This window comes from Chiroxiphia lanceolata, chromosome 3 (assembly GCF_009829145.1).
Source record: "Chiroxiphia lanceolata isolate bChiLan1 chromosome 3, bChiLan1.pri, whole genome shotgun sequence".
NCBI lineage: Eukaryota > Metazoa > Chordata > Aves > Passeriformes > Pipridae > Chiroxiphia > Chiroxiphia lanceolata.
Genome location: NC_045639.1, coordinates 93,025,627 through 93,167,388, shown reverse-complemented (window position 1 = coordinate 93,167,388; position 141,762 = coordinate 93,025,627). Strand labels below are relative to the sequence as shown.

Genomic DNA, 141,762 nt, shown 5'->3' with positions numbered 1-141,762 from the left:
TCGTGAGTCATTTGATTAAAACTCTGCCCTTCCTGGCTCTCAGTCCTTTTCTCTACTCATTAGTACACACAATGTAATAAAATGTCGGAATATCCCCAGAAGGGAGTCTTGCTTAGACCACTTCCTCTGTAGTTCACTACCACAGACCTCAATTCCTGGCTTAGGCAGCTTTCCAGATGAACTATAGATGCAAAATAACATTTTCAGTTAAATTTCAAGCGGGATAATGTGCAGCTACAGAACTTCAACATTGTTCTAAATTTAAACAAAATTGCAAGAGGAATTTTAGAGAGTATTCAAGAGAGTAAACAGAATAGAGGCTAAGCAAATACATAGTGGACACTATTCACCCTTCTAATTATCCATCTTGACAAGGGTTCTTTGATGCATTTGGTAACTTTTGACCTTCCCCCCTTCCTTTCCTTCCCCCCCCCAATTTTTAGCAAAAAGCCTTTACCCAACCCTCTAATCTAGGATAACTGAAAACTGAAAAGTTGATAAAATTAACCAGCTGTGCTAACTGATAAGAAATCACTGATAATATTAGATATTTTATTAAAGTTGAATTAACACTCTTCTATTTTATAACACAGTTTAAGGAAGGGTTCATTTTATAAACTCATAGGGTGTTGGAATGAAAGATGTGATAGTTCCCATGTAACCTCATAAATTCTCTTGCTAGTCAGTTTTGAGTCTACAAGCTCTAATAAAATTCTCATGAGAACACAGTATTCATCCATAAAAACTCCTGAACCCCCCATGGGAATTGGCTGGTTTAGAAGGGTTCAGAGGTTCAAGCCTGTGGTTTATTTATTAAAATTTTCTCAGTAAATATATCATAGAATAATAGATAACAAGCACACTGTTCTGCGCTAATAACATCCATCTTCCATAATACACATGCACAGTAATCTTCAAAAATAGGAGGGAAGAACCTTAAGTTACATTTGAATGTGAGTGCACTGAACCTTTTCTCAAAAAGAGGTTGAAATCACAAACAAGAGTGCGAATTTGCTTCCTTATTTTTCCCCTCACAAAACCACTGTCATCAAGCGCAGCTAAGATGTTGCTCTGTGCAAAGCTATAAAAAGGGAATTCAGATCACCTGAGCTTTTAATAGACTGGGCTGAGGTTAGACACTTCTAGACCCCGAAGATGATGGTGACTTAGAGACAACAGTAGTAGAGCATCAAAAGTTGTAGAAGTACATTCCTTCTCTGTAGTATTAGAAGTATGAATCTGACCAGGAGCACCATATCCATGCTGGAATATATTTTGTATAGTCTGAGGTTGGAGGCTCTGAATCAATTTTACCTCCTCCCTCTATAAAGCCTCCAAACCAACCCTAAAAAAGTGCAAATTCCTTCCTTCCCTTGGAGACAGTAAACAGCAGCAGGAATGTGATAGGCAGCAGTAGCTTCTGTGAGACGATATGGTATCCAAGAATAGCTCAGATACTCACACCAGGGATGAGTTTGTTAGCTAGTTCATGTCAGACTAATTATTCTAACACAGGATCCACATAGTCATTTCCACCTCAAAAGGCTTCTGAGGGAAGAAAAGTATCACTAAAATCCAGATAGATTTTTTTTTTCTGTTGGAAAGAAAAATCAGTTGCTCTGTATCCTCTGGTGGTGGAGAAGAACACTTTGACTCTAAGACAAAGTCAATCTTTCACAGATACTTTTTGGCAGCTCATTTCAGGCCTTTAGAGGCAGGCTCTGAGGTGGCAGGAACAGGGAGGTGACAAAGTCACCTTTCTTCCAGCACTACAACCAGCTGCCAGCTTCCAGCTCTGAAGATCAACAGGCAGATGGTCACATCTCTCCTGGTCCAAATCTCACTGCTTTACACAGGTGTGCAGAGCACTGCAGCACCATCTCACTGCGGGACCAGGGCTGCCAACGCCACCTCGCCTCTAATGTGCTGGGGATGAGCACGCCAATGACAGTCTCTACATTCTCTACTCAGCAGCTCTCATATCCTCCACTCTTCTCCTGGCACTTCTGTGTAAAGATCAGACAGGAGAGGAAGATGCTCCACAGAAAGGGTGGAACACCCTTGTGTATTCCCTGCCTTGCCTCCCTGGGACACAAATACATAGCTTTCATAGTCAGCTGCTCTGTGCTCCATATTGCAACCCATACTCAACTCTCCATTGCCTAACACTGATGGAGTGCTTGCCTACAAAGAGCACAAGGCTGCATAGCAAACAAGCCATTAGTCTCCTTTCTCTGTGGTCTGCATGTGTGCAGATCCTGCCCAGAAAAACAGACTGTGTTCTGATTTCTGCCAACCATCTGCTGAAACTTAAATGTATTTTATTTTTTATTCTCAAACAACTCCAAGCAACTTCACAGGCTTCCTTCATTCATCATAACAGCACCCTGAATATGTTCAGAAAATTTGCTTAGCTTTGATAATAAAGTTCTGGCTTTGTATTTCAAAGCAGTGTACTTCAAATCCTACTGGGACTGCATTTTTATTTAAAATCTGCTGTATCTTTCCTTTCTCTCCATGTGAGCTCAGCACCTGTACAGTATTTGAGTGCCTGCATGAGAAAGATAATTAACAAAAATATTCAAACAATCTTTTTTTTTCCTGGAAGAAAGCAAACTTACTTGTCTGTGTGCATATGATATAGCTAGTTTCCTTCACACTGACACACCCAATAAATATTTAAATAAAATTCAACTGTTCAACATGTAAAGTAAGCATTACAAATCTTCTTAATTTCTTGATAAAATCAAGAGTTTGATCCTACAAGTAGTGTACATTATTATATACTATTAACCAGCTATAGCTGTGCACACACAGGAAGTATGCAGGCACAGTACTTTTACACATCTACACATCTTTTCTCTGGAACAGAGCTGGCATTTGTCAAATCATTTACACCATATGGACAAGAGAGAGCAATGGAATATAGCAATCATTGACTTTCACAAAGAAGAAACTACATCTGAATTCCACTTCAGCCCACTCAAATCCTAAGGCTCTAGGGAAAGCTTCTTGCTAGCTCCAACAATAAGAGTGACCTGTAATTTACACAGCACATCTTTTGAAAGATTCTCAAACTTACAAAGATTTACAGGGGTCACTTCAGCCAACAGTGAACTGCAGAGAAGGGCAGAAATAAGTTTGTGACATAAAGAGATAGGCCACAGAAGTGAAAGACAAGAGACCAAGAATAATGTAGCCCTTTGAAAAATGTAGAGGATAATAGGTAGACACACTATAAATTATAACACTAGATTATCCTTCAGCTTGTAAAAACTATCAGGAGACCTTAAATACCTACAGATGGTCAGTGCCTCCATTTTCAATTACTTCTGACAGATGGCCCTTCCCCATGGCTCAGTGCTGATACGCCAAGAACAGTGATTAGAGATTGACTCAGAGGCAAGAGTGGTGCCATACTTTGCAATATGTATTTATAGTCAGACCCAGAGTTTTCTTTACCTCTATATCTGCAATTCAAAAATGCTGCCTGAAGACATATTGAAACAATAGCAGTCCCATGGTTCTATCCCCCATCTTGATTTACCACCATAAATCATACTGAATTGAGAGACAAGGCTATTCATCAGTTACTTGAAGACCCCAGAATATATCAGTATCCTTTCTAGCAGCTAACAGCTCTGAGTATACTTAATGCATTTCATTATCACTGCAACTCTCTTTCATTCCCAAAAGTTGAGGATTCTGTTATAGATCAAATCATCAGTTAAACTATTGGCCAGTAATCACAAAACCCAAGCCAACTGCTGACAAACCAAATCCATAACTTGCATTTATACTAAATTAATCACATAACACGTGGCATTTGTTAGCACTTTACCACATTGTATTCAATCTGGTTATTTCCTGACTCTAGTTCCAGTTTCAATCATGCCTTTTCATTTTATGTAAAACATCCAAAAAATAAAATGATCCAAATGTCTTTATCACCTCGGAAAATGTAAACTGTGGGAGTGTGAAATGTAAATTCTTCACCATCTAGTAAAGCACCAGGCCCAGATGGTCTCTCTGCGGAGTTTTTCCAATGATCCAATTTCCTCTTTCTGTCACATTTATGATGCCTTTATTGAGAATTATAATAGGTATTCAAAAGACATTTAGTAAAGCAACTGTTAATTTCATTTTTGGATTTTGGAGCCTGAAGGACGTCAGGAAATAGGTTTGCTTGCCCACTTATCATTACCTTCAACTGTGTGGGATGCATCCAGAACATCACAACTCACTCTGGTTTCAGTAGTGTCAGCCACATGGCTGCAAGCAGCTTCTTGGCCAAGCCCCTTGCTCTCCCTGCTCCAGTGGCCCAGGTGCATCCCAAGGAGGGCTCTCCCTCACTATGGACCTGACAGGCATCTACAGCACCCCTCTTGACAGATGGCATAGACAATGTCATGTATGAAGATAAAGATGTGTCCAAAGTGTGTATCCGTGTGTGTCCGTGTACAAAACACACCAAACTGCCTTGTCAGCATTGGCCCAAACTGATCATGTTAGAGAAGATGATTATCAACCAGATTAAACTGGAGAATTACAAAAACACTTGATACAAAGCAGGAGCCAGACTGAAAAGAAGTATAAAAGATGCGTGAAAACTCATAACAGAAGGGATAGACCTTAGAGGGGAAACAACTGCCTCAAGGGTGGGTGATTCAGCCCATGACTTGTAGAGAGCTGCAGGGGTCTGCAAAAAGGTAGAGGATCCATATCTCCTGCAGGAGTCATGTGTAAACAGGGAAGTCTGCAATCTTTGGGGAAGGGGTGTTTTTGTAACCCATACTGCCCATGAGTGAGGGGGTGCACTCAGCTCTGTGCACACATGGCCCTGAGTGTTTCTGTGTGTGCATACGTGTACACTAACAAGGCTTTGGGATTAGTCATAGGAGACTGTTTAGAAATTTCTAGCATGGTTTGTCTATTTGTATTACTGGTCTTGTATGGACAGTTCACTGATTGTTGGTTAATTACACACTGCCAATAATGTAATAAACTGCTTCTATCCATATTTATTTTAAACTATGTGAACTCAGCAGTTTTCCCCTGCAACGTCTAGCAAGTTGCTTAAGCAACCAGAGATATCTGTAGCACAAAGATTTCATGTTTTCTTCCAGAGTACTGACGCAGAATAAATTCATGTTTAGTGAATCACATCTAACTACAGGTGAGATCCCCTAAGTGCAAGCAATATTTGTCTCAAAATAACTATTTTTAACTAAGACATTACACACACGGTTATTTCAGACCTATTTCCCAGGAGTTCATATGCAGATGTTACATGGTTAGCATTTGTAATTAATCATGTTGTTATACTTCAGTTTGGAGATCAGCAGTCACTGTTGGCCCCATATTTTCCCTTTGAGTTATCTGTGAAAAAGCAAACTGGGCTGGATTTGGATCTCAATTACCACAATCTCACAGAGAATAACCTTAGCTAAGCCCCACCAAAGAATTCGAATCATAACTGTACAATGGTTGTTGCAGAGTTTCACTAATCCTACAGGTTTTGGCCAGGGGGGTTGGGGGTGGTTTGTAACATCAACTCAGAATTTCTGTAAGACAGACAAGTCTCTTCAATTTTACCCACTTAATCAGCCTGGCCAATTCTCCCTCCTTCCATAGCTGTAATAACATACTCTAGTGGTCCCTAATGCACCTTTTGCTGTGTATGTCTGGGTATGCCAGTCAGTGCTAATTTGCTATAATCCTTCTGTCCTGACTTTTCCAAACAACACCGATACAAACGTAGGCAGTTTGGTCCAAAGTGTGCACTCTGATTGCCTCACAGTCCTGAACGTTGCCCAGCACTGAGGCATTACCAGAGACAGCAAACTCTTTCAACACATACTCGCAGTGTAGATAAGACACAAGCAGATAAGCAATCAGAAAGGTTCTAACATTTACCAAACAATGAACTTTGAACAACTTGGTAAAGGAAATAACACACAAACACACAGCCCAGTTTCTGGGCTGAGATTGTAGCTGAACATCCCAGCCAAAGATAATTGTATTTCACAAAACTGCAAACCTCACATGAGAGTTTATAGTGGAAAAACACTGACAGGCCATTGTCTGCAGCATTGTATTCACAAGGCTGTAATTATAGCTTTACCATAATGAGTGTAACTCTGTGGTCAGAAAGATAGCAAGAATATGATATTTTCCATGGAATACTTCTTCCTTCATAGACGTTTGGCTTGAAATCTGGATTTTAAGTTGCAGTACTGTTGGCATTATTTTTCTCACACTTTCATTTTTTGAGGTTGATCTATACAAGTGCTTTAACTTGGCTTCTCCTTTTAGGTGTACAAATAAAAACTACTTCATTTTTTTCCAATGCGCATAGCAGTAGACATGTAAACAAGTTCTATAATTTGATGTTTATAATCCTCCCTTGGCACTCACAGTGGTACTCCTTCGAGTATCATCAGCCACAAAAAAATGAAGATAGCTTTTTTCTCTTTTTTTTTTTTTCATTTAGGTTACTGCTGTTATTAGGCAAGATCTCTGAGGTCTCACTAAGCTGTGCTCCTCCTGCCTGGCTTGGCAAGAGACGTATTCCTAACCCACGCTGCCTCATGACAACCACCATGAGATACCAGTCTTACCACCCACTGGGGGCTCATACAGCACATGGGTGTGGAAGGTTTCTGGCTCGTCTGCACTGGAGGAGCAGCAAAAAAATCCTCAGCAGAGACAAAAGATCTGGCTCCATAATCAACCGAGCATGAAATACAGTACCCATGTATCTGAGCGTGGGAAGAGCTTAGGAAGGGGAAGGAAAACATCATCTGAACTGTTAAAAATGTTACTTTTAATAGATGTAAAAGATAGGTCGGTAACCATTATTGGGGGTTCCTAAGTAATGGGTGGTCCTCCTTACTGGACGTACCAACTCTAATGAGCTCTGATGAGGAAACAAGGTCAGTACCTCACTCGGAAAGTGCTGGAACAAGAACATTGCTTTGAGGGCCCAAGCCTGTTCACCACTTTTTCTCAGTAGTACTTGTATAAGCAATACTCCTGATGCTAATGTGATTATCTAAAGGCAGAAGGAATACTCATACAAATAAAGGCTGGGATTTATGCCTAGTAATCTGTCTAATCTGGCACTCTCTCTCCTTCAGCTGCACTAGATGTTTTCCAGCAGAAGACTCTTAAATAATATTTCCATAATACACTGATATCCTGGGGGAAATTCTCTCATAGCTTACAAAATCTTTCCTGAGACATGAGTATTCATCAAGTTCTATGCAGAAAGAGCTGAAGGATCCCAGGGGAAAAGTGCACCATCAGGAGGGCTGTAGTTTAGTCTAAGGGTCCCTTTCTAAGTGCCAGTACTATGAGGATTGTCCTAAACCTGTATGTATATCCTCAGCAGGGTACAATGCAGCGTTAGGGATCTAAGGTTCAGGTTTCACTGAAGTAAGAGAACCTTGAGACATCACTTTCAAAAAATAAAATATAAACTCCTACCAACATCGCATTTACCCCTGCATACCTGCAGACACAAAATTAGAGCCCTGAAAAGAACACAAGGGATGTCCTGTGGGTTAGGCCAACATCCAGCTCTCCTCAGTATCCTTTCTTTAATAACAAAAGATACTATTTAAAGAGAACATGCAAGCCAGGCATATACATTTCCTATATTCACCTCCAGCACCCACAATCACTGCATTAGGGACGTTAAGGAGCATATCACTACTCATTCTTTCTAGCATCTCTTTATGAACATGCAGTCCATTTAATTTTTTGTCTCCTTTCCAATGTGCTGACTTATTTGCTTCCAAATTTGCTGCTGGCAGCAAATTTCACAGGTTCACTATACCTGCTACATAAAAAAAAAAGTATACTCTTTTTTATCTTTTCTAAGCCAATCCCCTACTGGTTTCAACGATTGCCCCTAGTTCTAGCTCTGCAGGATTTGGAGAACAATCTTTATTCATTCTACCCACTGCCTTGATTTTAGAAATACTGATCACATTCACTGTCTCCAAACTGAGGCTCATGCTGTGGGCAGCCTCACTCCCTTCTATTTGACCCCTGAGAGTATGGGATGTGGGTTTGAATGGGACTGTCCCTCCACCTTTCACTCCCCTCGTCAACACATGAGCAAGGATCAACTCTAATGATCAGAGTTCAGACTGCAGTTCCAGAACAGAAATGTCAGCAGTAGCTAAATTTTCTGATGATTTATCATCATGGCTCAGCACACAGTTCACTGAATGCCAGACATGGTTCAAGGAAGTGACTGAGAATGGGGAGATCAGCAGTTGAAATCAGTTATTGCAAAATCACAGCCCGAACTACCCTCTGTGTACCCCATAAAAGCTAGGATCTCACAGACCTCTTCCTTCTAGGAGGGATTTTGTATCTTACTTTCCCTTCTTTTTAGTGTGAGACTGATCTGAAGGATGCCTATTATGTGGATACTCCTGTCCACAAGCTTGCCCATACTTGACCTGAACAAGGTCCAGCCAGCTCATGCTCCTGTGTCAATCAACAGCCATGGGCAAAAGAGAAAGAGCAAGAACAGTGGGCATGAATTGGTGTCTTATAAAGAGTAAGGACAGGGCACATATATATGAACTTCCATCCTAAAACTTCTCTAGCTTCAAACTATTTTTCAGCCCAGGAAGCTGCTTCGAGGCATATATAGGTTTTAGGTAAGACTCAATGCATCTGGAAAACCTGGAGAGGGCAAGAGATCCTGTGCCTCTGTCCTTCAGTGAGCTGTTGTCTGGAAAACTCTTGTCTCTCAGTATGTGCAGCAGAAAAGAAATCCCTCTGTACCAAGCACATAGTAGTGAGAGGTATAAGAGATCTGATATCTTTCATACGATGACAAATATCAGTGAAAGGGTCTGAAAATATATACACACAAAAATTCCTCTTTCGACCCAAGAAACTTTCATTCTCATGAGTTATTTTCAATCAGCTGAAAACACCACACAATGACAAACAAGCCACTCCAAATATCTTTGAAATCCCCTGGGATTTCACTCTAAATTCCTGAACCGCTTTAAAATCCACATATTCACTAAAAAGATGGGAAATTTGGGATATCTCAGAAGCAGAGCACAGCTAGTGGTCCTAATCTGGATTTAGTTAGACCAAGGGCTCCTGGGATACTGAAGAGGAAAACCTCCATTTCTTCAGAAGATGAAGTCTATCAGCTTTTGAGAACTTAGCTAGGAAACCCAAATCACTACACTGAGCAGAACCCAAGGCAGTTTAATCACTCGCTCTTAACACCAGCTACAGCCTTTTGACTATGCCTGATGGGCAGAAACAGTTTTACATATGCTCTCCCAAATCACTGCATATCACAACCCAATTCTTGCATTTAGTTCCTATTAATCTCTTCACTATTACATGTAGCTAGAACTTAATTCCTCTGGAGACCTCACACTAAAATTGTGGATATTGTCAGTTCCCAAGGCCCAGAGCAAGGTTTCTGTGGGCATGTACCTTTTTCAGTGTTCACTGGACTCAGTGTCTGGGAAGATTCCTGAGATACCACTGACCAGTCATAACTCTGAGTTGCATTTCACTGAATTTACCAAGAATTTCAGACGGTGCCATACCATAATGCTTTCTTGCATTTCAGGCAAAGTCCCCTGACAAGTCAAAGAAAATGCACAGCTCCAGGTAATCTCACCCTTTTTCGCAGATGCCTGCAGAGGCTCTCCCCAGCCTCCCATCCAGTCATGCAATCCCAGATCTTCCTTTGTAGGCCCTCCTGAATTAGCTAATTGAAACAAATGACTGATTGAATGAATTCAGCAGAAAGTGATGCATTTTTCTGCCTGGTTATGTTTTTGCTGGGCTACTGAGTTGACTCAGTCGATGAGGACTGGGAGAGAAGGAGCAAAACTCAACAATTACTGCACAAAATAAGGGACTGAAAAGCAAAACTGGAAATGAAGAGGCTCTTTTGGCAGCAGTGAGCTTTTAAATTTGAGCACTATCTCCCGTGAAATCACTGCCCAAGGACCCATCTCTTTTTCCTTTGCAGGCTTTGCAGTCCCTGTTCATATGTTTAGTTCATATAAAAGGTCTTAGTTTATGTGGCTGCCGGTCAGATTACTTTATGGTTATTATAAAAAGCAGTATCTCTGCCTTTTACTATTTGATTGATGATTCTGAATCCAAGCTTTCATAATAAATTTTCAAGCAAGTGACACCTCAGGACTGCAGGGTAATGAGTCACAAAGTCAGTCCAACAGGTTGTACATTGCCTTTGAAAACAACCTTCTGTTCCTTTAACACCACTGTCCTTCTCATTGCTTCTCTATGTATGTGTGTGCAGATACAAAAGCTTGCAGAATTTAACAGTCACTGTTTTGTACTGGAACATAACAACTGACTTCTTCCTTAATTAACTACAGATTATTAAACCTGAAGCCTCTGAATCTGCATTTTAGAAACTATATTTTGTCTCCTCTTCCTTTTCCATAGTCAAACCCAATGAAGATAACAATCTTTGCATTTAAATCTTCTGGAACTACAGCTGTCTCAGGGTGCTTAGCTGCTCCTTTTCCCTACCCTCAGGATCTTTTCTTCTGTGTCTGCGAGATTTCGGAGACACCCTCCCGTTTCACATTATGTTCTGGGATAGCAGTTAGCACTAACTCCTAACTGGAGCTTACAACTCTGAGCAGCCTTTAGCGTTAATAAAGGAAGACTAACAAAAAAACACAGACAGCTTACAGCAGAGAGAGGTCTTTGATATGTTTCACTCTGCCAAGGTCCTGTCCAATCACAGGTAGCCTCAGCAAAAATGTCTCAGGGGAGGGAGATGGGCTGCGTTACAACTCCCTTAGAGGCTTCTTATTCTAGACACAATATAAGCAAAGCAAGGCACAAGCTCAGCCTTTCTCAGGAGAGTGCATACATTCAGATGTAATGTAGGTGGGGCTAACACAAGGTCACACATGATCAACATAGGTGGAAATTTCTGGGGACTGGGCTGTGCAATTTTAAGAAGCCTCCACTTAACATTTTTAGCCTTTTTCTCTTCAGCTCACATTTTCATGAAGATGAAAAAACATATCCCTGAAACTTAAGCAATTTGCTTGCCAAATTTGAAAGCTGTTTTTGCAAAGCAGAGAGATGCTAGAGGCTGTTCAGTGAAATGCTTATGTTTATAATGGACAAAACTGCGTATTCTCCCCTAAATTCATCCTTGTAGTTGGCTCGATTGTTGCAAATGGAACTTTCCAAAACCAAAGCAAACAAATCATAATACAAAACAAAATAACCAAAACAAACTAAAACAAAACAGCTGGAAGCAGACACCCAACAGGGAAATTTCAGCTCAGACTGGCAGTCACAAGCAAACGAAAACTAGACTAGAAAGCACATAGCAACAGTAACACTAGCTTTGCTGCTAGCTCTGTTACATTTCACTGTTAGGACTGAGGGGTTTGATTTGTCATGCTACCAACAAACTAATTTAATGAATTCTCCTACAGTTAAAATCTTCCCACCTGTGCTGTTAAATACAGCAACCATTTCACATCAGAGAATAGTTAAGTAACAGCTTATGGAGAACAGTACCAAATATCTTCATAATTGAAAATGGAAGAGAACATAACAAGCAGCATATAATTATGTGAATTCCAATTTAGCCCAGACTTCAGGGTTATCCAGTCTACTTAAGTGAGAGTATCATTGAATCAGTAACCACAGCTGGTCACTATCCTAGAGGTGCCAAAAGACACTGTATTTTTTCTGCTTTGGAACCCTCTCAAATAGAGTTGCATGGTTCTACTCCATTTAATCCACTATTTATTTTACTGTGCTTTTTAAGAGCCGCAAGTGTCGGAATACTTCATAAAGAAATACAAGATTGCTGGATTTCAGCTTATGAATCCACTTTCTGTTAGCATTTTGGAGCTGTCCTGCCCTCAAGTGTCCTGTCAAGTGCCTGTCAAGTGTATTTGTTTTCCAGAGTTGCTTTACCTTCAGTGTTCCTTCCCACAAACACTAGTCAGATGAGAACGGTTCTGTTTTCCACCAAGCAGACAGACTTGGAAGCTCGCGTGCAGTGGGTTTGTATCAGAGCAGTTAAACACTAACAGGAAAAAAACAAATGGAACGTTAGGACTGGAAATTAAATGCATTAACCCTAATGAGAACACTAATTTGCTTTCCAGCTAGCTCTTTGGAGCGGAAAACTCCCACACCTTTAAGCAAAGAAACCGAAAGGAAACACAGGATTTTGGCAGAGATTTTCAAATGACCCCTGAAGAAGGCAGGTATCCAAGTCCCATCATAAGGCATTGTAAGTCTCTCCCTGTTGTGGCCATGTTTATGCTCAATCTGTTTGTGGGAACAAGGGAAGTGTGGGGCATGTCACAGATAGGCACCCCTGAATTTTTGCTGAAGAACACGTCCTACAGTGGTCAAGAATGGTTCACTTGAGAGAAACCTAAAGAAACACTGCGGAGAGTGACAAAATATGGACAAAAATAGCTTGTAGTGGAACAGGTCCAGCAAACAGGACTAGCAGACAAGAAGTCAGGGTGTTAAAAAAACTACGTCAAGCAATTTCATAAACTAGCTACGTGTATAGTATCAGGGGCTGTGCCTGCTGTTTCCCCTGATAAACACGTACCAGCATTCAGCCTATGTGCCTGCTCACCTGACTTCATGCAGACAGCTCTCAGAGTTTCAAAAGATGCAGGTGAGGAGAGAGAGAGAGAGGAACCTGTGAGGGTCAGAGGGGTGCCTGGCACAGCAGTGAGTGCTCATCACTGGGTCACAGGGTGTCTGTGACAGTGCTGCAGGCAGCACACTCTCACCCTGGTCTCCATGGGATGGGTGCCCTTTGGAGACAAGCAGCTCTGCAGACATAACTCTTCCATCCCAAACATCCATCATGAGTTCTTCCATCTCAAACATGGCAAGGGGGGAGGGAGGGGGGTTGGGCTTCAAAGAGTAAAATAAGCCTCAGATCTTTCCGTTGCCTGAAGGGCTGGATAAGGAGTCTCAACAGGCAGGAGATGCCCCCCATGAGCTGGGCACTGCTGCAGAGGAGCCCCGACAATCACAGTGCACAGCCATACTGCCCTGTACCAGCACAGCCCCATCTCACAGAATCATAGAATTGTTAGGGTTGGAAGGGACCTCTGGAGTTCATCTAGTCCAAGGCAGGGTCACCTAGAGCAGGTGACACAGGAATGTGTTCAGCTTGGTTTTGAATGTTTCCAAAAAGGGAGACTGCACAACCTTCCCAGGCAGCCTGTTCCAGTGCTCTGCCACCCTCAATGTAAAGAAGTTCTTCCTCAATATTGAGGTGAAACTTCTTATGTTTTAGTTTATTGCTATTTAGTTTATTGCAATTGTTCCTTATCCTGTTGCTGGGCACCACCGAAAACAGTCTGACACCATCCTCTTGGCACCCACCTTTGGGATATTTATATGCATTAGTGAGATCCCCTCTGTTTTCTCTTCTCTAGATTCAACAGGCCCAGCTCCAGCAGCCTCTCCTCATGATGCTCCAGACCCCTCATCATCTTCGTGGCCTCCGCTGGACCCTCTCCTTGTCTTTCTTGTACTAAGGAGCCCAGAACTCCTGATGCAGCCTCACTAGGGCTGAGTAGAGGGCGAGGATCACTTCCCTCGACCTGCTGGCCACGCTCTTCCCAATGCACCCGAGGATACCATTTGCTTCCCGGCCGCAAGGGCACACTGCCGGCTCACCGACAACTTTTCACCCACCACTCGTCTCCCCGCGGCCCGGCCTCGCCAAGCGCCACCAGCCTCCGCTCCGCCAGCGGCGCTGCGGGCGGGCCGGGCCGCGGCGCCGCCGTAACGGCGGCAGGGCCTCCCGAGGGACCGAGCCGGGGCTGGGCCAGCCAGACGGGACCGCGGCGCCACACGGTGCCCGCCGGGCGCGGGAGGCGGGGCTGGGGCAGGTCGGAGGGCGGCGGGACGAGGTACGGCGGGCGGCGGGGAGGATGAGCCGCGGCGGGGGCGGCCGAGGGCGAGTGGGGCATCGGCCTTGTCCCGGGGTCTCCACCGCGGAGAGCGGGAGAGCGAGCGCGGGGCCAGGCGGGAGATGGAGGGGCCCGGCCGCGCTCCGCCGAGGGCCGTCTGCCCAGGCCCCGAAGGCCGGGCCGTGAGCCTGGCCCCTACCGCGTCAGACCTCGTTCTCGGGGGCGCCGTGGCCCCGAATCCACCTTTTGCCCTGAGGGGGTTACAGCCGGCGGGGAGGGGGCGAGTTGCGAGTTGCTCGCTTTAATAGTAAAGGCTGGACGTGAAATGCTGAGTGTGCACTCTTTGCTGCCACCCTTTAAAACTGTGATCAAGGACACACCTGTTCAGGTGTAAAGAAAGATGCGCTTAATTAAGCGTACACTTTATCTGGGAGAAGGGGGGGAAAGATGCGCCCCAGACCGGGGGGAGAGGCCGTGGCGCTGCGGGGGCTGTCGGGCTGCAGTGCACTGCCCGGCACTGCCACTGCTGCCTTCGCCCAGCTCAGCCGGAGGAGTAGGGACCGACGTCACAAGAGAAGCTTAAATGCTTTATGGAGGACAGGAGCCTAACTTCCGACAGTCGTCAAAATGGAAAGGTGAAACTAAAAGGGCATAGACACAGAAAGAATAAAGCTACTGTACGTATAGCTTCCCAAAACAGCCTAAGTTTCTGCCTGGAAATTTTGGGTAGACTGTGAAAATTCCTGGGTTTGCCTAGTGTTGCAGGGTCTCTGACGTCCTGCTTGAAATGCACCAGGTGCAGTGTGCCTGAAAGGGCACTGAGCTGTGCACTCAGAAGACCTATATGTATCCATAGTGTGTGCCCAGATCAACCATGTGGCACAAGTGCAACAAAACCAATGCTTTGGATGATGTCAAGCTTTTTGTTTCCATACATTTATTTTTGACTGGGAAAAATGCATGCCACACACGTCCCAAAAAATCCCCTAATGGAAATACCCGGATAGTGGGGTGTAAGGAAGGGCAGCAGTTAGTGGAAAAAATGGTACAATAGCCAACAGACATACCTTCTGAATGTTTTGGCAGAGTAGTCAAACATGACTTAGAAGACTGTGGTGTTATTTAGAAACCTTTAAGTAATGATTTCTTTTCTACCAGGAGAAAGGAATTTGTTTGCCTTCAGTCGGAATGTGTTTTCTCTTCCAGACTTGGGACCATGGCTATTGACTGGATTGGTTTTGCATATGCTTCGTTGCTTGCTTTTGGAGGTGTTGTAGGATACACTCGTAAAGGTAAATATTGAGGCAGCAGGATTTAGAGATGAAGCGTTTGAATTTCCTCTATGCAATGTGAGACATGAAAGTTTTGCTGTAATTAACACAACTGCATGTTAAATCCATCCTGCACTGCTGTAAATGCATTGAGTCTCACAAGATGTTCTTGGGTCAACTTAAGCATTTAAATGGTAACTGATGAGTTTGTTTTCAGGGCAAAGAGGGGCTGTCATATTATCTTTGACCTTTGGTGTGTTTTGGGCCTTCTCATTTCCTGTAACTATTCCTATGTTGAGCACAGTAGATGATTTTTGATTAGAGCTTATTTTCTACAGAGACATCCAGGCTTGATTCTGACATTCCCAGAAAAACACTGGAAAGGACCGCTTTTACTTGCATACTCTGATTTGGTGGTTAATTCTCTCGTACTATTAGAACTGTGTCTTTTCACTCTAAGATAAGGAGGCCGGTTTTACTATAAAGCGCATTTTCGGTATTTCAGTGACTTTTTGCAGTCCCCCAGGTGGCAGCGCCGTGCCCGAGCCCAGCACCCGGCAGAGGTCGCAGCGGTACCGAGGACGGGCAGGCGGGAGCTCCAGGCTGGTCCCATGAGCTCTCCCACGAAGTTACAGCAGCGCAGCGCTCTCCTTCCCTGTGGCTATTATTTGTCCCGATTCTTGTGATTTAGAGTCACTGTTTCCCTTTGTAGCGTGCGCATGCCTTGCTCTTAGAGACATGGCTTCACTCTGAAAACATTTGCTGTATTTTTGTGTTTGCACCCAGCTGCACTCACTAACTATCCCATTCACCTGTTTTCTTCACTCTTGGTTGGTCAGGCCTTGTGACAGATTATTTTTTTATTGGTGATGATTTCCATTTTCCTGCAAAGTCTTGATTAAAAATATTCAAAATAACAGAATTGGGAGCTAAGTGACACCCGGGGGTCTGGATTCTTTATTTACAAACATTTTGGGATCAGCTTAAGCCAAATAATGCCTGCTGATTCTGTGCTTTTATCATATGGTACAAAGACAAATGTGTGCTCAGAAACCTAAATATATTACTGAAACTCTGGGATTTATGAACCCCTTTTGCAATAACACTGAAAGAAGATGTCATGTTACTTTTGGAAGCTCTGTTTTCATCCTCACTGCCATCTAATTGGGTTTTTATTTTTTATTAATTAAATGTGATGTTAGTGATACCATTTTATTGCCCAGGACTGATGTCAGACTGAAAGGCCTTATGATGTTGGACATGTGTTGTCCACTTTACTCTTTATATATATTGACACATTTCTACCATTTTTGGACACTCCCAGGTGCTGTAAGATACAGTTAAAATGAACAGACAGTTCAGATAAATTACAAAAATCCTTCTAAAGGTATGTATGATAGAGATAATAGCTAAATTTAGGTTTGTGCTTCAAGTATTATTTTTCCCAAATCACAAGTATTACTGGATCCTGATCATCTTACTCTAGCTTAGTTGACTTTGCCCGTACTACCACACAGGAGAATGACCCAGTTACAGAGGTAATGTTCTCTATTCACAGTGGGTGAGCTAGCTGGACTGTGGCAAAATCAGTTCCTTTTTTGAAATATTTGGATAGTACTGTATAGAGAGAAAACTGCTGTATAAAGATTGAGCTTAAAGACATTGTATTGAGAAATAACACTTGAATGGTTTCTTGCAGGTAGCAAAATCTCTTTAGCTGCTGGCCTCACCTTTGGTTCTGTGGCTGGTTATGGAGCTTACTGCATAACATGTGATCCAAGAAATGTGAAGATATCATTGTGTAAGTGTTTTACTACAGTAAACAAACAAACAAACCAACAAGCAGTATCCTGAACTGCATGTAAAATTCTCTCTTTAGTAAATTTTGAGTATTGCTTTGGTTTAAATATTGGGTTTTAAATAGAGTTTGACACTTTGATTTAGCTTGCAAAATTCAAGACTTTAATTAGAACCATTTTCAAGGTAAGGCAGATCATTTACACAAAGCCAGCAGGTGTGTACCACCTGGCAGCACCTCCTTTTATTAGATGGCTACCTAACATTGCACATATTGTGAAATCCAGCTGAGAAACATGGGATAGTACTGCAATTGAATCATTAGCTTTACAGATTAGAAAGTAATTCCAGCAGTAAAGTAGGTGTGGGATCCTGTCTTGCATAATGTAACCTATCCTCAGCCTCCAGTGAAACAAATACTTTGATTTAGTGTTTTTCCTTTGCTGCTAAGAAAGACAGAATACAAACTATGCAATAATTGTCATGTTAGCTAGTTTGCCATGAAACCCTCATGGATGCAAGAAGCTACAACCCCTAAAGGGGACATTGACCTTGCACAAGTGATTTGCAGTAAGAGCAATTGGGAGCTAAAACTCGTCGTTTTAGCAAAGGTGGCTTGGGCTGTGGTTTCACATGCAGAAATGCATTTAAAATTCATTTAATCCAGATTGTGTGAGTACACAATTGTTTTTTCTGAACTTAGAATTTATGGTATCCTGTTCATACTTTACACCAATCACAGTTATAAAAATTTCCATTTCAAAAAAATGTTGAGTAGCATTGTTAGCAAATTGTTCCCACCGAGTTCTTTAATAAAGGTGATAATGGTGTATCTGATCTGCTCCTAGATGACCTAAAATTGGATTTTTGGTTTTGCCACCAAGACCCAGCCCAGATTAAGTTATGCCACTCTTAAAAAAAAAAAAATAAATTTTTTTTGAATGAAGACATAGCCTGAAGTATGTGTAAATTTGTAATCATTCAGTGTGAGATGCTTTTAACTAGCATATGGAATTGTACTTTTATGGGTCAATTAAATCACTAATTTAGATACAGAAATTGTGGAAGAGGAGACTAATTAAAACTTATTAAATTTTGCCTGTTTCCCAATTCCTTGGTTTTGAAAGGACTAATACAAAATTTCCATTATAGTGCTTGTGAACATCAGATATACTGAAATAGTCGGTGTTCTGCATTTCACGTAGCTGTAGGCATGTGAGGACTTTCTCTCAACTGAAGAAATGTATATTTTTATTTAGTAGAAATTATGGCACTACAGATGAGATAGAATTCACTACACCTGCCTTAGAAAGTTTTTTTTTATGTAGAGTAAAAGGAACAAAGACTTTTTAAAACAGTTTAGAATGTTTACAGAGAGATCATGTTCTTATTGCTTAAAACCTAAACATATATTTAACCTTGGCTATGAGTGGGTGCCCTCTTCAGTATCCACTTGTGCTGAATGTAACAAAGAAGGTTGTCATTTTGCCTCAAGTGAGTTAGGAAGTGCTTGTACAAAGTACTCTGCCAGGACCAACCATTCAGGCTGCTCTTAATCTCTTCCAACCTGGTGTATCTCAGTCTTCTGGCTGCTAGATACATAGATATCTGAAATGAATGAAAAACTCAGTAGGAAAACTTCAGAGGAAAGAAAAATTAGACACGTTCCCATACCTTAACAACCTTTGGTGGTTACTCTATATGATAGTTTCAGAATAGTACGGGCTTTCTGTAATAAATGTGCATTGCTTCTGTAGAAAATCAGAATGCTTTCACTTATGCCTAACCTGCCAAAGTGTGAAAAGCAGAGCACAAATGAAAGATGGAAATTAAGTGCTTGGATTAAAGTGACCACTCTGAACTTAGAAAGCAATACAGTAAATTACAATGTAAAATGAAGCAAGTACCCAAACTTTTAAAAGGTTAGTAAATCTAAAAGAAAAACCACCCCTCCAAACCCATAATTATCTGTAGTATTTATCACCTAGGCAAGAGTCTCCTAGAGTAACGTAGGTAATGTTTTAGTACAAGACCTTGAAAGTAGGGTTCTTGTAACTTGTCCTACATACAGAGTATGTAGCATATGGATACCTCAGGCAAATTCTCTTAGTTGTTCTGTAAATTATTATTTCAGGCATTTTCCTACTCACCTTGAAATTAGCTCTGTGCTTTCTTGAATACTTCAATGCAATTTTATGTGTTTGAAGTAGGTGTGGAAAGTCAGACTTCAGTATGCAAAGAGTGCTGGTATGCAAGTGTGCTATGCACAGTGCAAGTTGATTCTGCCCTGAATATGATTCACTGAATTGAATTTGTTGTGATTTACTGAATTTCTTTGACTGATTTAAGGTGAAACTGAATGTACAGCACTTTAGAAAATCAGGTCAAAAAGTTGAACATCTTAAAAAGTCAATGGCACATGTGAAAAGCCAGACAGTAGCAACTGGAAAAAAATAACATTGCAGAGTGAACATGCTTTGTAGCTTGTAATAAAATGTAAAAATACTCAGAGTTATGGCAAGACAACTACTGTGGAATAGTAGTTCAGACATTCCTGAGCGGATCAAGGCTATGGGACTAGAAAATAAGAGCAATGGATAATGGAACGTAATAGGGTTATTTTTGCAGGGTATCTTTAATGAATGCACAAAGCTGGTAGAATTCTGCAAGATACTTGTAACTGTCAGAGCTTGTTTTATAATGCTGGAGAGAGTTTAAAACTAATTTTTGACACCTGTTAACACAGGACTGTTCACAGGAATAGACAGTGAAGTTTGAAGAGAATTAGCCAGATGGTTTTTAACTGCTCCATAAAAAGAAGAGATTTGTGTAACTGGCGTTACTTTGGCTGCAAGAGTGATAAAGCCCAGCTGCCCATGAGAAGTCCTGCCTCTCTGCCCACTTCTAGGAAGCATTTCAGGTGACAGTTGTTTGATGAAGCCAGCTATCTTTGCAGTTTAATGTATTCTCTGCATTGCCAGCCAGTCAAAGGAGGTGATTGTCCTGCTCTGCTCTGCTCTTGTGCAGTCTCACCTTTAGTACTGCATGCAGTTTTAGGCACCATAATATAAAAAGACATTAAGCTATTAGAGAGCATCTAAAGGAGAGCAACGAAGATGGTGAAGGGCCTTGAGGGGAAGCTGTGTGAGGAGCAGCTGAGGTCACTTGGTTTGTTCAGTCTGGAGGAGACTGAAGAGAGACCTCATTGCAGTCTACAACTTCCTGGTGAGGGGCTGGCACTGATCTTTTCTCTGTGGTGACTAGTGACAGGACTCAAGGAAACAGCATGAAGCTGAGTTGGGGGAGGTTTAGGTTGGATATCAGGAAAGGGTTCTTCACCCAGAGGGTGGTTGGACACTGGAACAAGCTCCCCAGGGAAGTGGTCACAGCACCACAAGCCTGTCTGAGTTCAAGATGTGTGTCGACCATACTCTAAGGCACATGGTGTGACTCTTGGGGTGTCCTCTGCAGGGCCAGTAGGTGGACTCAATGATCCTGATGGGTCCCTTCCAACTCAACATATTCTGTGATTCTCATTTACGTAGTGCTCTGCAGCCATAGTTTGAGATGAAATCCCCCTGCCTGATGAGTTCACTGCTGCCTCCATTTTTAGGTAAAACTATTCCAGAAAGAAGATGTAATTTCTTTCATGATGTTTGTTTTCTGCTGCTTGTGCTGCATTTGTTCCCTCTTGGGCTGCCCACCTCTTGTCACAGACATGGATGGTTCCCTTGTAACAAAAGGATACAAGTGAACTTGTGGTCATGATGAAGAAGATGTTGATAGCCATATTCTATAGCAAAAACAAGTGGCAAACCTTCCAATCTAGTTTTTAAGGTTCAACAAATAAAGAGCTAATATTCTAAAAATAAAACAGAAAAAAAGTTGATTGAACTAGCTCTTTGAATAGTTAGAAAACAGCTATTGTGATCTGGGGTGGAGGGATTTATGAGACACTATTCGTGTAATTCACAGCATACATGTTACTGTTACTACAAAGATTCGTCCTCCTTTATTTGTATCCCTATGAATGTAGTAACAGGGGGAGTAGAATTCACTGTCTAACAAACTTACTTAGTGTCCGTGGAATAAGATTTAGCATTCTGCTGCACATAGAAACCTTATTTGTAGCTGAAAGAAATCATAGTGGTGTATTTTGGAAAAGCAAGAATCTTTTTACAGACCCTGTATCTGATCTAATTTTATTAAACTGCAGTTCATAGCAAAACAGCATTGACCTTTGATAACTCTCCATGTTCCTGAATGGTCCACTAGGAGAAGTGAGAGTATTAATATATTGAATTGTCTTTTACAGTTTCATCTTTTCTTTTGACCCTTATAATGGGAATGAGGTTCAAGAGGTCCAAGAAATTAATGCCAGCCGGACTAGTAGCAGGCCTGAGGTAAATATTGCAGATCTTAATGTAAAGATTTTGCTGATTTTCAAATAGTTGCCAGTTGACACCTGATTCAAAGCCGTATCAGTGGTAGTAACTATCATTTAGCAATTACACAGCTTAAGTGAAATTAGTTTGGAGGTCACAGTCCTGTTTATAGTGAACAGCTTTTTCATCTCACTAGCCAGATACAGCTGATAAGAAGTGACTTCTGCAGCACAGAAAGGAGAGGTCTGCCATTAAATATTAATGTACATTGATAAGGCTCTTAGAAGAACCTGGATAAGCCTCAGGGGTTTTGAACACATATGCATATAATTAGTCTAATTTCACACAACACAGTCATCTTAAAAAAGGGCCAAGACTTTGGTTTAGAAGTGCTGCATTCAAAACTACAGGAAGCACAGCACCATTGAAAACCACAACATTTTTGACCTGACCTAAGGACTTCGGTCAGTATTTCTGCAAATTATGATGTTTCTAACCATTCCAACTGCTTTATTGCTGCTATTGGACATTCTGGAAAATGTCATTTTCTGTATGTCTTATATTGGAATTAAACTATGGAGTAAGTAAAAACTTTTTTTTCCCAATGAGTCTGTAACTCAAAACATTTTTCGGCTGTAAGTCAGAATCTCTATCTTCTGAAGAAATAATAACTGTTGCTTCATTGTTACCAGATTTAATATAGCACCATTCTGTTTTACTCCAGGATTTTTATACAGGGAGATAAAAATCAGATGCAAATTGTCAAGATGCAAAATTTAAGAATCAGGACTTACACCAGAAAACATTGTCCATTGTGGATCACTCTTCCAGCCTAGGTGGGCTGTGTGTTTCAACAGGCACTGAGTCTGTAGATTTAGACACTTCAAAAGATTGCTTAATAGAGGCTCTAAGCGTCAGTTATTTATGAATGCCCTGTTATTTAATGATGACTTTCACTGGTTTTGTTTATGCACAGCCATAATTATATTTTTTTGGGTTTTTTTGCAGTCTTTTGATGATTTTGAGGCTTGTTTTTATGCTGCTGTAGCAGAATTTAGCAACTCAAGACATGAGTATGACTGCTGTGCCCACCGAACAAACAGACATGCTCTCCATATTTTAAACCAAGTCTGAACACAAATCTTACATTGCATTTATATTTTCTGTGAAAGATCTGTACCTGTTATTTGATTGACACGGGATGATATTTTGCAAGCTTTTTTTAAAAACTAAAACAAATGTTTCGTTGATATATTTTGATCTACTTCCATTTAAGCAGTCTGTTAACTCAAGGAATCTTTCTCTGTACGTTTGATCTCTTTTCAGGGTGCTGAGCACCCCAGGAAATTGAATTAGTCTTGCACTGTATCTCTGAGAGAAGAATATATATAAATACATCTTTATGCTAAAAAGGTATCTTGTATTGAAGCATAATTTTGTAGTTTGTCTATTAAATAATCAGTTCTAAATCAATAAAGTCTCAGGCCTGTACTGTGTTGCACTAAAAAACCCTAACCCTTCCTTTCAAACACATGTTCTTATTCCACTGAGTCCAAATCTAAAACCTATTATCAGTGTTCAAATAAAATGTAAAATGTTCGAAACTTCTCAAGTTTTTATGCAGCTGAGTGAGACTGTTCAATGAAGAGCCTGGTGATCTGCTTTGTACTCTAGTGGTTTAAAACATATATCATGCTGTAAATTGCCACTGACATGAACCACAGCTGAGGAATGTTTGCCATCCTGCAGAAAGACGTTCCAAACTCTCAGTACTCTTGAACAGGTTTGCTGTTCCAGTCTTATCGAAGCAAAGGAGACTGTTCAGTCATAAACTATTCAGGATTAAAGTTGCTTTGTTTTACATACAAAATAAATATTTCCTGGGTCTCAAAGCTTGGCCAAGAGTGTCTTCTGGTGTAGAGGAAGTGTACAGCCAAACCATTAGTAAATTGAGTACAGGTGAGTGCAATATTGAAGACAGAAATTTTGCTTCATTTTTTTCAGGCTGTCGTGTATCAGATCTCAGTGCACAAATCCACTAGGGGAATACCAAGGTTATTATTCTTGGCAGGGGCTTAGGTGGTGACAAGGTGTGTGAGCAGCTCAGATGTCTAAGGCATAACTGACAAAGAAAAGCAGGGGAAAACACACAACACAAAAAAATCCTTACCAACCCCAAACCACAGCCTGCAGCTCTGGAATCTTTTGCTGACAGATGTTGGTATCGGTCACCTCCAGGTGTTGCCAGGTTTACAGGTGATTGAGCTGGTGTTACAGATTTCAGATTGGGATGACAGCTGCACAAATACGATGTGCTTCATTTCACCATGAAGCAGAACTTGAAGGCGTATCAGGCATATAGCAGGCTTTGGTGACATGCAGATCTGGATACTTGCAATGTAGACACAGTGAACGCCTTAGATTAAGCTGCAGTGAAAAGCAAAGGCAACCTAGTGCTGAAATGCAAAAGGCCATCTGCAGTTGCTGCTACCCTAGATCCTAAATGCAGTTTAAGATGTTGCGTTTTAGAGCATGTCCAGAGTTGATCCTTCTGTGTGTTCTCTGAATTAGCCATGGGGGCAGGGGGCTGGGGCTAGCCTCCAAGCTCCACTGTAATGCAGAAGCTAGTGCTGGAATTCCTGAGCAGCCAAAACGGGTAGTGTTCTCTGTAAAATTCCTGAGCAGCCAAAATGGGTAGCGTTCTCTGCATTAAAGCTCCACTGTAATGCAGAAGCTAGTGCTGGAATTCCTGAGCAGCCAAAACGGGTAGCGTTCTCAGCAAGTCCAACATATCGTATGGGATTAAAAGCTCACAGAACACAACAGCGATGTTCTGTTCCAGTCTCTGTGATGGTTCCCAAATCATAGCACTTGTTTGTAACAGAGAAATAGCTCAATGAAACAAGTACTATGGTGGGCATGGCAAACTATTGCTTCCAGCTAATGACGTAATTTAATGTTAAACTCTTTGGAACTCAGCAGTGCCCAGGTGAGTGGGATGCTTGTCGTTTGTATCTCTGAGATGTGGTTTTTCTTAGGCACAAGTCAGAAAAGGAGTTAACTTTGCTGGGCAGCAATTCTGTATTTCCACTGTTGCCTAATCAGTTTGAGTCCTACTGAGAAAAAGAACTAACTGCAAAGAAGGATAGTTTATGGCACTGTTCTTAAAGGGAACAGTGGTGGTTCCTGTGAAATCAGGGTAAAGAATCTGAAATAGTAGTGAGCGCTTTAAGCACTGTTGAGGTAAAGCTAACTCTTTCACTGAAAAGGTAAGCAGTCAGTGCAGTTCTCTTTATAACTACTTGGGAAGTAACTGGAGAAGGTAAAACCTTACCAAAAAAATGTTCAAGGGGCATTTGCCTCACTGCCCATCCAGTCAAGAGCAAAAAGAAGAGCAAGGGAATAGGTACTTTCAATGGATGAAAACCACAGCAGGCCAATTAAGCACAAGTACTTTGATCTTTCAGTGAAAAAAATAGCTTCTAAGAGATTCATGTGGGGATTAAAAAATTTCCTACTTTTGCCCAGTAACTTACAAGGATCATGAGTTTTAATTTTATTTTCTTTTAAATGTTTTTATTTATTTAATTTTTAAACTGCAGTTCTGAAAGTACAGAGACAGCAGTGAAATACAGCAAGGGACAGTAAACTTTGGTCTAGGAGAACACCTAGAGACCCAACCCGAAAGATTTGAGGCCTGAATCTAAATGACTTCTCCATTTTTATGGAGTGTCTCCTCTCTCCTGGAATTTATAAAGAGGAAGATGGGGGTAGGGTAGCTTTCTACAGTACTCTGGAAGCTACAGTTGAAACATTTTATCCTACCAAGCATGTACCATAATTGAACACACACAAAGTATCAGTGTATTTTATTTCATGTAACTGCTTAATGAAATACCATTTTCTGCACTCAACAGGTCCAAATTAGTCTTTTACTCTAATTTAAAAGTGTATTCTTTTTCAACACTGACTACGTGATGCAAGTTACAGAGCACATGTATGCAATTTACACTTACAAGGCACAGCTCTGGTAACATACTATAGTTGTGCTATCTTCAGCAGATTATATATTGAATATTTTCCTCACAACAGCAACAAACTTCTCATCTGTTGGTGGCTTCCTCTGGCTGCCAGGCTGCAAGAATTTTTTGATTGTTGGAATGTTGCTGATTCTTCCTTTAAAAGCCTGTAAGAAGCAGCAGTAAAGCCAATGAGTGTAATGAAATTATAACTCCATCCTTTATAGCTTAATAATCAGGTGACTTAGATTTTTCTTTGTCAAATACACTACTAAACAGAGAAAGGTAGTAACCTTTTCTGATCTGTGATGCTGATGCTATAAAGTTTACCTTTATTTCCCAGATGGGGATAGGAGAAATTAAAGAGTTAAGATTCATCTAGTAAAAAGTGGAAGAAAAAAATAAAAAGCAAAAAACCCCCAGCAGATATATTTGCAGGGGGAGCGGAAGAGGTAAAGACAGGAATATTTCAGTGCAAAGTACCACAGAAGTCATGACATAAGAAACTTAACTGCTCTTTTTATATGATTTCTTCAAAATACAATTTTGCTAGCAAAAAGAAAAGGACAGGAACTGTACATACACCAGGCTGCAGACTTCCCTTCCTGATGCTCACTGCTGTGTTTGAAGACATGAAAGTAGCAGTTAAAGGACCAAACTAGTAGCATCAGTAAGCGAATTCCTGCCAGCTGAGAACAACTGGGAAAAGTAAAGCTGGAGAAAGGTAAGGCCCCAGCAGCTCTGGAGGCAAGGCAGTGCAAGTGAGTTCAGGTTTTTGTAGTCAACAGAAATAGACCAGAGAACCATCAGTACAATGGCTCAAAAGATGTAAATATCAAATAACTTTTAAGACTGGTCAGTGATATTTCTATGTTACGTTCCATATTGAGATCAGATGATTACTAACCTGTAGCAGAGGAAATGCAGACAGTATATCAGGCTTACATTCTTCTGACATTAAAATGGCTTCCAGCAGATGGATGTCTGCCCAGCTTAATTTGTTGCCAACAAGATAATCCTGTCCATGATCTTTTAAGGCCTATAAAATATGAACAAATAAAGAAAAATTCAAAAAGTCATATAGGATGTAACAATTTTATCTTGATATTTCATTACAGGCAGATATCTACAAAAACACACAGCAGGGAAAAGCCATTCAAGAACCTATGAAGTTAGAAAGTGATAGATATTCTTTATATAAAAAATTAAATCAGAACTCATGTTTCAGCAGCATGTGTGGTCCTATCTCTCATTCTAACCTACTGCACCAAGTAGCTGTATATCAAGTCCAGTACCCCAATGAAGACTTAATCAGGCAAAAGAAACAGGACTGAAGTAATTGAAAGTAGTCAGGACAGTTTATGTGTAAGTACGCCTAGAATTTTTTAAGAAAACGGTCAAATGGATTTTCAGCAGATGTTTCAGCAAAATTTGAGATTGCTGATTATAGTTTGAAATACATTCAGAATGAAGGAACACAGCCTTTCCACCCTTCATCCTGTAAGAAGGATTCTTTTGTGGCAAACTGCTGATGGAAGAATCACAGCCTGCCAAAGCTACAAACAACTGTAGTAGACAAGTTTTGGTGAATGTTGCAGAACAGTTTCAGAGCAGTTACCAGCTCTGCAGCCTACCTTTTTCCTAAAGACTATCACCCTCATAGCAGAACCAAGGGAGGGATGTGTCTGTGCCTAAGCTACGCTAATGCTACACTTAAACAAGTAACAAATGTGCAGTAAAACTAACACCTCAGTCTGACTTTGGAAGCCAAGTCCTTCTCCAGTCCCATCTGCCAATTTTACAACAGAGGCAGTAATTCCTGGCAGAGGCAAAGCTGATACCTTCATGTAGTTATTTCCTACACTGTTCCAACAAAGTCCACCACAGCTTTTTTATCAAAACTGTATGGAAACTCCCAAACAGAGCATCAGAACCAGATTGCCTGCAGGGCTTTATATTGCCTTTTGCTGCTCTATCTGGGTGCTGAGTGCTTAAGTGAGCACTTACAGCTAGGGATGTTTTCCGTCAGACTGCAAACCCTGGTAAGCTGAATCAATGGACATTTAAATAACTGGTAGAAAAAGAAAATTATTAACCATTCTAACTAGGTTAAAATCACAGAAGAGTTTTAGCTGTGTCTTTACCGTAAGAGAACATGGATTATTTTAAAGACTCCCCTCCAGGGAGCATACACGCTAAAACATATCACAGCAGTAGTTTATGCAACCTAAGCACAGGTTTAGAGAATGGTGGTGTGTACATTTCCTTTCTTAATAACTTGAATACTTATCAGACTTCAAATCTTTGAAAGAATAATGTGTGCAATCAATCTCAGCACAGCCCTCCCTTGGTATGGCAGTGGATATATATTAACTCTGATTACAGAGTATTGGGGCCATGTTGCTGAGAACACAGCTGCGTTGGGCAGGGCACGTCTCAAGGATGAAGGACCACCGCCTCCCTAAGATCTTGCTTTATGGTGAACTTGCCACCGGCTGCCGCAAGAGAGGAGCCCCAAAGAGAAGATACAAGGACTCCCTGAAACAACATCTCAGCCTTGGCCATATTGATCACCATAACTGGTCTACTCTGGCCTCTAATCGGGAGGTCTGGAGACACACCATCTATAACGCTGCTGATGCTTTTCAGAAAGCACGCAGGATCATCCTTGAGGAGAAAAGACAATGCAGAAAGAATCGTGCCTTGCAGAATACACCATCTAAGGAGTCTTTCTGCTGTGCCTTTTGCAACTGGTCATATCTATCTCATATTGGCCTTTTTAGCCACCAACACACTTGCAACAAACGTGGGTAGAGCCCTTCCCAAATCTTCTTTAGCGAAGCCTGGCCATGATGATGATGATGATGATGATTACAGAAGTGCTGGATTATGTCATTTACATCATTATTTTACAGGGCAGCCTCTGTGGGCTTCACCTCTGTAATTTAAGGCTCTGATAAAGAGGGACATGAAATTGCATGAAGTCCTGTATTTTTCCGAATGGACTTCAGCTGCCTGGTAACCAAGAATTCAAGCTGGAAACCCAACTCAGCTCAGAAACAACACAGCTTTGTACAGACTTCCAAGGAGACCACTATGCTCTGAAAAAGTGCTGTGAGAAAGTCTGTACAGTACAACCATACAACGCACAAAAGGTAAAGCTACAAACAGAAGTAGAGTCATGAGATGAGGATCAAACAGAAAAATGGTAACACACAAAAAAATTAAAATATCCTTACAGGAGAAATGAAACAACAGAACAAACAGCAAGCTGGTAGAAAATGGCAATGTTCCAGGGAGAAGCAAAGAACAACCCATCCCCTCCTGACCAACTCTTCCCTAGCCAAGACTCTTCATGTGCTCTATGGGGGTGACAAGCATACCAATGCCTTCCCTCACAGCTCATTAGAGACTAACTCTTTAGCGCATGCTAGCCAGTAAATAATTGCTTTATGCTTTTTAAGCTAGATACATCCTGTTTGCAGAGCCTTTTTGTGCCCACTTAAGGATGCCCAAAGAGCAATTCAGAGAAAGACAGTCATAGTCTCTCAGTACAATACATTTAGGCAATGGATTTAAGAAAGGTCATAGAATTAAATCCTTAACTGTAAAGGACAATTATATTTAACTTTGAACAACAAGAATAAAAAGGAGACTGAGACGAGACATCACTCTACAACTCCCTGAAAGGAGGTTGTAGTGAGGTGGGGTCGGCCTATTTTTCCAGGTAACAAGTAACAGGACAAGAGAAAATGGAGTCGAGTTGCGCCATGGGAGGTTTATATTAGATCTTAGGTAATTTTTTTTTAATGCAAAGGGTTGTAAATCCCTGGAACAGACTGCTAGGGAAGTGGTAGACTCACCATCCCTGGAAGTGATCAAGAAACATGTGAATATGGCACCTGAGGACATGGTTTAATGGTGAACGTGGTGGTGGTGCTGGGTTGATGGCTGGACTTGATGATCTTAAAGGTCTTTTCCAACTTTAAGGATTCTATGATAACCTAATACACTTTCAGGCAATAAGTTCTGAAGGCTGGCACAAGTATTTAAATGGCACATTTATGCAAAATGCTAAGAAGCCATCATCCACTATGCTAGCTTTAAAAAGAAGGATCTGTTCTTTGAGGAGTCTTAAAGAAGACAGCAAAGAGACTCAGTGCTGAAACCAGAAAAAAATTATTTTGTGGCTCTCTTTTCACATTGCTGAATACTGGCTCCATCATACATTTGCAGAGTTGTACTGTCACTTGCCTTCTGAAAAGTATATGTGTGAGGAGAGGGAAGTGGGCTGGAAGGGGGAACCACTTTACATCTTTGTAAACTACTGGTGATTTATCACTTACCTTTTCATAAACAGGAAAGTACCTGGTTGTAGCTCGTTCAATGATTAAGGCAAGATTCTTTTCTTTTGTATCAGCTGGTTGAAAAGGGAGATACATGATCATTCCCATCAGGTCTGTAGTTCCTTCCACGTACATATCAATCCTGAAACAAATATTTTTGTTTCATATTTATAATTCAAACATTCCATTTTGGTTATTTTCCTGAAATACAATGCTGAAGCGATCACTGAGTAAAATTAGTGAATGTAACATAAGACACTGGTTTATTTTCTTGTTCTTCCACTTTGAAAAAAACCCTTTCAGTTTTTTTCAAAACACACATTTTATAAGCAGGCTCACAGTGTCTGCAATAAGCAATGTATAAATAAAAAGGCTGCAACTAATGTATTTAAAGTGGAGTTCATGCTGTTTTCCATTGACAATGTATTAGGTTATGCTGTGGGAGAAAACACCACATATGCAAACCACGCTAGGAAAGAAAAATAATTTTGAGGTCTAATCATGAAAGGATGCTGGCTACCAATTGCCAGTCTGTAATAATCCCCACAATCTCTGGAGTTGCAAAATAAAAGCCTCTATAGTAAGTGACAGTCTGTTAGGTTAAGGACTTAACTAAACTTTTACTTTTAAACCTACATTGGTAGGTTTATTTCATTATTTAAGAAAAAGCAAATAAGGATTTTTTTTCTTTTGTATTAACCCTTTAAGTATGAGAATGGAAAGCAGCCATTCTTACAAAAGCTTACAGAGTAAGGCTTACATAGTAAAGTAATATGGGGAAATATTAGTTTAACTTTTGGTAGCATTATATCTATAGCCACATATCTTTTTTTAAACCAGCTGTGAAAGATTCTTTACATGTTGAAGAAAGGAAATTAGAACACTTAACAACACTTCAGTTTTTACAGGCAGCTGTAATTTTTTCCTTCTGTTTTCCCATTTAAAGACAAAAAAAGGCATACTTAGCCTTTATTATTGTATTACTCTCCCCCAGGAACTTAATGCAGTTCTCATCTGTGAAATCAAATGAGTCTGAAGGTAGCCCTAATTTTCTCAGAATGCTGACAGTTAATAATTTATCAATCACAAAGTCCAATCACCCAGTCCATGGGTCTGAGGAGCCAAAGCCCTGGCAGATGTATATGCACGTGACATGCAGATATTTCACAGCAACATTTTTTTTTGGTAAATATTAAAAATTGTGGAAGAGTGTTAGTGAGCACAGTATGCACGGCTACCCTACCAGGCTCTCTCCTTCAAGTCTTTTCCATAGAGGTTGTACTTTGCTGCTATGTAGCTGAGGATGGCTCTGGTCTGCACCATCCTCATCCCATCGATCTCCACCATGGGCACTTGCTGAAACAGCAGAACTCCATCTAGGGAAGAAAAAGAAGCAAACCACTCAGACTGCTGAAGCACTACACTGAAACTAAGGAAGAGACCTGGTAACAGACCAAGACATTCTTAAATCTGAGGGATGAATGCATCCATAAGGAAGCAGGTCTTCTTTACAGGTCACATCATACTGAAGCAGTATTGATACTCGGTATTATATGCCTGTAAAGAATTCTTTATTGTCTTAATAGTCTCTGAAAAATTTTACAGTTACTTATTTCCCTCTCAGCTTCTGCTATTTGGAGGCATCACAGAAGCCAGATTTATTTTTGTAGCGCCATGACTATAAATTGCATGTGATGGGACTGTTCCTCAAAGACCTCTCTGTCTCAAAGTAGCCTTGCATAACCTGAAACACCACACTCTCACCACCACAAGAGCTAGTAAATATACCACTGTTTTTCCTGCAAATACTTGTGCTTCCAGCATGGGAGCTAATTCAGGCTTACCTCTACCTCCTGTAACAAATACCTAACACTGCCATCCTGGTTGGACTCAGTGATCCTTGTGGATCCCTTCCAACTCCGGAGGTGCTATGATTCTATGATTAGGGATACTAATGCTCGTCCTTCCTCCTTAGCAACCGTGATGCAAAAATTCTTTCACTGCAAAAATTTAATCTCTGCTAAACTTTAGGAGTGCTTTGAGGACTAGTGTTAGTCTATAGAAGCTTACCCTCTGGATTTACACTCAGTTTTTTTCGGGGGGGGGGGAATCAGTGTTGGGCCCAGTTCTGTTTAATTCTTTACTGATGATTTAGATGAGGGGATCGAGTCCACCATTAGCAAATCTGCAGATGACACTAAGTTGCGGGGGAGTGTTGATCAGCTGGAAGGCAGGAGGGCTCTGCAGAGGGACCTGGACAGACTGGAGAGTTGGGCTAATTCCAACAGGATGAGGTTCAACAAGGCCAAGTGCTGGGTCCTCCACTTTGGCCACAACAACCCCCTGCAGCGCTACAGGCTGGTGACAAAGTGCCTGGAAAGCAGCCAGGCAGAAAGGGACCTGGGAGTTTGGATTGACAGGAAGCTGAACATGAGCCAGCAGTGTGCCCAGGTGGCCAAGAAGGCCAATGGCATCCTGGCCTGTATCAGGAACAGTGTGGCCAGCAGGTCCAGGGAAGTGATTCTTCCCCTGTACTCAGTGCTGGTGAGGCCACACCTGGAATGCTGTGTCCAGTTCTGGGCCCCTCCGTTCAAGAAGGAGCAGGCCCAGAGAAGAGCAACAAGGCTGGTGAAGGGATTTGAGCACAAGTCCTATGAGGAGAGGCTGAGGGAGCTGGTGCTGTTCAGTCTGGAGAAGAGGAGGCTCAGGGGAGACCTCATCACTCTCTACAACTCCCTGAAAGGAGGTTGTAGCCAGGTGGGGGTTGGTCTCTTTTCCCAGGCAACTATCAGTAAGACAAGAGGGCATGGTCTTAAGCTGTGCCAGGGGAGGTTTAGGTTAGATATTAGGAAGAAATTCTTTACAGAGAGAGTAATCAGGCATTGGAAGGGGCTGCCCAGGGAGGTGATGGATCCACCATCCCTGGAGGTTTTTAAGATGAAACTGGATGTGGCACTTAGTGCCATGGTCTAGTAACCACAGCAGTGTTGGATCAAGGGTTGGACTTCATGATCTCAGAGGTCTTTTCCAACCTGGCTGATTCTATGAAGGTTTTACAGAAATATCACCTGTTGTCCTTTTATTATGTAGGTGTGAATTTATGTTTAGGGTACAGTTTACAGACTCACCACTGCGTAATTTTTCTAGGTCTTCTTTTGTTTCTATGAATTGTTCCTCAAACTGAAAAACATCAATAGAAAACAACACTGTGTCACTCCAAAGGCAATAGAGAAGTGGAAGGAACATCAAACTCCACCTCTCCACATTATTCTCTATACTTCTTTCATTGTGTTGACCCTGTTGAGGAATACATTCAATGCAGGTAGATGGGTGAGCAGCTGCAGTATGAGCTGCAGGGTGAGCTCTGGGTGGTGGAAGTGGAGGCAAGAGACCATGAACTGCCAACCCTTTGTGTAACAAAAGGGGCAGGGACCTGTGGCACCAGGCAGCTGAGACACAGCAAGAGCAGGTGACCCCAGGCTTTTGAACTCTTAGACTGTGAGAGTATAAAAGCCATGGGTTTCCTTCATTTGGGTCCCTCTTTGAAGGCATCAGCTCAAGTTGTTATTCTGTTGTTGCACCATGATTAAATTATTTTAAGGACTGCTGGGGTGGCTCCTGGACAGTCAGACAGGAAAGTTTCCTCAAGAGATCCCCTACTCCTATTCTTCATCTCTGCTCCAGCAAATAATGAAGGACTATAGTGTCCCCAACAGCACGGTATTGTACACTGCATTATGCTCCAAATAAAGCTTCCCCAACATAAAGACCAGTCTACTTGTCTGCATGAACTGTTAACAGCTACCAAATCATTCACTTAAAAGCAGCCAATGCCACATGAAATATTGAGAATTTTTCTGGAAGTTATGCATGCCTCTGTTACACAGCATTTATCTCCCTCTTTCCCTTGCTGGCTTTTTTTTGTAAGTGAGGACATTTCAATGAGGACAAGATCTTTGTCTTCTCAGCACTCATGCTGTGCAGCTTCTCTGTCAGCAAAACTGACAAGTGAGTTAAAAAAGCTTTTTATTTCTAATGGAATATAAATAGTTTCAAAGAACCATACTCAAACAAAAACTTAATGTAGAAATTAAGATGCCTTAGGATGGTCTTTACCTGATGTTAATCTAGATAAATCCCCTACTGCCGTCTTTAGAGCAGATCTGCTGATTTATTCTACTCAGATCCTGACACAAAGAATGAAAAGCACTTTGTTTCGAGATAACGTTCTAAAGTTTTCATGTGGCATGCATGGTCTTTCAGCGGAGAAGAATCATGAGACACAGGGAATTTATGAGCATTGAGAAAAAGTCAGAGATACACAGTTTTGTCTGTAGCAACAATTTAAGATCTCATCTTAAAGTATGTTCCAAAAATGACACTTATTAATTCTCTTTGTATGTTAAAATCCTTTTACTGCACAACTATTGCTCAAGGCATACATGAAGTACAACATGAGAGTGTATCACTGAATCTAAGCATTCTGCATCACAATATGCAATGTTGTGCATATCCCTAAGCACAGATGCAATTAGGAAACATTTCCAGAGAATACCTATTTTAATCACAGATTAATCTGATCACTTTATAAAAAAAATGGAACAAACCTCAACCCCAGCTGCTGCTAACAGCCATCGGATTGACTCCATCTTCCCCCTTCCCTTGGTGTAGTGCAGCTTGGGTTTCCCTGCCATGATTTCAGAGTTCTTGTTTCCTAATAAATTCAAGATGAAGATTTTACAGGAAAAATGTTTTAAATTAGCATTTAAAATGTTCCACTCCAGGTTACTTAAAACAGCTGAATGAATGTGAAAGTAGAAGAACAACCAAGGCCTAGATACTTGGGCTTGATGCAACTATGTTTTCTGTGGATTAATGGACTAAAAGAAAAAGTACACACTACCAGAATATGCAGCAATTCAAAATCACATCATGACAGACTATAACAAGCATCTACTAAACCATATACATATCTTCAAAAATAATAATGTAGTTTTTACAGCTCATTAGAGTTTTAGAATGAAAGCAGAACTGTAGGATATTCCTGAATAAACACATTTTTGACCTTGCAGTGATGCAATAACTTTAGTAGGTGTTGGGTTTTGTGACAGCACTCATATCAAACTTGAAAATGTATGTCAAATGAATTGCTTCCAAAGAACACCAACGCAGCAACATCAGGTTTCACCTCTCTCACAGGACAATTCAGAGCCCCATGTTTCTGTGTCTTTACAAATATGAGCTTTCAAAAGCAATGTATTTCACCAGGCCTGCTCACTTCTCTATTTAACTAGTTCTATTACAGTTAAACTGTAACAGGGATTTATATCCCATTTGCCCTGAAAACTAAACTTGAAAATCAAAACCAAACAAATGGGACTGGGACCTCTGCTGGGCAGATAAGGCCTGGGCAATGCCCCCAGCAGCAGGGGGCTGAAGTCAGTCCACCAGATGATGGCAATGGGATAAAACACTTTGTCCTTTCAAATTTCCCCAACATGTGCAGTCACATGCCATAGTATGACATCAGCAGCTGATGTGAGCTTGCCCGGTGCTGGAAACAATGCTATCACTGTATTCTTATCACTAATGGGTCCCAGATGAATGAGGCAGATTTTGTAAGAAGAGAGGGTCACAGACTAAGAGAATGCTTCATTGTTAAACCAAGGTTTTATCTATTTACAGGCAGGCTTATTTATTTTTGCATAGACTTCACAATACATAACTGAGCCACAAAGTGGAATTTTTGGCCATGATCCCGAAGGCATCAATAAAGAGGCACAAACAAACAGCACAACAGCAAGAGAGGAGACCACATCCCCAGCCCTGTCCACTGAAGTCCTTTGTGTTGAGTGGTATCTTCAGGCCCTATAGCAAACAGGGACTGGACTCACAGGAGAAATGTAGTGCCCCTGTCCAAACTACAGGTCTTCAAAACCAATGCTCAGTTCCCACCTAGCCCTGGCAATGTCTATATCCCCAGACACCTCAGTCTCTTGTAACAAAGTTCTCCTAATACAAAAATATACGATTGATAATAAGGACTTGATTATGGCTTGACTGGATTTGGCATCTAGTCTAGAACTGCTGGATGTCTAGCTAGATTCCTGACATCTGAACAGCAATAAAGTATTCAGAGAAGTGACTTGCCACAGCTCCCTTACCAGCCCTACCCACAGAAGACCACGACTTATGCTCCCTTTCTAGTTCCTGTACGTGTGTGAATTATGCTATACCAAGTAAGAGAGCTCTCAGTCTTTCATATTTCAAAAATACTTAAGAACTGCACTTGGACCTTCACAGACTGGACAAGCATTCTAACCTCCAGCATGTGGGATCAAGCCTGGGAAACAGACTATAAGGACAGGCTAGCATTAGCAGAAAGAGCAAATTTCCCTGACCTCTCCCCAGAGCAGAGGTGGAGCTGATAAAATTCAGCCCAGCCAGAGCCCTGCTTGCCACTTTCAGCCCAGTGCTCTGCTCAACACAGCTGGGAAAGCTGAAGAGCAAAACAAGTGTCAGTGAAAAAAATTTCAGGTATCAACATCACCCATATCTCTTCATCACAGTTTCTTTTGGAGATTGGCCAAGGGTTGAGTCTTTTTGTTCGAGTAAGAAAAACCTTTTATCTTCTTGGAAATGCACTGTCTAAGGTCTGAATTTGGGGGTTAGGCTGAACACATACCTAGGGTTGCAAGGCATATTGGTGACCTAGTTATGGCTCTGTAGTGAATATTCCTTTGTAAAATAGTAAGTCATGAAAGAGTATCAAAATTGGTAAATTACATTTCTTGAATAGCAATAATGGACCTGAAAATTAATCACAAATTTTCCTGATGTTTAGAATTAGACCTCCCTTGGACCTCAGCCAGGCAGGTACTGCTACTGCTGTGATCACTGTATTAAAAAAAAATCATGCTATTTTGTCCATATCAATTCAGGCACTGGCCTTCCAGTGAGAAACAAGTTAAGTGAATTTAACAGTAAGTTCATAATCTGCTGCAAAATCTTAAATTTTCCCCCTAATTGGATATGGACCCCAAAGTAGTTCTCTGCAGCAATGTTCCTCAAACTCAGCCCGCACAGGGCTGTTCCAGCAGAACGACCTTACACACAATGCTGCATCGAGCCCGGCTCGGCCTCCGGACCATCTTAAAACTAAGTGCTCACCGGCGTGTGGTTTCCACTGGGATTCAGGCCAAGCCTGGATTCAAAATGCGTTCCTTCCACCGCCCCAGCCAGGAGGAGTGTCTGGAGGAGATGAAAGGCAAATTACCCCCAGATATTGCGAAACCTGGACTCCAATGAGCAGTTCCTCTTTAGAATACCCGCTGAACCTACTCAGGCGCGAACACGAACACCCTCTATGCACACTCACCCGCCTGTCGGAGCTCCATGCTGCAGGAGAGATGCTGTGAAATAACCCCTGGACAAACCCGCGGAGCAGCACGGCCTACACTCAAGCCCGTTTCTCGAGTGCCAACCCGTCGGTCGCGCACCTTCCCTTTGCCCTCCCGGCAGGGCCCCTAATCCCGGCAACATTCACACCCCCCGCCAGCCCCGCAGCCCCGCTGGGTCCCCCCGCCCGCCGCCTCAGTACCGTGCGCTCGGGCCGCTCCGCCGCCAAACCGCCCTCCCCGACCGGCCAGCGCCGCGACACTGCCGGCCCAGCCCCCGGGAGGAGGCGGCCGCTCGTCCCCTCGGCCGCCTCCGCGCCCGAGCTGTGCCCACTGCCCGCCCCGCAATTTGCGGACGTGGCGGCCGCAGCTGATGCGCTTTCCCGCTGTCAAAATGCATCCCCAAGCCCTACAACCAGGGCTGACGGAAAAGCCATCTCGGCCTTGTCCCTGGAGTCTTGTGGAGCTGCTGTTTCTCTTGCAAAATGTGGAATATGTAAAAAATTTTCCTAAGAAAGGATGTTCTCTGATGTTTGATCTTTGTACACTTTCAAGCCTAACCAAGAAGAAAGGAGATTTAATGCGTGAAACAGATGGCAGCTAAGAAGCGAGCTCTAAGTGAAAGAAAAATTATTATCGGTAGAATTGCCTTATTAAGGTTTAGGGCTCAACAGGTTTCAATGATCTCAGACCTGGCGGGGGGGGGTGTTAACAAAGCTTGGAAAGAAGGATGTTCCACTGCTAGTGGACACGAAGAATGCAGAATTTCTGGGCCACAAGGACATTTGGCGAGAACTCCCAAGATAAGGAAGAAACTAATATAGACAACTCAGCAACTGTGATGAATCAGCTCCAACTGGGTAAAAGGTCATTGTGGCAGGGGGAGATCGCGACCATCAACTCAGGGTCCGCTGAGCCAAGAAACCCACCGACCCAAAAGAAGAGAAAGACTGGACATCTGGACTAATTAGCAAGAGAAGAGAGGGAATCATTAACAAGTAGAAGATAGAATAATAAGAGAACCGTGTCACCTGTAGCCAAGGAATATTAATACCTTTGTTTGCAAAAATGTATAAAGAGTAAAAAGTTTTGATAGTGGGTGTACTTGCTTTGTGGAATACCAGCGAGCACCCAGGTTTGCAGAGCTCTGAAATAAATAATCCATGTCTCAGGGAGTAGAGAGGGAAATCACTCATGCAACAACTCGTTTCATACATGCTTTGCTTCAGAAAAACACTGGGCTTTTTCCCTTTTGGATGATAAAGACTGGTTCCAGATGCATGACATTGCTTGTGAAGAAACTGTTGGTGTTAGCAGGAGGTGTAGTGCCCTGAGTTTGCCCAGCTTAAAACTGCCAGCACTAGAGCATTACTTGTTCCTAGGGCACTTGCTCTTTCCTTTACTTCCTGGGTTTATTTGGTGTTTAAACAATATCATGGAACCATAGTATGGTTTGGGTTGGAAGGCACTTTAAAGAACATCTAGTTTCAGTGCTCCTGCCATGGGCAGGGACAGCTTCCTGATACCAAGACACATAGTTATGTGTTCTACTGTCTTGCTAACCTCTCAGTAGCAGAACTTGATTTATGTGATTATAATGAACAACTTAAGTACAAGTTAAGCTCAGAGGAAAGCTGAATCTTAACCAGCCATCCCCATCTAACCAGAACCTGCATGCTTTTCCTGGCATTTCCCCAAACAGGTACATCACCTACTGTTTGGGCTAAACTCTCATCACTTTCCAGCAATTCTTAGGAATGCCAGAACCAGAGAGCCCTTAGGTATATAAGTAGCATCAAGAAGTCAATTAACAACCTGGGTTTGAGTGTCAATAGTAAGACTTTATTTCAGGTATTCTCTTTAGTCATTTAAGATATCTTGTGTTGTCCAATATACTCCCTAATCAGTGAACTATTCCATTTTCTGGTATGCTTGTATAGATTTCCCTTGGAAGTGTTGACAGTAGGCTCAAACAAGTGCTGTAGCTAAGGAAAGAGAGATCAAAAACCTTTTCACTGTTTCCATTCATTTCCCTTTGCCACTATCAGCAAACACAATGAAATGAGAATTTCTGTGGGTTTAGGCTGCTACTCAGTGGAAAATTGCTATCACTTTGGGTATATCTTCGTTTGGTGTTGGTGCTTTCCTCTGGCTGCCAGGCTGCAGGAATTTCTTTATTGCAGGGACATTGCTTATTCTTGCTTTAAAACTCTACAAAACAAAACCAAAACAGCACTGTGTTTAAGAAGCATTGTAACTGTCAGACATTTTGATGTTATCCATGCTCTAAAAGTAACATTATGCATTGATGCTGCAGAAGAAACTACATAGTTCCCTCTATTATGCTTTTCTGGCTGCAAAGACAGAAGCTGGCAATAACCATCAGTATTTGAGGCCAGCTAAAAGTACTTAGCATATTTGGTTATTTTGTATGTCACTTCTCACCCTCCCACTCTCCCCTGTTTCTCAGCCAGTCTAAAATCAGTGGTCCTTTCCAATGCATTGTCCATTAAAACTGTCCATTCATTTACCTGCAAGAGAGGAAATTTGGCAAGTATACCAGGCTTGAACTCCTCTGCCATTAAAATGATTTCAAGTAGCTGCACATCTGCCCTGCTTAACTGGTTGCCAACAAGAAAGTCTTGTCCATGGTCTTTCAAAACCTAAAAACAGAGAACCAGATGATTTCTTTTCTCTCTGTTACTTAATATGATATCTTCAAAGTAAGGTCATACATTGCACAGAGTTGTCCTTGAAAGAAGGAAATGCAGTACAAACACCTGTAGTACAAACAAATGGTCTGATCTTCCTAGGCATGATTAATCAGTCCCTTCTTTACTGTGTTTCTTTCTGTCAGCTCAGCTGTACTCCTCTTGTCTTCACTTCTGTAGCTTAAGTAGGCGATGTTGCTGCATTGAATGCTAAGCTTCATGAGATACAGAAGGAGCTGTAATGCTTTTACATAGATTGTATGGTAGAGGGGCATCTGCGCTTCAGGAGGAAACTTGACATAAAAGCTGATGCTATAGTTTCTTTTGTCTGAAACAACATACAGACTGCAACATGGACCTTTGTAAAGCTCAGCGTGTCCTGGGTTTTTGCAGCTTTGCACGTCTCCCAGATTCATAGTGTCTTCTATCCCCTCTTTAGTGTCCTGTCTCCATCCTCATCCCAGCCCCATCAAAACCAGAGCAGTATCTCTAAGTGTTTTCCTCAATAAAAATTGTTGGTGTAGATTCAGGATGGAGTTTCAGGGGAACAGTATCGATTAAGCTACAGCATCTTTGCCACATACCTTCTCAAAGACTGGGAAGTATCTGTTTGTGGCTTTGTCCATCATATTAGCAAAATGTTGCTCCTTCTTATCTGCTGGTTGGATTTCATAGTACATGAATAACTCATTCAGATCAAACATTCCTTCCACATACATGTCGATTCTGAAAGGAATAGATCCAGTTGGTCAAGTCAAACACAGTAGGTCTGAATGCCACAGTAGCTACTGGCATAACCCTGCTGAGGTGCTGGGAAATCTCCACCTTTTCTATCTCACATCTATACCTTGGAGTAGTTCCCTCCAGAATGCAGTTGCATCAAGGGATAGGGGAGACACTTGGGTGAAAGACAAATGCAAAGTGCCTAAACCAAACCTAAACACTGTCCCCCTTCCGCTTCTCACTAGGGGTGATACTTCTCTGTACTATGTTTTTTCTGAACCTGAGAACAAACTTAGCAGCTGCGTCATCCAAACTTGTGTAAAAATCCAGTCAGACCTAGTAAGTTAAACAGTGGGTCTGTACAATTCCTAACAAATATCTTGACATTGGTTTACCAGTACTTATTAATTAGAAGCATTTAAAAATACCTCCGGTCAAACCATGTGCCCTAAGAGTCCTGTTGTTAAATAACCAGTTACTAATGCTAATTCTACTCTAATTCCTGGCTATTAGAAGGAGGAGGTTTTTTGTTCCCATCAAACACATGTCCCTGAGTCTGATGTGGTGAAAATGCCTGCTGTGACATTCTGCAGAAAAAATTGAAGAGGAGCAAGAGTAAGACAGTCTGCACTCCTGACTGCTTTCATCTGATAACTCTATTGACCTTGGATGGATGATTCATGAGCAGCCTTGCACCATGCTGCCCATCTAATCTAGCTGGATATCACTGCCCTAGACATCACCTGCAGTCGTAGTCAACACGTGCTGCAAGAAGCACTGCTCTATCAGCCTGAATTTAGCTGTGAGCTGGGATATTCTTGGGTTACACAGAGATGTAGCGTGAACTGCGGTCTAACAAGAAAACATGGCAGTGTTACAGTACAGGGCTCTCTCCTTCAGGTCCTTCCCGTAGAGGTTGTACTTTGTTGCTATGTAATTGGCAATGGCTCTGGTCTGCACCATCTTCATGCCATCAATCTCCACCATTGGCACTTGCTGAAAGAGCAGGGATCCATCTAGGGAAAAGGAGATAAGACAAGGAGACAGTCTCTGAATCAGAACCATGGGGGGGGGTGTCAGGCCAAGTAAGCACACATATTATCTTTTAATTGGAATCACTGAATCATTTAGGCTGGAAAAGACCCTTAAGATCGAGTCCAACTGTAAACCTAACACTGCCAAGCTCCACAACTAAACCATGTCCCCAGGTGCCACATTTACACACGGTGACTCAACCACTTCCCTGGCAAGCCCGTTCCCATGCTTGACAACTCTTTTGGTGGCAATCTTCCTCATTCCTACAAGAAGGTAGGGAAAATGCTTACCATGAAACAACCATTTCTTAGCGACATGTTATTAACTTAATATTACAGCAATCAACCTCTTGAAGATTCTTCAGATTTGAGCAAGCACCCAAATGCAGAACTTTTAGTCTTCATGCACTGAAAAAGACATGTGCGGCATGGCCCTAACTCAAATGATTTTTGTGGAGATTAATACAGCTGAGAAGGACTGAAGGAGGTGATCCAGCAGTTTCTGTCATGCGTTGGTAAGTATTATGAAAATCTGGGCAATTTAAGGACTTTTCAGCATATAATGCAAATATAAAAGCATACAATATCTTTGTGACTTCTATGCTGACTTTGCACAATGGTATCTCATCTGTACACTCATGAGGTGGGGAATCACAAGGGAGTTCCATGAGATTCCTGCAAGACCCAAGTATCACTTGATGTGAGTCTGCAGAAGCCTTGACCTTGCAAAGAAGAAGAAAAAATAACCTCCAGAAAGAGATCACCAGATCACAGGAGCGAGGGAGAATTTTTGCTTTATGGAATAAACAGATAACTGATCAGCTATGTCTGTCTTTGCATCCACTGTAAGGCAATCATGCAGAGAAACTCTCTGCTATTCAGGGCGTATTTACACTTATGCTTGTGTCTCAAAATACTTTTTGAAAGGCAGCAGGTGGCAGGGGGGTCAAGTCATTATTCCTAAAAGAGATCAGGACTGTACATGCCAACCCTAGCTCAGGCTTTTTTCAAAAGCCAAGGGAAGAGCCCAGACAAGTAATATGATTTGGAGGAAATCTGAGTATCATGTTCACAGAGATGAAAGTTGAAGCTAGGAGATGAGTAGTTGCCTTGGGAAGCAGGAATGCATCAGAGCTACAGGTTAAACTCAGAGATCTGGAACTCTGTTTTCATATGGATTATAAAACAACATCATCGTAGGCAACCTAAAATGCTAATGAATTTGAAGATGATGTGATGACAAAAACCTGTATTGTGATAGGACAGCAAGCAATGGACACAAACTGAATCAAAGGAGAGTCAGTCATCTGAACTTACAGAAAGGCTCTTTCACTGTGGGAAGTTACTGTGCATTGGCACAGGTTGCCCAGAGAGCCTCCATCCTTGGAGATACTTAGAACTCAGCTGGACATGGACTGGGCAAATGGCTTGTAGGTGGTGATGCTTGAAAAGGGGAGGTGGCATAGTTGATCTCAAGAGGTGCCTTCTGACCTCAGTCCTTCTGCGATTCAGTGAAGACTGAAGCAACTGGGTGGATGAGGCCACCTAACACTGCAGTGTGTGTCTGTGATACCTCAAGCACAATCAAGTCTAGATTTTCTTTTTAAGAGACTAAGACTTCTTAGGTGTTCTCAGACAAATTATTTTTATTATTATTTTTGCTATTGTTGTTATCATTATCATTGTTAGTGTTATTATTGAATAGTGAAGGTATCTTACCCTTCTGTAGCTTTGTCAGATCATCCTTTTTTTCCAGAAAACATTCTTCAAACTGCAAGAAATAGAGAAGAAAACTTCAGTTGTTGTTCCATGTTTTAGCTGCTTCTTCATTTAGACAATGAAGGCACAACAAGCTGTGTTTTGGGCATTTTATTTTTTAAAAAATAAATAATATTTCAAAGCTTTCTGGCGCATTGGCCATCACCATGACAAAAACCTCACAGCTCACAAAAACTCACCGATCCCCACACTCCTCTCTGCTTCAATATCAGAAAGTCTTAGTGGCAAAAAAGAAAACTTTGATTTACAATAGAAAGTACCTTCTGGGGTAAGCTATGTTGTAGTAACAAAATTAGTCTTTTGCTATTTTGAACACTGCAATTTAACTGAAGGTCTTCAGAACTGGAAGTGCTCGACCCCTGGGATCAGAAGGTAAGAAGCCAGGTTCTGCTGCTGTGGTTTTAATTTTTTCTTTCACTAGCTACAGGGGATAGGCATTTGTGGTGCTACCAGTAGGCCTGGCACGAGACGCGTGGAAGTGAGACTGGAACTTGCCCCTGCTTAGGGTAAGCACATGGTCGGTGTTGGCTTGGTCAGCCATGCACTAAGTGCAGACCTTGAAGCTGCAGGTCAGTCAGTCACATTTTTCATCATCATCATGGCTAGGCTTCGCAAACGAAGATTTGGGAAGGCACTATCCACATTTGCTACAGGCACGCTGGTGGCTTAGGAGGCCAATACATGACAGACATATCCGATTGCAAAAGGCGCAGCAGAAAGACTCCCTAGATGGTGTAATCTGCAAGACACGGTTCTTTCTGCGTTGCCTTTTTTCCTCGACAGTGATCCTGCGTGTGTTCTCGAAGGAGACAGCTGCGTTATAGATGGTGTGTCTCCAGGCCTCCTGATTTGAGGCCAGAGTAGACCAGTTATGGTGATCAATATGGCCAAGGCTGAGATGTTGTTTCAGGGAGTCCTTGTATCTTTTCTTCGGGGCTCCTCTCATGCGGCAGCCAGTGGTAAGTTCACCATAGAGCAGGATCTTAGGGAGGCGGTGGTCCTTCATCCTTGAGACGTGCCCTGCCCATCGCAGCTGCGTTCTCAGTAACATGGGCTCAATACTAGTGACAGCTGCTTGCTCTAGAACAGATGTATTGGTCACATAATCTGACCAGCGGATGTTAAGGATTGTACGGAGGCAGCGTTGATGGAAGCGTTCTAGGAGACGCAGGTGGTGGCGGTAGATGACCCATGATTCGGAACCATATAAGAGAGTAGACAACACTATGGCTTTGTAAACACTGATCTTGCTGCTTTTCTTCAAGTGTTTATTACGCCATACTCTTTTGTGGAGTTTTCCAAAAGCATTATATGTCTTAGCTAACCTGTTGTCTATCTCTCCGTCAATCTTACCATCTGAGGAGATGAGGCTACCAAGGTAATTAAACTGTTGGACTGATTTGAGCTCTGATTGGCCAATGGTGATGTGGGGATGATGGGGGACTTCCTGAGGTGCAGGTTGATGGAGGACACATTTTTCATAGGGAATGTTAGAAGTACATATTTGTCACATGTTCTTCGTATAAGAAAACAGAGACAAACCTCAACCCCGGCGACTGCCAGCAGCCACCGTATTGGTTCCATTCGGCCTCGTCCATTGAAGTAGTGCAGCTTGGGTTTCCCAGACATGTTTCCACGTGCCTGATAGTTTCTTCCTATTTGGAATAAAAAAATATGTTTTGCAAAGTAAAGATTCAGAATGCTGGTTTTGAGTCTCTCATTGGCTCCCAAGGTGTCCTGTTTGAAACCAATGATTTATGGTTCAAAACTTCGGACTTACTAAAGGAGGTAGAGGTTAGAGTACATTGAGAGACTGCCTTAAAAATGTCTTTTATCCATGCAGGTTAGTCAAGCAGAACTCTGTACCAAGAGCCATTGGCCCACTTCAGAGAACAAGCAAACCAAAACCATTTGCATCCAAAGTGTTCTGCTCTGAGCAAAAAGCAGACTGTGCTTTCTGTTTATTTTGGCATTATCTCAGCATACAGTTTACTGTTTAATCAGATATACACAATATTAACTCAGCAATTGCTGTGCTTTCACCAGCAGCCATTGTGCTCCATTATAAAGAGGCAGGAAGGAATATTTTTCCCTCTTGTAAGCATTCAATCTCTTTTACAACACTCCCTGCTCCGGTAATTTCTTTAGACAAGCCTCCAAAGACATAGAAATTAATTTTGTCTCTGGTAACGTCAGATCTGCCTTTACCACAGACAGAGCCAAAGGGCAATGCCTGTTTGGTACAATTCCAACTGTGCTGGAACATAAAGCAGCAACAGTTTCTAGGCAGATCACCATCCACCCCATTCAGAACCACGTGAGCACAGCAGCGGCAAACATGCAGACAGCCCCTGGTTTACACCACTCTCACAGTTATTAACACAGTTAAAGCATTAGCAGCAGCAAAGGGGAAATGGCTAAAACCCCACCAAGTTCTCCTTTTAAATAACATATCAGCTTCTCTACAACAGGAAGAAGGAGATATAAGGAAATACTCCATATTTCTGAGATCTACATTTCTTTTTCTTAATTCTGTACACCTAGGAAGCAGCTGACTAATATTTTAACGTTTCATGCATATAACCTTCACCTTAGTAAAGAAAGTACAAACAATCTGTAAAACCCAGTCACTGACTTTGTTTCAAATACAATAATTCTCTATGCTTGCCCAAAACCCAAAAAACTTACCTTGTGCACACTATAACTCACTCTAAGCTCTCAGTAGCACTGCCTGGAGATTATATAGGTCTGTAGTCCCTCCCACAAAGAGAATTGCAAATGGTTCTCTGGGAATGGGAAACTCCTCTCTCTTAAGGAAATAAAACCAATTAGGTCTGTTTAGTTACTTCTCACCTACAAAATTCCTGACTCATGCTGACTATGTACAAATGTAAGATAGATGAGAGGTCATGATGAATGGGAACACCTGTTCCAGCACAAAATGGTATGCTTCCTCTTTTCACTGCTTGGCAACCTGTTAGTTAAAATTAATTGTGATGGCCAAAAAGCTCACAAAGTTTAAAAGAATACTGTTGTCCCAGTCAGACTTTCATTTTAACACTTTATGGTTTGCCACTTTACATAAGTCACATCAACTAATTCTGCTTGAAGCTTTCATAAGCTTCTATCCCGTGCTTAGTGATGGGGATATTCTTTCAGGACATTTCCACTGAATTTCATTCCTGCACATAGGAGGGTTTTTTATTCTTTTTCTCTCCAAAATGTTTCCCAGAATTTGACTTGCTGAAAATGCTCACCAAAGACAACTGTAGGAGGCAGTGAACGAAGTACAGCACGAGAAGGCAAACTGCCCTCTGCACTCCTGATGCTTTTCTGTGACAATTGTATTGATTTCAAAAAGTCAACGCAGCATAAACTCCCGTGAACCATCCTGCCTATCTAGCTGGTTAATGCTGTTGTAGCCATTACCTGCAGTCAAGGTCAACATCTCTATAAAATTCTGCTGAATTGCCCTGAGTGTAATTGCAAGCTGGGATATTTTTCCTGTGTTACACATGCAGGTTGTATGAATTATAGTGTGTCAAATAAAAAACTCCAAGTTTTTTACAGATTGGTGTCTCTCTTCTTCGGATCCTTCCTGTTCATGTACTTGGCTGCTTTGTAGCTGAAAATGATCTTCACCCCATCAGTCTCCACCACTGGTACCTGAGAGACCAATGAAGTCCATGGCTTGATATAAAAATAAGCTTAACAATTTATTTAGAGCTAGAACCACAGGAGGATAAGGCATCCAAACAGTCACCACTGCAATGGATTGTCTTTCAGGAGATGCCTGGTCCCTGAATGGAACCCTCTGTAGCCCATATGGCACAGAAGGAGAGCCAGGCTTCCCAGAAGGGCACTCCTCACTGACAGCATATCCTGTAGCCTCTGCCTTCTTGTTTGGGCTCCTTTCTTTCTTATGGTCCTCTGTCCCCTTCTTACATTTGGGGAGATTCTTCTCTCCAGCCTCCAAAAGCCTGCAGTGTGGCTGAGTCACCTATGCAGAGGTGTCCATGCCACTGTGCATGTTCCATGGCACCTGCTGGCTTCCAGCTGCTGCTCCACAGAGCCCGGCTCTGCAGCCTGTGCTCTGGCACCATGGCCAGCCCTACAGGGGAGCCAGAGAGAGCCCCAGGCCTCTCTGCTCTGTGCAGCAGAACCCCATTCCTGGCATTGCTATGGAAGCACAAGCTGCACACCTTTTGTTTTCCGTTAACATCCAACTCAAAATAATTTGTTTGTATCTTATAATGAAACAGAACTCTGCATAGGAAGGTTTTATTTGCTTGCTTGAGGAATAACAGCTTTCCTCTCTAGCCTTCTTGGAGCGCTGAATTTTGCTGTTAGCAAAGTTTTTTTGACGAGGAGCAGATCAAACTACACTGCTGGAAACAGTGTTTCCTGCAGTTTTGGACTGAAATGACTTATGATGCAGAATCTCAGATAATGTGGAAGAAGGACGCTTTTCCTGCATAGACGTGTGCACCAAGGTGCATCTGGTAGCATTCCACAAACTCAAACTCACACTTAGGTAGCTTGGCTGGATTAATAATTTGTAGGCCTGGCCGTAATGAACTCTAGAAGCAAAAAATCTAGTACTGTCTGTCTCCTAATGTAGCAGGATTTTTGGAAATGTCCCTTCACTGATCTTGTAAAGTATTCTGGAAAGCGCTCTTCTTCTGTTTTCTTCCTATCAGGTTCATTTTCCAATTTTTTTTTCTAATTTTCTTTTTTCTATGCTTACATCATGGCAATATTAAGCATCAGATTTGGTTACCAACATTGGTTGGAACGAAGTCTCCTTCTATGCAAATGTTTGTGTGCTGCATGAGGCCTCTTCACGAGGCCTCTTCGCAAGGCTGTTATCATGTGCTGTAAGTGCATGTAAACCCTAATATTTTATTTGAAAGTCAATGGAACCTGAATTTCCATTGCTGTCCTAAATGTGTAGAAAGAAACCACCTCTGCCTTACCTGGCTCTGCAAAACAGATTGAGTTGTTTCTTCCATTACACTTTGTTCAAGTGAATTTCTGGTAGAATCATACAAGAGGTTTGAAATAATTAATTTATGAGGAAAAATAAGCAATTTTGCAAGGAAAACATTGCAGAGATATCTTAAAAAATCCAATTCACCCACAAGCCTTAAAGAGGTTATATTTAAACAAGTCTACTTCTTTAAAAGATAAGTGATGCAGTGAGTCTTCTCTTCTTTAGCTCTTATTCTGAAGCTTATTTGCATGCAGAACGTATCTTCTCCAACAAGTTACATTATGACAATACTAACATCGCATTGATCTTTTTTTGAAATTAATAAATTCCCTACCCTACAAATAGTTCTTTGCTTCCATATTTTACCAAGCATTTGATATATCTATAAAGGCAAAGCTGCTGTTACATTGCCAGAGTAATAGAATGCTTTATTTCTGGTTGGGGTTGTTTTGCTTTTTTAGCACTGTTTTTCACTACCACAATACTAATTTACTGAGCTGGGGTTGATGTTTTGCCTTTCTTTTTCTTCCAGTATTCTGGGTCTCACCAAAGGTGACAAGGCTTTCATCTCTTAAAAACTTTCAACACAGTTTCTACGTAATGATCATCTGGTGGGGGTTTCCTTGGGCTGCCAGGCTGCAGGAACTTCTTAATTGTAGGCATATTGCTCATTTTGGTTTTAAATGCCTAAAAATAATAAGAAAACCAGAGTAAGACAGGAATTCCAGCACACAGAAACATGATTTACACAGCGCAGGGAGATGATCAGTTCATGATTTCCTTCTAGCTCCTGAATATATGCATGCTCAATAACAAAATTACCTGCAACTGAGGAAACTCAGACAGCACAGCAGGAATTTTCTCCTCCACTGCTAAAATTGCTTCAATTAGCTGAACATCTGCCCAGCTGAATTTGTTGCCCACGAGATAGTCTTGGCCATGTTGTTTCAAAACCTGGAGAATACAGGAGAATGTGGGCTGCAGATGGGAATGGGACATATGTTGCCTGGCAGCTAAGCCTCACAGCACAGCTGTAGACCTGAACAGCAATTATATCTGAAATTTCAGGGTGGAGTTTTCAGCTGGAAGCTGTGAGCCTAAATCAATTCTCTGTTGTTGGGGGGAAAAAATGAACTCTTGTTCTTTTCATGTTCTAGTACACAGACTACAAACTCTGGTCATTCAGTAATGAGGAATGATGATAGGCACTGGGAACAGAGACAAAATCATATGCTTAAGTAGCCTAATAAGAGTCATAGAGTTAGAAATAGAGATAACCGAGAAACTAAGAAGCAACTTAGAGCACTTATAAAATGGCCATTTATTTAATTTAAAGTTATATCCAATGTTGATACCAGAAAGCAAATTTAGAAATGCAAAATTACAAAGCTAACCAAGAAAAATCCCTGCCTTTGGGAACAGGTTATTATGGTCATAAGAACTTCTATGATGTTAATCTTTTATTACTGTTTTCCATCAAAACTAGATGAATGTTATCGAAGTGGGAAATGTTGCCAGATGCATGAATCATATGGGTTTGGTTTGTTGGTTTTGGAACTGGGATGGGCAGAAATCTATGACTATGTTTTACTAAAGTACTCCTAATCTCTCTACCTAATTTATTTGCAAGGGATTTTTGCATTCTTCCAATGAAACTGTTCCAAATTAAATTAAGTATAGCAGAGAGATGTGCTCTAAACAAGTAAAAGTATGGAACTATTCCTTCGAGGAAAAAAAATTATGCGTGCTTGCTTTTACTTCAGTGAAAAGTTTTGCTGTATAGCTGAGAACATATTGCTTTGTTTCCTTTGTAGATGTTCAAATACCACAGCCCTGACAACACAAGCCAACAAACAGAGGAAAACATGCTGCTGTGTTTCCCCTTCTTTGAGATAGCCAAGAAAGCTGAGGATTTGGAACTGACCTGCAATACAGACAAGTTCTTATTTTAAACAAACTGTTTTATAATTTTAAATATAATATAAAAAAATCACATCCTTGTTTTCACTTACCTTTTCAAAGACTGGAAAGTATCTGTTAGTTGCCCTCTCCTTAATTGAGTCAAGATTTTTCTCCTTTGCATCAGGTGGAGAGAAAGGAAACATCAAAATCATTTGCATCAGATCTGATATTCCTTCCACATACATGTCAATCCTATTGATCAGGAGAAGACAGTAGAAAAGAGCACAGAAGTTATTTTTTCTGTTTTCCAATTAACTAAGGCAACTTAGAGGAATTTTATACCACCAGTATAGTGGCAATTTTCACAGTCAAAACTAAACACAAACTAAACCTAAATATTTTTCAAAAAGAATAAAAGCCTGCTTCTGTTTAGGAGCATTTCAGAAGCAGTTGTTAAAACTTATTGTGTTAGCTTTTCTCATACCTTTATACTGGATTTACAGGATAGAATTTGGTTTATATAATGTAGTTATCAAATAACAGATTGCTCATTAAGGGAAAGGCAGTGTTACATACAGGGCTCTCTCCTTCAAGTCTTTCCCATAGAGATTGTATTTCCCTGCTATGTAGCTGAGGATGGCTCTGGTCTGCACCATCTTCATCCCATCGATCTCAACCAGGGGCACTTGCTGGAACAGCAGGACTCCATCTAGGGTAGAGAGTTAGCCTGTTAGTTCCTCCTAGACTGCAAGCTGGACAGGAGAGCAAGAGACTGAGCACATTTCTCTTGCGGTGTAGGAGACCACTGATGTCTTGTCCTAACTGTAAAACTCCATGTAGTAAACTAAAATTGTGGGAAAGATCAAATAGCTAGGTCATTGCACTGCAGCTGGGCCCTGGCTTTACAGCCTTACCAGAGCTTCACTGGCTGCTGGGAGCTGGCAGTGCCTGCTCCTTTGCACTTCTGGACCCTGCCTCATGCTGGCAGAAAAAGCCTGAACCGGCATTTTCAACCCAAGGAATAAGAGGAGAATAAAGATATATGTTAAATCTGAATTTAAAAAAAAACAAAACCAACAATTATTTTGAATGTAGATCAATTCCCTGTCAGGAACAAGTGAGGAGAAAGAATGAGAGGGCTAGTACTGCAGCAACACCAAGCTTCTGGAACAAAGGAAGGGGTCAGGCAACTTTAAATATCATGAAGCTACAGATCTAGGGGCAGAGGCTGTGACAACTGTTGGTGTTTAAGTAAGTTTTGCATAGTCACTGCAGGACAAGAGTTGGAGTGTCCCCATAGATTTTCATTATAGGCCTGGCCTCAGTGCCATTCCACAACAATTTAGGCCTATTTAAAAACATCTTTGTAATCCCATTTTCCACTGGTAGGAGCATTTTTCTGAGCCTTCAGTGAGGTATCTCTGAGAGCTAAGTTGACATAGAGATTTAGCATTGCAAAGTCAGTCTATTCTAGACCAGTATTCTGCTGGACTAATTTACTGTCTTTGGAGTTACTCCCTCCTCCATGTACATACTAAGGGCATCCAGAGAATAATCCTGCCCTGTTAAAAAAAAAAAAAATCACAGCAAAACTCCAAATCCAAAGAGGCAAATGTCAATTTGCATTGCTCAAAGTTAATGACATCTTTTAATTGCTCAATTTTAATCTGTTTGGTGAATTCTTTCAGGTGTAAAGGTTCATTTTAACAGGCACATCTGTTTGATTTTTTCTCCATAGAGCTGTTAAAATACCTCGCTAGGCTAGAATTAATAAGCCTTCTTCACTTGTTCTATATTATTAATTTAGAATTTCAATTCAAAAAGTAGTTCTCTCTGCAGCAACAAATAGCTTGTATTTGTTTCTTGTAAACATTCACTGAAAAATCACGTGTCTTCATGTATTTCCAGAACACACCTCTGCAGCTTAAAGAAGAAGCATTACTTGGTATCCATCTAGCAGAAACAGTAGAATGAGAAAACTATCAGCGCTGCAAGGGTATTTTTCAGCAGGAAGATGTGAAGTGAAAAATAAAATTTGACTTTCTGGCCCTTGACAAAAACTGATGCAACAAATGTGACTGAACTGAATACATGGTTTATTTCTTATCTACAGAAAAGAGGAATCCCTCTTAAAACCAGTAGTGGACTGCTTCTCCTCCCTTGTTTTGCAGTGAGGATGAACCACTGTATATAATCACTGCATAGAATATATATATGCAGGATTAAAAGCAGTTTACCAGTAATTTCAGGGGTTGGATTGTGCTGTCCAAAGGTGGTCTGCGGAGCACACATAAAGAAGCAGTCACCTAGACCTACTATTTGCAACCAACCAGCAGAGCTTGTTGAGATCCAGGTAGCAACCTAGGCAACCTGTGGCTACGCAGGTTGCACCAGACTTGTCATCCTTCAGGGTACAGGTCTGACCAGGGCAAAGCTATTTCACACTCTCAGCCTCCAAAAGAGCTGTCTGTCTTCAAGCTGCCTGTTAGGGACAGGCCCAGGCATCTTCCTGATATCGTGGGGACATTGCTTAGAGGATCATGAGCTGGTATGGACCAAAGTCACACCTGAACCAGCCTAATGATGTGGTGACATCTAAACACAGGATACCCTGACAAAAAGCGTGTTGGTAGGAAGAGAAAAAAAGATTAGAGGGAGAAGTAATGTGGAGTTATTTCCACTGAGTCCTGCCCTGCACAACTGGCAACATTCCAGGGGTCCCTTTATCAGGATGACTAATTTGTCTCTCTTCAACCCATTGTATTAAACCACACTTTTTTCCTTGTGTTCTCACCCTCTAAAGCTCAATATATAGATATAAAATGCTTGATCTTTATAAAAACTTCCCTATCCATTTCATGACTATTTAATTTTTCTCCCTGGATATGAATAAGCTTGGATGCTGTATGCAGGATTGTATCACTCTGTCTAGATTACTAGTCCTAAGTAAAGTCCTAAGAAGGGCTTTCATTTGGACTTTCAGTACCTGTGCTATCATATTTAGAGCCATAACTGGTTTCTTTAAACTGCACTGCCCTCCCACATTGTCCAAGTCCCATCCAACTGGACTGGCAAATTAAATTCTGATCTACTTGATACCACTTTTTTATTTTTGTTCATTTTAGCTCTACTGTCAGAATTTCTTTAAACACAGCTAATCCTTTCTGAGCTCAGCCTGAATGCCATCAAGTCCTCTTTTGAGTCTCCTGGTATGTCTTGGCAAGCTCAGCCTGCTGTGAGGTTTCTCTCATGTGTCTTGGGCAGCAGGTAAACTGTGGGGCATGTGCATTCTGTGATGCTCCTCACAGTCCCAACTCCTTCCCTGCCTTGGCAGCAAGGTTCTCTTCCAGGGTGGCTGTGGTGGGGTTCACTGCTGGATTTCATCTTAGCAGATATCAAGGGCAGTGGCTGGGGGTATGCACTGGTGTTTAGGAACTGATCTCATCTCTCCCAAGGCTGACACGAAGTCTTTGCTGCTTTGACCATGTCAGGCTTTCCACAGGTCTCTCTGCTGGCTCCATGTTTTTATCAAGGGGAAGCTTCATATCTGAGGCTTATTCTGCTTAGAACTGTCACTAGGGTGTTCACACAGAGCTTACAGAAACTGGTTTTCCTGGAGATTTTGGGGCCATGTCAGCCTTTCATTTAGAGGCTTATCTAACTGCATTCAGAATCAACACAGAGGTACATGTATACCCATCAACTCAACAACACCTCAGGCCAGCTGGCTGGCCACATTCACTCTACTCCACCCTCTCTGCCTATAGAATATGATGGTTGCCTCTGAATGACATCTTGGAAATGGCCCTTGGTCTGAGACAACTCTCAAATGATGCCTAGGAATTGCTTAGCAAGTGCTATTTGCCATGGACCAAAAATGTGCCAGGAACCATGCTAACAGTTCAACAGCATAGATAATTAAGATGTATTAAATAGAAATGTTTGTCTTTATTGCAGTACATTAAACAGGCAGTCATAGAAGCTATGGCTTTTAGCTTATAGGAATTATATGGCACTGGAAATAACAGGTTATTCAAAACTAGTATTGCAGTACTCAAGGTGTGCACCTAGAAGTTTGCATTCATTTAAATAAACTATTTTTAAACCACATATTTAGCTAAATTGGAGAACTATTTTCAGGGACTAAAATTCAGGTCTTGGGATTCTTACCTTTGATTAACTTGTCATATTGTTCTTTTGTTTGCAAAAAAACCTCTTCAAACTAAAAAGGAGAGAGAATAGTGTTACACTGCTGTATTTGAACCCTTGTCTTCTCTAAGTGACTGCACATAACCACGCACAGAACACGGAGTCAAGTAAAACGTAATGGGCCAGATCTTCAACTGCTCTGTTTGAGCCCAGATGTCCTGAGGATCCCACACACACCCTGACAGCTGATGGGGAGCAGAAGGGCCTGGCCACTTCTGCATCAGGGCACTGATTCAGAAATAACCTAAATGCAGGTAGAAACAGAGAGCAGGCATCTACAGGAACAAGACAGGGTGGAGCCAATGCCAAGGAAAACACAAGGTAAATCAAATATTTCTAACCCCACCCCAGTCAACAGCACTCTTCTATTAGACACACTGCAACTGCAAATTAATAAGACTGAGTTAAGGTGGTTTTGCATGGCTAGAAAAATCAGATTAAGCATAATGGGTCAAAATGGGGCTTTATTTAAAGGCCCTTCAGTAATTTCTTAAGAGTATTGATACTAACCCTAATAACTCTAAGCTCAGCTGAGTTTGCATCCCAAGTATTAACCACCAAACAAAGTAGTTACAAAAATGCAGTCCCATTGGCCAAATGAATTTCACCACCCTCGTGGAGCTGTTTGTCCTCCACACCCATGTTAAATTGTTCCTCAGTGAAGCCAGCTGAGAACACCAGTCTTTAACACTGTACCAAATGCAAACCCACCTCCACGCCGGCTGCCGCCAGCAGCCATCGTATGGGCTCCATTCGCCCCCTTCCATTCAAGTAGGTAAGCCTGGGCTTCCCCGACATGCTGCTGCCCTCCTGGTTCCCTGAAAAAAATACTAAGCAGAAAACAGTATCTCTTAAAACTGGTGTAAGCACCATTATTTTGAGGGGAGAGGGCACCTTTTATTCTCACTATGCCTATTGAAGTTTAAACTTCATCTGCTTTAAAACATAAAATGAGAGATGGACTGATGACACCATACCACCTCTGTTAGGAAAGGAAAGATGCGTGAACCTGTAAAGCTTCCCCAGTGCTACTAGGGAGGTTTGTTATGATTATAAGCAAACACAGACATGTTTAAACAAGCGGTATAAATCCCTAGCTACAGGGGAAATCTTGCTGCATTTTAAGACAATTATACAAAGGCGCTGAAAATCCTACCACATCCTCGGGGAGGTTACTCACCCTCATTGACATCATCCTCACTGAAAAGATGAAAAGAAGTTCAAGGAAAACCTGTTTTACTGGTGTGCTGAACTTTGTCTAGCTTTATTAGCCATATATGAATTTTGCAGCTTCAGTTGCAGTCCACTTCTTTCCTCAAATAGGGGCAAATGAACTGTTAATATTCCCGTTATTCCATGAAACAGGATGAGCTTCCTTGGCAATCCAGGCAAGCCTGTCTCCTTGCTGCTTTTGGCAGCCTTGAGATGTCCCTCAAAGCCAAATCTGGAAGCATTGGCTTCAGGTGCTCCCAAAAGTATTCCCCAGGGCTCGGGGAACCTGCGTGCCCAGGGAACAGGCACATAGAGGCTGTCTGGCACTTGCTGCAGCATCGACTTCTCTCAGAGTATGCAGCAGAGACAGTGTGTTTGTATTGAGCTGTTTCATATGTAGGGACAACAAGCTGGACTGTCTGTGCTGACACTTCAGTGTAAGTATTTCCAAATTCAGGCCTTCATTTCTCTGTACTTCATTGCCCTAATTACCAAAAGAACAGAACTAGCAGTCCCCTTCACAAAGATGTTTGTATCATACACTAATGTTTGGAAGAAAAAAACCCTTTAAAAGAGATATCCTAATCATGTCCTAATGGCTCAGAGTAGAATGCCTCAATTAAAAAATTAATTTTACAGATGACTCCAGTTTTCTCAGAGCTAGAAGCCAAAGCTGCAACATTACATCTGCCACACTTTGCATCCACTTGACATTTCTCATTTGAATTGGGCTTGGTACACTCTAGTTTATGTTTTCTTCAAGTCACAGTGCTTTGTAAGTGTACTTAAAATAAAGTACATTTGGAACATATTTTGCCAATACTTGATTTTAAAGAATAGGATCGAGAGTTCTCACTTGAGCAATTTCAGTAGAACAGAGTCATGTTACTAGAATAACTAGGGATATTTTAGGTAATTTAGAAAATATAATCCAAATACACATTAAGGAAAAAAGCATAATGTTCAGTTTTAAAGTGTCAATAGCTGTTTCTAATTACATTTGCCTCTAAGACAGTGTTTTATTAATTTCTGCACGTTCTGTGGACAAGCTTTCACTATAGGACAGCTTATCTACATAGTTCACAACCGCTAACTAACGCCTCTTTCATTATCATACTTCTCAGATACGCTGCATCCATACCACTTCAACACAAATTGCCCCAACTTGTAATGTGTAGAAACTTAGAGTAAATAAAACTTTTCTTTTAACTAAAAAAGCCAATTACTGCAATACCAAGCATATGAAACTTAAACATCTTTGAAAAATTACCTATTGCTTGCAGAACAAAAGTACAGGGAGGTATCATTTTACATGAACAAGAAATTCCATGGGGCTTTAAATTATATGAGAAGAGCAAAGACAAATGGAGAATTAAAACTTGTCATCAGATTCTTTTTTCTTTTTTTAATTAAGAGTAACTCTGTTAGCTCCGAGTGGATTTTAGTTGTCTTAGGCTTCCAACACAGGAAAAAAAACCCCTTGTTTTTTGGTTAAAAGTCTCTTCAATCTCTAGATCAACTGAATGTATCTCCATTGACTATACAGGGACCTGACACTGGTAGCTCACATACAGGCAGCTACTTTCAGTTCGTGGGTCTGGACCAGAGTATTGCCTGAGAGCTCGGTTTAGTTGCCCATTTCTATGTGACCACTGACTCTTGAGATTTTCTAAAGGTCAGCAGATACAACCCTTGACTTACTGGAAACCATGCAACTTTTTCTACTTTAAATCAGCAAATCTATTCATCCAGACTCTCGATGCCTTTTTGCATCTGGAGGAGTGTTCAGCTGACATAGCCAAGGCTCCCTCGGGACTTCATTCAGACCTCCACTATTTTTCTAGTTTTAGTAAAAGACTTCCAGGATGAAGTGTTTAAAAAAGTTGATCCATTTTCGATAGAGCATGTTGATGCTTTATTAATAACAAAGCAATCTTGTATAGCTGTCACCCATTCCTTACTGTTTGTCTCAGCTGGAAAGGGTGTTTCCACTTAACTTACAACATTTATAAGAGAAAGGTAGAATATCTGGATTATCTGCTAAATTCTTCAGCAAGAGGAGTAGCATTTATCTGAAAACCATGTTAAAATCATTCAAACTCTTCCAAAACCAGCTACTAAAAACAAACGCTTTTTAGGAGCTGTAGGATTCTACCACCCCGGGTAAATCTTTCAAGCAAATAGCAAAACCCCTGATACCAATTATTATCCAAGATGATGGAGAACCATTCAATGGACAACTAACAAGGTAAAAACATTCAAGCTGATGAAGCAAGCTGCAATTTTCATAGACTACCAGACTATGAACAAGAAGGGTAAGGAATAGCCTCGAGGATGGTAACTAATGTTGAACCTTGCTACTCTTACTCCTTTCACCTGAGGAAGGAACTGCACATCACAATTGTGTAGTAACCACCCATGAAACATAAAATGCTCAAGCTGATTTAATAGATGTGTTGTTTCTAAATTCTAATCTGGAACTGTTGGTGGATGGTCATATTATCTGAGTGGCAACTGGGTTATTGAATAACTGCTGTGAATGAAGCAGTGGAGGCTTCACCACTCAGTCTGAGGCTGAGTGCACAAACAGCTGAATTATTTGCATTAACAAATGTCTATTAGCTGTACAAAGAAAATACTGTAAATGTTTATGGTGATTCTCAATGTGCATTTCGAGTATGCCATGCTACTGGGCAGTTATAGAAGCTGTGTGGGTTTATAACTTCTGATGGAAATAAAATATCAAATGCTTCACAAATTACTCAACCGTTAAAAGCTATAAAATTGCCAGAGAAACTTACTATCATTCATCAGCCAGACCATACCAGCAGAAGGACAAAAGAAGATATAGAAAATGGTCTAAGAGATATTGCTGCTAAAGGCACAGCACCACAGCCCTATGAAATACTTGACTTACAAGCAGTCCAGTGGTCTGAGCTGTTGTTGTTTGCCCTTGAAAAGATATGTCTGACTACTCCTGCTGAAGAAATTGACTCTTGCAAAAGACAGAACCAATCAAAGTTTCACAGGGAATATGGAGAACAGATGCAGAAAACCTTCCTATTTTACCTAAGCAATACCTGATTCTCACAGCAAAAATGCATCACAATACAGGGCATTCTGGGACTACTGCACTAGCACAGACACTGCTGAAGAATTGGTTCATGTCAGGAATTTATGCTGCAGCCAAATAAGTAACTGCATTTTGTATGCACTACCCTAATATCTAGCAAAGACCTCAACAAAAAATTTGACTATATGCAAATGTTTTTATTGGTTTTGTATAAACTCTGTCTTTCCTAGTGAGCCTTAAAAATACGCCTGTCCTGAATTTCTCTGGGCATGCATCTCAGGGATGCAAGAACAGTTTAAGAGGCCATGTCCTTCCAGAAACAGCAGTACCTGCATTCAGCATGAAGTGCCCTTTAGCCCTGGAGACGGGATCAAAGTCCACTGGGCCATCTTTCCTGCTCAAACCCAGAAGAGACCAACAAAGTCTCCTGCACACTTTCACCCTCCCACACTTTGTCCCATCAGCAGTTTCATGGCTGCCTTGCTCAGCTCTGGACTGCACTGCAGGATTCATTTCCTGGTTAACACATGTCTTTTCTCTGGTATTCTCTCTCCTACAGCTTTCAGCTGGTGAGTAACTATCAAGCCATGCTTAGTCTGTCTGGCACATAAACTGAAGAGAGCAGAAAATTTACATTACCCCAGCAAATTTGGAAGTAGCTTCACTTAAAATAATCACTCAAATGCTTTAAGAAAAAGGAATTTCTAAGTCAGTACTTACCTTCTGGCCTTAACTCAGTCTCCACTCAGCACAGGCAGGTTCCCCAGGGCTGTTTAAACTTTGCAGTTCGGGGGAGTTTCTGGTCATACCCAATTAGAGAGAAAAACTCCCAAATGCTTTTAAGCTTAAAGGCGTATGGCTCTGAAAATTGACACCCAAGGAACACACTGTCAGTTTGCTGATTTGACTAGACCATGAAGGTAACCTCATAGTTTCTATGGTAACCATCTGTTTGAACTGCTCTCTTGGAATTTTGGCAGCAGTTTCCCCAAATACAAGAGCAAGACATGTTGTAACACTGAGAAAATTATAGATTTTTCTGGGTTATATTTGGGGTATTTGAAGACAAACCACTGAAGTTTCTAGGTTTGTTTCACTACTTAGCAGTAACCCAGGTTTTTTATTTTCAGTGCTGTATGGCACAGAAAAGTTACCCAAAGTATGGGATAACAGTGCTTCATTACTTTGAAATATAGTATCAAGCTTACTTAGTGATAACTTGATATAAGCCATTTTTGTCACAACCTCAACCCATGTCTTAAGGCAATAGCATTAATTTGGGAAATTGCATGCGCATGGCTAATACTCAGAGATGAAATAAACTATGATTTTCTTACCCTGTTTCCATGAGAAGTAACTGTTTCAGCTCTTCTATCTATATTTCAGGTGAAAATACCAAAACTGAAAGTGGATACAAACAGACACAAGGGTGGTAGAGCAGAAGGAAATGGGATTTGGGTGCCAAAGATCAGGGTCTCTCCTCTAGCATAGACCCACATGTGATATTGGGCATCACTTTACACCCCTGCAGCGGACATCAGTACAGCTAATCTGAAGATCTGTTCCCAGAACCCAGGCTGTTATCAAAATTATATTTATCTGTCTAAAGCCACAGCCCCTCACAGTGGGGAATCTCAGGACAAAAGTCTCTAGGTAACTGTCTTGGGGAAATCCTTCCAAAGCTGCTACTTTCTTTTTCTTCACAGCTGGAGTTTCCTTATGGTTCCTCTGCCTGGTAATTGCTGGCAGTCTCTTCTAGAGGATGCACTTCCAATAGAGGTTTCTTACAAATTCGTAATTTATGTGCTTCAGAGGTTGATGGTGTCAGCAAAAAAACCTCTGTATGGTGCTTCTTTACACTTTGCCTAATTTTAACTCCCTCTCAAGTTCATAATTTAATGAATAAAGCATAACATTAAATGCATGCTTCTGTATTTTCTGTGTCAAACCCGGTTACCACCAGGTTACCCCCCACAAAATTCCCAAGTACGGGTCAAAAGTTCAGCAGATGCCCAAAACAGTTTCTAGCAGGCAGCATGGATACAGCACCCTATTTTGGAAGGTCTGAGTGTGGTGTCAATGCATGCCATAACACACTAGCTGGAAGCAGTGCCAGCTAGTGGTCCTTATATGCCTAAACCAGCAATACAGATGGGGCTAAAGTAGGAATGGGGCACATACAGGTATAGCTGATTAAGAAAGGAGTATTCGTTCATACCTGTCTGTGATGGCAGTATTAAATCAAGATTAATCTATTCCTGCTTTTGAGGTCTTTGGTATCAGCACCTGAGTGAAAGAGCTGGAACAGTGACCACAGCAGAGCATGTGTGTGGCTGTTGTCACTTGGTCCCCTCTGCAGTCTCAGATGCTGACAACGGCAGCAAAAGGCTTGACGGCAAAGAAGAATGGGAGGAAGAGGTCCTTGATTTGAGGTTCAGGGATGAGTGGTCAAGAAAAAGCATTCTGACGCTTTTTGGATTTGCTGAACATGTCCACACCCATCTTTGACTATTGTTCCCCTTCTATACATTCCTGTTTGACAGAAAGACTTTCCCTCTTGTTTTTATTTTGCTTCCAGCACAGCCTTTCATAATGTAATTACAAAGCTCCTTTGACATCTGAAGGTATCATATCAATGAGGTTACTGCCATCTGTAAGTTGAATAGCTGTTCTGAACCTCTAAAGCAGAAAAGAAAATAAGTTTATTTTATACATGATTTGTTAAGCCACACCCATGAGTTTTCAGGCAGAGGGCATGGGGCCCAGGTGCCACTTAAATGATCTGGGGTTGGGCACAGCCATATTTTAAATAACGTGTATACCATGCCCTGGCATGTCAGGTTCCCACTGTGCTCTGTGGACACACTTCCTTGTGCTGTAGATGAGACCAGTTCAAAGTCTTCTCGAAATGTGCCTACGTGCAACCCTCACAAACCACTAAGCATCTGGCTTGGGGGACCTGATTACAGCATCCTCTCAGAGGTAAGCACAGGGTACATCACTAACTGCCACTAAAGAATTAAACACAGGAAGGTAGGAGGATTATCTCCATGCTGCTTATTGCACTCCTAAACTGAAGCACGCCACCACTGTGATAAAAGTAATTAGGGTCCACGTGAATAGTTAAAACAAGTCATGCATTACTTAAGCTTGGACTTGCTGCAAACTTGCAGTGAGTGCTCTGGTTCTGTTCAGCAAGTTTTACTGGCTGCCCAAAGACAAAGTTAACCAAGACTTGTCACCCTCATGCGTATTTCTGTAAGCTCTTTGGCACTCAGCCAGACCACTGGCACAGAAAAGTCTGATTTACACCCATTGTGCTGCTGGTGAGGGGAGGTTAAATGGAGAGCTGGTTTACAGAATGTTGTAATTTGGATTGTTTAATCTTTATTGATCTAAGTATCTCGGTATGGTCAAAGGGCTGATTTATCTAGGCACAAGATAGGCAAGATCAAGGTCTCAAAGCCAACTGAAAAATAACTTTAGTAGTACAAATTTCATTGTGAAATATTTATCTTAAATAGCTCATGTATTATAATGACTTCATATTTTGATCGAAATTTGTGTATGTTTCCTCTTTCTGGTCTCTGGTATGTTCTGGGAAACTTTCTAAGACTCTCAGTTTATGTGCATCGTTACAACTAAAACTACTACTGATCTAAACTCAGGTTTAAAGAATCTTTTTATTTTCAAAAGAAGATATAAAGAAGTAAAGCAGAAATTTCAGTCCTATTTTTCTCTGATGTTGACCAATTATAAAGCTGGACAACAATTTGGGTTTTTTTCCAATTAAAAATACTTTTTATAATAAAATAATTACAAAAATTGACCATTTGAACAAATTTAAAATCAGCTTTCATCCTGTCAACTTTTTTTTTTTTTGCTTGTTCTGGTCCTTTTAAAATAAAACCAGATTTATTTATACTTCTCAGACAAGAGAAATAGGTTTTATTGACCACAAGTCCATTTCTTCCCTTATAAAACACTTCTGTTTTCACTGAAGTTTTTTTTCCCTGGAGTTCATCAGAATTTTCAAAAGACTCCATAACCCTAATACAGATTTCAGTATTAATATATCTTCAAAGACAAATATTCTTGCTGACGCCTGAAAATCTGTCTAATGCAGTTTTACACTTTTTTGAATGTCTTTTAGTTGTTAAGAAAGACAATCTGGCTGCATTATAAGTTTGAGGCTTTATTCTTTGTCCTTGTCGTCCCCGGATAAAAGGTGGAAAAAGGCGTGCGATGTTTACATTAACATACTTTTATTACACTTAGCACATTGATTTCTAAGGTACAGAAAAGAAGGCGCACAGGATCTACTTTTTATACTGTTACACACATTTTTTAAATTTACACACTCCTTTCAAACCTTTTAATAAGACACTACTATTGTTAAATATATACCAGTATATATTTTATAAGTGGTGTTAGCTTAAAACAGTTTTCTCTATCTTATTTTTATCTTTAAGTGCAGGTACTCATCACAGGTATTCCTCCGCAGGAATTAGCAGCTTCTTTTCTCTCCTTCCCAGGCTGCCCAAGGTCTTTTAGTGGATTCCTGCGTTATCTCAGAGGCCTCTGGCTGAGCCACTGTTTCAGGGCCTCTAACTGGAACACCTGTTTGGTTCCCCACATATTCTCTCCTTCCCTTAAACCCTCTTACACAGACCTGTCAGCATAAAAAAGAGTCAATGAAACAAGATTAGTGACACGTTATTTATATAGCCTAGAAGTATCCCACCTTTAAGATGCTCTTTTTTCACTGTTTGGTAGCATGTTCAAAATTATAAAATGAATGGACTTTAATGACATTAATAAGTAACGATCTAACTGTGCATTTACCTTTCTTGCAGATAATGTAAAACAGTTTGTGAAATGTAACTTGGCTTCTTCTCTAATGATGTTTTCAGCATGAGACTCATTTGTTCATGTTGTATGTGCAAGACAGTACAAATCCAGAAGAACAAAAATCAAGGTTTAAGTCAGAAAAGGGGTTGAAAAATGACAGCAGATGGAACCTGGCTTCATTTCATGGTAAAAAAATCTGTTAATGCTACAGCTTGTTCATCCGGATTCATCATTGCTTTGTTGGCTGACAAGCTGGAGGAATTTCTTATTTGTGGCAATGTTGCTTACTCTTGCTTTAAAAGCCTAAGACTGAAAACAATGCAACTACTAAGAATAGGGGTGGAAAAAGTTCTAATCATAAGCCAACAAAAGCCTGTTAAACCAGCTTCATCTGAAAGTCGCTCAGGGCTGATGACAAGGAAGAAGGCACACTCCTAGAAGTAGATGGTACAGCCTCAGAGAAAAGTATGTGCAAGTCAGATGGTACAAGCCTACAAGGCAAGGTATAAAACCATATCATGATTAGTAGTGGGATAATCTGCCTTTCAGAATTTAATCTTTCTGCACTAGGGTGAAGTCAAGCTCTTTTTCTTTTACCAGAAAACATAACATTCCATTCCATTTCATCTTCTCTTGCATGATGTTTCCAGGTATGAGATTAAATAGTTCTGCTGCAGTGTAGAAATTGGTCTGAAATGGAAAGTAGTAGTTATAGGGCAAGCAATATAAACAAATCTGCAACATAACTAAAAAATTGTCCCTGGTTCTGCATTAGGATTAAGTGATGCCTATAGCTTGGTAGCTCATGGGTAAATATTAGAGCTGGACATGGAGTTACAACCATGAAAATTTGAAATTTTCACTATACACCAAGGTCACATTAGCTTTTTTGGATGCCAGTGCCATGCTGGGAGCTGGTATATGGCTAACATGCACCATGTCCTTCAGTTTCTCCTCCTCTGAGTTTCTGCTTCTCACATCAGTGGGAATTTAGGCAAACTGCATTTAACTAGACTAAATGCATCCTGTTTATTCATTCACAGCATACTGATTCCATTCACTGAATTTCAACTTTCCTCCCTATAGTCCATTTCTCTCTTATCTTCTGTGAAATGTGCTATTTTTCGTTTTAGCCCTTTAATAAAAATGTGAAATAGTGAAGTGCCATGGATCTAATTGCTGTCTTCACCTACCTAAAACGTAGTTGCAGAGGGGCCAGGACCACGCTTTCCTCAGAGGACCGTAGTGAAAGTAGGAGAGACAACAGGCACAGGCTGCAGGACAAGAAAATTCCAAGAGACGGCAACAAGGAAAGTTTCACAGGTCAAAGCCTGGAAGGAGCTGCTGGTGATACGTAAATATATGCCTTTCTTTGCCCTGCACTCCGAGGTGGCTTGCAGACCTGCTTCCAGGCAGAAGCTGAGAGGTTAAACATGCCTTCCAGATAAATTGCCATCTGGTGCTATTATTTATTTCTGCTGACTACAAAAGTAGTCACAGTTGAAAAGTGGGCATCTGGTGTTTAGAGGATTGAAGTTACTTTACCAGGCTTCAGGTCCTTCAGGTCCTTCCCACGCAGGTGGTATTTTTCGGGCTGTATGGCTGAGAATTGCTCCACGCTGCACCATCTCCATCCCGCCAGTGCCCACAGAGGGCACTTGCCGAAAGAGCAGAGCCCCACCTGGGGGCAGGAAAAGTAAGGTCAGGCTAATTCCATGCCCACAGCTCCTGCGGTGTTGAAATGGAGCCCGGGAACACGCCGAGGAGTAGCCTACGAATAAAAATTTCCCCTGCAGCAAATAGAAGAGTTTTTCCTAGGAGTAAGATTGAGGTTTAATGCAACTCCGAATTTCGGGTTCCGAGTGCAGCCTGCCGAGAACTCCTCTGCACCAGCAGTGCCCAGGCAGGGACCAGGTTTTCAGCTCCTACACACCTCCTCTGGAACGTGAACTTCCCCCTCCTGGACCTCAAAGCTGTGACCACCACACATGAGTAGCTCCAAGGCCACCAGCAGCTCCCGGTGATCCCCACGACCCGTTTGGAAACCCGCGAGAGACTTACAAGCTTATTTGTACCACATGAAACCAGACACTGATGTACGGGGTGTTGGCACCCCGGCGGCTGCAGCAAGGCTCTGTGAGGGAGCTCCTTGCCAGACACTGGTGATTCCACCTGGCTCCAACCCACCCTTCGCAGGGCAGGGCTGAGCCCACAGCCGAGGTGGGGGCACCTCGGCAAAATCTGCTTAAGATGGGAGAAAACACTGCACGACAGAGTGTGAGGGAAAAACAGCCCTGTGAACATCAAGAGGAAGTGGAAGCAGGGAGGTAGAAGAGTTGGTAACAAAGGAAGGAAGAAGTCTGGGAAGGAGAGGGAGGAAGGGGTTCAAGTCTTTGTTTCTCACCATGCAACTATATTAATTGGTAATGAATTAATTTTCCCCAGATCAAGTCTATTTTGCTTATGGTGGCAACTGGCAAGTGACAGTAAGCATAGGAATACCTGTCAAATGCCTGCTGTAAGTAGTGTTAGGAGCCCTCCAGTCAGTCAATCTGTCTAGTTTTCCCTGAATTTGGCACCTTGCTTTCTTTTGTTAGTGTTGCTATATGAAGGTGAGAAGAAGAGACACAAGAAGCATGCAGGAGACCTGAAAAATCCCTGTGAATAACTGATACTTCTTTTGCACCTTCAGAGGTGCTTGGATAGTAGAGTTCCATTGGAATTAATTGCAACCTACCAAAATATAAGCAAACACAATGCACAATAATCTATAAAGATCCCATACAGTCATCAGAAACCATAACTTTTACTAAAGCCTATATCCTGTACTCAGTATTAAATCAATGAGAATTATCTCAGTGTTTTAACTTAAAATGAACTTGCAACTCCACGGACAGAGAGTGTTTTAAATCAAAACAGGTTGTGTAGGATCACCACCTTTACCCCCACTAAGCATAACTTGCCTGACTATCAGAACGATGCTGATAAATATGTCTTACCTGAGCAAGGGTTGAGAACAAACCCGAGTCCTTCTTGGAAAATACATCAAAACTACCTGTCCAATGCCAAGTCTTTGTGATAGTGAAAAAAATTCCTGAGGTTATCATGCATTCTTAACTAATTTTGAGCCAGGAATTATTGGGCCAGCAACATCGAATGACATAGGAGAAACAGCATCAAGTGTCTGTATATTTTACTTGCTTATTACTGTCTTGAAGGCTGGTAACAGAACTGAAGAGCTCTGATGTGTCCTGAAAGCATTACTGAAATCAGCTAACAACCTAAATAATTACTTCTAAAATGCTGTACCAGGACTCAAGGATGCTCAGTATGGGCATCTTTTACAAAAGACTTAGATCTAAGCTGATTTTGTCCCTAGTTTGCCCAGAATTTGGAACATCACAATTACAGTCTGTAGACCTGTCCCTCTGTACAGGGTAGAAACTAAACTGACAAACTGGTTTTGGAATATTAAAATAAGAAGTGCTACATTCTCAGACAGGGTCAACCCACAACACTGCATCACACCATGTAACCCTGCCATCATAGCATAAGCATAAATGGCTGTAGATATTATAATGAAGAAGTATACACTAGCTCATAGACACTTTTAGGTGTCTTCATTTCAATCCAAATCAAGAAGATAAATAAAAAATAACACAATAGAGGTTCTCATCAACAATTTACTGAAATATCAGGAAATGACCCATCAGTTGGACCAGACCTGGAGCATTACAGGGTATGTCTACCTTAGTGGTCTGGTGTCGCGACGGGAAACTCCGGACACCTTAATGTAAGAATCCAGGGACTTCGTTTATTGAAGATTGACAGCAGCTTAATATACACTCTATAATAAGCTCATGAATATTACAAGGTTAGGCTCCTTATTGGTACACAGTTAGGTGGTGATATCATCTCAATTGCCTCTCATTGTTTACACAGGTGGCTCGTTAAGGGTCTTTGTTGTGTTAATGCCAAGCTCCTGTTTTTCAGCCCAATTTAGAATGCCCAAGGACATTGCTGCTTTCTCATGGCCCTGCTATCTCAGAGTTCTCACGGGCCTAGCTGGACTTTAGCAGCTCATACATGGCCTTAGCCATGCTCATATGTCCTCGCATTTCTAACCAAATCCTCTACAATTTCCCCCGGTTTTATTTTGGGTCAATAATGTTTTCTTTGTCGTAGCATTTACACGTCTGGTAATACAAGAAAAGGCAACACGAGCTATTACTAAGATTACAATAACTGTCAAATCAATAATAACAATGGATTATTCAGCAGAAGGCACAGAAGGGGTCAGTAAGCCAATGCCTACTAACCATGACTGCACCATCCCGTCTGAGATCATGCAACAGTTTTCATTTCACATATTTTTTCTTTATCACAAACACAGGGGTAATTAAAGGATTCTGAGATGGTTCAATGTAATCAGCATCAAGCTGCTTTTTGACAAGCTGTTGCAGGGCCAACAGCTGCTCTGTAGGTAGGAGCCATTGCTTAAGTCACACAGGATCTGTATGTTCTAGAAGAAAACTCTGAGCAGTACCTCTTAGTATCACAACTCTAACCCTTAGAATGACTACAGAAGTTTGTTTGTTTGTCTGGACAATTAACAGCAAGCTTTGAGCATCACAAAGAGTACAGGTTGCTTCTACAACCCTGAACATTCACTAGTCAAACTATGCAAGCAATAAGTCTGGTATGAAACAAGTAGTAGCCACAAATAGTGAGGCTATTTTGCTGAGAACACAGCTGCAATAGGTAGGGCATATTTTAAGGAGAAGAGACTAGCCGTTTTACAATGAATATTGCTACCAGCTGTTGCGCGGGAGGGGTTTTGAAGACAATATATAAGGACTCTTTAAAACATCACTTCAGCTCTGGTCACACTGATCAAGGTAACTGGTCTGCTCTGGCCTCCAGCCAGGAGGCCTGAAGACACACTATCCACAGCGCTGTAGATGTTTTGAGAAGGCACGCAGGATGGCCTTGACAGCCTGCAAGGGCCCCTCTGCAACGAGCTGAACAAGCAAGGCAGCAACATCGACAGCACCTGATTTAAATCCTGGAAAACACAGAAAAGCTCAAAACGACCCTCACTACTGCCATAGCAGATGCAAATGCAATTATTTGATGGTCTAAGGACTCCACTCTAGCACAAGCTTGCATTATCTCTAGCTAGTTATGTAACTAGCAGCTTCTATAACTGTCACAAAACTTATTTCTCTACAGCGTCTTGCAGCTTCTCTACGAATTGTAAGAATGGCTCCTGGGCACCTGGATGCATAGTGGTGCACCCTGCTCCGGGCTCTGCTAATCTTGCAGTCTGCACTAATGTTTGCTGGCTTATGGTTTTTACTCGCTCTAAAACTAGTGGTCTCCTGCGCAGCTTGCACAGCTAAGGAACAACAGCAGTGGAAAAACTCCACCTGAGACTTAACTTGCATAAATTTCATACAAGGCTGTAATAGAATACCAAATTTTTGTAAGAATCTCTTATTTAACTTCAGTATTAACACCTTGTTAAAATCTCGACACCGACGGAAAGTTTTTTTAAGTTTACACAGTTACGCATTCATGTAGCTTTTCTCTTTCACACAATCTTTTTCCATACACTCTTAGGTGGCCACCTCAGTCATTCATCATTCACACACACATTTTCACGTAGTTATTGGCTGTGCACTTCTTATCAGTTTCATAATTCAAAGGAAATTCATGGCATAGTCGCCCGACAGCAATCTGCAAATCCTGCATAACTCTCCATGTAAAAGACAAACGCAGCAAGAAAGAACAGAATATTATCTTGGAAATTTTCAACCCTTCTTATAGAGCAATGATATTCTGTCATAAAGGCAATAAAACTACTTCTGCAGGGGGTAGAACTATATCCCCTTTTGTCTCATCGTTCCGTCTGCAAACCTTCTACCTGCACCCTGCTCCCGGGGGAAACAGCCAAATTTCATGTGAGAGAAGCAAAATGGCAAACTATAGGAAATTCTTAACAGTTTTCTGCAATATATAAAAAGCTAAGCACGGGTGTTGTGTTATTTCTAATCTTACTTCAAGGGATTTTTCGTCAGTCTCTTTTTCTGTCTTTGGAGAAAACGTTTGAGAATGCTATGAACACGCTGCATGCGTAACACTTATTGCTGTAAAAACAGTGTAATCTTATTTGATTTATAAATTGGGGTATTGTTAATCTTAAATTGCTTTTTCCCTTTTCCCCTTTTCCTGTGTTTTACCGTCTTTGCCCCCCCACGCCTCTCATTGCCGAAGGACGAAGGAGGAGGAGGAGGGGTCGGGCTCACTCAGAGAAAATTAGCAGAAGGAACTTAACTTAATCACAGGGTCTGCTTAAGAAAAGACAAAGACATAGGAGAGAGAGAAAATAGCTGCAAACAGGCACGTTTCAGAGAGGGGGTGATTGGTGTAGCGAGGAAAAAGGAGAAACAGCTTTCCCCCCTCCCCCGACTGCACCTCCAAATCCTTTGCTACCGTTATTAACTCGACACTCTAGGAAGAGGAGCGGCACTAGGGAAAAAACATTCGCTGTAAAGAAGGGGAGGGGAACCTACACCTCTTGGGACCATGGCTGTCAGCAGTGCGGGGGAAACAGAGCCCCCCTGCCGCCCGCTGCGCCCGGGGCCGCCGGCGTGCACGCGCACGGGCGCACCGCTCCGAGCCGGGGCCGCGCACGGCGCCGCGACCACCGCCAATGCCGCCCGGCACCGCCCCGGGTTCACTCAGCACGGCGGCGCAGGCACCCAGCGCCGTGGACACAGCCACAAATGCGCGGCGCAGTCCCGCAGCACAGTTCAGATGAAAAGCTGGAAATGTCTTAAGGTGGAACTCAGTCATAGTGTTGGTAAAGTTCATCCCCGGTCCATCAGCAGCACTTTCACGCTGCAGCCGTCGTCTCCGATCGTCCTGGATATGAACTGCCGAGACGCTAGCACCGCGTTCATTTAGCCGGGGCCGCTCGGTCGTCCCTGGCTCCGCTCCGTGATCTCTGGTCCCGCTCCGGCTCCCTTCAACTCCGCTCGACTCCCTTTTTGCACGATTTCTCCGTATGATGGTATCTAGTAGCATTCTAATGTCCTCAAACTGTGCTTTAATGTCTTTTACTGTTCCAGATAACAATCGCCAAGTTGTAAGAAGGGAAGCAGCAACTTTTTCTCTCTTAGAGTCAGCAGTAAAGAGCTTATCACTAAGTTCTTTCCAAGTAGAGATAATAAAGGTAGTTACAGCGTTCGCTTCAAATCCCTGGCCCTTACACGAAAGTAGCATCCGTCGCAAAGCCAGTTCGTCTAATTTTTCTCTCTTTTAAGCATCAAAAACTACATTAGGGTCCACAAAGCAACCTTTAGCAACCCTCGTCGCAAGCAATCTTGGTAATTCTTATTAAAATTTAACTTTTTAACTCCCCGCTTTTCTAAAAAGCATTGGAGCAATGATAAGGCCGCCTGTCTCTACATTACCTAAAAAACGTGTTACCACGCTTTGTGCAGCTCTTTCCACGAGACTCCTTGCGGCTTTGTCGGCGGGCGTCCTTCTTCAGGAATCGTCCCGGGCACTGGGTCCAACTAATTCGTTGCCGGAAGCGCGGAACTAAACCCTTTCGCCGTCCAAAATCCTCGAAAGGGAGGCGTTCGGCAGCGGCAGGTTTGAGCTCTTTTCGCTACGTGGGACGCGGAACTAAACTCCTTCGCCGTCCAAAATCCTCGAAAGAGAGGCGTTCGGCAGCGGCAGGTTTGAGCTCTTTTCGTCCAACCCTTTCGCCTACTTGTGCTGCACAGCAAGACCGACCGAAACACTACGTCCGACCGTGGCTGCGAGAACCCGACTTGGCTCTCGGGAGTCCGACTTGACTCCTAACCCAGGAAATCCGACTTGATTCCCTAGGGACCCCCCTTGGTCCCCGTACTCGGGCGCCAAAAATTTGTCGCGACGGGAGTCTGGAACAGGAATATGTTTTTAAAATGAATTTCTTAAACTGTGCTTTGGCCCCCATCACAGTGTGATCTTGGAGTGTACCATCTGGATTCTTTCCAGATGAAATTAGACTGAAAAATGTGCTCCAAGAGTGCACAAATGCAGTGTAAATGGCATTCAGTCCACACAACCACTCTTGAGCTAGGCTGAAGTTAACCCTGTCCCAAACACATACAGAGCTGATGACAAGGCTTCAGTACCAATTGATCTTCTGCTCACATTCATTGCTGCTGTGCCATACCTTTACTAAAAAGGTATGACCATCAGCTAAATTATTAGGCTTATCACCGGCAAGTACTGGTAGAGTCACTTCCTACAGCTTCTGCATCTTTGCTTGTGGAACTTTTTAACAGCATTATACCACAACTTTCCTCATATTCTGAAAACAAATTTCACTTAGCAAAGGAATTAAGATCAACAACTACAGAGTCTTCCAAACTTTCGTATTAAACTAATCTGAGATTAAACCAAGGACTAAACTGCAGTTGCAACTGACATTAGGAAGGCAGGTGACTGATAAGATACTGTAGATCAGTACAAACTTTGTATACCTGGCAATGAGGGAAAAGTGTTTGTAGTGCTGAAAACTTCAGTCAAACTGAAGTTGAGGAGACTGATGAGCTTTCAAGTGGGCAACTTGTCCATCAAATATCCAATGAGTGTGCTCACTGCATTACAAAATATCAAGCAGGATCTTATTTCTCAACCCATAGCTAATGCACGAATAAAATTGTGCCATTCAAGATTGAGCACAAGTCTTTTTATGTAAGTTGTGTCATTAATATAGAACTATAAATAACAGATACAAACCCCCAAGATAACATCCTGCAGAGCAGCTTTTCAAGGCATAAGTGCCATTTATTGAAGTGATTAAAAACACGTTAAATTCCTTTGTCTAGTTGTCTGTGGAAACCACAGACTTGAAAAAAAAAAAGAGGAAAAGAAACAATATTTTGAGTCTAGCTGGTACTAGGCCTTAGATAGGAACTATATCAGTTTTGTGTGATGGTTTACTACCTCTCCTTTACATCTCTACTTTTTTGTTTATAAACACAAACAAAATACACCTTTGCATGAGGCATTTGTGTTAACACATAAAATATAGAGAATTTATCTTCCAAGAAAAGTAAAAATTATGTTTGCAAGCCCCAACTTTCATTCATGAGACAACAGGACAATGTGACCACATAAAAAGTTTATTTGATTAGAACAGATCCTCTAGATACAGTGGTTAAACAAAAATACCATTTGGCAATAAATTTATTTCCTAAGTCAGTAATAAAATTGCAGCTTAATTATAAAGGCACAAGGCACAGGTGAGGCATTGATGTCCAGTAGAACTGGTAAGAGAAACTCCTCCCAACTCCTCCCTCCTACCTTCTTTAAAAACCACTTGTTTCATTTGCTGACAGTGATATTAAAAACAATAAAGGCATAAATTGGAAGCAATCATCATATAAAAATCTGATCTGGATCTCAGAAATCCTCAGCAGCAGCAGAACATGCTGAAAGCAGTCAGTCACTAGCTCACATTTCTCTCTTCTTCACTGCTACACACACCATGCTTGCTGCCATTTCACTTGCTTAAAATTAGCAGAAAACATCTCAGGATGAAGGAAGGAAAAAGAAGGCTAGTATTAAAGTGTTTTGTATTTTGTATGAGAGCACTAGACACTGCCCATAGAAAGGCCTCTCGAACACCCCTTTGCCTTCCTGTGCAGTGTAGCTGTCTGTGTGTGGCCTGGTCACTCTCTGACCCCGAGCCCAGCTGTGGCTTGGCCCCGCACACTAATTCGCCTTCACATCATAGTACATGCGCAGAACTCTTCTCACAGTCTCCACGTATTTCTCATCAGGAACAGGTTTCCTCTGGCTTCCTGGCTCTAGGAATTTCTTGATTGTCGGGATGCTGCTTATCCTTGCCTTAAATGCCTAGAAGGCAAACGGTAAGTATGTCGTATTTAAAGAACAGAAAGTAACACAAGAAAAAACCAATTTTACTAATTTGTGTAACATCCTTTAACAAGCTGTACATGGAGACAAGACCGGGAATACAGTTCTAGCAGTGGATGGATTTTACTCCCCCTCACTTCAACCCTGTTATTTTCCACATTAATAAATCAGCCCTCTTGGGATAAAGTGGAAACAGTTATCTGTGATTTCCGATGTGTATATTACTCAAATCAGTCCTTGTGATCCAGAAAATATCTTTTGCTTAAATGTATCACAGAACTGGTGAGGAGAGGAAAAAAAGGGAGGGTGCATTTCTTCAGATGTGTACAGGGTTTACTCTAGAAAATAACAGATTCTCTAGATGAAATATATTACAAGGCTCTTCCTAAAGCAAGAAGAATGAGACTACAATGAGAAGGTGACAAATCTTTCATGGAATTATCCACACATAACATACTTCGAAATATCATTTATCACATTTACAGACATATGAGCATATTGTTAGTGCAAGGTACCTGTAACTGAGGAAAGCCTGAGAGCACATCTGACTTCTTCTCTTCTACCATTAAAATGGCTTCAAGAAGATGAACATCTGCCCAGCTAAAACTGTTACCAACAAGAAAGTCATGGTCTTTCAAAACCTAGAAATGTCATAGATAAAAATGTTCAGATCTGGACAGCCAGCTGGGGTTCATGTTTCCAAAACTCACAGACACACCTTTTTTGACCTTACTGTCTCCTCTTCTTTTCACCCTTCTGTCCCATGCAGATACTATGTGGGGGGATGTGGGCCTAATGCCTGCAATCACTTTTCATTCTGCAGCTGTAATCTAGGATCCCAGGGTTTTCCTTAACCATTGTTCCTTCCTATAGCCCTACGTAACCCTGTGTACTGGACTACAAGGTTAGATACCTTCTTGGTATTCACACCTTTCAAGTCTAATAAATCTTGAATTTTTCTGTATGCAGTTACAGCTTCAGTGTAAAAATAGAGAATGTAAGACATGATCAGCCTAAAACACTGGGGCTAAGATTTAACAAGTGGAATCTAGGGCAGAATGCCCTCTGACAGCCGCTACAGGAGATGTGGCAAAGTGAAAAACTGTCTTCTTTTTAGTCTTTAAAACAGAGAAGCAGCTATTTCCGCCAGATCATCCTGTCTGTGTGTATTAACTATCAGTGAGAGTATCTCGAGTCCCATCTTTCGAAGTATCAAACTTAGAAAAAGTATCAAATTAGAAAAACACCAAGATTCCACTATGGCTTAATCAGCAGGCTTAAGCAGATTCCAGTATGGCTTGAAGACAGCAGTGATAGCTGTGTATTGTTGTTGAAGTGTTAAACAAAGATGACAATTAGCACTGCTTTTGCAATGTGAGTTACTGAGGTGAGTTGACCCTGGCTGGACACCAGCTGTCCACCAAAGCCGCTCTACTGCTCTCCTCCTCAGCTGGGCATGGGAGAGAAAACATACTGAAAGGCCCCAATTTGTCTCATACTGCTCTGACCACCTCCTCATCTCACCAGCCTGCAGACAGTATTATGTCCTGCTTTAAAGTACTGAACTGACACTTTTGTTTCTTCTGCCTTTGTTAAAATACCCAGTTTCCCATTGCTATCCCCCCAGAAAAATGTAAGAAAATAACCCTCCTACACACCTTTTCATATGCTGGGAAATATCTGCTTGTTGCCTTTTGAACAATAAAAGCACGTTGTTTCTCTTTATCCTCAGCTGATAAGAAAGGGAACATCAAAATGAAGCCCATAAGGTCATCAGTTCCTCCAACATACATATCAATCCTTGAAACCAAAGCATAGAAAATTAGAAGGCACCTCTACAAGAAGAATTTTATTAGATTTGTGTTATGAGAGTAAAAATTGAAATTCCCATTCCCCTCATGAAAATTATTTTGCAATTAAAAAAAGTATGTTACAGTCTGAGTCTCATTTGTATTTGTAGTGTTGTTGGCCCTTTACTTGCTTCATTGGGCAGGATTAAGCAGGATTGTACAGAGGTTAAAAAAGAGTAAATTCGGTGTTACAGATCACTTCAGAATCACCAAAGAAATACATAGCACCATAAGAATTCATCTACAATTGACTTAATCCTCTGGCTTCAGAGTTTCATCCGAAGTCCAAGTGGTGCCAAACAGATTAATAATAGGGTTGGAAGTCTGAAGCACACCCGGTTCTGCTTCCAGCTAAATTATCAGTACAGCAGTTCTTCAGACTGTCCTTTTCATCCATTTTTCCAGAGCTATGAGAGCAGTTTTGTACTGTAGACTAGACTTGCATTTAAATTAAGTCCTCACGAATATGGATAAAGTATCTGGTAAAACTGTCTGATAAAATCTTTAACCATCCTTTATTGTAAAAGATTTGAGTTCCTGCTGTGTAATAAGGCTAATAATGGTTTTTGTTGTCAAACAACAGCATCTCAACAAAGCCTCCTTAAGACTGAACAAGCTCTGAGCAACAAGAAGCTATCAGATATTCCTGTCAGGCTTAATGCATGTCAGCTTCTAGCCTGCATTTATCCAATCTTCCAAAACTGCTCTTATTCACTGCACCAGTACTTAAACCTGGAGGTACTCACAGCAAGTCTTCCTTGAAACAATGATGCTTCTTGCCTCCCTCCACCCCCTGCCATGGCCCACCCAAAACCAAATAAACAAATATATTTCATTTATATTTGCTAATAAGACGCAGGAACAGGCTCCAGCCTAAATCTAAAACTCAATGGAAGAGAATTCTGCTTGAAGGAGGAGGTATATATGGAATGCAACCTACAGGAAATGATGGTTGGTAACAGCACAAAGCAGCTACAAGCTAAGACTGAGGTTCTTGTCTGAATACTTATTCTTTTTTGTTACTTGCCAGAACCTGCTTCAACCAATTCTTCCAATCATTTGCACCATGTAATAGAAGGTTACTGTAAAGTTGCTGCTTTACTAGCTGACCTTCAGTTTTCCTTCATTTGAAAACCAATAGGAAGTGGACATTTAAAATGCTACATATTGAGGTAGCCCAATCACTTTTTTTTTCTTCACAGTCGCAACATCAAGACCTGGCTTTAATTTCACATGAAACCAATAGTTTTTTAATAGCTTTTAGCTGTTCTCTCCCCAGCTCCTGAGGACCTAAAGAACACACTTTTTTCAGTGCAGTGGAACATCACACGGTCACAGATAATGTGAATGACAGATCTTATTTTGCAGCCAAAAGTTAAAAACTGTTTCTTTCCCAAGTTTTCTGTTTACGAAAGTAGTTCAGCATTTACATAGCTGTCACTTCTCAAATATTTGTGTCAGGCTATATTAACCTTTCACTAAAGCACAGTAAAACCCCGACTCAAATATTTTTATGTAAAAATGTTAGAAGAAATCAATGGTTCTGCATCTAACTGTGGCCTCTCAGGCTCACTGCAAGTTTTGTGTTACTGGGGCACACAGATGATTCTCTGTGTGTGCAAGTATGCAAGTATGCAATTAATTCTAGATAGATCTGAGCTACTGTACTAAATTGAAGAACTGTTACATACAGGGCTCTTTCCTTCAGGTCCTTCCCGTAGAGGTTGTACTTTGCTGCTATGTAGCTGAGGATGGCTCTGGTCTGCACCATCCTCATCCCATCTATCTCCACCATAGGCACTTGCTGAAACAGCAGGGATCCACCTAAAAGGAAGACACACATTACTCAACTGATCTAGTAACTCCATGTGAGATTTCCTGCTGTCTTCAGAAGATTTGAACTTTTATGGTGAGCTTGCTGTGGGTAGTCATTGTATTAAACTGGAGTTCTTCCATGCACACAATAAATTACAGTGGTGCAGACGAATTAAACTGCAGAAACAACTACTGTGGATTAACATCTTTTCTTTAAAAAAATTTAACTGAATTTGCAGTCAGGTCTGGGTACAGCAGAAATTGAATTACAGTGGAGACAATCATGCTAAACATATCAGCTGAGTAAAAAGTGCCTGATTCTAAATAATGTAAAAAATTCTGTTCCACTGTTCCATTATTTGAATCCTATTTGACGCAAATGTCAGATTTACAAATTTCTGTCTTATGGTGAGTATTTAAAAGCTAATTCAGGACATTTCAATGAAATTTTAGGATACACTTTTTAAAGTTAGTTGAGCCCAAAGGAAGTTTGTGGGACCAGGTGGGACAGGTAGACAAATGGAGAACAAAAGAATCCAGAGCTGAGAAACCCTCCATGTTGGAAAGACATTAAATTTTCAATTGCATCTGTCTGCACAGGAAAAAAAATTAGCCTCTGAAGCTGCTTACGCCTCTCATCTTTATTGTGGGGAAAAGAAAGTCCTAAAGAGTCTTCAAAGACTTCATACATCTCCTCTAATTAAAGTCTGGTCACACTTTCCTTGAGACTCACCTTGCAGGAGCTTCTCATATTGCTCTCGGGTTTCCAAAAACTCTTCTTCAAACTGACCAAAGAGAGTGAGGAAGGAGAAGTAAGCATCTTTTCACATTTCTAAAAAAGATAAACTTTTAAAGCACCACAAAAGGAAGAGATTATACATTATTGTTCCTTCCATTCCAGATATGGCTCTAAGGGAGAAAATACCAAGGACAGAAGTGCTGGTAAAATCTCTTGTGACTGTCATATTTGATAAATGCTCTTAAAGGCAACCCTAGCAGAAGAACAGGCAACAAGAACTGCAGTGAGGATGGTTTGTTTGGTATTGAAAAGGCAATTCAGTGTGAAACCATCAACAGTACAGTCTAAGCTGTCCTTAAGATGCTCTCTGGAATGTGGAAAAAAAGCTCTGCTGTGGGATATTCAGATTTGGGAGCTAGACAGGAACAAATTCTTAGGAAGTTAAAGCTTTTACAAAATAATGTAATAGTTGTAAGCTCTGCAGGAAGTTTAGTACAGAAGCATATTTAGGACACCTTAAGATGAATTACTCACAAGATGAGAAACAAAAAGATACAGAATTGCCTGTGATCAGAATGATGTAGTTATATCCAATATGGTTGAGGATGGCTGGTCCAATCAGTGCTACTTAAAGAGAAACTGAGTTCAAGATTAAGACACCAAAGTTAGACATTTAAATGTACGTGTCTGCATGCCATGGTCAATGCAGAATATGGAGACTACAAAATTATTGATGTTACCAATCCCTAGATGCCTAGCTCAGTCAGCCTCTCTCATAATATCTGTGCCACTTATGTTAATAACTAAGACTTGCTATACTAGGTAAACCCCAGAAGATTAGGCCTACTAATACACTGCCAGTGTTTAACCATAGCAAGTGTGATCACAGTCTAAAACTCAAACCCCAGGTTTCTGCTGATGAGAAGCTGGGAAAAGAATATCCTAAGATAAAATGTAGTAACTGATACCTATCAACAGCTTTTTTTAAATTTGAAAAAAAACCCAAAACCAACCAAAAATAAAAAGAGAAGAGAGAGGGACTTAAAACATAGGAACAAACAATGCAGGGAAGCAGCCAGCTGTGTCTTCTGTAAGGCCTTCAAACAAAGACTGGTGGTCTTTTTGAAAAACTTGTATTCCTCAGCTCAGTACAGGAGTAACTGTATGCACTGTAACAGCTTACTGTATAAAAGAGGACACTCAAGGCAACTACTAGTCCTTTCTGTCCTCAAACTGAATTATCAGTTTATCACCAAGATAGATAGCAAATGAATAAGTAAACTATATGCCATCAAAAAATATTTTCAAGTGGTGTCTTGCTTCTCTGTTTTACCCAAATATTTTTCTTCCTGCTCTGAGATTTCTAATTTCCCTACACGAGTCAGTTTAATCACTTTGTCCTGTTAAGCTTCATCTAAATGATGCAAGCAAGACACAATATATTTTGTGCTACAACTTACTGTGGAGGATGCAGCCAGTGGAGCAGAAAAACAAAATAAAAATCTCTGTGTGAGTATCCAACTGAAAACAGAAAGACTAGACAAAAGTACATTCATTGCTGTTTTACTTGGCACAGACAACACTTGTCAGGCCAGGAACACATCTATCAGCTCAGAAGCTCTGGGTAGTAAACAAATGCTTAATTAATGATTACACATTCTTATGTTAAGCAAGAAACTAGTTTACTGTGCTGCTGCTCAAGCCATGCTTTTGTGTGCCTGAGGTAAGAGTATTTAATTACACTGAATAGCCAATGCTCATTTACTACTGTGTCTTGGGATAGCTTTTCTTTTCTGCTAATAACCTGTGATCTGCCACAAAGGCAATCTTACTGATGCGCAGCTAAGATTTAAAAACACTAAAACAAACCTCGACCCCGGCTGCAGCTAACAACCAACGAATCGACTCCATCTTGCCTCTTCCATTGAAGTAGTAAAGTTTTGGGTTTCCAGACATGACTTCAAACTTCCTGTTACCTGAAAGAGTTATAAAATATAATCAGTTAATAATTATAAGAAAATCTTATGGCAGGTGGAATAATGGTTCACAGGTCACTCACACAACAAAAATTTAAGTTAATTTTTGGCAAAATATTTCAGCAGAGTTTCAGTCTAAAATGATTTGGTTTGACTGCTGCACAGTCAATTCAGACTATTTCATAGACTTTTCATCCTCCTGAAATTCAGGAAAAGGAAGCATCAAGTTGCTAAGTAGGAGATAACTGAAAAAAAATTAAAAGCCACCACTAAGAAAATCTTTAAAACTTTTAGGAAATATAAGTTTTAGCACTAGAGTTACACAATCACCACTGAAAGCCAAGTCTTGATCAAAGAGGAGAAGAGGCAGCACACAGGTTTTCCAAAACTAGCAGTCCTTGTATCAAAGAATGCTAAAAGTATCTAAACATTAATTCTACACATGCTTAGGGGAGTATGGAACTGTATTTTCAAGCCTCTACCTTTTCTTTCTAGCGGTGGTGATGCAGGGTAAGTACGCGATCCAGACTCAGTAGAAGAAAGGCCTGTTTCTTCTGTAATAATCCAAATTAAAATACAGAGATTCAGTGTTGCACTGCTGATCCTTCTACAGGTCACATTTCTTTCTATTAATAAACCCTGTTGCTAAGCAAAACTTTACAGATTTTTCAGTTGATCAAATCCACCGTGCTTCACAAGCAGCACTTTAGTTTCTTTAATGTCTTCATAAATGAGGCTATTGACTGTTATTTTTTTAATAGACTAGTGTTTAGGTCTCAGCAGGAATTAGATTCCACTGTAGAGCCATAAGCCAAGAGAGAAATCAAATGTTATCATACTGGCATTTCATGTGCAGCACTCCATAACAGCAAGTCCTTGCTGCAACTGAGAGCTCTTTTTCCTCTAGGGAGGTTTCTTGTCACTTCAATCCACAGTTCAAGCAACACTGGAAAAGAGCTGGCATGCTAACAATAAACTCCAGTTTCCAATTTTCCAAGAGCTCCTTCATAAGCAGAGGGGAAAAAAAGCCTTGAGCGTGCAGGAGGTGCATGTGATCTGCTTGTTAGCCAACAGGCAAGAAAAATATGAGACTGCATCACACCATGGGAATTCAAACAAGCCAGGCTATTTGGCCCATGTCTGTTTAGGGGCCTCCAACTGCTCTTAGGTAAGTCACTGGGAACAAAAACATTGCCAAGCAGTATCTATACTCCTAATAAATATAGTAGTTCATGAGAAACCGACAAAAAGACTGAAGTATCAATGTGAACTACATGAAATAACAGAATTAAACAGGAGCTGCTTGTAATACAGCTAAATTCACTAAAGTAGAAAAAAAGCCAAAGGCGATTTTTAACTTGTAGATTAAAAAATTAAATAAACAGAAGAGTCACTTTTCTTCAGTGCACCCTCCTGAGACCTCCTCCTAGCACGCCAGTAGGCAGGTCACAGGACATAAGCAAGTCACACATCGGTGAAGTAAAGGCAAATGGATGGTGAAGGCATAGGGGGTGCTTGTCATGTAAATACCGGGGGATCAACAAGCTTTGGAAAGAACTGTAGCATTCTGGTTCCTAGGACTGAGCCTGCCCTGCAAAATTGGAAGAGACAGTCCAACTTGTGAATTGAAATCAGATGAAAAGAGCACTCCGGGGATGGGCAAAGCGCTTCTCCCTTCCCCGGTCTTCTCACTACAGGGACGGAAAGCAACAATTTGCAGCCAGGAGCCACAATTGCTGCCCATTCTCAGCCTTGCTCAACAGCAAAAGGGACTTGGGGAAAAAAGGATCTGAATTTACTCCCTTGTGATTTATGACGGCCATCTGGGCTAACAAAGGGAACAAGGGAACACAGATATCAGTGCAAGCAGCAATTGCTCCCACGCTAGCTACGGACCAGAAGGACATCGGTGAAGAGGCCCAGGGGACCAGCTGTTCCTGGCATGTCTCGTGGATTCAAGATTCCAGGGCCCGATTTTCCCTGCCTGCTTTCAGCCCCCGTCAGTCCACAGCGGCCGCTGTTCCACCCCGCACCTCGGAACACCAACCCGGGCACATCTCTGCTCAGGTGCGACAGGCGGCACCCCCGGGCCATCGGCTCCCCGCCACACACACGAGATGTAGAGCGGTCCGTGTTGTTACATGGGGAGCCATCGCGCTCCGTGACCGGGACCCGATCCACGGGTCAGGCACCGAGTGCCAACCTGAGCCGGGCACAGCCCCTTCGCCCCCCGCATCACCGGAGCCAAGCGAGCCAAGGGCCCCGGGGGATCGGGAGAAGAGAACTCCCAGCCCCACATTAGTGACACACAAGACCAGAGCAGCGACCACACGCGAACGCAGCCTCGCGAGCGCACACGATACCCACCTGCCCCTCCACAGCCGCCCGCGCCGGCCCCGCCCAGCGCCGCGTCACGGTCACGACACAAGCGAAAGCCAATTGGAAGCCATTTATCTGCATATTTCGCAAAGGCCTCTAGAAAGAACTATAACCCTCAAAAAAATCGTTAACACTTTTTCACCCGTCTGTTTTGGAAGGTTTCGTCGATGCACAGCTCTGATTTCAGGGGTTATGTCAAAAAATTTTCTGCCGCAGTAGCAAACCGTGACGTGAAGATGATCCGAAGTATTGAGGTATAAATGTCGCTGCGCTAGGGGAGTACTTCTGGATGTGAGGGCGATCTGGCTGCGACATCTGTCACCCCATTGATCGCCAGGGTTGATTCGGCTGATCTGGCTGGCTAGGCGGGTGTCCCCTTCCTCCCTCAACGCTCCATGTGCGTCCCTCCCGAAGCTGCGCGCTCGGTCGAAGAGGACGACCTCCCCGATAGAGACGGTACCGTTCATCGGTCAAGGGTATACGGTAGCTGCGCTCCCCTGCTAGAACCTCCAAACAAGCTCAAGGTCCATTTGTAGGAGAACGTAGGGTAGTCAAGCTTCCAAGACTGCAGACACATCCAAGTGAGGCGCTGCATGGGGCAGTTTGCCATTGTTTTGTGCTACCAACCCCTTTATCAAACTCTCAGAAAATTGCTCATAATCCCTACTTTTGCTGCAGTGTGAGCACATTCAGGGGTTTTAATTTCCATTCAGCACTTCTCCAACTTCAATTCCCCAGTCACCTCTGAATCCATGAGCTCCTCACATTACACACACACCCCAGTTAAAATGAGCATCCTCACTCTTCTAAATGCACTTTTCACCTAGTTCTTCACCTGTTCAATTGATTTGCAGCCCACCTAAAGAGATAACAAAAGGACTGCACTTGTAAATTATCAACAGCCTTCAGCTTCTACTGCCTTGAAAGCCAAACAGAGCAGAATGGAACAGAACGGAAAAGAGTAGAGTAGAGTGGAATAGAATAGAATAGAATAGATTTCCCTTGGAAGGGACCCACAACGATCTAGTCCAACTGTTTGTCCTTCCAAGGTGTTATGCATATTCTGTTTTAATGCAGCCTTGCAGGTAGTTTCTGAGGAGCTGACATCCGAGGACTAAGCAATTAGCTTTACATGGAGCTCAAAGGATATTGCAGAAATTACATGCACTCAAACCACGTGGCCAGCGAACCTGCAGTGCCCCTTGGAGAAGGCGTCACAGGGAAGGTTTATTTTAAAAAAACCATCAATCAACACACAACTTAAAAACCAAAGAAACAAAAGGCAAACTGAAGTGCCTTTATTAAAAACTGAATAAAAGAGTAAGACTCAAGCCAGCAGTACTTCTTCAAGAGTAACTTTATTTTGGGCAGGACACTTGACACAGAAGGAGTGAAACAAACATTTAGAATGTTTTTGAACAAAAACACTGAATAAACAAGAACCATTACTTCTTCACTCACTTTGACAATTCTACCCCTTCCTTCCATGTTAAGTTCTAAAATATTCTTTCAGTAGATACTTTTCTCCCCACATTATAGAACATCCTTCTCATATAAACAGCCATATTAGATACAGAAACACCATGGAGTGGGTTTTCTGGCATGGGTTTGGTTTTTTGGCTAATATCATGGCACTTAAACAATACTTTTAGGAAAATCCGGATTACAGAGGTGAATGAATCCACTGTCAGACTCCTTTATTTCCAACAGTCATTATTATTATATATTATACCTAAGCCTGAGAAAACCTAAACAATACAATTCTAAAAACATTTTGCATAAAGATCCTGCTAAATATTAAAGCACAAAGTAGTAGGTTACATATCATAAATTCTCAGATATGCTGCTTGTCCAGATTTCGGTATAACAAGGACCTCCATCTTTTCCATATCTGTATTGCACACTGAGACAGCAGAATAAAATACATAAACTCAGTCAGCTCCATCCTGCTCAGAAAGAACTTTTCCAAATTTAGTAGAAATTTGCTTAGTAAAGGATACAGGTGCTGCCATTATACTTAGCTAATTCTCTGTGCCACTAAGTTAAAACTGGCAGAATTGATGCTGAACATCAAGATTATTACCTTTTCTTCCAAAAATAAAGACTTTACCTTGGGAAAGGAGGAGATATGCCAAAATAAAAAAAGTACAACTTCTTTTTCTAATCTTTTTGCTAGACTGGCTAAAGCCTGAATGCTATACTCAAAAAAATCACTGAAGGTCTGATAAAGGCTCAGAGATTACAGGCCAAGTTCACAGATTCATCCTGTGTTATTTGAATCTCTGAGTTGTCCCCATCCTTAGTGGAGAGAGACAGGCATTTCCAGAGCACTAGTATGTTCTCAGGTGAGACAGATTTCTTTTGAGATGATTCTCACTCACCACAGGTCTAAAGAGTCAGCTCTTAACAAAGGAGCTCACACTTATGTAGGATGAATCCAAGCCTCAGCAGCCTGTTCTCATGACTTGTTCATCTCTTTCTCCTACTTGTAGAAAATAAATGTACAGACCAGACTAGTTAAATTGCCTACTTAAGTCTAGGGATACTTAGGGTAGGTTCAGGGTGTTCGTTCTTGAGACAGAGATAAAATAAATTAAATTATATGTAGACATAAATACAGATATTATTTCCACCAAGAGAAACAACTATCTTTCCAGTTCTAACATAAATATACATATTTCCCTTTCCACTTACCCATAGACACCATCAGCATATGCTTTAGAAACTGAATGGCTGCTTTACTTTACTGCTAAGCATTGGCATCACTTCTTTGGGAGCAGTTAGGTATGGTTTGGAGTTATGCACTGGCTATGCATAACTTGCTATGCACAGATAACAGAGGGACACATAAGATGTCTTTGGCATGTGCAAGTCTTACATGCACATTTTTGCTCCCTCTGTTTCACTGTGGACTGAGCTCGTTAACAGCAAACAGTAACTAGTGCTCCCCGTGGTTCCCCCCCACCATAGCACTGAGCCAGCACCCTACTCCAGGGTACCGTTTCCTTGAAATCCCATGGGAAGGGATCCTTGAATTCTCCATGGGAAGCACTGAAAAGGCCAGAATGCATTCTCAGTCTCCAGTCCACAGCAGCTGCCCCTTGAGTGTGCTGGCAGATCCCATGGAGAGGATCTCACTGACACGGGAACTGTTCAGTTCCCATAAAACAGCTGGATGCTGAGAACTGTACCTACTCTGATCCCTTTAGGCTGGATTTGTCTCATAAATAAAGAATCTGCCTTCACACAATGAGCTCAGAAAGATGAGAATTTCTGCACACTTCTGTAGGAAGATGCATCTTCTCGGCATACTTCAGCTTTGGCGGCTGCTCCAAAACACAGCTCCAAAAGAGGTTCTCCCACAGCACCGAACTGTTTATCTTCCTTTTGTGGAAGGAGGTGCAGGAAACAGCCAAATGCTGACTGTGATCTAAATGAATCTTCTGCTGGACTCTGGCACTCCTTTACAGAGCAGAATTAAACCAGACTATGGGGCTATTTTCTTTTCTCTATAACCTTATATAACTCATACTCTCTTATAAACTGAATTAAACTGCTCTTCAAAGGGCTGTATCAGTTTCTGTGAAATCAACCAGAATTTTACATTTTCTTAACAGGACCAGGTAAGGTCCCATTTTTCCCTGTGGAACCTGCAGGCCTAATTTACAGAAGCTTACATATTCTTCACATTGTAAATGAAGATGTATTGTAGTGAAGAAGAACTGAGTAAGAACTTAAGTAAGCTTAAATGGACTTATTTCCACTGGATTGTTTTGGGTGGTTGTTCTTGGTTTTTTTTTCCCAAAAGTGATTTAAGACAGTTGTGAAAAGTCAGCTGCATAGATATGTTTCCTTAAACTCTGTTGCTGTTGTATCACTAATACTCTTTTCCTCTGAAAAAAGTTTCATAATTGTTAATACTGTCTTAAATATGTCTTTAGATTTTATATTCACAACAAAAGAAAAAGAAGAAACAGAATCTGATTTTTCTCCTTAGAAATGATTAGAACATTTAAACGAATTTAACAGGGTAGATCCACATTCTATTTCATAGTGAACAATGCCAAGGAGCAACTCTGAAGCAGGAAAAAAGAGCACTGTGTCAGAAAACAGATTTACAGAATGGTATTTACCCTCCACCAAACAAGAAGATTCCCCAGATTTGGTAAATTTGGATAGCAGTCCAACAAAAACCTTTTAAAGGCAAAAATAAATTTAAAAAGAAAGTGCCTCCCACTGACTTTCAGCAGTCTCAGCGACTGCAAAGGAGAGTTTAGACTGTTAGTCACTCACTCCTCTAGCCAGTATGAAGCAAATGAATATAGGACAACAGAAGCATGGCATCGAGACATGGCATCACTGAAATTATACAGCTTCATTTAGCACATAAACTTCAGAAAATGTCTAATGAATGCCCCTTTCTCAGTACTTCTCTTCCACTGCAATATTGCACCACTTTGCTTTTTTTATCCACTTCTATAAAAAAGTTCAATCTAATAAAAAAAAGTTACTTTTTTAAAAGTTCATTATAAAAATTTATTGTATAAAAATGCCAAATCCCCTAAGCCATATATACAAAATGTATCAGTTTTATGAAAATAACTGGACCCAATTATATAACAAAACATTTTTATACAAAAAGGTACAAGGCTGCATTCAAATTAATGCAATAAGTAAAAAACAACGCTTCAAAATGTCTCATTCATAGAAGATCTGTCTCTTTTAAATGTACAGGTATATAAAACAGTATCAAATTGTCTCACGTTGGCCACCATTTTATGGGCAACATGCACTGGTCAGAGAGCTTTTCCACAGTCACCGGTGAGCGCCGTACTTCGCAGACCAGTCGACGCGCCCGTGGATCGGCTGAGCTGGTGGTGGGAGAGGCATTAACCTTGGGGAGCTTTTTGTGGGGGAACTGAAGGATGGCCATCCCAGATGGGGTCTGACTGACGTCAGAGAAGCAAAATCTAAAGGACAAAAGAAAATGATGTGAGATAAAGGTTCGGTGAGAGCTCCCACACTGAGCAGCAACTGGATGCAGGCCCAGATCCTTATTTCTTCATAAATAAGCCTCCTTTTTTATTAGAATTTGCTGATGTGAGACAGTACTGGATCCAATGCCTTAAACCTTAGCAGACAAGGAGTATTTACATCACTGATTTGACAAGAGTGAATTCTGTGCCAGTCAGTTGGTTCACACTAACCTCTAGGTCCCCCTGAAATATGCTGTAGATAAACCCAACTATTTAATAAATGAAATAAAAATAAACCACATTCTTCTCTATATGAAATTCTGCAAGGTTATAAACAATAGCTCCAGTTGAAGCAAAGATAAGTAGCTCAGTGCTGCATACATACCGCATGGATTACGGAGCAAGGGACCAAGAGAACTTTGGTACTATACTCACCAGAAGATGGATCCACAACTGGTGTTATCTGAACCCTCTGCCCAGCAGAACCTACTTCCTTCTTCAGAAACGAAGGGATATAACCACTAGTTAGACCGCTTGATCCTATGGGTCCTGAAAGAAATGGCAAGGAACACCTGAGCTCAACACAATGGATCTCCCACATTATCAACAAAGCTGTGCACTGATGGGTCACGTTCAAGACCAGGCCTGATCACGGACTGATGAAAACAAGAACTTAACTGAAGACACTAGAAATTCACAGCTCCTATATGTACCTGCATTCACGAAACTCTCAGCATCAGAATGCATTACAGATAAATGGAAAACAGGTACAAATTGTACCTGTCAGGGAGAATTGCAATTCTCCCTGACATCTCAGCCTTTTCAAGGTTTCTCAAAGTTCTCAAAACTTAGCATTTTACTTAGAATTATTTTGTTTGACTTTCACCAACTGTGTCCTATGAATATATTCACTCTTGATTTCTGTGCAGTGAAATATGGGGCTCTGGTGCTACACAAAGTCTTACTGAAGCCCAGTGAGAGCACAATTTAAAAATGTGGTAGAGATTCACATTCCAAATTTGTAAAGCCAGCTACAAAACTTGTCCCTGAGATGAGCAGGAATAGATTTGACTGACCTGTCAAATGGATAAGCCACTGAAAATGGAACAACAATCTAGAGTCTAGAGTTGTAGCAGAGGGGGGCACTAAACAAGTTAGCATGCATAGACCAGAGCCATTGCATATATGCCTATGATGTACTAGAGCAGTGGCAAAGCATATTGTGGGAAATGATGGTAATAAATAAAAAAGGGAAAAATCTAACGATATCCTATGCAGCTACAAAAGCAGCAAAATTTGTATAATAGCCAGGAATGAAATATGTACTACCTATAAAAAGGTTCTCATGCAGTTTAGGTATTTACAACGTCCTCCCATCTTGAATCTTTAAAGAACAATTTTTGATTTAATTACATCAAAAATTTTAAGTTTCTTATTTTTTTTTAAACCAGAGTTTCTAAAGCCCCAAAATGTTTCTTTGGGCCAAGATTCAATACAAATTTTCTAAACCAAACATTTTCAAAATAAGTAGGGCACTGCAGAACTGTAACATCACATGAAAACCTGAAGCAAAGGTTTAGAAAAGAAATACACAGATACAATCTAGAAACATCAACATGTTTAAGTATATCTGGTAAAATCTAATGTAAAAATCTACAAATTAATTACTTCAAATCAAACAACAGTGATTAAATACCTGAAATACCAAATGCCCAAAAAACCTGAAGAAGAAAAATTGAAGAGTTTTGCTTTTTTTCTGAATTTTTTAAGCTACAATTATTTCATTATTTTAAACAACATCAATTAAAAGATATGATCATAGATTTTCTTTGCTTTATTCATGTAACAAGAGTGGTGTGTATGGATTTAGACCAGCTTCCTCCTCTATTGACAGTCATTTATGCACCAGCTGGGCTAAAATAATCTGGAAGCCAGAAAATATGACTTATGAAAACCGAAGAGGGAAACTGAAAGCAAGATTAAGTATTTCAAGCTGAACATACCTAAGCTGTCCAACCTTCTATGCATGAGGTACTTCAAAACAGACTTCTGGGGATTCAGTAAAAGAAATTACTATGTTTCAGTTTCAGGGAGTCTCCAAATCTAGGCAACAGTGCTCATAACTGATTTTATCAGAAAGAAAAGACAAGGTAGCAAGTACCTTTGGAGCTAACAGTGTTTTAGAAATACAGCTGTAGGGAATTTCAAAGACACCACTTATTATCATTTCTCAGAGTGTTAAGGACAGCTTCTTACCTGAATTCATCCTGTTAATACTTCCTCCCAAACCAGAAGTTTTGCCAGACAAATCAGAACTGAGCCATGGATTAGATGGAACAGACTCTTTGTTTGAAGTGGAGACTATGCTATTCCTTGTGCTTATTCCTATTGCAAAAAATGCAAGATTATTATGCTGAAATCTCTGTAGCCACACAGCCTTGCATTCATTCCACCTGATGCACAATCTTACAGCAGATGTCCAGTTCAACTTAAACAAAACCTCCTCCCTCTCAGTAACTCTCTGGGTTGCTTCCCATCCTCTCATCATACAGGAATGCTATGACTAGGCACAGGCCCTAATCCCGCAAACATCACAGTGTAAATAGTTCCACTAGCATCAATGGCTGCTTATATCCCAGGACAGGATCCTTACTTACATCAAGGTCACAAACATTCTCAAATTATAGAAGGTGAACCTTGCTAAGTAAATGAAATCTATGCTTCCTATAAAAGCCTAATGACAAGATAACCTGAGAGCAAATAATGGCAATTCCATTTCTCATAGTACTGTACTCTTCTTTAGCGTCTCTGCTGAAACCACTGATTGTGCAAACGGTTTGTAGTAGGGTTCATATGTCACCTATTGTTTGCATTTAATATACATCCCGTATTTAAACAGGGTATGTAACACGCAAGGATGCACTCACAATTTATGATAAGGGAAAAGCAAGCTTGGGATCAATGTGTTTTACAATCACCTCTAGTAAAACAAGTTTTAGCTACCAAAACTGTACTTAAGTGAGCCAATTTGAAAGTCAATTGTTTCAGGAAAAAAGACTGAGTTTGCAGTCACAATACCTTCTAGTTTACTTAATTAAATTTTGTAGTGTTAGTACAACAAGTGAATGAATAGCTAACACTGCCTTTATAGATAGAAATTACAAAAAAGAATACACTTATACACACCTCATTTTAACTACAGGCAGACATGTCTGCCTCCTGTACTTCATCCCACCCCAGCGCTGGTCTCAGTATAGCAGAGGTTATCATGAAGACAGGCATGTATTTCTCTACAGAGACATGGACCTACATTCTATTTAACTCCAAGCTACAGCAAAGCATATTCCCACTATTAGCCTGTTGTTCATGGTATTATTATACACTCATGACATAAATGTACAGGACTTTATTTTCCAGTGTAAAAGACTGGTTGCATCCTTTACAGGGAAACAGAATAATTTGGTATCAATGACCATTTCATACTGCTCTTGGAATTACAGGAAGAAAAAGAAAGAAGTATGTTTTACTAACCAGGTAGGTACCTAGAATGTCTCAAGTAGTGTTGCTTTGCAGCAGAAACTCGCAATGTGGGAGTGTCCTGCCGTGAAAGGGTTGCATGGGAAGTTCGTGCACTGGCACCAGAGCCTACAGCATCCAAAGGCTTCAGGTCCAAAATGCTTTCAAATCTATAATTCAAAAATTGCTACACTTAGTCCAATTTTTATACCACATGTTTATCCACAGTTGGCCTTCTCAACTCCATCCCATCTCCACAAATCATCTCCTTATACTGTGTTTGCTACACTACAAACACACAGACAACAGGGAATATTTTCAGCCATACAAGTGCCCCTGAAAATCAGATTTGTGTTTCTAGTTCCCTTATATTCTGCTTTTAAAGTTTTTTTATCAATCACTCAGTAGGTTTTTCTCTACTCTGTACAGTCCATGGAAACTGTAGCTTGGAGTCCTCCAAAACAGTTTATATGCATGGAGTATGTCAAAATGGTCCACAAGTGAAATATAAAGTATATATTCAAAGATTAACTTGGGGAGACTTAAACCAGGCATCATTTTCAGTGGGAAAAAAAAAGAACATGGAATTGTACAGATATATGTCTCTAGATCCATAGAAAGCATGAAGAGTGACATTACTAAGAAAGAGGAAAAGACTAAAGAAATAAGACCAAATAGCACATGGACATAAAAAACCCCTTACCTACAAAGAGTTTCATCATTCTGCCTTTTCTTGTTTTTCAAGTCCATTCTTATGATGGAAGAGCTGAAATCAAGGTCTTCCAAGTCATCCCAGTCTTCGGAACTCTTCACCGTCCTAGCAAGATGTCCCCATCTTCGCCTAGGTTTTGGTTTAAGGTCACCATTTATATTCTCAGCCCCAGTAGATGTTTTCTGTTATAAAGATTGAAAAGAAACAAACCCACGCGCTTAGAGCATAAACCAGGTGACAGGAACAAAGAGGACTTTTTTTTCTCAGTAGTAGAGCTGTAACAATGCAATCCTCATCTTTCATTAAACATGCTAAGAACACATTATGTAGACCATATTATTACTTATCTTCTGCATTTCATCCTGTAATAAAGTATCTTGAACTGACAGAAGAAGAAATTTCTTGGGTCTCAAATCCGATTCTATTTCTATTTCAATATGCACCTCCCCAAACAACGCCCTTACGCTCAATTTTTACTTCTAGACCCATGCTGGGAGTATAAAACTGCATGCACATTTAGGTTTCCACAAGCCTGTGTCTAGACATTTATAAAAGGTACTTCTCTTGCAGGACAGCATAGGTACAAATTTGTGTCTCTTCAGTCATTTAGGCTCACCAGTACATTTCAACCTTGTGCGACTCGTGGCCAGTGCAGACCCCATTTATGGCCAATCTCTCAGCAGCATTTGCTCTCATCATCTGTCTTAAGAATCCAGTCTCCTCGCACAGCCAACAGAAAGGGTTCTTATGTTGAAAGAAGAATCTGCTGTTTTCTATGTCCAGCATAGTCCAAAATGACTATTAATCCCAGTCGATAAACTGGATGCCTTAAATGGATGAAGGCAATAGCCTCCTCCCTCATTTCAATTCTATTTACTTCAATACTTTTCTCTCTGGCATTAATCCCCTTAATAGTTTGAACGCTGTACTTCTTTTTTACTCATATGAAATCATAGTGTCATCCTTTAAGTGGTACTCTAGAACAAAGGAAAGCATAAAATGGCTCTGAAATGAGGTATCAGCTTCCTTGTTTTATAGCAACTGATTTATATGTCAACAGACTTCCAGTTTCTAGCAGAAAGTTGTAATTATTTTTTATTCCCACTCACTGTCCTTTTAGTAAAAGTACAAGAATGCTGAAAGTGAACCAGAAAAAGAAACATAATTAGGAATAATCAGGCAACATATCAGGAAGCTTATCTTATGCTAGATGGACCTTTACCTGCTGAGGGACCTTATTGTGAATTGCAGGCAGAAGAACCTGGTTAGACTTGTCCTCCTGTAAGTAGTTACTGTGCTCAGTCCCAGAGTTGTCTCTCTTATATGGGTACACTGAGTGCTGAGAAGATTGGCTTTGTTGAAAAGGCCTTGATGAAATTCGGGCATGAGGTTTTGGTGGGGGCTGTACTGGAGGGACAGGCTTAATATGCAGAGATGATTTATTATGCAGTTCCTTTTGTTTTCCCAGTTCCTGAACACCCAGGGCATGCCCAACCTGGAAGTATGGGTATCGAAGTGCCTAAAAAGTAATAAAAATATTAGGCTTAGAAAACCAAAGTTTTTAATTTACCCCAGTTCTATCTCTCAGTTGAAATTAAGATTCCTTTTTTTCTAGGGTAGAAAACAGCAGAAGACCCATCTCTTAGCTCCAGATTCTAGAGAGCACAATCCACTTCAGAAAAATGATGCAATACTAGAAAAGTTTCCACAGACACCAAGTTATCAAATCCTCTGTGGACTTGTACAAAAGGCAAAGGTTCTGCAGAAGTAAGATACTTAACCAGGTATATGGCATCTTAAGGCATGTTTCATTATGTGCTTTCTCTTCATGTCTGTGTGTATGCACATGTGCAAACACGCACCCCATCATGACAGATTCAGCCAGCAAAACTCTAATGGCCCCAGAGACATCCCATCTCTTCCATCCCCCAGTTCCAAGACTGAATCGAGTGAAATAAACATAACCTTTATGAAAATTAGCCAAAAGACATGTTGGTAAAAATATTTTTATCCTGCCTTACAAGTAATTAAGGAGTTGTTATTAAAGGCAAGTGATCTCTGCCTATCTTGCTGTTTCAGGTCTTCCCTTCCCAAAGACCTCTCACCACAAAAAACTTCTAAAAGCTCAGATTACTCACCATTTGCATGTTATCGTAAAACATTTGTTACTGCTCTTAATATGGTATTTTGTGCTTTTCATTACTTTTGAGAGTTCTTAATCTACTTCATTTTTTAACTGCTTTAATTAGCTTTAAAGCTTTTAATTACAATTTATACTGAAGGTCTAATTGAATCACAAAGGTTCAGCTATGGTCCCATTGAAGTCAAGTCAGATTTGTATCCAGAATCACATCTGTTTTTCAAAAGATGAATAACCAATAGTTGGTTATTACCACAACAGTACTGGTGTCTGAAAGCAGTGGCTACCACCACCACCACCACCACCATCATCTGGTGCATGTGCAATACTGATGACCTGGGCAATGCTTACGTACAGGATGTTGGGACACATCTGCAGTGCACTTGAGTGGAGAGTGTCCAGCAAAAGCCAGCCTTATCCAGACAACAAGGGGCTGGATGAACAGAGTGAGGTGGACTGAAAGCTGGTTGAATGGCCAAGCCCAGAGAGTGGTGATCAGTGGAACAAAGTCTGGTTGGAGGCCAGGAGGTATCAGTGTATCCCAGAGGTTGAATACTGGGGCAAATACCGATCAACACCTCCATTAATGATGTTGATGGTGGCACAGAGTGCACCCTCAGCGAGTCTGCTGATGACACAAAACTGGGAGGAGTGGCTGATACGCAAGATGGTCATGCTGCCATCTGTCAGGACTTCAACGGGCTGGAGAAACAGGCTGACAGGAACTTCAAGTTAACAACGGTAAATGCCAAGTTCTGCACCTGGGAAGGAATAATCCCATTCGCCAGTACATGCTGGAATCAAACACCTGGAAAGCACCTTTGCAGAAAGGACCTGGTAGACACCAAGTTGAACATGGGCCTTGCTGCAAATAAGGCTAACAGTATCCTGGGCTGCATGAGCAGGAGTGTTGCCAGCAGGCTGAGAGTGGTGATCCTTCCCCTCTGCTCAGCACAGGTGAGGTTGTGCCTGGAGTGCTGTGTCCAGTTGTGGGCTCCCCAGCAGAAGAGTGAGATGGACATAATGGAGAGAGTCCAGCGAAGGGCCACAAAGGTGATTAAGGGACTGAGCATCTCACATATGAGGAAAGACTGAGAGAGTTGGGACAGTTCAGCCTGGAGAAGAGAAGGCTCACAGGGATCTTATCAAAGTATGCAAAAACTCAAAGATGCAAAGAAGATGGAGCAAGTCTCTTCTCAGGGGTGCCCAATGACAATAGGCACAAACTGAAACACAGGACACTCCCTCTGAACATCAAGAAACAGTTTTTTACTATGAGGGTGACTGAGCACTGGCACAGGTTGCCTAAGGCAAGGGGGTTGGATCAGATTCCTGTGATTCTGCGGCATGTATCAATAGCAATGAAGAACAGCATCAGAGCCTTCAGCCATATACCCTCCCTTCGCTCTGCTGCTATTCACAGTGACTCGATAATACTTAATTCAGGTGTACTTACACATCCTGCAGTCACACCTTTGATCATTGAGCACACACCCCAAGCACTTAAGTTGCATGCAAAGGCTGATTACTCTCTTTTAATTACCAACCTTTGCCTTGCAAATTGTTCTTGGCTTCTGCTCTTCTCCCTTCTAAGAACTGCAGCCCCAAGCAACTGCTAAATGACTGTCTGTATACAGTGCCTTGCAGTGAAAGGAAACATCACATGCACATGTAAGAAAAAGAAAAAAAAAGTCAAACCTGACTAGCTGTTGGCCGCTTTTTGGGGTCCCACTGCAACATGTCTCTCATGAGCTGCACTGCTTCACTGCTTGCATTAGGTATGAGAGTTTTTAGGTTGTTAGGTACACACTGAGGCCAGCGAAAATTCATGGAAGCTGAAAGTTGGTAGCCTTCAGGCCAGTCGTTCTGGAAGAATGAGATTTCCAGTCACAGAAAAAGTTCAGCTGTAAAATATCAGTGCTTAAGCACACCAGCATATATTCTCCTATCAGTAATAGACTGTGACAGCTTCCTCTAGACTGTATTGAAGATTTTACTGGGAATCCTCACCACAAACCTCTGGTGAGAGGTAAGTCTTGCTTTACACCTGACCAAGCCAAGGATGCAAATGGAATCAGGAGACAGGAGTCTTGCTATGATTCCAATTTTTAGCTTCTTAAACCACAGGTTTATATGCAATGTACAAGACGAAATGAAATTTCCACCTAATGAAATCAGTCTAAAGACTTTGTTCAGGGCTCTATTTCTCCTCCTCTAAATGTCAGGTTTTATAGCATAATTAAATAATGCTTATTACACAGAAAATAAGTTTTAATTTAGTTTACTGTATCTGAGATCAATACCATAAATTAGCAGTAAGCAGGAAAATTTATTACTTTTATGCTTACTGCTACTGTGCCATTCTGCATTGTAGAACAGCTCTAGTACTATTGGAGTGTGGAATGTCACTTTAGCTACCTTCTTTGGCGTCCCCAAGACTTGGCAAATTTTGAATATAGTATCAATTTCACTGGCGCCCGGAAAGAGAGGCCTCAAGGTGTAAACTTCTGCCATTATGCAACCAACAGCCCAAATATCTATTGGAGAACTATAGCTGGTGGATCTCAGAAGGACTTCAGGAGCCCTGTACCTGTAAGAGAAGGAAAAGAAGAAACAAATCCCATCAACGCAATTCAAACAGACATACATGAAACCACTTACCTCATCATTCTTTGCTGTTAAGAGCAAACATCCCTTAAAAAGCTCCTATCCTATATGTATGACTATTTTTTTTTTAATTAAGACCTAGATAAGCTCCTGTAAGCTCTCTTCTGCCTGACATGCAGCAATCCCAGCATCTCATCTACCTTACCACCTCCCTCTTTGTTCCTGTGCTGCTGCCCTCTGTAAACTGTCTTGCACTAACTGAAGCTTTTCGAATTATGCCAAGCCTAAATAAAAGTTTCATAAAGAGGAGGCATCAAAAGTGGTATTACAATCAGCACAAATTCAATACTGTACTACTTTAAAGGGTTGATTGCAAGTTCCCACAATGTAGGTGAGTACTAGCACTTACCATCTTGTGGATACATAATCGGTGTATGGAGGTCTAGATCGGATTTCTCGGGCTAAACCGAAGTCTGCTATTTTCACAAGTTCTGGTCCCATGCAAAGCAAGTTTTCAGGTTTCAAGTCTCTGTGAAAGAACCCTAAAATTCAAATGAAATATTGATGTGATTGCAATGTCACCCACTGCTACATCCTTTATTTTCCACCTGGATTGCTTTGCTTTAGTTCTTAGCTTTGAAGCAGGAATAGCACCACATAGAGATCAAAGTCTTATGTGGTCAACAGAGCTGGTCAGTACAATGGTTATTCAGTCACACTGTGAAGAACAGTATACACAAGATGACTATCTTAAAACAATTCAGAGCATTCAGTCAAGACAGTTCCCTTTCAAGTGACACTTCCTTAACATAAAAAAATTTACACCATTTAATGTTAGTTTCATTCTAACCAAAAACCATTAGTCTGGAAAATTTGTCCTTTGTGTTCTTGCAGGCCTCTGAGACCACCATTTTCTATACACAGCTCCCTTTGTAGTACCTTAGCAGAGCTCTACAACCTCATCTTCAGAGACCCTCCAACATGCTTATTTTTCCCACAGCTTTGAATATGCTCCTACAGAGAATTCGCATGGGATGTGTCTACATTGCCCGGTATAACTATATTAAGTTTTGTTTGCTAGAGTAATGTATGACAGCATTGAATACACATTGCTGTAGAGATCTACCAGCAGGCTGCGTCCTTCCTACGGATATTAGGTAGATGTTCTGGTGCCAGCTAGAACTACTGCCTCTTTAGGGAAGGTACCAGACAGAGCAATCAAGGCTGTGCTTGGCATTTAGTACAATCACTTCTGTATTCGCTGCACAGACATGCAATGCACTGACAGAATGCTTGTGAGGCAATTTAATTCATGGTAAACTTGTAAAAAGAGCAATCAATTGTGTATTCAAATATGAATGGATGTTTAAGAGTTTGAATAGATAAAGAACATAAAATGTTTATTTGACAGGCATTTCTACGCCATACAGGAGCAGAACAGAGACATATGGAAAGGAAAAAAAAGTTCATGTGATTTTTTTTAAAACTGTGGCAGAGAGAGTCTTGGGACCCCCATTCTTACACTGTCAGCCACAAGACCATCAAGACCATCCTGTCAGGCTTGCCATGCATTTACAGATGTTTTTAACTATGGATTTGCAACATCTTGGCAGAAATACCAGTCTAGTGTGTAGCAGGTCTGTGAACAAAAAAGGTATTCTGAAAGGTTGTGATCCATTTGACAATTTATTAAAAAAGATGGATTAGATTTTTGCAAATCAATCACAGTATTTTTCTATTTTTACATATTATATATCTCACTGGAATAGACTGGAATTTATAGTTTGGTTTCAGAAGAGTATCCAAGTGCCACTAAATGAGTGAAAAAAGCTATTAGATTGAAAATTTTTTGCAAAACAGAGTTAAATGTGTTCTTCAAGAGAACTGAAATGCTGGTCCTACAACCCTTTCACTTCCAGGACTTTGGCCACTGATGTTAGCTCTCTTCTGATAAACCAGAGAGCTGCCCAGCAACAGACACTACAGTGTATTTAGCAGGCAGAATTGCAGAGGTCAGCAAAACATGGTGAAGAAGCTATCAATAAAATAAGGTGCTCATTTCAGGGGTTTTTTTATTAGTAAAGTGGGTCTCGTTACTACTGGCTGGTACACCAGCAGCTTTTATCATTATTGTAAAAATTAGTTGGAATGCCATGCAACAAAAGCTGTTTGTCACTCAGACTTTATTACTTTAAGTGCATCTTATAGAGAACATGTGTTTTTATTTGGTATCTGTCTGTAGTTTGAGAAAAGAGTAACTTCTCCTGTATTCTCAATCTCAGGGGGCCTCTAAATCTATCACAAAATGTGTCCATTAACATCAGACGAGTTTGAGAGTGACCAGCTGTCAGTCTGAAAAAGCAGAAACCTACAGAAAAGGAACTGAGCAAACCTCCAGACGAAAGTATCAGGCAACTATAAAATACAGATATTCTCAGTAATCTGAACCTCTCATATAGTGCCATTCTTTTGATCATTCCTGTTCCTAAAGTTAATAGTTTAATTGTTAGTGTATTCATTAAAATACTTCCATAAACACTATATGTCTCTAATTCAAAATGTTTACAGGTAAAACATAACCTACCATGCTTATGGATAAATGCAAGCCCTTGCAGGATCTGATACATAATATTCCTAACTGTAGACTCAGGGAACAGTTTGTTTCTGTGGAATAAAAGGGAAGAAGTAAATATTAATGATTGAAGTACCTTATGCTATGAACCAAAGATAAAAGGTAACAATGACAATAAAACTGTTAGATATATTTTAAGCACTCTCATGTAGTTTATTTCTCCATCAGAATTTATACATATTGCAGAACTGCCAAATGATATTATACTAAGACTATGTGTCATGTTAAGACTATGAGGTACACTGAAAATCAGGATGCAGTTGGCTTTCTAGGCTGCAAGAACACATTGCAGGGTCATACTGAGGTCTCATCCACCCACACCCACAAGTCCTTCTCCAGGCTGCTCTCAATCCTTTCTCTGCCCACCCTTGTGCTTGTATTTTACTTCATGACATGTACAGGTCATGAGGCACACTCCTCAAGACAGCAAGGATTCATGTTAATTTAGTGCTTTTCATGCACAGTTTCTTCCGGCCTCTCATCTAGAGCATATACAGCACGTACTTTTGACTTTCCTTTGTTGTTATCTAATAGCTGATTTGCTACTTCTGTCTCTTATCTGAGAAAAAAAGTCTCATCTGCTATCACTGAAAACCAGAGGCTCTTCTCCTCATAATATTCAGGTGGGAAGATCAGCCACGACAGGCGGTTTAATGCGAGACCCCTTACCAAGATGGAATTGGTAAGACGGACTGATGAGGAGCTCTGTACCAGCACATGGAGATGGTCTGGGGTGGAAATCAGTGACAATTTCATTCAGAAAGCCTAACAGTAAATGAAGAAGACAGCCTGAGCCTTATTCAATTTCCTGAGCTCGGTTTCTCTCAAATAAAACCTGACTATCACATATTTCAGAAGCAAGATCAGCTACTAGAGATTTTCATATTTGCCCTTCTTTTTTAATTACAGCAGAAAGTCTTACATCCTCTACAGTCCCTTCAAGCAAGACTAAGAATTAGTCTGGCAATTTAACTAAGAATTAAGCAAATAAATCACATCCCTAAAGCTTTGAGTTATACAACGTCTAACAAGTCCAAGCCCTAGCTAAACTGTAGAGAATATTATGCAGAGCGCACTTTCTGAAACATCTGCCCTTTTTGTTTTCAGAAGGAGACAGGATATCAAGCACTTCTAAGAAATTCCTAAAGATAATTGGTTTCTCTGTTAAACACTTGAACTATTTCCTCAAAGTTCATTATATCATATAATTAAAAATTAGCATCCATATACAACCTAATTTTATTCAAGTTGTTCTACACCTGTGCATGCATAGTAGGTATTTCTATGCTTAAAAAAGTATTTTATGCAATATTCACAGAGATATGTTACAACAATAACCTTACTTTGTTAAATCAAGGAAGATCACTGTCATCTACCAGGCTGATAATTATGGTCCATAGAGAGAAAATGCCCTCCTCAGAGAATAAGTCAAAACAGGGAACTGTTTTGCCCCCAGTTATCCTCTGGAGGATGTTATCATGGCCCAAAGGCTAGAATTAAGACTTTATTAATCCTCCAGCAAATACAAAAAAGCTAGATTTTATTCAGAATGCTGACAAATGAAACGGGCTGTCTGTGGACATGTCAGCTTAAATTGCAAGGAAAATCCAAAATTTGATCCCTCTGGATTACTTTTTCAACCTCTTTACATTTATTAATTTTATTTGAGGAAGCCATAGAAGAAAGGTGGTGAAACCACTCTCTTACAGAAAAAGCATGGTTGGAGTACCTATGTAGAAATCAGAAGTTCTAGGTTCAATGCTTCCTCAGTGTGAGGGCTGTTAAAAGCCCACAGTTCCTAACTCTCAAAAGAGCACCCTACTTACCTGCCAGGCTAATCTGGGAAGAGACATTGGAAACTCTCATTAAACTGGATGGGATATGCTCAAAGGTGACAGCCACAGCTCCTACTGCAGCATGCAGCTTCAAGTCATAGTGATCTAACCCTCAACAAATGATCCAAAGTCCTTTCAACAGTAAAAAGGGCGCTAAAAGTACATTACACAAGTAATATATCAGGAATGGGTGATGCTGCTACCTACCTTTCTTTCATCAACTGATAAAGATTTTCCTTCATGTATTCAAACACAAAATACAGATGATCATTTTCCCTGATAACTTCTTTCAGCTTTACTACATTGGCGTGGTTTAATTTCTTCAAAGACTAAAAAAAGACAAACAGGATTTTACAGGGGTCTTAATCTAATGACAAAAAAACCCCCACGTTATTTCACTGATGCAGAAGAATTGACTTCAAAAACTCTTCAATATTTTAAATAACCAGACAGCTCTGAGAACAAGAACCAGATCTACAAGTATTACAGATACATATACAGTCTGCATATTAATTTAATGCTCTGGTCATTCAAAAGCCAGCTATCTGGTATCACTGCAGGCACCAAAACAATTGCATTTTCTCTGTAAGTAACTTCCTACTGGCAGAATTAACACTCTCCTTGCACCTGCACTGGCAATAGCCAGGTTAGAATCAAGACTAAATACAACCCTTGGAAAGTCCTCCTTGGTATTATTGATTAACCCTAGTGGGCAGCTGAACTTTTTCATCACCCCAAATGGGATGGGGAAGATAATAGGAAGGGCAGAAAGTGAGACAACTCACGGGTTGAGATAGACAGTGTAATAGGTAAAGCAAAAGCTGAGCATGCAAGCAAAGCAAAATAAGGAATTAATTCACTGCTTGCCATGGGCAGGCAGGGGCTCAGCCACATCCAGGAGAGCAGGGCTCCATCGTGTGTAACGGTGACTTGGGAAATCAAACAGCATCACTCTGAACGTTTCCCTCTTCTCCTTCCCCCAGCTTTTGTTGCTGAGCACAATGGCACATGGGATGTCCCTTTGGTCGGTTGGGTTCAAGTGTCCTGGTTGTATCCCCTCCCACCCTTTTGCCTACCTTCAGCCTACTTGCTGGCATGAAAGCATGAAAAGCAGAGAAAGCCTGAGGTTGTGCAATCACTGCTCAGCAATAACTAAAACATACACGTGTTGCCAAGAGTGTTTTGGTCACAAATCCAAAACACAGACCCATACAAGCTGCTATGAAGAAAATTAACTCTACTCAAGCCAAAACTAGCAAATGTGGATCTTCATTCTCCCTTCTTTTTAGATTTTCAGTGTATTCAACATTCATTTTTGCTGCAGCAACACAGTACCAATACGTGGTACTGTAAGAAAAGTGACCTAAGTTTTCTGCATGTTTTCAACAGTGGACTAGAAATTAAGGAAGTCCTTAGAACATACCCCTAAAGTTTTGCTGGCATCAGAATTTCATGTTAAATGTCTGCCCTCAAGCCAACTATAGAAAAACAACTGCATGTACAAAAGTTAATGCTGTGAAAAGGGCATGTGTTCTCAAGCTCTGCAAAACAAACACCAGTCAGCTCCTGGTGTTGTGACAGGAACGCTCGCACTCACACACTGCTCACTGCAAGGAGGAGGCAGCTCTCCACAACCAAATGATTTTCTGTAGAACTACAGAAATTTAATAAGCATTTTTATAAGACTTAAAGACATTCCATTCAAATGCAGACTCAGGAATCAGACGCCACAGCTTATGTTGGGGAGAGTTTTTGATAAACAGGAAGAATTTGATGTTATCCCAAAATGTTACAAGGATCATGTAATTTGAAATCAACCACTGAAAGAAACAAGTACCTTAACCTCTCGAAGGTTCATGCATTCCTCCCAGGAATAAAACTTTCTCTTCATTCTACAATAGCAAAGGAGAAAATAACAATTAACGCACAGTCAACATCAGCTTGTCTTAGACCTGTAAGTCTCACTACATCTTAATAATTCAGTTCTTCCATCAAAGTATAAGGTGTTAGCTCCTTTGTCAAAAAACTTCACAAGGTACGCTTGAATAGAATTACTAGAATACACACTCAAATAGAATTACACTTGAATAGTAATTACTATTACAGAGGATTGCCTTTTTCTGTATGTATATATCTATATCTATATAGCTTGCTGAAAATAATTGAGAGCCTTTGACAAGTCAGGGCATGCTATTTTTCTTTCCAGTATACAATGTAGTGGAGTAGAGTCTGACTGCAAAAAGAATGAGGTTAGTTTCAACAGTTACGAACAACTCAAAGGACAGTTTTGAAACAAATCAGATGAAGATCCAACCACTTCAGTGGGTCTCCAATTTTATCATACTCTCCTTGCTCCTCTTCTCTATATTTTGATTTTCTCTGTAATTTTAATACCTTTCCCCTCTAAGCTGTATTTCCTGTGTATTTTCTGTGTATTTTCTGTGTCCACTGCTCCCCATGTTTTTCCCTCCCTTGCAAGGTGCATCTATCATCCGGACTGCTTTTCAAATTCTGCCTTCCCTTTCAAGCTTATAAGCAATTCTGCTCTAACAGAAACAAACTGTGTGGCAGATTTGCTTTCTCCTAAGACAGAATATAACTCTGAACATACGATTTGCGTGTAACGTATGGTCTTGTCTGTTCATACACATTTTTATTACGACTTAGTTCTTTTAAATGAAAATCTACACTTTAGGACCAGCAGGAGAAAGGTTCACACATACACACACAGAAGAGCTCAGATTAAAACTTAGAAAAATATTCAACTGCTTAGAATGTGGATTTCAGATGGAGTTAGGCATCCTTTGAGTCTTTTCCAGGTTTACAAATAATTCAGTATTACTTAATATTGTAGCAAGTTTCCAGTTTTAAATCAGTTCTTAGAATAGTTTAAGAACTACAAGCCCTTCATGTCATGAAGGAGTCTGAATTATTTTTTTGTTAAGCAGTGTTTCTGCAATTACTATCTTGTGTGTTCAGCCACCAGTCCACTTCTGTTCTTAACAATGGCCTGGCATTAACACGTAAACTAACAGAATACCATCTTCTGGTTTGTTCTGAATTTTCTGAGAATCTCCCACATTGCAAAATGAAAACGAAAGGTGCCTCTGACAAGGTTTGATACAGGAAAAATACTCTTAATACAGAGGATTTAGAAAAGTTGATAAAGCCAGCTATTGACTGTTCATACAAAACAGCATTGTAATGAAAGCTCTTTCGATAAGTATGACTCTGGGTCGCGGTCGGTATTTCAGGAAGGTGCCTGCAATTCTTTACAGCTGTCTCTTACCACAGCTAGGACAAATAAGCCATTTACAAACTAGGGTCCCTGCTGAAGCAGCAGAGAAAATTAAATTAATTTCTCAAGGAAGTTCAAGAAAATCTTAAGATGAACAGATGTAATAGGATATAACGATACAGATAATGGACAATGAGATCCATTGTGTTCATTATCATTGCAGTATTAACATTACTTTGAAAATTAAACCATGAAATGTATGATTCACATAAGCAGCAGCAAAGAGGCTGCATATTCCAAAGTAGCATTGCAGAATACTGTAAATAATATACAAAATACATGTTTGGCTGCACATAGTAGCAGAGCACTATTATGAGCCTATATATCTCACCCTCTTTGTCTTCTGCTGGGGCTTTGGAGGATTCAAGGAACTTGAGTTTTGCATGCTGCCCCAATACAACTCCATATACAAAAGCTGCACTGAAATGTGAAGTACTTGATCCAGCAAGACCAAGTTGATGTGGACCTAGAAAGGAAAAACCTGGACTATCCACAGTTAAGTAACGTATGAAAATACTTACTTTTTAATGGCTATTAGCTCTCCAGATTCAATGCTTCTCCCTAGGAGGACAGAGCCGTAGGTCCCATCACCAAGCTGTCTGATAGTTGTGTACCTATTCATGATGAGGATACTTTAGCTGCAACTGCATTTCAGTCCTTAGTGTTTCTTGTGTTTCTCCTTCGACTGTAACCAGTTCTTTCTGTGGCAGCATAAATATAGAGGACTCAGGACAGTGTGAACAGTTGCAGGGATCATGTTTTCAAGACTTAGCCTTTGGTCTGAAAGCACAGAACATAATCCATTTGATTTCTGTACCCTTCCAAGATTGCTTGTTCGCAGACTCCACCCTCCTCCAAGAGACAGTTCTTGTTAGCTATACACAAACACTCGCCATGGTTTCTCACCAGAAAAGGCCAGCCAGCACCTTGACATAACGAGGTGTGTTCCCCAAAGCCAGCCTTATGGTACTAAGGTACGTATGGTACTAAGGCACTAAAGGTACTTTACAGCAAGCTTGTAGGCAGCCCTAATGTGAGCACTATTACTAAAAGCAGAGGATAAAGTCTCACAGCTTGGAGAAAATAGTCTGCTATTGAAAAAAAAAAAAAGAACAAGCTTTACAATAAGATAAGAGGGACTCTGTTCTAGACAAACTATCAGACATGTAAGTCACCATCTCACAAGTCTTACTGCCAGCAGTTTAACCAATTTCCTGACTTTCCATAAGATCCTATGCTAGAGGGTCCAGACATATGTATTCCCTTAAAGAAAGTGTTCAGAGGAAGAATATTATATTCATGTCAGGTAAGACCAAATGTATTTCACTCCAGTAGCCCTACATCTGAATCAGTCTGTAGAAGTAGTGGTTACATCAGATTATCTATTGGATTTCTTATCCTGGCATTTCATGAACCAAAAAAAACATAGAAGAGTTTGAGTCAGATGGGACTTTAAAAGATCATCTAGTTCCAACACCCCTGCCATGGGCAGGGACACCTTCCAGTATCCTAGTTGTTCAAAGCCCCATTCAGCCTGGCCTTGAACCCTTCCAGGGAGAGGGTATCCACAGCTTCTCTCCTCCTCGTTTAATGTAACTGTGGCTGATATTTCCTATACTACAGTTTAGAACAAATGCCATCTATTCTATGTAAATTAACCACACATTTAGAATAAAAAAGAATTCCCCTGCAATGAGGGTTTTGTCCCTGCATTCTCTTTTTCTCCATCTCTAAGAAGGCAGCAATATTCATGGCTGGTGACTTCTGCCTTCTCTAAACTGTATTTTAAGTACGTTTTCACAATTTTTTTTGTAGTAGTCTTATATCTCTCCTCCATTTTGCCTTATTTCACAAAGCCACATTATGATTTTAAAAGTAATAGGATTATGTTACTGGAATTCTTAACTGACATTAGTACGGAGCCACAATCCTGTAGATGCAAGATGATGTGAACATCCTTTGTTTTCAGTCTTCTAAGCCTATTAGCCTCACTAATACTGATACAGGGGAAAAAATTCACAAAAGTCTTCTTTGGTTAACTGAATCATCACCATTTCTTGTTGAGCTTAATAGCAAAGTTGTTGCACTGAAATCACTGTGAAGGGAACGAATCTCTAACACACAGTTTGCACAGCTACGACATGTATAATCTAGTCTAGATTCCGGTCTAGAACTACAATCTATGCAAATTCACATCATTACAGGATATAAACTGCAAAAATATCTTGGAGTGTGTTGATACTAAAGAGTAAAATGTAAAAACCCTTATTTTCACCATATTGTAACACCGTGTTCAGGCTGTACCTCAACTTTCTTCCCCGCAGAAATCAGCCAGCAAAGCCCCTTTAGCAGCAAGCCTAATTCAATGTATCGAGACCTCTTTCTGACTCTATGTACAATTCAAACTTATGATTTCGTTAAAGTACCCTTTAAATAAGCATCCACTCCTGTTTGAAGGGCTAAAGCACCGAGAACTGAAAGCGAAACTGTCTCACTCTGCCACAGCTGAGAAACACAAACAGTAAACAATCATCATGTGTCTTTTTAAACTTGTCCTGTGCTCTGGCAATAACCCGAAGGCGTTACTAGCAGGATGCACAGAAATAGGCGCGGCTCGAGCAGGATGCACAGAGAAAGGCGCGGCTCAAAGCCGCGGGTGTCCATCGGTGCGGTCCCAGCGGCTGCCGTGTTTGTTAGAGAGAGCTCTGGGGGTGCCACATGAGCTGCACACGCAGGCGGGAGCCGCGGGCGGCATCAGCCCGGAGGCAGACGCGCGATGACGGAAGGCGAGCGGTGGCTCCGGCCCAGTCTCGGCTCCGGCCCCCCCTCCGCGCTGCGGCGGCGCCCGATCCCCCGCTCCCGTCCCTCGCCATGCGGGAATGCGGGTCCCCGGCCCCGCCATGCCCGTGCCCGGCGGGACTCACCGCGGACGCGTCTCCCTGCTGCGGCCCAGCCTGGTCTGCGGAGAGGCCCCGAATGGCGGCGCCGCGGCCCCGCCGCTCCGCGGAGCAGCTGCGGCCCAGGGCGGCCCTCGCTCGGCCCATGGCGCGGCCCCGGCCCGGCCCCCGCGCCCCCGGCCCGGCCCGGCCCCCGCCCGGCGGGGCTCCCCGCGGGGGGACAGCGCCTCACGACTGCCGGGCCGGGCCCCGCGCAGAGGGGGCGCTGAGCTGGGTTTTAACGAAATTAAATAACAACAAGCAAACCAAAACATCTCTGGAGCATCTCTCTTACGAGGAGAGACTGCGGGAGCTGGACCTGATTTATCTGGAGAAGCCAAGACTTGGAGGGGGTCTCTTTAATGCATATAAATATCTCAAAAGGGGGTGCCAAGAGGACGGTGCCAGTGCTGCCCAGCGACAGGACGAGGAGCAATGGCCATAAACTAAAATACAGGAAGTTTCACCTCAACATAAGGAAGAACTTTGCACTGAGAGTGGCAGAGCATTGGAACAGGCTGCCCAGGGAGGTCGTGGAGTCTCCGCCTCTGGAAACATTCAAAACCCATCTGGACACGTTCCTGTGTCACCTGCTCTAGGTGATCCTTGCCTTCACAGTGGGGTTGGTCTGGATGATCTCCAGAGGTCCCTTCCAACCCTAACAATTCTGTGATTCTGTGAAAACAAAACTCAGACAAACAAAATCCCCATGCTGATGACCAGCCTCTCTGACATCCCTGAGAGAAGCTTAAATAACAAAACTGGAACACAGAAATACCAGATTGTGAACAAATGGGAAGAATATCAACAATTTAAGTGCTGCTGGAGGGCCTGAGTCTTCCTCACCTGAGCACCAGCAGGTCTCCCTGGCTCTGACAGGGTCAGCCTGAGACATAGTGGAAGGGGGGCAGAAAAAGGGAAACAAGGAACAAAAAATTGGCCTCAAGCACTTGGTTATCAGAACTGACTGTAATAGTGATTCGGCAAGTCTTATCTTCTTTTTACACTTCATTTAGTTTTTACAAGTAAAGCATGCAGTTCTTTCCCAGGGTTTGCAAAGACAAGGGTCAGCTGGCACTGTAATTCAGGAGCACAACATTCGACAATTTGTTAAAAAAGATGTGGGGAAAAACAAAGCTCTGGATGCTGCTCCCCTAACCCCTCCATCTAATCAGAGGCTAGTCTTTACATTTACATGAATAAATAATAAGAAAGAGAGTTAAGTTCTCTCCTACAGACAGGCATGACTCTCAGAGAAGCCCGGAGGACCAGTGTACACTTACTTACAAGAGATTTCTGTTTTAAGCCACCCCTGTTACATCCCACGTGCACAACCATGTATTAGCATCCAACCAGTGACAGCTGTAGGACATTATTTTTCTGTTTTTAGAGGCAGAGTTTCTTCATTCCCAAAAGAATGATTTGGGTTGGAAAGGACCTTAAAGATAATCTCTTTCCAACCCGCCTGCAGGGGACACCTTCCACTAGACCAGGTTGCTCAGACCCACATACAACCTGGTCTTGAACACTTCCAGGGATGGAGCATCCACAGCTTCTCTGTGCCTCACCACCCTCATAGTAAAGGATTTTTTCTAATATCTAATACCTAATATCTAAGAAGAGGCACACCAAGGCAGGAGAAAAGCAGCTTTGACTACAACCTCAAACAAGCAGCAGCACTAATGATAACCAGTTGTAGCCTTGATCACCCCATCTCAAAACCTCAAGTGGTGTTGCTGTGCCATCTCATCTGTTCACACAGGGCCTGCCATCGTGACAGTAGCACCCAGTGCCCCCAGCTGCCCACCCTCCCCCACCCACGCAGCCAGGGATCGGCACTGGCCTGTCAGGCAGCTCCCCCGCCCCTCACACTCTCTTCTCCGCAGAGCAGCTCTACAGGCACCTGGATCTGAAACCCACTGCTGGTGCCAGCTCCCACAGCCTTTGCATCCCCGTTCCCTGCTCCCGCTGCCCGAAGGAACCCGAGTGCTCACCTGCCCCTCCAGAGCAGACACACACTTCTACCTCCTCCTCCTGAAAACACTCAGGGCAGCTGATAAGCACAGAGGTTCACAGGTCCTACATAAAGACCCATACACATGGTTTTCTTCTAGAACAAAAAGACTTTAAGAAAAATGCGCTTTAAGAAAAATAGGTTTAGTCCTATTTTAGAAAACCTGACGAGGCGTGTGCTGACACCAGGTGGTAACTGTGCTCACAGGGCTGGACGGGCAAAGGGCAGGGGCCACGAGATTCAAAGGCCTCGGCACCACTGTTTTCTCCACGGCGGCACTGAGCACTCGCTCGTTACCCTGTCGATAATCCGCCTGTGACAGGGCCCTGGCCTGACCGCGGTCACGGCGGAAATCGCGGTTCCCAGACATCACCGCCTTCCCTCGGCTCCCGCCCCTGGGATCCCGCCTGCCGGGATCGCCGCCCGCGGGACTACAGCTCCCGGCAGACTCTGCTCCGCCGTCCTTCCTTCCCCCGGGGTACCGTCGTGGACTACACTCCCCAGCAGGCCCTGCGCGCCCCGCCGCGGGCAGCAGAGGCGGTGCGGGCCGCGGTGCGCGCTGGGGCGGGGAGTCCTCGCCGTGCCGTGTCGTAGCGGCCCGCGCGGGAGGCGGCGCTCTGACCTGGCGGGTTCGCCCGGGCCGTGTCCCGCCGCTCCCGCCGCCGGCCCTGCTCGCCGGGAAGATGGCTGCCGTCCGCAGGGCCCGCAGGGACTCCCGCTGCGTGGTGCGCTTCTCCGACCGAGAACTCTGCTAAGGGCCCCCCGCGGGCAGGGAGGACACACGGACCGAGCAGGGGGGCAGGGCCCCCGGGACGGGACAGCGCCGCCCGAGCGTCGGCAGCATGGTGAGCGGGCCCGGGCGGCGGGGGCTCGGCCGTCGTGCAGGGGCGGCCGGGCGGGACCGGGACACGGCGGGTGTGCCCAGGAGCGGCCCCCTGGGACGAGCCGCTGCCAGGCAGCCCTGCCCTGCCCGCCCGCGGGCACCGAGTGATGCCTGTGGGAAGCGTGCCGTGATCCCACCCCGCCACTGGGAGACACGGCCGCCTCCTGCAGAGGATACTGGGCTGATGAGTGGGGCTGCTCGGTTCGAGAGCGACAGAGCTCTACCCTAGGAACACCCAACAAATCACTGTGTCATTACAGAAAGCGTGCCCTACCTTTTCCTCCTCTCAAAAATCTGGTGGCGCACAGTCACTCTGTAATTTAAAGGGCTCTGTCGGCCGGGCACTCCAGTTATCTAAGTTTGTCATTTAACGTATCAGAAATACTGCTTGGTTCAGTATTGCTTTTTTGACTGCATCTCAATATGGATTCAAGTATCCATGATGAGAACTCGATTATTTAAAGTTAAACTATTTATATCACACAGGGGTGCTTAAAACGACTCACCACTACGATTAAAACTCTTATTTTTAAACACAGTGTTACTTCTAACACGTTGACAGAAAAATGGAGCCTCTTTCTCATTTTTTGTATAAAACCAAGCAGAATGTTAGCTGACGGTCACTTTGTCGTACCTGCTCCTCCCTGAGTTCTGTTCAGTTTGCACATAGCCCTGTTCAGCTGGTGACACTCAGTTTCAGAGTGTTTCTGATCTTGGCTTTCTTTATTTTACTGAAACAGAGATCAGAACTATTAAAGGACCTGACATGACATAGTTTAGTAAGCGGTTGTTGTACTCTGAGGAAATCAGCATGCAATTACTGATTGCAAAACAAAACTAAACTGTGCAGATAAACTAGTTTTGCATTTGGTAAATGATTTCTAAAGCTTTGCAAGCAAATCAGAATTGAATCTACTCAGCTGACTTCTTTTTTTACAGGTCGCAGTCTTAATTCAGGTGTTTACTTTTGACATGTTGACCTTTTGGTGGCTTGACAGACTACCACTTTTCTTATGGAAAATTAGTCAAACTGATCAGTACACTCAATGATGTCTTGCTTTCTATCAGGATAAAGTCACTGTTTCGTGTAACAGCTGACTTGTAGCAGGAGTGAGGTCAGCAGCATAAAGATGAACAGTCTGGATTAATCTACTAAGTAACAGTTACAGTACAGTGTTCTGTGAGTTTTAGAAACTATAACTACAACTTAAGTATTGTCAGAGTAGGGACAAGGAGCCAATTTTTACGCATTACAATGTGCTTTAGGTGTTGATCTCATGATCTACCTCCTACTGAAGGTCCTTGCTTCAACTTGTCCTAGCAAAACCTTAGGGTTTCAGCGGATCAAATAAATAGTGGAAGGGTTGTTAATAGAGATCAGATTTACAGTCCAGTTAAGTGTGCAGTAGCAATGTGAATTAATTGCTTTACTGGTAAATTTAGAGGGGTGGCCGCTTAGGCTTCTACTGCTGAGAGAAGACAGACCTTTGATATGGGAGACTTCAGATCACACATGAATGCAGTATAGAGGAGGTAATGACAAAAGTTAAAGCTTTAGTTGTAATCAACTTCATGATGTTTTTTGACAGCTTTTAGACTGTAGGCTAGGTCTTCATAGAATTTTTGTTTGAATTGAGGTTTAGGTTTTAAAGAGCATCAAATGACATTTTGGATGCAGTTGGTCCAGAACCACATCTGACTGTGAGTCAGATGTGAAGAAGTAGGGCAGTTGAACAGAGATAATGGGAGGAAAATCAAGAGTTTAACAGATTTCATAGTGAAACGTATGAACATGAGGTAAACTTTTTAAGTAATTTTAACTGTTACTCTGAAATTAGTTTGTTTACAGACTCCATGAGTTAAAGGTTTTAGTGGGCGTGACTTTATGCATAAGCAGATAGCGTGTCGATTTAGTTTGGAAATTGCTAGTTTCTGCATTTTGCAGATAAAACCAGGCTTATTCTGCCCAGACTTGAAAGCTGATTGAACATAATTCAGCTGCAAACCAGAAGGCCTTGCACTCTGTGGAGGCAGAATCAGGCCTTATTTCTGTCAGCCCTGGTAACGCACTTACAGACATCCATTTCAGTGTTAGCTCAACCCTGGGCTATCTCTGCTTGCCCAACATAGACGTATTTCCTGGATGATAAAATAATGTGGTAGGACTGCTGTAACTCGTAGGACATTAACTGCCTGCAATTCAATTCTGGAATCAAAGCCCATGAAAATTCCAAGTTATTTACTCCTTGCTCAGATTTAATGCTGCTAGTGCTTTGGAGTATTCTGGCTCACTTGTTTTCTCTACTGGGAAATTAAAAATGTACAGCTTTAAAGTGAGAATGTAGAAACAGATACAATGTCTGTTTAACCGACCAACCCTGTCTGCATTATCAATTGTAAACAATAAATTAACTGAGACTTCAGTTAGTTTTACAGATGAGAAGCCAGTAAGTTTGTGGTTGTTGGGGAAACTGAAGGCAATGGTACACCTGAGCTTTAGGGAGGTGCTTGTCACCAAGACAAAGAGATTAAATGTTGCCTTCCCATCAAGTTTGCCAATATTCTGTGGTTTGATCAAAACTTCTAGATGGTATAAAAAAATTTTATAAATTTTCAGAATACAAGAATGCTTTGATTTATGCACTTTGATTGTGCAGGAGATAGAGATTTCTTTTTGAGAGCTCAGTAGAACCTCACTGACAGAATGTCACTTTAAAGTCTGAGCACTGTCTGTAATAGGAAGGAATGGGAAACAAAACTTTGGTAAGTAGTTGTGATAATGTCAGGTTTGCCTTCTTGTAATCTCACTTTGCATTATGTACTTCCAGAACTGTAGGTGTGAATTTCAGTGCAGAATGGTAGAAAAACCGGTTTACTTCAGCTGCAGGAAGAACCTTAAACAAATGTCTTAATCGAGTTTTTTGTTTTTTTTTTTCCTTACTGACATTTTGCTGCTGTTGTCGTTGTAGTGGCTTGTCACTGATACCCAGAATTAGTTTTCCTTTGTTTTAGTAAATATTACATAAATCTTAGTATAACGAGAATTCATTTGCATCTTTTTAAGTTTTCCTCTTAAACTAATAGTCTTAACTCCCTATGTAGAGCCCTGTTCAGTCAAAGGTCTTATTTAAGGTCTTATTTGTTTAACCTGTCTCACAGCAGAAATGTAAATAAAACCAGCTGCCAAGCTCTCACGCTAGTTTTTCATTTTATTTTCCAGTACATTTCTTGTTTAGTTTCACGTGTGTATTTTGAGATTGTCCATATTGTCCCATAGTTTTCATGAAGTATCTATTGTTACTCAAAGCACTGGTCTCTTGTGCTTTTGTAAATATTAAACAAATCAAAACTACTGGTTTTCTTTAAAGTGAGAAGATAGTGATTAAATTTTAATTTCTTGTATGAAGCACCTACTGTTTAATACTGAAGCTTTGGTTCTATGCTTTGACATAGACACTGACTGTATTTATTCAGGTATGATGCCAGTGTACTGATGCATGGAAGCCTTCAAGTGATACATAAGTAATCTGTGTTGGATTAAGGTGTTTAAAATGCAAACCCTACCTTCATGGAATTAATAGGGAAGTGCAATCAATACTAGTGGTTTTAGAATCAAGTTTTACCATCAAAAGGGGAATATGCTAATTTTTTGTTTTTAACGTGTGACCATGACAGTTGGGCTTTGTGAATGTGCTGTAGGAACTTATGCAGATTCTATAATCACATTTGACTGCTTTCTACTAGGCAGAAGCTGAAGAAGATTGTCACACTGATTTGGTGAGAACCGATGACAATGACAGATCTGGTGAAGCAAATCTTCAGGTATGTCTCTCATGCTAATGTTTTTTACAAACATAGTACTACTGTTACTTCATCACTTATCTTCATTTAGTTACCACAAATTTGTTGATCTGAAAAATGCTTAATCTGTCTGTCCCTCCAAAAGTGAGATAGATCAATTTTGCATTGTGTTCCAAGCGTCAAGTTCAGTCTTCAGTTATCCGTGTAGATGAAAAGAAAGTTTGTGACAGATTTGGAATTTCTTTGAAGAACTGTAGAAATTGGACCGCAGTTTGTGCATGGATGAAATTCCAGTTTGTCACTCTCTCCTGGCCCAGAAAGCTGATAAAAGCAGTCTAATAGAAAAGTGCATTTTCTTACAATACTAGATTTCTGTGTAGTTGCTCCACAGAAGTCGTGATGATTGTAGGAGATATATAAAATATAACTTAAAGGATGCTAAAAAAAATGAATGACAAGAATTATAACTTGTCTTTTTTTTCCTCAAAGTATAGTCCTTTTTAAAAGAGAAAGGAATAAGACCTTATTTGTATACTGTATAAACGACCCCCTTAATTATTAGGCTTAGTATGCTTGTATACAGAAAATTGGGTTTTCTACATTTGAGTTTCAAGAGCTAATTGATTTCTTGCTTAAGATAATTCTGCACAAACAAGAACAAACACCGTGTCTAGAGAGAACACTTTTCTATAGAATCTAAGGTTGTAACCATTGTACTGACAATCACTTCTTGAAATACCATCGTTTTTCTTCTGAGGTGAACAGTCCAGAAAAAAGCACTTGTGTTATTGAATGAGACTGAACAAGTACTTGTGCACTTGTTTTAATTTACTGTGAAACAATTGCTAACTCTCTATGTCAGAATTCACTGAAGCCATCTAAGACTTGGAAATGTAAAGCATAATTTTGAAATTCTTTTTTGTGTTTGTACTTTATAATTTCTCTTCAGAATACGTACTGTCTGAATATGTGATACTAAGTCATAGTTAATCATGTTTTTTAGGCAGAGCTCCAGATGTTCAGAGCTCAGTGGATGTTTGAGCTTGCCCCAGGTGTGAGTTCTAGTGGGTTGGAACCTCTGCCATGCAGAGCATCTTCAAGAGGACCTGGAGTAAAGTCTGTAGATGCCAGAGGGAAACAGGAGATAGCAAAAGAGGAAAAGGTACAGAAAAATAGATGTATAATTCTGAGATTTTATTTGTGTGTAACTGTTGTAGTGTAACTATCCTAAAAGCTAATGCTGCATTAAACCTAGTGAAACAACAGAGGTCATTACCCTCTTGTCTCCATACAAATGTCTTCCATAATCCTACACTGGTTTTTCTTGTTTTTATATTTGGCTTTGTGTCACCTTAACAGTCTACTTTCTGAAAGACTGCAGGTAAGGAATAAGCAGCTGGAATGTGGATAGTTTGTTGATTGTGAATTTCAGTTATGGCTTATAGCACGTGAATATGTCTTCTTATGGAATTATTTTATTATCTCCTTCATAGGGTACAGTAGGTAAGATAAAAATAATTCTAAGTCAAGGGACATTGCACTTGTATTTATAAGGAATTTAAGAAATGTTCTGTGTAATTTATTGTGCAGGCAAAAGAACTTTTCCTGAAGGCAGTGGAAGAAGAACGAAATGGGGCTCTTTATGAAGGTAACACAGAAGTTTACAATGAACACCCTTGTTTTAGAGGAATCTAACACCCTCTGATTTATGTGCAAGTCTGCATGATGCCAGTGAATTTAAACTACAGGCTAATAGCAATATGAGAGCTCAGTTATTCAGATAAACAAACAAACATGCTTTAAAAGGAACCATCATATCACAGTTCTAAAGTTGAGGTGAAGCTAAAGTGAAATCAAGGAAAGAATTTCTAGCTTTCAGACAAAACAACAGTATCTTGAAATCTTGCAATTTAATGAAGCCCTGGATTGCTTCTTCATATAGATTGCTTCTTTACGTGACTTCTGTAAGGTAAAATTAGCATAATAATTAATCAAAGCAAATATACTATACGATAAGTTCACAGCTTTTGCATTCCACTGTGAACAGAACTACTTAATCCATGGAATTCTTTGTTGTTTGGTTGTGGGGTTATTTATGGGGTTTTTTGAGGAGGATATGATGGTTTTTTGGTTTGGTTGCTTGGTTCGTTTTATTTCGTGGGTCTTTTTTTTGTTTTAGTTTTTTTGATGACTACAACATGTTAAGATAGCCCCTTTAAGAATTCCTAAAGTGAGTGTTTAAATCTGGTAGTCTTATGAGGCTTGCCATAAATATTTAAGGTGGTTAGCTTGCTTGCCCTCTTGCTATCAGCACTAGTAAAAATGGAAACTCAAAGTTTTCTTTTTCATATTTAGTTTTCAGAATATATAGAATAAGAAGCTTACCCAACTGCCAAGGCCTATAGGTCAGTAGTGGAGATACCAGTTTTCTAATTCTTTCCTGTGAAAAACTAAAACAGAACTTAACTTGCCATCCTGCTCATCCACTGCAGGTTTTGGCCACTGTGTTTAAAGTGCAGGTGCAAAAAAATTTAAGATATGCAAGTCTGAGAGTACTCTGGAAGCTCCTGAACTCAACCACCTGCTGAATACAAAATTTCCTCTCCACCCTGGGACATTTCCTTCTCTTGCAAGGGGATTCTGATTGTTGTTTTATATCTCAAATAAACAGAGAGAAATATGAGTCCTCTGTAGGTAATAACATGAGTTGCCTCAGTTTCTAATTTATTACATGTTTTTACAGGGAAAAATTACATTAGGCAAATGTATGTTGAGTGTGGGATTAAATGCACAGTAAAAAAGTACGTCAGAACTAGAAATCTGGCATGTAATCTACCATTTAGGAAATCATGCAGTAGATTGTGAAGGTTCTTTCTGAGTGAATTTAAAAAAAAGTGAGGAAAGCAGTCTATTTAAAGATTGTGTATATAAAATAAAAGCTATAGCTTCATCAGCATGAGTGCACTCCTTGTATGTTAAACATAGTGGAAGAGAAGTATCAAGAGTGGCATTCACAAAGGTGTTCCAGGCATCTGGATTGCATGAGTATGAATCCATCTTTCTCAATTGAATTAGATTTGAGATTTAAAGAAGCTAAACTGAACTGTTTCTACACATATGTCTATATGAGACCTTAGAGACATGGTCCTATGCCAGACACAGATATATTACCGAGCATGTGTTGGGACATCTGTTTTCAGACCAGACTTTTATTTGCTGACCTGGCCCAGGTCACCAGAATCCTAGTTGCATTTCAGCCTGCTTCTGAAATCTGCTGATAACTGACGTTTGTGAGACAGTTATGTGCAGCATCTTATTCTTGCTTAAGTACAGTCCAGGTCTGGTCTGCAAGATTAAATGCTAAAGTTGAGACTGATCTCTCTTTAGCTGGCTGCTGGTATTCCTCATCCTCAGCAGCCAAAGGATACTACTTGTCAGTCACTGGTCCTGACATGAACTCAAGGAAATAGGAACACTTACTAGCCCCAAACTCAGGTTTCTTAGACTCCTTAGACAAATTTTGAGCTTCACACTCACTGATATTTTATTTGAGTTTTGGTTTTTAAGAGTCAAAACCGTGGAAGAATTGCCCTCTGATCTTGGTATCACGATGTGGGAATACAAGGAGACATATAAATACTGATCTTAATACTGATATTAAAACAGATTGAATGTGCGTGCAGCAAATTCATTTAAATTAAGAAGAATTCACAGAGCTGACTCAGAAGAAAGACGTACTGCAGCTTAAATCAGTTTGTTGCCACAGGGTGATTTTCCTGAACCTCTTTCTCTACTCAGTTTTGTAGGATCTTTGGAATGTTAAAGGCAGAATTACTTTCTCTGTGTGCAAGAATAGTTTGCAAAACCCAATCTGTCACTTTCTCCCTCACACCCCATAGTGTGTGCCAAGGCTACTTTCCTCACCCTCAGCATTTTCAGTGGCTTGCTTCTGTGCCTTCTTTAGTTCCAAGGGGTTTGCCATAGGGAAGTTGACTTGTTTTGCATTAGTTGTTGAAGTTTTAAAATTACAACAATATTTTATTGATCTTTCTCAGGTATGTAATGCTGTATATGTCTGAATGCCTGTACTATACCGGGAACATCATGTACCTGCATAATTTTTCTCTTTCATATTCCTGATGGTTACTTACAAATATACTGCCTAAAATCTTTATGATGTGTTGAGAAAGCTTTGTCAGTGCTGGGCAACAAACAACATCAGGACTTTGTAACATTTTAATGTAAAATTTTGTACTCCATAGTTGAATTTGTAGTAAAGTAAATTTGTAAAAGCTGAAGCACACCTGAGATAGCTGTTTATTCTGAAAAAGTATATGTCATTTTTAGTTTTGAAAATAGGTGCTTAATGTTTCTCTCTTCTGTATTTCATTTAAACCTAAACAGTTTCGACTAAGATTTCTCAGACAAAGGCATTTTCCACCTTTTTAGTGCTTTTAGCTGAAGCCATCTCTCTGAAAACAATCTCCTGATAAGCTAATATGGGCATCAGATATGTTTAAATATCAAACCTTTATTTCCAGCCATCAAGTTTTATCGTCTAGCCATGCAGCTTGTACCTGATATAGAGTTTAAGATCACCTATACACGGTCCCCGGATGGTGATGGAGTTGGAAAGAGGTGGTAAGTATCAAAATTTACTAATCAAGTGCATAGGAGTATGATACTTTGTTTCTGAAGCATATCAGTAGTCTACTCTGATATGCAGTTTTAAGCCTCTTAATATCTGGAAAACTTACCTCCTCTCAGTTGAGTGGACTGCTTCACAGAAAGTTAACAGATGCATTAGTCCAAGGAAGACTTATCTACATTGTCCTTCAAAGACGGTAACAGGCTTGTTTGGAACTAGTTAATTTCAGGTGAAAGGATTACAAATAGTTATTTTGTTACTTAAAAAAGGAAAAAAAATTAGTCACTTTATTTTGATTTTTGATTTTCAGATTTAGGATCATCTACAGAGTTGTAGATGGCAAAAAGATTAATCAGTAAAAGCTTCGTACTATGGAATAAGCATCTTAATAAAGCAAGGGAATTATTCACTGTTCCTGTGCTGAGTAACTAAATGAGAGTGTTTTAAATAAGTAAAGCAATACATTTAGAAGCTCAAGGACAATAATTTGAGTAGTCTAGTCTTTCACCATTACAAGCATCAGAATACCCCTACCCTCAATTCACTGGATGTGTAGCGTCTTAAAGTTGGCCTAAACTGAGTCCAAGACTTGTGTTTTGCGGGCAGAATTCAGGTTAGTGCCAAACCCCCTGTTATAGCTCACATAACCTAGTGAAGACAAGCTTATGGAACAGAGCTTCCCAATTCATTGCTCTCTCAGCAGCCATGGATGCTGCTGATAGCTACAAGAAATCAAGAGTTTTAAAATGGAGAATAAAAAAGGAAAGTACAACCATATCCCTGTGATATTACTAGTTCAGTCTTGTTGTCCCAGGGCAATACAGCTCCAGTGCAGCAGTTGAGTCAATACAAAAGAGTGGAAGATGAGCTAAGTGCTTTATTTACATCTCTTACTTTAGTTTCTGAATGGGCTGCTGGCATGAAATCTTTGCTGTGCATTTGTGTGCTAGGAAAACTACTGGATGATACACTACAGTAATGTAAAAATCTTGGTTTTCTTAGGATTATTTTTTTACTTCAGCATCATTTTCTCTGCTCTTTTAAGACTCTCTCACAACAAGGTAGGAAGGAGTGTTGATCTGCTGGAGGGTAGGAGGGATCTACAGAGGGAGCTGGATCTGCGGAGGGAGCTGGACAGTCTGGATCAGTGGGCTGAGGCCAGTTGTATGAGGTTCAACAAGGTGAAGTGCTGGGTCCTGCACTTGGATCACAACAACCCTGGGCAGCACTATAGGCTGGGGGCAGGGTGGCTGGAAAGCTGCCTGATGGAAGAGGACCTGGGGGTGCTGATCGACACCTATCTGAACGTGAGCCAGCAGTGTGTCCAGGTGGCCAGAAAGGCCAGTGTCGTCCTGGCCTATATCAAAAACAGTGTGACCAGCAGGACCAGGGCAGTGATCATCCCTCTGTGCTTTGCACTGGTGAGGCCACACCTTGAGTATTTTGTCCAGTTCTGGGCCCCTCACTACAAGAAAGACATTGAGGCACTGGAACGTGTCCAGAGAAGGGCAATGAGACTGGTGAAGGGTCTGGAACACAACTCTTGTGAGGTGTGGCTGAGGGAGCTGGAGAAAAGGAGGCTCAAGGGAGACCTTATTGCTCTTTACCTGAAAGGAGATTGTAGCAAGGTGGAGGTTGGTCTCTTCTCCCAAATAATAGGCAATAGGACAGGAAGAAATGGCTTCAGGGTGTACCAGGGGAGGTTTAGATTGGATGTTAGAGAAATTCTGTATCTTCACAGAAAGGGTTGTCAAACAGTGGAACAGGCTGCTCAGGGAACTGTTTGAGTCACCATCCCTGAAGGTATTTAAAAGATGTGTAGATGTGGCACTTAGGGCCATGGTTTAATGCTGGACTTGGCAGTGCAGGCTTAATGATTGGACTCAGTGATCTTAGAGGTCCTTTCCAACCTAAATGATGCTATGAAATTTTATTCAGTTTTTTAAATGTTGCTGAATTGTTCCCAGCACTACATGACAGTGAAGGAAAACCAACCAGTACTCTCAATTGTTGTTTAAAAGCAGTATTTGTAGAGAAGATGTGTTTTTTCAAAAGATTCTGGTTGTGGTGGTTTGGCTTTCTGAAGGACTGTTGTAGGTGTTTCATATTAACCTGATGAGAAAAAACATAACACAATTACATAAAACATAAAACATAAAACAATCTACAGTGCAGCTTGCACATACTGGGACTGACCATCATATTCATCAAAATAAAGGAAGGTATGTTCAGTGCAACATCTTGCTGTAGCCTTAGTTATGACAGGCCCAAACATAATTGTGTTCTCTGTGATGCTTTGAAACTCGTTGGTAGGTCTGCTAGTTCCTTGCTTATATTCTCAGCTCATTCTATTAAGCTTGTTTAGAGTAGAATTGAATAGTATTAAAAAGTGACTGGCAGATCTCTTAACTGCCTGTTTACAGAATAGATAAAAATGTAGTTTTCCTTCATTACTGTTCAATAAACCCACTGAAGATAACTCTTCAGTGAATAATGCAAGAGTAAAAAATAATCCAGAATTGTTTTCAATATCTGACATTGTGACAAGGATTACAAAATAGAGCTTTTCATTAATGACACTTCATCTCCTGCATATACCATATCTTAGACAAAGTGACAGATGAGATTTGTCTTTTCACGAGGTCAAGAAATTCTTCAGTGACACCAACAAAAAAGGTGAACCGTGAACTCTCAAATCCAGAAAGAAACTGGGATGGGAATTAAATGAAAAAACCCCAGTTGTTCTTGTCAGAGGGATTCCAGCAAAGTATAAATGAATTTGATAATATTGCAGTAGTTGTTTTATCGTATGATGAAATGAGATGAGATTGCTTTAAAAACATACAGGAAACAACTCTATTGAATGAGAGTAAGGCAATGGATTGATGCCAAGATGAGGACATCTGTTGGTGTGTTTTGTCCAATATCACAGTATTGGCATTCCCCCTTTTCTAGTATTGAGGATAACAAAGAGGATGACAAAATGGCTGATCTTCTGTCGGATTTCCAGCAGCAGTTAACTCTTCAGGAGTCTTCAGTCAAACTTTGTCAGCCTGAGGTTGATGTCAGCCAGACCCATATCTCAGGTATGATTTAAAATACACTGTAAGAGTTCAGAGGCAGAATTTATGGAGATGTTTCACTCTATTAAAACATATGTCTTCTTCATTTAAAAGTCACCTTTAAAGAAATTCACACACTATCTCTTTATTTAATTTTATAGTTCGGTATAAAGGAAAAAAAGATCATCAACTAGCTAAACAGATCTTATTCTCATTTTTCCATGTAGTACTACTACTGAGTAGAAGGTTCAGGATCAGAGTCATACTGTAATGTAGCAACCTGTAGGAACAGTCTTGCTGAAGTAAGCAAATTGCAGTTTTCTTTCCATTTTTTTTTGTTTGGTTTGCAAATATTTATTACAATTTTTAAGTAAGAGACAATTGTTCTGTGAAGAATATGCATCTTTGCATTTCCTGTTTTTATCTGATTCTGTAGATTTTTGCAACAAATATGTTTTCAAGTTCAGCAAGACTATATAAAAAACCTAGAAAGTCTTTTGAAGGTTAATGATTTTCAGTGCTCCAGTTCTAGGACAGTTATCCTGAGATTTCCTAATGAGATCTAAATTGTAGAGAGTGTATATAAGCTATGAACTCTCTTAAAAACAGATGCCTCTAAAGCATGTGTATTTTGCATCCTGAATTGTCAGTTGCTCTTGGAAATCTTGGTCTAATCTCCTCTGTTCTGGTTAAGGAAAGAAAATAAAGTAAAATGAAGCAAGGTGTTCATGGACGTCACAGTAGTACAATAGTCACAGACCTCAGCAGCCCAAGGAAAAATTAGGCAATACAAAGCAACGTATTTGGCTGAATTGATATCCTGTGTTCCATATTATCTTTTATTGACAGGACAGGATCAGACCTCTGCTATGTAACTGACATGCTGAATATATTTACTTCCCCTCCCCTGGACAATTTTTTGTAGTTATTTTTTTTCTTTCTACAAGTAAAGCTTAGGACCAAGGCCGCATTCTTCACCAGAAATACTATAATGTTTTTCCCTTAGGATGTGCTCAGTGTCTGAAGCAAAGTGTCTTAACAACCTCTAGTTTACTAGAAACTTAGAAACATGGATGCTAAGACAGATAATCAAAGGTGTGGATATTTGTAGTCCATACCAGTGTTTTATCTAATCATCTTACCATAATGCAGTTTCAGTTCTTGATTTTTGTTCCTTTGTTATGTGACTTCTTTCTAATGTGAAGTGATTAAAGATATTTTTTTTGTTCTGTGGCATCAGGCTACAATGTGAAAAATTAGGATATTTTTATGGAAAGTAAAAGCCAAACCTGGAATTACAGATAACTTATTGATGTACAGGTTGCCATCTAACCAGGATACCTTTTCTCTTTGCAGCCTTGCCTATGGAAGTACTTATGTACATTTTCCGATGGGTGGTTTCAAGTGACCTGGATCTAAGATCATTGGAGCAATTATCTCTTGTTTGTCGTGGATTTTACATTTGTGCCAGGTATTGCAGATAATGTATCTAGAGTGAAGCTTCTCCTTGCGCCAAGTATGTCCTGCTTTTCCTTCCCATGGACATTTTCATGTTATACTCCTCACAGTGCTAATCAGCTTTTGAATACACCACTAAATAGTATGTTAGATAGACGACTTCACTGTAAATAAAAAACGCAGCAGAAAGTCTTACTTGCTCTACCTTGTTTGTATGTTAGAGTTGCAGGTCTTTAAAGTATGGTCTGTTGTGTTGTCATCCTCATATGGCCACACAGGGAAGGCTGCTGCAATATTGTGGTTCTGCACTTGGCTGAAAATGGCATTGTGTTCTTGAATTTCACTGGAAAGAGGAAATGGCTTTCAAATACTCCAGGATTAAGTAAATTAGTCAATGATTTTAAATTATGAGCTATTCTTGTTGAAGAAAGTTTCTTTCAGTTGCATCCAAACTAAATTATAGAGTGTGTTACTTTGATATATGAAAGCTAAACAAGATTTATAGAGAAGTTATGGGGTTTGTATTTTTCTCATTTTCACTAGAGATCCTGAAATCTGGCATCAAGTCTGTTTGAAAATATGGGGCAGGAGCTGCAATAAACTTGTTCCATATGCCTCCTGGAGGGAAATGTTTTTGGAGAGGCCTCGTGTTCGATTTGATGGTAAGCTGTACTTTTGGAAATAGTTGTAACTGTGTATGTAACTGTGACAGAAGCAATTAGGTGGTTTTTGATGCCTAGAGGAGCTGAGGAAAAAAACCTCCAAAGCAATTTAATTGGAGATGAGATAAGAAAAGGATTTAATTTGGTTACAAGATGCATGCCCCCTCTGTCTCAGATGTTACAATTTTATAAGACTCTCCATCCAATCATTGATTTTATCCACCCCCCAGCCTTTGCCCTGATCCACCCCCGATCTGCCCCTTGGGAATTGGGGCTGGGGTCTTTTTGAGACCACCTCTTCGTCAATCTTCATCTTCTTCAGAGCACAAAGGGCACACGTTCACCCAGTTTTTGACTGTACTTTTGTGGTTTAGGCCAAAGTACAAGTGTTCTCTAAACAGAATAGGCCTACCTTGATAAGAGACTAAACATTTCTGATGGAATTCAGGGGATATTGATATGGGGAATTGGGGTAAAAGGGTTGGAGAATGTGTGTAGTTTCTATGCTAAGGGTAAGGGAATAAATGCTGCTGCTTCTAAATCTACTTCTACCATATAACTACTTGTAAAACTTATAAAAATTAGAAAAATCAAAAAAACAGATGGACCTTAAGGCATCAGTTTGATGCTTATGACGTTGTTAGACCTAAGCTGAATTTATTTGTGCATTTGAATTTGTAGAATATCTGCAAAGAGAAAGGAAAGGTGCAATGGATGATAACAAGAACTTTCATGTATTTAAGTAACAAAAGTATACTCAAAATTTTTAGATTATTGGTATTTTGTCTTAAATATTTTATGTTCTTAATTTTTTTTCATATACTTATATCTTCCTTTTCTCTAGGTGTCTATGTCAGCAAGACAAAATACATACGTCAAGGAGAACAATCTCTTGATGGTTTCTATAGAGCATGGCACCAAGTGGAATATTACAGGTAGAGCTGTTGTACAATGAGTGAGTGAAATGTTTCTCTCTTAAGTTCTTTATATCCAGGCCTTGATATCACAGACACTAATAATTCTGTAAAACTGAATGGAACTGCTACAGTGTGTAAAGCTGTGTGTATTTTTTGGCAATAGGTTCTAAGAAATAGGATTTAGTGTTAGAATAGAAATTATAGAAGTAGAAGTGAACTTAGAAACACGTTTCATCCTCAGCTATCCCATGTCATGTGGATAAAGCTTAAACAGTAACAACAGTAGTACTTTGCTATAGATTTCTTTCCCCAAACCACTTCTGCTTTACATTTCTGATATAATACATGACACAGTTCAGGCTGGAAACTGTTCATAGAAATCATTGAATCTCATGACTGTTGCTACAGTCTCACAAACATCAGCACAGTATCTGAGTAGTGTAAAAATTGATCAGATCACAGAACCTGAAAAAGTCCATATGACATTGTCCATTCTGTACTGGTACTGTAACTAGGGTTGTGTTGCATTGGTCTCAGTTGATGCTAGGAATGGAGAAACTTAATTGAGGTTAGTTTTGATGCTAGGATAGCTGCCTTGCTTTGATGGAGGTGACAAAACTTCTGAACTTCTCGTCTCTTTCACAGCTCTTCATAACTTGATCTTTTAATCTTCAAAACTCTCTTGATTTCTGAGGTGGTGGATTCTCCATCCCTGGAGGTTTTTAAGATGAGACTTGATGTGGCACTTAGTGCCATGGTCTAGTAACCACGGTGGTAGTGGATCAAGGGTTGGACTTGATGATCTCAGAGGTCTTTTCCAACCTGGGTGATTCTATGATTCTATGATCTCTTTTTCTGTTATATGTGAAGAAATGTGTTTTTGAGTGCTCTTACCAGTTAAGGTAACATCCAGTGAATTTAAAAGCAAACAAACAAACAAAACCAATAGCAAAATGATATGTTTTCTAGATTTGTATTGTGTAATTATATTTTTGCAGGTATTTGAGATTCTTTCCAGATGGTCAAGTTATGATGCTAACAACTCCTGAAGATCCTCAATCTATAGTTCCTCGCTTACGGACTAAAAACACAAGGTTATTGAGATAAAGTATTTGGCTCTACAATTTTCGTTTTGCTTTACCTAGCAATTTCTATTTACTTTTGTCTCAGATTCCGTATTCTGACTTAGCAAAACAAGAGTAAAAATACATCATTTATGTTGTGTTATAGAACTACAGGAGTCTTTCTGCTGTGCCTTTTGCAACCAGCCATGCCTATCTCGTATTGGCCTTTTTAGCCACCAACGCGCTTGCAACAAACATGGGTAGAGTCCTTCCCAAATCTTTGTTCATGAAGCCCAGCCATGACAGAACTACAAAAAATGTTGATCTTTGTGCAAAGATATATTTCTTTCTAGTGGCCTGATATTGTCATTAGATTTCCTTTGTGGGTTATGTGATTTTAAATTTTTAAGGGAAGCAGATGGAAGCATACATGCTATTAACTTGGTAGTTTTAGAATTCTTTTAAAGACACTGTATTGTTACTGACTGCTTTTTCACACTTCCTTGACCAAAGGGAAGATTTTTATGAGATATGGCTAAGTTGTTGCTTCTTGATGTTTGCACATAAAAACGTAGAAAATCATTTGCAACTTCATAACAGATTTGAGCTGTTCACCAGAAATCTAAAAATACTTAGCAGTAGGCCAGATAGAACTAACTAACTTATCTTTACTGTCCTATTTAGGAAAATTAGAAGCAACTTCACAAAATGTTGTCATTGTTTAGTATCATTGATGAGCCTGGCACTTTACTAAATGGAAATAAGAAATAGTTTCCTTAATTATGATATACAGTCAGTCTTTATTTCATTGCTGATATTTGTATTATAAGTACTTCACTCTTTTGAAACACAGGATATTTTTATGTCCTTGACATAATTGTCCTTTTAACCTTCCAGAACGGATGCAATCTTGCTTGGTCATTATCGCCTTTCCCAGGAAACAGACAATCAAACCAAAGTATTTGCTGTAATAATGAAGAAAAAGGAAGAGGTAGGTAAAAGTATAGAGGAGAAATAGGTGAACGAGGGGGCTTTTTAATAAGTTTTTTCTCAGACTGAATATTTTACAGGACCCAAAGATTTGCATTACACCAAAACATTAAATATTGCTTTGATTTTTTAAATTGTTTAAAAATAAAATGTAAATAAGCATGGTGATATCTCTCATATTTTTTTCCCCAAATCTGTAATCTTCTATTCAGGTAAGTAGATACCATGTTCATAATTGAACAACGGTTCTTCCCCCTGAGGCTTAATTGCCGTGTGTGGTGCTATTAGGTGTCAACGTTGTTAACAGGAAGGAAGGATGAAGGAGGTCATTTTTTGAGATCAGGTTTGACTGTGTGCAGTCAGGTTCCACAGCATTAAATAAAACTAGATAAGCAGTATTTGTTAATTGAATTCTGAATGATTTGGTCAACTCATTTACATCACAAACTTTTCTAATTACTAAAGTGCCTGTCAAGAGAAATTTGTGAGGAGGTAGAAGTGTTACAATGAATTTGCACTTTCCAGGCGGCATCTTCCATGCTCAAATTGCTTTCTGTGAAAAATTCTTCCATCATTAACATCTACTTTATGTATTTTCAAGGAATAGCAGTACTTAGTTTTAAGTATGAGAGTTTAACAATCTGGCCTTGCAGTTATTAGGCCTCAGGATAAATAGTTGCACAGTGTTCTTTGTAGGTCATGAAACTTCTTATTTCTCTGTACAGAAACCAGTTGACTACCACAAATACAGGTATTTCCGCCGGGTTCCCGCACAAGAAACAGATCACAGTTTTCATGTAGGACTACAGTTGTGCTCCAGTGGGCGCCAGACGTTCAACAAACTTGTGTGGATACATCATTCTTGTCACATAACCTACAGGTGAGTAAATGGAGAACAAGACCCAAGAAAGATACTTATATGTAGAAATACATGTGATCTTTTTCAGTTATTTGTTCGGTACTAAGTAGAGAAGATGTAAAGATGCTGAGACTCAAGCAGCTTTAACAAAATGTCCTGAAAACAGTAGCTGGTCCAGATTTAATATATCATAATGAACTCTTACATTAAGAAATCTCAAGATTTTAGTAACCTGGTCTAATGATAATGGGAAGTTTCCTAATTAATAGTACTGCAGTATTTTAGCCTTTTAAAGGATTTATGCACAGTTGATTTCAGAACTGCATCAGAGTTGAATGACGTAGTGTGTGTGCTACTGAAGCTCCACACTGAAGGGGTATGTTTTCCACTGTGGATGTGCAATCTAGAGATGTCTGCACTCATCATGTGAGAACTGTAATGTTTGCAAACTATAGGATTCAGCAGTGCAGAGTATGGGCTTGTGACCAGCTGTTCTGATCACTAACCAGGCAAGAGCCAAGACCACTGCTCTTGCACCTGATGCTCTGAACTGCTGGCAAGTTGGCTCTCCAGATGTTTGACGTTGGGTGGATTTAGGCCTTGTCTTCCAATGGTCTTAATCTCTATATTCAGTATTTATATAGGGACATAGCTCAGCTGTTGAGCTGTGAGAATATAAAATCTAGGAAATAAATTGCTGGTGGTTGGAAGTATAGGTAACGTCCTTAAACAGAAAAATTGTTTTTACAAAAACCAATATTGTCTTACTTAATCTGTGAAGAAGTGGCAATATCGTAGACATTCTTTTCAGCATGAAGCTTCTGTACTGCTCAGGTTGTGCTCTAGCTCTCAGTATGGTGGTGCCCTTTTGAAACTAGAATAAAGATGAATATAAAACACAGCTAAGAGGATGTATGCTTGTCATTGATGTTCAGAAATACTTGAGTTCCTTTTCTTTAAAGTTTTGTAAACATGCAAGTTTTACTGTCACTTTGTATTCAAATTCAGGGTTCTAAGTGAAACAAATGAAAGGGGATTTTTTTAAGTCAATCGTGCATTGTTTCAAGTGTTGGAGCTAATAATAAGAGTGGAAGGTGGTTTCTTTGATATGAAAGTAGAAGTGAATTCTATATAATGTGATTCAACCAACATTCAAATGCTTTCAGAACAAGGCAGTACAAAAGGCACTTCATTCCATCTCTAGTTTGGTGCACACACTGTACTGTTGAGGGACTTAAACAGCAACTAGTGTCTGATTTAACTTCTAAAATGCTCTTTGCAGATCGACTGGTGAGACAGCTGTTACTACTTTCGACATTGACAAAATGTACACCCCTTTGTTCTTTGCACGAGTGAAGAGTTTTACTGCATTTTCAGAAAAGCCACTCTAAGAAACACCTTCTCCTCTCACAACTTCTGCATGAGTAAAAGGTTGTAGCTAATAAGCACTTAAGTTATAAATGTGTATATATTTGGAACATTTTAAAATTCTGGGTAATTTTATGAAGGCAGTTTGTTCTATTTGATTATGAATGGCAGGGATTTTGTTTTCAGATCAAAGTTAGGAGTATTAAACACCTTTTATTTGTGAGAAGAATTTGATAACAAAGTTTTGTTTTGTTGTGTTGGTTTGGGATTTTTTTAAACAGATTTTATAAATCAGTCTGCTTAAAATGTGAGTCTTCATCTGTCTAGATATTTGATTTGTTCAAAAGGAATCATAGGAAAATCTCACTGTCCATGGGACAGTGTGTATGGTCTCTGGTGAAGGCTTGAAATGTGAAGGGGAGAAAGTTGTCATCTGTTAAACTGCGTGACTTAACTTCAAATAAATGTTTTCTTTAAATTAAACTTCTTTTGTTTGCATTTAAGATCTGGCATTTTGTCAACATCAACCTTAAGGAAAATCAGACAAGGGAAAGCAAGCACGAGGTATAAAATTTATCTGCAGAGGTACATCCCCACCAATGCAGTGGTGTCAGTTGGTTATGAATGTAATTTGGTCTTGGTAGAAGTTCAGTGGAGCCTGCCTTCTCTGCGGGATGTGTGTGGAGGGGAGAGGGATATGGGCAGTGAGTTGTTCCCTTGTACTGTAGGATGATTTCGCAGGTATGTGGCCCTGCTCAGGAAGTGTCACAGTGCAAGGGTGAAATGCTGGTACATTTGGTCAGGTTTGAATGCACAGGTAAGCAGGGCTCACTTGGACGTGACTGTGATGTGTTATAACCCTTCATCTAACCTCGCTACAGATGCTGTAAACCCTTTGAGCATTTGTTGTACTAAGATAAATTTTGAGGCTGCTGTAGATGTTGAAGTGCTGTGTACTGCTAATCATGAAGTGTACCTTGAGGTTTGGGGCAGGTGCTGTATGCTGCTTCTCCTGCATATATCGCTTGGGGGTGTAGTGCAGACATTGTAATGCTGCTTATTATGTGTGTATCTTGGATTCTGGAAGAACTGAAGCTTTTTAGTGTACTTTTTTTTTAAGCCATTTTGCATAATTTACCTTTGATCATCTTGTTTCAAAATACTGACCTGGACTTGAGGACTAAAATGTGAAAGCTGTGGAAAGAACTATACTTGTTCTATAATTAATAAAGTGTATCTTTGCAAGGAGCTACGTGATTAAAAATACATCAATAAATCATGATTTTGAACATGCAATCCTACTGGCAATTTCTTATTTTCCCAAGAAATCATTATTTTTGTATGGTTAATGGTGATTAGTTAGGAGCTACCATGCATAAATTACATGCTAGGCAAGACTGATGGGTGGAATTAACCTCTTAATGACTTTTTATTACACTACTTACAGGTTATCTGAGGAAAGTAGAGTAGTTTTCAGGTACATGAGTTCTGAATGAGGATGTGTATATCTGAGACTTCATGAGTTTTCTCCCTAGTGTAACAAGGCTCTGCCTACAACCCTATGTCCTTTGACCACAGTTGCACTATTACTTCGTACACAATATTTAATAAGGAGTGTATTGTGTTCTCATTGCTGAAAGGCAAAACAACTGCTTAGAGTATCAGCTTCACGTTTTGAAATATTGCCAAGTTTGTACACAGGGAAAGATGTTAATTACCTACACTTTTGTTCAGGGTGAAAGATGCAGATTGGATTCTGCCTGCTGAGAAATGCCAAAAATTTTGCCGTAAGAGTCAGAAGGTGGTACTGATTATTAGTTGAGGTACAGTTTTTTCCAATAACTGCGTTGGATGTCATACAGGAACCTTTGAATTCAGAGTTCTTTTCATACCACAACTTAGTTGCTTCTTCTGACCTTTTGTTTTTTCTTGCCTTGGGCATGTGTTTGAAATAGTGTGGGCGTAAAGGAAAAGCTAGCTAGTTACAAACTGAGATGTTGCTTCATCAGAAGTCTCAAGCAATGATTATTTTGAGATTATATGAAATACTGCTTCACCAAGAAAATTATGTGAGCCTTCTATCTGTGAGACTGAGCTATGATGAATATGCTTGTTCCTCTCCATTTAGAAAGTCAAGCTTTTTACCTTTTAAAATAGTTTATCAGCAGATACTACTACTGTTTGTTCGTGTCCAACTATTAACATACTACTTGTTTCAGCAAAGAATTGGTGACTAGTTGCTTTTCCTTCATTCTGTCTAGTGTTTTTCAGTAGTCCAAGGCTATAATAACTAGAGGCTCTATGTTCTTATAATTTATTTTTATTGTCCTGTTTATTCTCATATAATGACTTAAGTTGGTATAACTAGTTTACTACTGGGAAATCGTCCTTTACTAATTATTAGTAATTTGAATAAAACAATAAAGTGTACACCTATGGAGTCCTTTTTCCCCAGGCTTTATTGAAGGGAGTTGCAACAAGTTCCCTTATAAAAATGCAAGGAGAGCTACAAGAGGTAACAGAAACATGGTTCTCAGAGCTGTAGATCTCTTCTATGTATTGGATTAAAGACAGCAGAGTGCACAGGTTTGTGGACAGAAGATGCTCAGGTGATCAGATGTTATGGTGATTTGTCTCAGTCTAATTGGAGATTAGCACCAGTTAAACCTTTGTGTGTAATGTGGGCTGTAGGTGACTAACTGCAGAGCCCTGAGGAAAGGACCAGCAGGCAGACATTTTCCAGCTGCTAGTTCAGCTCCTGATTCACTCGATAACCCTGAGCTAAGCTGGTCACAATTTCAAAAACGTGGTGTTTGCACAAGGTTTTTTGTTTAAAGAAAGAGAACAATAGAGTCGGGTTTAGTTTTTTTTAATTGAAAAGAATTCCTTTGGAATGTGTGCCAGTACATTTGGAAACTTTTATTGACGTTAAAATGGATGAACTATTGAGGTGCATTGCCATTTTTTCTACTGTCCAAGATGAGGAAAACATAAAAGCTTGCATACATTTGCAAAACAGTTTGGATTTCAGAATGGATGTTACATGTTACTTAGTATTAATAGCAGCTGTAAAGAAATCAAAGACTTCCATTTGATCGTCAGTCTGGATTCAAGCTTTGTGCGTTACGCTAAGACTAGCAGCTTGCTTATTAAAATGGCTTGCATAATTGTTTGCTTAAAAGGAACAGTTAGGGCTTTGCCTCGCCTCTGTCCCATCCAGAGTCTAGTTCCTGAGTCCTTAAAATAATTGCTAGAACCAGAAGTCCTATATAATGTTGACTGAAGCAAAGGATTTGGAAGAGGAACTAGTCTGCAATTGAATGGAACTTCTGGGGATGTATAAAAGTGGTATTCTCTCCCAGCTAAAACTGCTTTCAGCTCTGGCAGTGTAGGCCACTTGAAAGGGTCCATGTGCACCATGGCAATGTGTACCTATCATTCAAGACAGTAAGAGGTGTTAAAATTACATAGAACTGTAGAATATCCCAACTTGGAAGGGACCCACAAGGATCACTGATATCCAGCTCCTGGCCCCACGTAGTACCATCCCCAAGAGTCACATCATGAGCCTGAGAGTATCATCCAAATGCCTCTTGAACTCTGTCAGGCTTGGTGCTGTAACCACTTCCCTGGGGAGCCTGTTCCAGCACCCAGCCACCCTCTGGGTTAAGTATAGTGTGATTTTATGGAACACATGTTCAGCATATGAATAGAAAAAAACCCCAAGAAACATAACTGCTTCTGAAGACATGAAACAGTCCTGCATTTTTTGGGATTGACAGCCTTCCTTGGCAATTGAAAGTTTTTTGACATATTTTGAAGATACCTGTTGCACATTCATTAATTTAGCCTTGGAATGCTTTATGAGAAATAGCTGGATATGGTCCAGAGCTAAGGAAAGTAAGACTAATAAATCCTACCAAATGAAATTATTCTTTAATGTGGAAGTCCAAGATGAGTAGATACTTTTTCCACACATTTTATTTCTGAAGGATTGAATTTTCCCTTGAGAAGATACTTGCAAACGCTGTGATCCCGGCATGTTTCCATATTCAATGTGCACAGTAAGTAAATTTATTTTAATTAATTCTATAGGAATTGATTTTTTTTTTTCCATTTTGTTTTATTTTCTTCTGGAGATAGTGCTAACCCTGCAGATTGTTGCATCTCAGTACTGATCAGGAGCTTTGGGATGCAGCTTCCTGATGCGTTTACTGGTGCCGGTGTGCACTGTCGGTGTTCGGCCATGAGGTGGCATGCCACGGTTTGAAGTATTCCTTTGTACTTCATAAACGAAGTATATGTATTTTTCCCTACAACTTATTTGATATTTGTGAACATATCAGGAAAAATAGAGGAAATGGACCAAGCAATTTTTGCACATTACATTTAGCCTGCCAGGCATTCATCTCCTTTGGTTTCTGTGCTGGTAAGACATCTAAAATAACACAACTGAACAGGACAAAACAGAAAGGCCAGTTCTTCAAAGGGATTTTAAGTATCTGAATGACAGAATCATGGCCTCCAAATGGGATCTGAGGCAGCCAATATGTGAAGTGGGAACATCCTTATGAAGGATGATGCACTGAAAAGAAGTGTGTTTAACCACTGCCACTTGGAGAGTGTATGTTCCCCAAAGCAGGGGTCGTCATTTCAGTTCCTTCTCTGCTCTGAAGGTTTCTGTTCAGAGTGCAAGTTTATTGGGGAAAGGCTGGTGGCCCTAGCCAGGACCAAGAGTTATGCTTTTGGGGGTGTTTGGACATCCTGTCCTGCAGTATGTGCAAATAATTTCTTTGTTGTAGAACAGCTTTAATATCTTCCCCAGAAACCCTGTAAAACTGGCAAACGTGGATGCGAATGGGGTACCTCAGCTAGAGCACAGAGGGGAGCCCATGAGCCGAAGGTGTGTTTACCTTCTGTGCAGATCTTCCCCGAAGTTTGATGTTGCATCACCTGCTGTCTTTGGGGAGCAAAAAGAAGTAATCCTTTCTCTTATTTTTAGAAGTAATCTTTTCTCATATTTTTAAGAAGATGCTGTAGGGGTTTCTCACTGAAAGGGGCATTCAGGCAACTCCTTTCTATCTATGCTGATAAGAAATTGGTTTTATGTCTGGTACTTCACACTTCAGTGTCTATTAACCTGGTTTGGCCAGGTAAGATGTATTTATAGGGGCATTAAGTTTTATTAGCTCTCTGTAAAGGTCCAAAACTATTTGATCCCAAATCAGGGGTAGAAACTGGAATCTATTGAACACGCGAAACGCAATTTAAGGGTCTCGAGGGTAGGACATGTTAATAAGGAGGACGAGTTATGTTAACCAGGGGAGGGATTATATTATCTAGGGGATTACACAATTGATTAACGTTTCCCATAACAAGGATTACATGTGAGGGGAAGATGGTTAAGATTTCCCTATCCAGGATTACATGGGGGGGGGAAGAAAAAAAGGGGTTTAAACGTGGTCTGATAACATCATCACAAAGTCTTTCCATATCCTGCTGCAGGAGACAGGCCAATCAACATGGTTGAATATCAATAGGTCTCATCAGGTCCTCAGATTAAGGAGTTTCTCCCAGCTCCTGCTGTCCACAGCCTGCTGCATAATCCTAGCAGTTCCTTTTCTGCTGATACCCGAGTTTTCGGATGGCTACAGCTCTAAGTTGTATACTTCAAGAAAAAAAGTACAAAATATTGGTCCCTTTTCTCCTTTTTTCCCTAGAGCCCAGTTTCCTTGCCATCTGACTTGATCTGTGTTCACAAAACCAGCTGATTTTTACTGGGGAAGCAGACACCTCAGGGCTGGTGGGGAATGGGACTCAGGGGCTTAGTGTAGAGGAAAAGACAAATCTCTTAAAGGAAATTTGATAAATATGTATGTAAGTAATAATCAGTTACAATCAGTTTTCATTAAGTGTATATGTATCAGGGGCTTTAAGGTTTTTTTCCTAGTTGCAGTTCCCAATGGCTGTGGCCTTCCCACACCTCACTGATTTTTTTGGGGTGTGTGGGGATACCTAAGGAAAAGATTATTCCTGTTATTCAGCCTTCAAGAAGACCTTTGAAATTCAGGGCACTTACCACAACTTCTGTACTTTGAATCAATGAAAAGGTCTTTACTTTGTTTTGTATAATTTGACACCTACCTTAAAAGACAAACAGGAAGATAGTGGGTTGGTTCAGTTCTGCCTGAAAATGTAATCACATGGAGAAGAAAACATTGAGTACCCTTAAACTCACCTTGAGTACGCATATTAGTAATTGACAGTGTCTAGTCGGATGGTGATCTGGAAAGTAAAGTCTGAGAACAATAAACCTACAGATATTAAAGCCAGCTGCATTTCCCAGTGGCAATAAAGCAGGAAGATTGTGAGGGGCTAACTTTCATAGACGCTGACACCACAGTTGCCAGCAATTTTGTTTGGAACCTGCTCCCTCTTTAAGAAAGTGTGCCTTTTTAAACATTTCACATAAAAAGCCACCAAAGTCTGTAGAACCTGAAAAACTACCACAAAAAGTAATCTGATGACAAGATGAATATTTGTCTGGGTATGTGCAAGGCAGTGAATCAAGTTTTTCTTCTTTCTTCTTCAAGGACTCAGAGTCTTTTATGAGACCAAAATCATACATTGTATTGTCAGCATCTCATTACCATTCACAGGAATTAAAAAAAATAAGAATGGAGTGCAGTGTTGATCATCTGGTGATCACTGAGCTTTAGTGCAGCAGCATTCCTGATAATTTTATCCTAAAATTACAATTCAGCTTCTCATCAGGCCTTGAAGATGGTTTGATATAGAACAATTGTAGCCTAAACCAAATTTAAACTTACAGCATCTAAACAGAGAAAAGACTACTGCTATTCCAGGTTTACTGCCAAGCCTGAGTTAAGGTTTTCCAAGAGACCTCAGGGTACAAGCTGCTTTGGTCTCCTTCAATACAGTGCTCTTTGCCCTGCTGTAGTACCTCAGGACTACCAAAATACAGAGGCATTAGAGTGATGAAAGTTTGAAAATGTGGGCAAAAGTAGGAATCTGCAAGTTTTCCGGGAGGCCTTATGTGCAGAGGATGCCTGCTAGTTTGGGCAGTGTGCAAATGGCTAAATGCAGGGTGGACTGAAGCACAGTGATGCAAACTATATCCTTCTGTGTTACCTGCCCTGCGGTTGGAGCAGCCACACAGTTGTGGGGACAGCACAGATAGTGGGGCTCACTCTCATGCAAGAATTTGGGCTGTGTTTGGGAGGATACTGGCTGACCCGTCTCCTTGGCACTGGCCCTATGTCTTTGTCATGAGGTTAATGATGGAGAACCTGGCCAGGCAATCCTAACTGTAGCTGTGCCCAAACCACACACGTTTCACATAGAAGTGAGGCTGGCATGCACAGAAGTGTGTGTAAGCTTAAGTTTTCTCTCATTTTGAAGCTCAGGCCTGGGAGCAGGCTTGATGCCTTGGAACAGGCAAGAGTTAAAAAATCCAAAAAAACCAGGAGTCTTACTCCCCTGCTATAAATCTGCATTGGTCAACAGGACTAGGATGGTAGGCTGGGACAACAGCTGGTAAAGTTATAGTAATCATGGAGACAAAGAGAGTATTTTGATGAAAAAAGACCACATTTTGTAGTTTACGTGGATAACAGCAACTGCCTGCAGGACCAAATGTGCTGCCTCACCCTGCAGTGAACCAGCATCAAAGCCTGCCTGACTTGGGATTCCAAGCCCTATTACAGCTACAGGTTGATTTTTATAGGATTATTTAGATTGGAAAAGACCTTGAAGAAGATGGAGTCCAAGCATTAACCTAGCACTGCCAAGTCCACCCCTAAACCGTGTCCATAAGTGACACATGTACATGTCTTTTAAATGCCTCCAGGGATAGTGATAGAACCACTTCCCTAGGCAGCCTCTTCCAGTGCCTGATAACCCTTTCTGTGAAGATATTTTTCCTATTGTCCAATCTAAACCTCCCCTGGCACAGCTTGTGATCATTTGCTCTCATCCTGTCATTCGTTACTTGGGAGAAGAGACCAACCCCCACGTCATTATAACCTCTTTCAGGTAGTTGTAGAGAGCAATAAGATCTCCCCTCAGCCTCTTCTTCTCCAGGCTAAACAACCCTAGCACTCTTAGCTGCTTTGTTGCCCTTCTCTGGGCATGCCCCAGCACCTCGATGCCTTTCTTGTATGAGGGGCCCAAAACTGAACACAGTACTTGAGGTACGGCTTCAACAGTGCTGAGTACAGAGGAATGATCTCTGCCCTGGTCCTGCTGGCTACGTTATTTCTGACACAGGCCAGGATTCCATTGGCCACCTTGGCCACCAGGACACACCACTGGCTTATGTCCAGCTGCTGTTCACCAGCACCCCCAGCTCCTTTTCTGTCAGGCGGTTTTCCAGCCACTCTGTCCCCAGCCTGTAGTGATGCCTGGGGCTGTTGTGACCCAAGTGCAGGACCCGGCACTTGGTGTTGTTGAACCTCATATAATTGGCCTCAGTCCATCAATCCAGCCTGTTCAGATCCCTATATGGAACCCCTTGGCCAGTTCCCTAACAAAATGAAGTATTAAGCAGTCATCTTGTCAAGCCTGACAGTTTCTGCCAATAACTTTTGCACTCGCTGACCAGTTTCCAGATAGATTTGGCAGATATACCAAAAATTCAGTTGTACCAAGTTCTGACAGGTTTGATGAAAGTACGCAGTGGGTGAAAAGAGACACTTGTAGTATCTCCATGGAGAGAAAGCTTGCCGTATGTAATCTATTTTCAGTTTTTATATCATCACAAGTAATCTTTATAGTACTTTAATAGTTTTTTATACTGTTCCATTATTAGAACCCAAAGAACTCACAAGGGAGAGTGGCAGAGGACTCTTTGATCTGTTTGTTCATCCTGTGTTCACCCACCCCAAGGCCAGACATTCATTCTTTTTTCTCCTGCTCTCCTCCTGCCCCCCGACTTTCCTCTGAGTGCAGGAATCAGTGGTCTTCAGTAATGCCGTGTGTACAGCCTTATCCTACTGTCTCCAGCCTCTCAGACCAGAATCCTATTCCTTTCTGTAGGGAATCAGGAAAGTCTAGAGGGAATGACCATGGACCACCCCTTCTTTGCCCTGAAATGTACTGCTGCTTCTATTATCAGCTTGGAGGGCCCTGCCTCCAGGGATCCTGCTCTGCCCACAGCCACTGCTGACTGGGCTGAAGATCGTGGTTATCTCCTGTCTTTGCTATGACTTGAGCAGAGGAAGTCTGGATATTTGGCAAACAGCTTTGCATGACACCAAATGTTTACAGTATCCACAGACATCAGGTTGGTGACAGCTGTTCATGTGGTATATGTAACTCATTGCTGTAGGTGCCAGAGTAAGGCTGGGATGCCACCAGCTCACCTTGCCACCCACAGGTACCAGTGGAGAGGCTGCAAACATGAGGACAGCAGCATGTCGTTGCCCCTCCACTCTCCACCTGGTGTTTGGGACAGGGGAAGGCCACACCAGCTAGTCCCTGCCATGTCCTGGCAGGAATGTTCTGCTGGAGGTAAAGGGCTGAGGGACCTGATCCTGACACAGACATTTGCTATCTCCCCTAAAAGCAAAAGGGATTCCCAGTTGCCATATGACTTTGGCCTTTACTTAACAGTTTCCACCTGTCATGGAAACCAGTGAGCAAAGAAGTCACTCTTGTGCTGTGATTTGTATTATTTATGACTATCTGTCTTCAGAAGAACAAATAGATTGGGCAACCTTTGGTAACAGAAGACTTAAACCACGTCACTAGTGATAAAATAGCCAAATGATGTGAAATTCAAATCTTGACACAACTGATTTGGAGAAATGAAAAACACTTGTTTGATAGAGGCCCTCCAAGGCAGTTTTGCTTCCTTGGTTACTAAGTGGAAACAGAAGAAATGAGCTCAGAGTGAAAAGCTGGCCAAAGACCTTCCTGGTTTGCCCTGTCCTCTAAGAGACTATCGGTGCCGTACAGGAAATCATCTCATGTTGCTCACAGAAATCAAATAATCCAACAAGGAGAGCAAAGGATGCTTGTATCATTCAGATTGATGATGATGCTGTCTGCAGGGCCACAAAGGCTGTGTCCTGCTGCCCCAGGGTGTTCCTCATATGCCAGACTTTTGGATGACTTTCCAGATGTGCCGCACTGTACCCAGGTAATTCAAGCAGCAGCGTCTGGAGACTGCAACTGTCTGGTATGAGAACAGCTATGACTGATCCTCAGTGTTCCCAGAATCACAGCATAGCTGAGGTTTCAGTCCACCTCACTGTCCACTTAACAAGCCCATACATCATCAACTTGTCTGTGAGGATGTTTTGGAAGACTGTGCTGAAAGCCTGGCTGAAGTCAAGATAAAATACATCACTGCTCCTCCCTCATGCCAAGACACTCATTGTAGAAGGCTCTGAGGTTGGTTAAGCACAATTTTCTCTTCATAAATCCATTCTGACTGCTCTTGATCACTTTTTAGTCTTCCATGTGTTTGCAAAGAGTTTTCAAGATTTTTTTTCCATCACCTTTGCAAATTTTAAGGTGGCACTGGCCAGTCTAGTTCCTCAGGTCTTCCTTCCTGTTCTCCTTGATGAGAGAAGTGACATTACTTTCTTCACACTCATCCAGTCACCATGACTTTTCAAGGATTATCACGAATGGCCTCACAGTAACACCTGCCAGCTTCCCATCAGGGCCCATGGACTTACATATGTTGGGTTCATTAAAGTGTTCCCTAATCTGTTTCTCATGCATTGATGGTGAGTCCTCCTTGCTTCAGAAGGTGAGCAGTGTTGGTGAAGTTCACCTTGTGAAAGACAGAAACACTTTAGTATCTGGAGACTGCAGCAGCTCAGAGAAGAAGAGACACTGTACTGAATCAGGACCAGCCTGCATAGATTGCATGAGTCAGGTCCAAACTGCTTCAGGTGCACAGTTTTAATATCCTATTCATGCTCTGCTTTGATTACTGATTGCATCTATTTTTACTCTGACACCAGCAGACTTCCTTCTTTTTTCGTTCTTAAATAAACTGTGCCACCTTCCCATCCTCCTCAGCCTCCCCTGAGTCCCCATGCCAGATATGTAAAGCCTGTTCCTGGCACATACAAACAGTATCCCTGCTGAGATTCACCACAGTGGCCACTACTACATAGTGTCTGCAATGAGGTAAAACACTAACTCCTTGACCATGATTATTAAAAAGCCCCAAATTACTACCTTGATGGGAAGCAGAGCAAAAGTGCCAGGATTACCAGACACACAGATTAGTAAACGTCCCAAATGCCACAAGGAAAGAAAAACTCTCTACAATGACTCAGGATGTATCCCCTAAAGCTTCCTTAGCTGCAGTTCTTTCTACCACCAGCAGTTTGACACACTTTTTTTTCATTTAAAAATACAGGGAATGTGTTTAGTACCAGATTTTAGAAAATAGTCCATAGCCTTGCTGGTCTGTCAAAAGGGCAGGAGCTTTTTACAATCCTTTTCCCATGCAAAGGCAGCGACCCTGGGGAGATGAAGGCCAGAAGAAACACAAGGTATGTTGCAAGGCCGGAGAGATGGGGGTCAAATCCCTGTTCTGCCTTTCTCATCTCTCCATTGGTGTGACTGATACAGAAACATTTCCTTTTCTCAAATGGGTATTCTCAGGATAAATATACTAAAAAATGGAGGTGCTGCCTTGTATTATTGAGATAGTTCCTTATTATAATATGTCTAAATTCTACCTTAAAATGCTGCATGAATCAAAAAAACCCCAAATATAAAAGCTATGTTTCTGTAAGATACAGTCTGGCTAATGTATAATTCTGAGGAACATTGCTGTAGCTCTCTTATGGCCTCAGAAGAGCCCTTATATAGAAATATACTTGCTTTGGAGCAAGCACAGAGATTACTCCCAGAGAATTAGCCTTAAATACTGAGGCTGGTGCTTTCAGAGCTAAGACCTTGTGAAAGTAGTGTAGGTCACGTAGTGCCATGTATGGATATTTTTGTTAGCTTTGGCAGTAGATACAGCCACCAGAAACACCAATAAGCCAGAACAAACCATCTTGCCTGTGTAATCATCCACACCCTGACCTTCTTGCATATCTGCTGCCTGCCTAAAGCTCTGCTGCAGCTGTGCCTTGCACAGCAGACATTTCTGCAGCAGAGAATAAGGTTATAGGGTTATCTATGGGTGGATCCTCACAGATCAATTGGAGTTTCTTCATGAAACTACTCTGAATAAACACAGTGTTCAGTATATTTTCTTAAAATAGAGGATAATGCATCCAGTGCTCTTTCACCTCTGATTCTCCCATTCTCCTCTGCTCTCATGACACTCCACTCAGAGTGCTGTGTCCAGATCTGGGCCCCCCAACACAAGGAAGATGTGGACCTGCTGGAACAAGTCCAGAGGAAGCCACTACACTGATCACAGGCCTGGAACACCTCTCCTATGAAGACAGGCTGAGAGAGTTGGGGATGTTCAGCCTGAGAAGAGGAGGCTCTGGGATGACCTTAGAGCACCTTCCAGTTCCTAAAGGGGGTCTACAAGAAGGTTGGAGGGGGACTTTTCACAAGGGCATGTAGTGAGTGATAGGACAAGGGGGAATGGTCTTAAGCTTAAGGAGGGTAGGTTTAGATTAGATATTAGGAAGAAATTCTTTACTGTAAGGGTGGTGAGGCACTGGAACAGGTTGCCTGGAGAGGTTGAACAACTCCCATTCCTGGAGGTGTTCAAGACCAGCCTGAGCAGGGCTCTGAGTAACCTGGTCTAGCGGGAGGTGTCCCTGCCCATGGCAGGGGGGTTGGAGCCAGATGATCTTCCAGGTCTCTTCCAACCGAAACCATTCTATGATTCTTATCAGCCCAACTGGGCACAGTACCTTACAGCTAGTTAAAAGAGGCTTAAATCAATGACATATACATGTTTCTTTTAATGTATCTCAAACACATTGCAAAAATTTAGTGTTGTGAAGGTCAGAGATGGGATTGGTATCTTTGTATTTTGAGCTAAACAGATATAAATTTGCTGTT

At 41.1% G+C, this 141,762-nt stretch overlaps 7 protein-coding genes across 17 annotated transcripts; 2 read left to right on the top strand and 5 right to left on the bottom strand.

Moving 5' to 3' along the window:
• Positions 1 to 13,852: 13,852 nt before the first annotated feature.
• Positions 13,853 to 23,010, top strand: TMEM14A (transmembrane protein 14A). 3 transcript variants are annotated; one of them, XM_032683218.1, is made up of 6 exons: positions 13,897 to 13,902; positions 14,332 to 14,346; positions 15,165 to 15,250; positions 16,929 to 17,030; positions 21,342 to 21,429; positions 22,420 to 23,010. In XM_032683218.1, exons 3-6 carry the CDS (start codon positions 15,175 to 15,177, stop codon positions 22,457 to 22,459), a joined length of 306 nt encoding a protein of 101 aa, XP_032539109.1. In that variant the 5' UTR covers positions 13,897 to 13,902; positions 14,332 to 14,346; positions 15,165 to 15,174; the 3' UTR covers positions 22,460 to 23,010. The 3 variants fall into 3 exon arrangements, with proteins under 3 accessions (XP_032539110.1, XP_032539109.1, XP_032539108.1); XM_032683219.1 differs by lacking the exon at positions 14,332 to 14,346 and having other exon boundaries at positions 13,853 to 13,958; XM_032683217.1 differs by lacking the exons at positions 13,897 to 13,902; positions 14,332 to 14,346 and adding an exon at positions 14,571 to 14,593.
• A 2,253-nt stretch (positions 23,011 to 25,263) lies between these two features.
• LOC116783605 (glutathione S-transferase) lies at positions 25,264 to 37,499 on the bottom strand. Of its 2 annotated transcripts, XM_032681243.1 has the most exons (9): positions 37,377 to 37,462; positions 36,947 to 37,027; positions 36,178 to 36,275; positions 34,384 to 34,490; positions 32,905 to 32,956; positions 31,020 to 31,152; positions 29,777 to 29,918; positions 26,338 to 26,469; positions 25,264 to 25,597 (listed from the first exon to the last, which is right to left on the bottom strand). In XM_032681243.1, exons 4-9 carry the CDS (start codon positions 34,468 to 34,470, stop codon positions 25,475 to 25,477), a joined length of 669 nt encoding a protein of 222 aa, XP_032537134.1. In that variant the 5' UTR covers positions 34,471 to 34,490; positions 36,178 to 36,275; positions 36,947 to 37,027; positions 37,377 to 37,462; the 3' UTR covers positions 25,264 to 25,474. The 2 variants fall into 2 exon arrangements, with proteins under 2 accessions (XP_032537134.1, XP_032537135.1); XM_032681244.1 differs by lacking the exon at positions 36,178 to 36,275 and having other exon boundaries at positions 37,377 to 37,499.
• A 1,494-nt stretch (positions 37,500 to 38,993) lies between these two features.
• On the bottom strand, positions 38,994 to 46,240 carry LOC116783606 (glutathione S-transferase-like). 2 transcript variants are annotated; one of them, XM_032681245.1, is made up of 7 exons: positions 46,109 to 46,239; positions 44,963 to 45,075; positions 43,361 to 43,412; positions 41,491 to 41,623; positions 40,469 to 40,610; positions 39,705 to 39,836; positions 38,994 to 39,384 (listed from the first exon to the last, which is right to left on the bottom strand). In XM_032681245.1, exons 2-7 carry the CDS (start codon positions 45,047 to 45,049, stop codon positions 39,265 to 39,267), a joined length of 666 nt encoding a protein of 221 aa, XP_032537136.1. In that variant the 5' UTR covers positions 45,050 to 45,075; positions 46,109 to 46,239; the 3' UTR covers positions 38,994 to 39,264. The 2 variants fall into 2 exon arrangements, with proteins under 2 accessions (XP_032537136.1, XP_032537137.1); XM_032681246.1 differs by lacking the exon at positions 39,705 to 39,836 and having other exon boundaries at positions 46,109 to 46,240.
• A 2,575-nt stretch (positions 46,241 to 48,815) lies between these two features.
• Positions 48,816 to 59,660, bottom strand: LOC116783604 (glutathione S-transferase A4-like). The gene is made up of 7 exons (XM_032681242.1): positions 59,530 to 59,660; positions 55,236 to 55,354; positions 54,486 to 54,537; positions 50,892 to 51,024; positions 50,426 to 50,567; positions 49,236 to 49,367; positions 48,816 to 49,100 (listed from the first exon to the last, which is right to left on the bottom strand). Exons 2-7 carry the CDS (start codon positions 55,320 to 55,322, stop codon positions 48,978 to 48,980), a joined length of 669 nt encoding a protein of 222 aa, XP_032537133.1. The 5' UTR covers positions 55,323 to 55,354; positions 59,530 to 59,660; the 3' UTR covers positions 48,816 to 48,977.
• A 13,167-nt stretch (positions 59,661 to 72,827) lies between these two features.
• LOC116783983 (glutathione S-transferase 3) lies at positions 72,828 to 82,371 on the bottom strand. Of its 2 annotated transcripts, none has more exons than XM_032682112.1 (7): positions 82,353 to 82,371; positions 79,879 to 79,985; positions 78,004 to 78,055; positions 77,147 to 77,279; positions 75,264 to 75,405; positions 74,121 to 74,246; positions 72,828 to 73,584 (listed from the first exon to the last, which is right to left on the bottom strand). In XM_032682112.1, exons 2-7 carry the CDS (start codon positions 79,963 to 79,965, stop codon positions 73,441 to 73,443), a joined length of 684 nt encoding a protein of 227 aa, XP_032538003.1. In that variant the 5' UTR covers positions 79,966 to 79,985; positions 82,353 to 82,371; the 3' UTR covers positions 72,828 to 73,440. The 2 variants fall into 2 exon arrangements, with proteins under 2 accessions (XP_032538003.1, XP_032538002.1); XM_032682111.1 differs by lacking the exon at positions 82,353 to 82,371 and adding an exon at positions 80,468 to 80,649.
• Positions 82,372 to 83,703: 1,332 nt separating this feature from the next.
• On the bottom strand, positions 83,704 to 109,462 carry CILK1 (ciliogenesis associated kinase 1). 6 transcript variants are annotated; one of them, XM_032682106.1, is made up of 14 exons: positions 109,011 to 109,462; positions 104,602 to 104,860; positions 102,620 to 102,674; positions 100,990 to 101,111; positions 98,900 to 98,979; positions 96,725 to 96,857; positions 96,127 to 96,298; positions 95,407 to 95,574; positions 92,791 to 93,087; positions 91,560 to 91,750; positions 90,872 to 91,026; positions 89,597 to 89,725; positions 87,776 to 87,889; positions 83,704 to 87,334 (listed from the first exon to the last, which is right to left on the bottom strand). In XM_032682106.1, exons 2-14 carry the CDS (start codon positions 104,700 to 104,702, stop codon positions 87,180 to 87,182), a joined length of 1,872 nt encoding a protein of 623 aa, XP_032537997.1. In that variant the 5' UTR covers positions 104,703 to 104,860; positions 109,011 to 109,462; the 3' UTR covers positions 83,704 to 87,179. The 6 variants fall into 6 exon arrangements, with proteins under 6 accessions (XP_032537997.1, XP_032537998.1, XP_032537995.1 ...); XM_032682107.1 differs by having other exon boundaries at positions 104,602 to 104,781; XM_032682104.1 differs by lacking the exon at positions 109,011 to 109,462 and adding an exon at positions 107,005 to 107,129.
• Positions 109,463 to 109,550: 88 nt separating this feature from the next.
• FBXO9 (F-box protein 9) lies at positions 109,551 to 130,038 on the top strand. Its single transcript, XM_032683212.1, has 13 exons — positions 109,551 to 109,875; positions 113,658 to 113,735; positions 114,718 to 114,876; positions 115,305 to 115,362; positions 118,256 to 118,355; positions 121,318 to 121,448; positions 122,781 to 122,895; positions 123,426 to 123,544; positions 124,389 to 124,479; positions 125,460 to 125,555; positions 126,423 to 126,516; positions 127,241 to 127,395; positions 128,657 to 130,038. Exons 1-13 carry the CDS (start codon positions 109,873 to 109,875, stop codon positions 128,763 to 128,765), a joined length of 1,308 nt encoding a protein of 435 aa, XP_032539103.1. The 5' UTR covers positions 109,551 to 109,872; the 3' UTR covers positions 128,766 to 130,038.
• Positions 130,039 to 141,762: the final 11,724 nt, after the last annotated feature.

Bases quoted from the DNA above. Each gene is read 5' to 3' on its own strand.
- TMEM14A (XM_032683217.1), top strand. The intron at 15,251-16,928 runs GTAAATATTGAG...GGTTTCTTGCAG, and splicing joins TGTAGGATACACTCGTAAAG to GTAGCAAAATCTCTTTAGCT. The intron at 21,430-22,419 runs GTAAATATTGCA...GTTTTTTTGCAG, and splicing joins GGACTAGTAGCAGGCCTGAG to TCTTTTGATGATTTTGAGGC.
- LOC116783605 (XM_032681244.1), bottom strand. From the start codon at position 34,470: ATGGCAGGGAAACCCAAGCTGCACTACACCAAGGGAAGGGGGAAGATG. The intron at 29,919-31,019 runs GTAGGGTAGCCG...TATTTGTTTCAG, and splicing joins GACTTGAAGGAGAGAGCCTG to GATTGATATGTACGTGGAAG. The intron at 25,598-26,337 runs GTTAGTAATCAT...TGCTTCTTACAG, and splicing joins CTGCATTTCCTCTGCTACAG to GCTTTTAAAGGAAGAATCAG.
- LOC116783606 (XM_032681245.1), bottom strand. From the start codon at position 45,049: ATGTCTGGGAAACCCAAGCTGCACTACTTCAATGGACGAGGCCGAATG. The intron at 39,837-40,468 runs GTATGTGGCAAA...CTCTGTTTTTAG, and splicing joins ACTTCCCAGTCTTTGAGAAG to GTTTTGAAAGACCATGGACA. The intron at 39,385-39,704 runs GTAAATGAATGG...TTTGTTTTGTAG, and splicing joins CCAAATTTCCTCTCTTGCAG to AGTTTTAAAGCAAGAATAAG.
- LOC116783604 (XM_032681242.1), bottom strand. From the start codon at position 55,322: ATGTCGGGGAAGCCCAGGCTTACCTACTTGAATGGAAGGGGGCGAATG. The intron at 50,568-50,891 runs GTATGTAACACT...CCTGATCAATAG, and splicing joins GACTTGAAGGAGAGAGCCCT to GATTGACATGTATGTGGAAG. The intron at 49,368-50,425 runs GTAAGTGAAAAC...TGTATTCTCCAG, and splicing joins ACTTTCCAGTCTTTGAAAAG to GTTTTGAAACAACATGGCCA.
- LOC116783983 (XM_032682112.1), bottom strand. From the start codon at position 79,965: ATGTCTGGAAACCCAAAACTTTACTACTTCAATGGAAGAGGCAAGATG. The intron at 78,056-79,878 runs GTTTGTTTTAGT...CTCTTTGGTCAG, and splicing joins TAGCTGCAGCCGGGGTCGAG to TTTGAAGAAGAGTTTTTGGA. The intron at 73,585-74,120 runs GTACCTTGCACT...TTTGCCTTCTAG, and splicing joins CAGGCTTTCCTCAGTTACAG to GCATTTAAGGCAAGGATAAG.
- CILK1 (XM_032682106.1), bottom strand. From the start codon at position 104,702: ATGAATAGGTACACAACTATCAGACAGCTTGGTGATGGGACCTACGGC. The intron at 91,751-92,790 runs GTAAAGGTCCAT...TCTTTATAACAG, and splicing joins ACAATAAGGTCCCTCAGCAG to AAAACATCTACTGGGGCTGA. The intron at 89,726-90,871 runs GTTAGTAAAACA...TTTTTGCAATAG, and splicing joins ACATTCTAGGTACCTACCTG to GAATAAGCACAAGGAATAGC.
- FBXO9 (XM_032683212.1), top strand. The intron at 121,449-122,780 runs GTATGATTTAAA...TTCTCTTTGCAG, and splicing joins CAGCCAGACCCATATCTCAG to CCTTGCCTATGGAAGTACTT. The intron at 126,517-127,240 runs GTAGGTAAAAGT...TTCTCTGTACAG, and splicing joins TAATGAAGAAAAAGGAAGAG to AAACCAGTTGACTACCACAA.